This window comes from Ranitomeya variabilis, chromosome 5 (genome assembly GCF_051348905.1).
Source record: "Ranitomeya variabilis isolate aRanVar5 chromosome 5, aRanVar5.hap1, whole genome shotgun sequence".
NCBI classification, from domain to species: Eukaryota; Metazoa; Chordata; class Amphibia; order Anura; family Dendrobatidae; genus Ranitomeya; species Ranitomeya variabilis.
In genome coordinates this window covers 460,248,465-460,392,643 of record NC_135236.1, presented here as the reverse complement: position 1 = coordinate 460,392,643, position 144,179 = coordinate 460,248,465, and the positions used below count along the sequence as shown (strand labels likewise).

At 43.7% G+C, this 144,179-nt stretch overlaps 1 long non-coding RNA gene across 1 annotated transcript; it reads right to left on the bottom strand.

Annotated features, from left to right (window-relative positions):
* Positions 1-57,759: 57,759 nt before the first annotated feature.
* Positions 57,760-125,692, bottom strand: LOC143776257 (uncharacterized). Its single transcript, XR_013215797.1, has 3 exons — positions 125,557-125,692; positions 74,493-74,655; positions 57,760-57,911 (listed from the first exon to the last, which is right to left on the bottom strand). It is a non-coding gene; the product is annotated as an uncharacterized LOC143776257 (long non-coding RNA).
* Positions 125,693-144,179: the final 18,487 nt, after the last annotated feature.

The following is a 144,179-nucleotide window of genomic DNA, read 5'->3' as shown; positions in this document are numbered from 1 at the left end:
GAAGCCCTGCATCAAAGCAGGGGACCTGACGTCGGACGTACTATCCCGTCCAACGTCAGGAAGGGGTTAATACCTAGTAATACCCTCTTTTGAAAGTATCACAGTTTGTAAATGCTTTCTATAGCTACACAAGAGTCTTTCAATTCTTTTTTAAGGGATTTTCATCCATTCATCCTGGAAAAATTCTTCCAGTTCTGTAAGATTCTTGGATCTTGCATGCACTGCTCCTTTTAGGTCTAGCCATAGCTTTTCAATGATGTTTAGATCAGGGGACTGTGAGGGTCATTGCAAAGCCTTCAGCTTGCGCCTTTTCAGGTAGTCTATTGTGGATTTTGAAGTATGTTTAGGATCATTATTCATCTGTAGAAGTCATCCTCTTTTCAACTTCAGCCATTTTTACAGATGGTGTTATGTTTGCAGCAAGAATTTGTTGAAATGTAATTGAATCCATTTTTCCCTCTATCCATCAAATGTGCCCTGTGCCTTAGGCTGCAGCACAACCCCAAAGCATAATTGATCCATCCCCATGCTTAACGGTTGGCAAGATGTTACTTTCCTGAAATTCTGTGCCCTTTTTTTCTCCACACATACCTTTGGTCACTGTAGCTAAAAGTCACAGTCCACCGGACATGTTTCCAAAATACATCAGCTTATTTAGATGTTCTTTTGCACACTTCTGTCACTTAATTTCATGGTGAGGATGCAAGAGAGGTTTTCCTCTGATGACTCTTCCATGAAGGACTTATATGTGCAGATGTATCTGACCAGTAGAACAATGAAGAACAGGAATCCAAAACCTGTAGCTCGGGAGCCACATGTGGCTCACGGTCCCATGAATTGTGGCTCACGGCTGTCTGCCAGCTTGGTGCATTAGCTCCAGTTCTAGCAAACAGGTATGAAGAGCACCTCTGAAAATGGTGAATTTTGTGATCAGCCGTGCACAGAAGAGCAAATCTGGATGCACATATACTGGTCTTAGGGATTTTGAGATGATTTAAGTATGGTACGCTGGAGACACCACTTGTCAGAGGAGGTTATTGAAGCTGGATGTGACAGTGTCTTGGGAGTGCTTTATAGGAGAAAACTGAATGGGGGTATTGTAGGAACCCCTGGATCGTTGTATACTGCTTTGGGGTGATTGATTTTTGTGGAAAAGCTTTGGTTACCATTATGCCTGTAATAGGGGCTTTGTTTGCCACTATTGAGAGGGGGGCTGGAGCTGAATGTGGCTCATGACCCTCTCTCAAGGCTGGATGTGGCTCTTGACTGTCTCTCAGAGCTGAATCTGTTATGATCCTTAGTGGTTGAGGATCACAAATACTCCAGCTAAGTAACAAACATAGGACAAGCTCTAGGGAGGTGGCAAACTGGACTGACCGCAAATCTAAACCTATCCAAACACATTAGAAGTAGCCGGTGAACGTGCCTAAAAATCCTAGACGTCTCGAGCCAGCCTGAGGAACTAACTACCCCTAGAGAGAAAGAAAGACTTCTCTTGCCTCCAGAGAAATAATCCCCAAAGATATAGAAGCCCCCAACAAATAATAACGGTGAGGTAAGAGGAAGGCACATACACAGGGGTGAAAGCAGATTCAGCAAATGAGGCCCACTAATACTAGATAGCAGAAAATAGAAAAGGGAATCTATGCGGTCAGTAAAAAACCCTTACAAAATATCCACTCTGAGATTTCAAGAACCCCCACACCAACTAACGGTGTGGGGGGAGAAACTCAGTCCCCTAGAGCAACCAGCAAGCGAGGAAATCACATTTTAGCGAGCTGGACTAAAAACATAATGAACGCTGATAATCAAAAAATGATCAAACAAAAACTTAGCTTGTCTTGGAGAGACTGGGAGCAAGGTAGACACAAGGAATCTGAAGAGCACTGAATACATTGATAGCAGGCAAGGAACTGAGTATCCAGGTGTTGTGAATTAGACTTTTTGGCTCCCTCTTGTGGTTACTAGTGATATGACTCTGGGATTGTCTTTCCCCAGTTTGGCACCCACCTGGGTCGTTAGTCCAGGGGTGTTGCTATATAAACTTCCTGGATCCTTAGTCCAGTGCCTGGCATCGTTGTAATCAGATCCTTTCTGTTTGCTTTGCTCTTATTTTTGTCCAGCTTGTACTAAATGTGATTCCTGACTTTGCTGGAAGCTCTAGGGGGCTGGTGTTCTCCCCCTGGGCCGTTAGACGGTTCGGGGGTTCTTGAATATCCAGCGTGGATATTTTGATAGGGTTTTTGCTGACCATATAAGTCATCTTACTATATTCTGCTATTAGCTAGAGGGCCTCTCTTTGCTAAATACCTAGCTCATTCTTACGTTTGTCTTTTCCTCTTACCTCACCGTTATTATTTGTTGGGGGCTTGTATCCAACTTTTGGGGTCTTTCCTCTGGAGGCAAGAAAGGTCTTTCTTTTCCCTTCTAGGGTTAGTTAGTTCTCCGGCTGGCGCGAGACATCTAGAACCAACGTAGGCACGTTCCCCGGCTGCTGCTATTTGTGGTGCTAGGATTAGATATATGGTCAGCTCAGTTACCACTGCCCTATGAGCTGTTTTTTGTGTTTGCAGACTTAGTAATTATTTCTGAGACCCTCTGCCATTGGGGTCATAACAGTATGCCAGGCCAACATTGAATGTTTAATGCATTGCAGAAGTGGGATAATAAGAAAGGAAATTCTGAGTTTTTTTTTTTTTTTCCTCTCTTCCTCCCCTTTACCTCTGAGTGGCTTGTGCTTGCTGCAGACATGAATGTCCAGACCTTGATTACAAGTGTAGTCCAGCTTGCTGCTCGTGTGCAGGGCATACAAGATTTTGTTACCAGTAGTCCAATGTCTGAACCTAAAATACCTATTCCTGAACTGTTTTCTGGAGACCGATTTAAGTTTAGGAATTTCAGGAATAATTGTAAATTGTTTCTATCTCTGAGACCCCGTTCATCTGGAGATTCAGCTCAGCAAGTTAAAATTGTTATCTCTTTTTTACGGGGCGACCCTCAGGATTGGGCTTTCTCGCTAGCGCCAGGAGATCCGGCATTGGCAAATATTGATGCGTTTTTTCTGGCGCTTGGATTGCTTTACGAGGAACCCAATCTTGAAGTTCAGGCAGAAAAAGCCTTGCTGGCTATTTCTCAGGGCCAGGATGAAGCTGAAGTGTATTGCCAAAAATTTCGGAAATGGTCCGTGCTTACTCAGTGGAATGAGTGTGCTCTGGCCGCAAATTTCAGAAATGGCCTTTCTGAAGCCATTAAGAATGTGATGGTGGGTTTCCCCATTCCTACAAGTCTGAATGATTCCATGGCGCTGGCTATTCAAATTGACCGGCGTTTGCGGGAGTGCAAAACCGCTAATCCTCTGGTGGTGTTGTCTGAACAAACACCTGATTTAATGCAATGTGATAGAATTCAGACTAGAAATGAGCGGAAAAATCATAGACGTCAGAATGGGTTGTGTTTTTACTGTGGTGATTCTACACATGTTATATCAGCATGCTCTAAACGCCTAACAAGGGTTGTTAGTCCTGTCGCCATTGGTAATTTGCAACCTAAATTTATTTTGTCTGTGACTTTAATTTGCTCATTGTCTTCTTACCCTGTTATGGCGTTTGTGGATTCAGGTGCTGCCCTGAGTCTTATGGATCTGTCATTTGCCAAGCGCTGTGGTTTTGTTCTTGAACCGTTGGTAAATCCTATTCCTCTTAGAGGTATTGATGCTACGCCATTGGCGGAAAATAAACCGCAGTTTTGGACGCAGGTAACCATGTGCATGACTCCTGAACATCGGGAGGTGATTCGTTTTCTTGTTCTGCATAAAATGCATGATTTGGTCGTTTTGGGTCTGCCATGGTTACAGACCCACAATCCAGTCTTGGATTGGAAGGCAATGTCTGTGTCAAGTTGGGGCTGTCAGGGAATTCATGCTGATTCCCCGCCGGTGTCTATTGCTTCCTCTACTCCTTCGGAAGTTCCTGAGTATTTGTCTGATTATCAGGATGTATTCAGCGAGTCCAGGTCCAGTGCTCTGCCTCCTCATAGGGACTGTGACTGCACCATAGATTTGATTCCAGGTAGTAAATTTCCTAAGGGAAGACTATTTAATCTGTCTGTACCTGAGAATGCCGCAATTCGTTCGTATATCAAGGAGTCTCTGGAGAAGGGGCATATCCGTCCATCCTCTTCCCCTCTTGGTGCGGGATTCTTTTTTGTGGCCAAGAAGGACGGATCTTTGAGACCTTGTATTGACTATCGGTTCTGAATAAAATCACTGTTAAATTTCAGTATCCTTTGCCTCTGTTGTCGGACTTGTTTGCCCGGATTAAAGGTGCCAAGTGGTTCACCAAGATAGATATTCGTGGTGCGTACAACCTTCTGCGCATTAAGCAAGGAGATGAATGGAAGACAGCATTTAATACGCCCGAAGGTCATTTTGAGTACTTGGTGATGCCTTTTGGGCTCTCTAATGCTCCCTCAGTGTTTCAGTCCTTTATGCATGATATTTTCCGGAAGTATCTGGATAAATTTATGATTGTTTATCTGGATGATATTCTGGTTTTCTCTGAAGATTGGGACTCACATGTGGAGCAGGTCAGGATGGTGTTTCAGGTTTTGCGTGAGAATGCTTTGTTTGTTAAGGGCTCAAAGTGTCTCTTTGGAGTACAGAAGGTTCCCTTTTTGGGGTTTATTTTTTCCCCTTCTGCTGTGGAGATGGACCCAGTCAAGGTCCGAGCTATTCATGATTGGACTCAACCCACGTCAGTTAAGAGTCTTCAGAAGTTCTTGGGTTTTGCTAACTTCTACCGTCGTTTTATCGCTAATTTTTCTAGCGTTGTTAAACCTTTGACGGATATGACCAAGAAAGGTTCTGATGTTGCTAACTGGGCTCCTGCAGCCGTGGAGGCGTTCCAAGAGTTGAAGCGCTGGTTTACTTCGGCGCCTGTTTTGTGCCAGCCTGATGTCTCACTTCCCTTTCAGGTCGAAGTGGATGCTTCTGAGATTGGGGCAGGGGCCGTTTTGTCGCAGAGAGGCCCTGGTTGCTCGGTAATGAGACCATGTGCTTTCTTCTCTAGGAAGTTTTTGCCTGCTGAGCGAAATTATGATGTTGGCAATCGGGAGCTGCTGGCCATGAAGTGGGCATTTGAGGAGTGGCGTCATTGGCTCGAGGGTGCTAAGCATCGTGTGGTGGTCTTGACTGATCACAAAAATTTGATGTATCTCGAGTCTGCTAAACGCCTGAATCCTAGACAGGCCCGCTGGTCATTGTTTTTCTCCCGTTTTGACTTTGTGGTCTCGTATTTACCAGGTTCAAAGAATGTGAAGGCTGATGCTCTTTCAAGGAGCTTTGTGCCTGACTCTCCTGGAGTCGCAGAACCAGTTGGTATTCTTAAAGAGGGAGTTATCTTGTCGGCCATTTCTCCTGATTTGCGACGTGTGTTGCAGAGATTTCAGGCTGGTAGACCTGACTCTTGACCACCTGACAGACTGTTTGTTCCTGATAAGTGGACCAGCAGAGTCATTTCCGAGGTTCATTCCTCGGTGTTGGCAGGGCATCCGGGAATTTTTGGCACCAGAGATCTGGTGGCTAGGTCCTTTTGGTGGCCTTCCTTGTCACGGGATGTGCGGTCATTTGTGCAGTCCTGTGGGACTTGTGCTCGAGCTAAGCCTTGCTGTTCTCGTGCCAGCGGGTTGCTCTTGCCCTTGCCTGTCCCGAAGAGGCCTTGGACACACATTTCCATGGATTTCATTTCGGATCTCCCGGTGTCTCAGGGCATGTCTGTCATCTGGGTGGTATGTGATCGCTTTTCTAAAATGGTCCATTTGGTGCCTTTGCCTAAGCTGCCTTCCTCTTCCGATCTGGTTCCTGTGTTCTTTCAGAATGTGGTTCGTTTACACGGCATTCCTGAGAATATTGTGTCTGACAGAGGATCCCAGTTTGTTTCCAGGTTCTGGCGATCCTTTTGTGCTAGGATGGGCATTGATTTGTCGTTTTCGTCTGCCTTTCATCCTCAGACTAATGGACGAACGGAGCGAACTAATCAGACTCTGGAGGCTTATTTGAGGTGTTTTGTTTCGGCAGATCAGGATGATTGGGTGACCTTCTTGCCGTTGGCTGAGTTTGCCCTTAATAATCGGGCTAGTTCCGCTACTTTGGTTTCGCCATTTTTCCATCCTCGTTTTTCCTCGGGACATGTGGAGCCTTCTGACTGTCCTGGGGTAGATTCTGTGGTGGATAGGTTGCAGCAGATCTGGAATCATGTGGTGGACAACTTAAATTTGTCACAGGAGAAGGCTCAGCGTTTTGCCAACCGCCGCCGCGGTGTGGGTCCCCGACTTCGTGTTGGGGATTTGGTATGGCTGTCTTCTCGATTTGTTCCTATGAAGGTCTCCTCTCCTAAATTTAAGCCTCGCTTCATCGGTCATTACAAGATATTGGAAATCCTTAATCCTGTGTCCTTTCGCTTGGATCTTCCGGTGTCGTTTGCCATTCACAACGTGTTCCATAGGTCTTTGTTGCGGCGGTACGTTGTACCTGTGGTTCCTTCTGTTGAGCCTCCTGCTCCGGTGTTGGTTGAGGGCGAGTTGGAGTACGTGGTGGAGAAGATCTTGGATTCTCGTCTCTCCAGACGGAGGCTTCAGTATCTGGTCAAGTGGAAGGGCTATGGTCAGGAGGATAATTCCTGGGTGGTTGCTTCTGATGTGCATGCGGCCGATTTAGTTCGTGCCTTTCACGCTGCTCATCCTGATCGCCCTGGTGGTCTTGGTGAGGGTTCGGTGACCCCTCCTTAAGGGGGGGTACTGTTGTGAATTAGACTTTTTGGCTCCCTCTTGTGGTTACTAGTGATATGACTCTGGGATTGTCTTTCCTCAGTTTGGCACCCACCTGGGTCGTTAGTCCAGGGGTGTTGCTATATAAACTTCCTGGATCCTTAGTCCAGTGCCTGGCATCGTTGTAATCAGATCCTTTCTGTTTGCTCCTGTCTGCTGCTCCTTGTTCGTGCAAAATTAAGCTAAGTCCTGCTTCTTTGTTTTTTGGTTATTTGCTTTGCTCTTATTTTTGTCCAGCTTGTACTAAATGTGATTCCTGACTTTGCTGGAAGCTCTTTGCTGGAAGCTCTAGGGGGCTGGTGTTCTTCCCCCGGGCCGTTAGATGGTTCGGGGGTTCTTGAATATCCAGCGTGGATATTTTGATAGGGTTTTTTCTGACCATATAAGTCATCTTACTATATTCTGCTATTAGCTAGTGGGCCTCTCTTTGCTAAATACCTAGCTCATTCTTACGTTTGTCTTTTCCTCTTACCTCACCGTTATTATTTGTTGGGGGCTTGTATCCAACTTTTGGGGTCTTTCCTCTGGAGGCAAGAAAGGTCTTTCTTTTCCCTTCTAGGGTTAGTTAGTTCTCCGGCTGGCGCGAGACGTCTAGAACCAACGTAGGCACGTTCCCCGGCTGCTGCTATTTGTGGTGCTAGGATTAGATATATGGTCAGCTCAGTTACCACTGCCCTATGAGCTGTTTTTTTATGTTTGCAGACTTAGTAATTATTTCTGAGACCCTCTGCCATTGGGGTCATAACACCAAGTGGGCTAAATAGGAAACCAACCAGGATAACGAACCAGCTGATGCTGCAACCTGCAGAAAGACAACACTACACAGTACCGCTTGTGACCACTAGAGGGAGCCCAAAAATAGAGTTCACAACAGTACCCCCCCTTGAGGAGGGGTCACTGAACCCTCATCAAGAGCCCCAGGGCGATCAGGATGAGCCATGTGGAAGGCAAGAACCAAATCGGCCGCATGAACATCAGAGGCGACAACCCAGGAATTATCCTCCTGACCATAGCCCTTCCACTTAACCAAATACTGAAGCCTCCATCTAGAGATACGAGAATCCAAAATCTTCTCCACCACGTACTCCAATTCACCTTCGACCAGCACCGGAGCAGGAGGCTCAACAGAAGGAACCACAGGTACCCCATACCTCCGCAACAAAGACCTATGGAACACATTATGAATGGCAAACGATGCTGGGAGATCCAAACGAAAAGACACCGGGTTAAGGATTTCTGTTGTGAATTTGGATTCTGGGCTCCCCCGGTGGCCGCTTGTGGAATTGGACTTGTCATCCTCTTTCCTGTTTCACCTGGTTCCATCAGTAGTGGGTGTCGCTATTTAAGCTCATTTCTCTGGTGGTTTCTTGCCGGTCAACAATGTTATCTGATGCCTCTCAGTGCTTGTTCCTGCTTCTAGACAACTACTAGATAAGTTGGACTTTTGTCCATGTTTTGTTTTGCCTATTTGTTCCAGTTCACAGCTGAAGTTTTGTTACTGTGTCTGGAAAGCTCTCGTTGATCAGGGATTGCTACTCTGGCGTTATGAGTTAATGCCAGAGTTTAAGGTAATCTCTGGATGGTGTTTTGTTAGTGTTTTTCTGCTGACCATGAAAGTATACTATCTGTCTTCTGCTATCTAGTAAGCGGACCTCAAATTTGCTAAGACTATTTTCCTGCTGCGTTTGTTGTTTCATCTGAACTCACCGTCATTATATGTGGGGGGCTACTGTCTTCTTTGGAATATTTCTCTAGAGGTGAGCCAGGTCTTATATTTCCCTCTGCTAGCTATTTAGGTCTTAGGCCAGAGCTGGGCATTTAGCGATAAATAGGAAATGCTACCTGGCTATTTCTAGTTGCGCGGCAGGCTTAGTTCATGGTCAGTATAGTTCCATCTTCCGAGAGCTTGTCCCTCTATAGGCTTGCTATGATCTCTGCTTGCAGAGATCATGACTGTTTGACCGGCCAATAAAGTGTTAAAGACCCAGGTTGAGAAAGGAGAGTTATAAGAAGTCTGCTGGAATATTTTTTTTTTTTTTTTTTCTCCTCCAGTCTGCCTTGCTGCAGTCTTTTTTCTCTCTCTCCTCCTAATCTCTGTATGCTCTGTGTGCACCTGACAATAATGGATCTCCAGAGTGTAACTGCGGGTTTGAATAATCTCATCACGAAAGTACAAAATTTACAAGATTTTGTGGTACATGCTCCGGTATCTGAACCGAGAATTCCTTTGCCGGAGTTCTTCACAGGGAATAGAGCTAGCTTCCAGAATTTCCGAAATAATTGTAAGCTTTATTTGTCCCTGAAGTCTCGTTCAGCTGGAGACCCTGCTCAGCAGGTTAGGATTGTGATTTCCTTGCTCAGGGGTGACCCTCAAGATTGGGCCTTCTCATTGCCAGCAGGGGATCCTGCGTTACGCGATGTGGATGCGTTTTTTCTGGCCTTGGGCTTGCTTTATGAGGAACCTCATTTGGAACTTCAGGCAGAAAAAACTTTGATGGCACTATCTCAGGGGCAAGACGAAGCTGAAGTTTTCTGCCAAAAATTCCGTAAATGGTCTGTGCTTACTCAGTGGAATGAGTGCGCCTTGGCGGCAACTTTCAGAGAAGGTCTCTCTGATGCCGTTAAGGATGTTATGGTGGGGTTCCCTTTGCCTGCAGGTCTGAATGAGTCCATGACAATGGCTATTCAGATTGATAGGCGTCTGCGGGAGCGCAAACCGGTGCACCATCTGGCGGTGTCTATGGAAAAGACGCCAGAAAGTATGCAGTGTGATAGAATTCTGTCCAGGAGCGAGCGACAGAATTTTAGACGGAAGAATGGATTGTGTTTCTATTGTGGGGATTCTACTCATGTTATATCAGCATGCTCTAGGCGTACAAAGAAGCTTGATAAGTCTGTTTCCATTGGCACCATTCAGTCTAAGTTTATTTTGTCTGTAACCCTGATTTGCTCTTTGTCATCCATTGCCACGGACGCCTATGTTGACTCTGGCGCCGCTCTGAGTCTTATGGATTGGTCCTTTGCCAATCGTTGTGGTTTTGATTTAGAGCCTTTGGAGACTCTTATTCCTCTGAAGGGGATTGACTCCACCCCATTGGCTAATAATAAACCACAATACTGGACACAAGTAACCATGCGTATCAATCCGGATCACCAGGAGATTATTCGTTTCCTGGTGCTGTATAATTTACATGACGATTTGGTACTGGGATTGCCATGGTTGCAGTCTCACAACCCAGTCTTGGACTGGAGAGCAATGTCTGTGTTGAGCTGGGGATGTAAGGGTATTCATGGGGACGTACCTTTGGTTTCTATTTCGTCGTCCATTCCCTCTGAAGTCCCTGAGTTCCTCTCTGATTATCAAGACGTCTTTGACGAACCCAAGCTTGGGTCGTTACCTCCGCACCGTGAGTGCGATTGTGCCATAGATTTGATACCGGGTTGTAAATATCCAAAGGGTCGTTTGTTTAATTTGTCTGTGCCGGAACATGCTGCTATGCGGGAATATATAAAGGAGTCTTTGGAAAAGGGACATATTCGTCCATCTTCTTCTCCCTTGGGAGCTGGGTTTTTCTTTGTCTCAAAAAAAGACGGCTCTTTGAGACCATGTATTGATTATCGGCTTCTGAATAAGATCACTGTTAAGTATCAATACCCATTGCCATTGCTTACTGATTTGTTTGCTCGTATAGAGGGTGCTAAGTGGTTCTCTAAAATTGATCTTCGTGGGGCGTATAATTTGGTGCGGATCAGGCAGGGGGATGAGTGGAAGACCGCATTTAATACGCCCGAGGGCCACTTTGAGTATTTGGTCATGCCTTTTGGTCTTTCTAATGCCCCTTCAGTTTTCCAGTCTTTTATGCATGATATTTTCCGCGATTTTCTGGATAAATTTATGATAATATATCTGGATGATATTCTGATTTTTTCTGATGACTGGGACTCTCATGTCCAGCAGGTCAGGAGAGTTTTTCAGGTTCTGCGGTCTAATTCTTTATGTGTGAAGGGGTCTAAGTGCGTTTTTGGGGTCCAGAAAATTTCCTTTTTGGGGTATATTTTTTCTCCCTCTTCCATTGAGATGGATCCCGTCAAGGTGCAAGCTATTTGTGACTGGACTCAGCCCTCCTCTCTTAAGGGTCTTCAGAGATTTTTGGGCTTTGCCAACTTTTACCGCCGATTTATTGCTGGTTTTTCGGATGTCGTTAAACCACTGACTGATTTGACCAGACAAGGCGCTGATGTTGCTAATTGGTCCCCTCATGCTGTAGAGGCCTTTCAGGAGCTTAAGCGCCGTTTTGCCTCTGCCCCTGTGTTGCGTCAGCCTGATGTGAATCTGCCTTTTCAGGTTGAGGTTGACGCTTCGGAGATCGGAGCTGGGGCAGTGTTGTCGCAGAAAGGTTCCGACTGCTCCGTCATTAGGCCTTGTGCCTTCTTTTCTCGCAAATTTTCGCCCGCAGAGCGGAATTATGATGTTGGGAATCGGGAGCTTTTGGCCATGAAGTGGGCGTTTGAGGAGTGGCGCCATTGGCTCGAGGGGGCTAGGCATCAGGTGGTGGTATTGACTGACCACAAAAATTTGATTTATCTTGAGACTGCCAGACGCCTGAATCCTAGACAGGCGCGCTGGTCTTTATTTTTTTCTCGCTTTAATTTTGTGGTGTCATACCTACCGGGTTCCAAGAATGTTAAGGCAGATGCCCTTTCTAGGAGTTTTGACCCGGACTCTCCTGGTAATTCTGAACCTACAGGTATCCTTAGGGAGGGAGTAATTTTGTCGGCCGTTTCTCCTGATCTGCGGCGGTCCTTGCAAGAGTTTCAGGCGGATAGACCGGATCGTTGTCCGCCTGATAGACTGTTTGTTCCGGATGATTGGACCAGCAGAGTCATCTCTGAGGTACATTCTTCTGCATTGGCAGGTCATCCCGGAATTTTTGGTACCAGGGATTTGGTGGCAAGATCCTTCTGGTGGCCTTCCCTGTCACGAGATGTGCTAGTCTTTGTGCAGTCATGTGACGTTTGTGCTCGGGCCAAGTCTTGTAGTTCTCGGGCTAGCGGACTGCTGTTGCCCTTGCCTATTCCTAAGAGGCCTTGGACACACATCTCGATGGATTTTATTTCAGATCTGCCTGTTTCCCAGAAGATGTCTGTCATCTGGGTGGTCTGTGACCGTTTCTCTAAAATGGTCCATTTGGTTCCTCTGCCCAAGTTGCCTTCTTCTTCTGAGTTGGTTCCTCTGTTTTTTCAGAATGTTGTCCGATTGCACGGTATTCCTGAGAATATTGTTTCTGACAGAGGTACCCAATTTGTGTCTAGATTTTGGCGGGCATTCTGTGCTAGGATGGGCATAGATTTGTCTTTTTCATCTGCTTTTCACCCTCAGACTAATGGCCAGACCGAGCGGACTAATCAGACCCTTGAGACATATCTGAGGTGTTTTGTCTCTGCTGACCAGGATGATTGGGTTGCTTTTTTGCCATTGGCAGAGTTCGCCCTCAATAATCGGGCCAGTTCTTCCACCTTGGTGTCCCCGTTTTTCTGTAATTCGGGGTTTCACCCTCGATTTTCCTCCGGTCAGGTGGAATCCTCGGATTGTCCTGGAGTGGATGCGGTGGTGGAGAGATTGCATCACATCTGGGGGCAGGTTATGGACAATTTGAAGTTGTCCCAGGAGAAGACTCAGCGTTTTGCCAACCGTCGTCGTCGTGTTGGTTCTCGGCTTTGTGTTGGAGATTTGGTGTGGTTGTCTTCTCGTTTTGTCCCTATGAGGGTCTCTTCTCCTAAGTTTAAGCCTCGGTTTATCGGCCCTTATAGAATATTGGAGATTCTTAATCCTGTTTCTTTCCGTTTGGACCTCCCTGCGTCCTTTTCCATTCATAACGTTTTTCATCGGTCGTTATTGCGCAGGTATGAGGTGCCTGTTGTACCTTCAGTTGAGCCTCCTGCTCCGGTGTTGGTTGAGGGTGAGTTGGAGTACGTTGTGGAGAAAATTTTGGACTCTCGTGTTTCCAGACGGAAACTCCAGTATCTGGTCAACTGGAAGGGTTACGGCCAGGAGGATAATTCTTGGGTCAATGCATCTGATGTTCATGCTTCTGATCTTGTTCGTGCCTTCCATAGGGCTCATCCTGGTCGCCCTGGTGGATCTGGTGAGGGTTCGGTGCCCCCTCCTTGAGGGGGGGGTACTGTTGTGAATTTGGATTCTGGGCTCCCCCGGTGGCCGCTTGTGGAATTGGACTTGTCATCCTCTTTCCTGTTTCACCTGGTTCCATCAGTAGTGGGTGTCGCTATTTAAGCTCATTTCTCTGGTGGTTTCTTGCCGGTCAACAATGTTATCTGATGCCTCTCAGTGCTTGTTCCTGCTTCTAGACAACTACTAGATAAGTTGGACTTTTGTCCATGTTTTGTTTTGCCTATTTGTTCCAGTTCACAGCTGAAGTTTTGTTACTGTGTCTGGAAAGCTCTCGTTGATCAGGGATTGCTACTCTGGCGTTATGAGTTAATGCCAGAGTTTAAGGTAATCTCTGGATGGTGTTTTGTTAGTGTTTTTCTGCTGACCATGAAAGTATACTATCTGTCTTCTGCTATCTAGTAAGCGGACCTCAAATTTGCTAAGACTATTTTCCTGCTGCGTTTGTTGTTTCATCTGAACTCACCGTCATTATATGTGGGGGGCTACTGTCTTCTTTGGAATATTTCTCTAGAGGTGAGCCAGGTCTTATATTTCCCTCTGCTAGCTATTTAGGTCTTAGGCCAGAGCTGGGCATTTAGCGATAAATAGGAAATGCTACCTGGCTATTTCTAGTTGCGCGGCAGGCTTAGTTCATGGTCAGTATAGTTCCATCTTCCGAGAGCTTGTCCCTCTATAGGCTTGCTATGATCTCTGCTTGCAGAGATCATGACAGATTTCCAAGATCTTATAAGGACCGATGAAGCGAGGCTTGAATTTAGGAGAGGAGACCTACATAGGAACATACCGAGAAGACAGCCACACCAAATCCCCAACACGAAGTCGGGGACCCACACCGCAGCGGCGGTTGGCAAAGCGCTGAGCCTTCTCCTGTGACAACCTCAAATTGTCCACCACATGGTTCCAAATCTGCTGCAACCTATCCACCACAGAATCCACCCCAGGACAGTCAGACGGCTCAACCTGACCCGAGGAAAAACGAGAGTGGAAACCAGAATTGCAGAAAAAAGGTGAAACCAAAGTAGCAGAACTAGCCCGATTATTAAGGGCAAACTCGGCCAAAGGCAAAAAAGTCACCCAATCATCCTGATCAGCAGAAACAAAACATCTCAAATAAGTTTCCAACGTCTGATTAGTTCGCTCGGTTTGGCCATTAGTCTGAGGATGGAAGGCCGACGAAAAAGACAAATCAATGCCCATCTTAGCACAAAAAGTCCGCCAAAACCTGGACACAAACTGGGATCCTCTATCAGACACAATATTTTCAGGAATGCCGTGCAAGCAAACCACATTCTGAAAAAATAGAGGAACCAAATCGGAGGAAGAAGGCAACTTAGGCAAGGGCACCAAATGGACCATCTTGGAAAAACGATCACACACCACCCAGATGACAGACATTTTCTGAGATACTGGAAGATCCGAAATAAAATCCATGGAAATGTGCGTCCAAGGCCTTTTCGGAACAGGCAAAGGCAAAAGCAAACCGCTGGCACGAGAACAGCAAGGCTTAGCCCGAGCACAAATCCCACAAGACTGCACAAAGGAACGCACATCCCGCGACAAGGAAGGCCACCAGAAGGACCTAGCCACCAAATCTCTGGTACCAAAAATCCCAGGATGACCCGCCAACACCGAAGAATGAACCTTGGAAATAACCCTGCTGGTCCATCTATCCGGGACAAACAGTCTCTCTGGTGGACAACGGTCAGGTCTATCCGCCTGAAATTTCTGCAGCACCCGTCGCAAATCTGGGGAAATGGCAGACAAAATCACTCCCTCTCTGAGAATACCAGCCGGCTCAGAAACTCCCGGAGAGTCAGGCACAAAACTCCTAGAAAGTGCATCAGCTTTCACGTTCTTCGAACCAGGCAGGTATGAGACCACGAAGTTGAAACGGGAGAAAAACAACGACCAACGAGCCTGTCTAGGATTCAGGCGCTTGGCAGATTCAAGGTAAATCAGATTTTTGTGATCAGTCAAGACCACCACACGATGTTTAGCTCCTTTGAGCCAATGTCGCCACTCCTCAAATGCCCACTTCATAGCCAACAACTCCCGATTACCAACATCATAATTCCGCCCGGCAGGTGAAAACTTTCTTGAAAAGAAAGCACATGGCTTCATCACAGAGCCCTCAGAGCTTCTCTGCGACAAAACAGCCCCTGCTCCAATCTCAGAAGCATCAACCTCGACCTGGAAGGGGAGAGAGACATCTGGCTGATATAAGACTGGAGCTGAAGAAAACCGGTGCTTCAGCTCCCGAAAGGCCTCCACGGCCGCAGGAGACCAATTAGTCACATCAGAACCCTTCTTGGTCAAATCCGTCAAAGGTTTAACCACGCTAGAAAAATTAGCGATGAAACGACGGTAAAAATTAGCAAAACCCAAGTACTTCTGAAGACTCTTAACAGACGTGGGCTGAGTCCAGTCATGAATAGCCTGGACCTTGACTGGGTCCATCTCCACAGTAGAAGGAGAAAAAATAAAACCCAAAAAGGAGACCTTCTATACTCCGAAGAGGCATTTTGAGCCCTTCACAAATAAAGCATTAGCACGCAGGACCTGAAACACCATCCTGACCTGCTTCACATGGGACTCCCAATCATCAGAAAAGACCAAAATGTCATCCAGATAAACAATCATAAATTTATCCAGATATTCTCGGAAGATGTCATGCATGAAGGACTGAAACACAGAAGGAGCATTAGAGAGTCCAAAAGGCATCACTAAGTACTCAAAATGGCCTTCGGGCGTATTAAATGCTGTTTTCCATTCATCTCCCTGCTTAATGCGCACAAGGTTATACGCACCACGGAGATCTATCTTGGTGAACCAACTGGCACCCTTAATCCGAGCAAACAAATCAGACAATAGTGGCAAAGGATACTGAAATTTGACTGTAATTTTATTCAGAAGACGATAATCTATACAAGGTCTCAAAGAACCGTCCTTCTTGCCCACAAAAAAAAAAAATCCTGCACCAAGAGGGGAAGAGGATGGGCGAATATGTCCCTTCTCCAAAGACTCCTTTATATAACTCCGCATCGTGGCATGCTCTGGTATAGACAAATTAAAAAGTCGTCCCTTAGGAAATTTACTACCAGGAATTAAATTTATAGCACAGTCACAATCCCTATGAGGGGGCAGGGCACTGGACCTGGGCTCATCAAATACATCCTGGTAGTCAGACAAAAACTCAGGGACCTCAGAAGGAGTGGAAGAAGCAATAGACACCAACGGAGTATCGCCATGAATTCCCTGACAACCCCAACTTGACACAGACATAGCTTTCCAATCTAAAACTGGATTATGAGCCTGCAGCCATGGCAGACCCAAAACGACAACATCATGCAAATTATGCAGAACAAGAAAGCGAATCACCTCCTGATGTACGGGAGTCATGCACATGGTCATTTGCGTCCAATACTGAGGCTTATTCTCAGCCAATGGCGTAGCATCAATTCCCCTCAGAGGAATAGGAAATTCCAAAGGCTCCAGGACAAAACCACAGCGCCTGGCAAACGACAAATCCATCAGATTCAGGGCAGCACCCGAATCCACAAAAGCCATAACCGGGTAGGACGACAAAGAACAAATCAAAGTAACAGACAAAATAAATTTAGGCTGTATAGTACCAATGGTGACAGGTTTAGCGATTTTTTTAAGCGTTTAGAGCATGCTGAGATAACATGAGTAGAATCACCACAGTAAAAGCACAACCCATTTTGACGTCTATGACTTTGTCGCTCAATTCTGGTCAGAGTTCGGTCACATTGCATAGACTCAGGTCTCCGTTCCAAAAATACTGCCAAAGGATGAGCAGATTTGCGCTCCCGCAAACGCCGATCAACCTGAATGGCTAAAGCCATAGAATCACTCAGATTTGTAGGGGTGGGAAACCCCACCATAACATTCTTAACGGCCTCAGAAAGACCTTCTCTGAAATTTGCAGCCAGGGCACACTCATTCCATTGAGTAAGCACCGACCATTTCCGAAATTTTTGACAATACACCTCTGCTTCATCCTGACCTTGAGAGATAGCCAGCAACGCTTTTTCTGCCTGATTCTCAAGATTAGGCTCCTCATAAAGCAGTCCAAAAGCCAGAAAAAATGCATCTACATTAAGCAATGCAGGATCTCCTGGCGCCAGAGAGAAGGCCCAATCTTGAGGGTCACCACGCAACAAGGAGATAACAATTTTAACTTGCTGAGCGGAATCACCAGAGGAACGAGGTCTCAGAGATAGAAATAACTTACAATTATTCTTAAAATTTAGGAACCTAGATCTATCTCCAGAAAACAACTCAGGAATGGGTATCTTTGTTTCTGACATAGGGCTATGAATAACAAAATCCTGAATCCTTTGCACCCGTGCAGTAAGATGATCCACACTAGAAGTCAGAGTCTGAACATTCATGTCTGCAGCTGAGCTCACAACCACCCAGAGTTCAAGGGGATGAAAAGAAGCTAAACAGACTGCAGCAAAGGAAAAGCGGGAGGAAAAAAAAAAAATGTACTCAGGTCTTCTTTTTATCCCACTTCTGCGATGCACTAAACACTTTTTGGCCTGCTATACTGTTATGATCCTTAGTGGTTGAGGATCACAAATACTCCAGCTAAGTAACAAACATAGGACAAGCTCTAGGGAGGTGGCAAACTGGACTGACCGCAAATCTAAACCTATCCAAACACATTAGAAGTAGCCGGTGAACGTGCCTAAAAATCCTAGACGTCTCGAGCCAGCCTGAGGAACTAACTACCCCTAGAGAGAAAGAAAGACCTCTCTTGCCTACAGAGAAATAATCCCCAAAGATGTAGAAGCCCCCAACAAATAATAACGGTGAGGTAAGAGGAAGGCACATACACAGGGGTGAAAGCAGATTCAGCAAATGAGGCCCACTAATACTAGATAGCAGAAAATAGAAAAGGGAATCTATGCGGTCAGTAAAAAACCCTTACAAAATATCCACTCTGAGATTTCAAGAACCCCCACACCAACTAACGGTGTGGGGGGAGAAACTCAGTCCCCTAGAGCAACCAGCAAGCGAGGAAATCACATTTTAGCGAGCTGGACTAAAAACATAATGAACGCTGATAATCAAAAAATGATCAAACAAAAACTTAGCTTGTCTTGGAGAGACTGGGAGCAAGGTAGACACAAGGAATCTGAAGAGCACTGAATACATTGATAGCAGGCAAGGAACTGAGTATCCAGGTGGGCTAAATAGGAAACCAACCAGGATAACGAACCAGCTGATGCTGCAACCTGCAGAAAGACAACACTACACAGTACCGCTTGTGACCACTAGAGGGGGCCCAAAAATAGAGTTCACAACATGAATCTGGCTCTCAAGTTCAGAAACGTTGGGGACCTCTGATGTAGAACAACCCCATAGAATGATAAATCTTTCTGAAGGTCTTTTGCATTCACGCGGAGGTTCTGATTTGCCTCTCTAGCAATCCTACGAGCAGTTCTCACTAAAATTTAGCTTTGTCTTCCAGACCTTATCTTGGTCTCCACTGTTCATGTTTACTTCCATTTCGGGCTGCACGGTGGCTCAGTGGTTAGCACTGCAGCCTTGCAGTGCTGGAGTCCTGGGTTCAAATCACACCAAGAACAACATCTTCAAAGAGTTTGTATGTTCTCCCCGTGTTTGTGTGGGTTTCCTCCAGGCACTCTGGTTTCCTCCCACATTCCAAAGAAATACTGATAGGGAATCTAGATTGTGAGACCCTATGGGGACAGCAATGATAATGTGTGCAGACTGTAAAGCACTGCGGGATATGTTAGCGTTATATAAAAATAAAGGTTATAGATTATTATTTCTGAACTACATTTCGAATCAAGGAAAGATCAACTTGAAGAAGCTTTGCTATCGCTTTGTGTGCCTCCACCATTTTCATTTTCAAGGCAGGTGCTTAGAAGCACCCATTGCAGCTGTTTTTGGCACAAGGTTACAGATGGTTGGGTTTTTAATATGCTTGGAAATTTGCATCACCTAGCCTTTCCTAATGATGATAGTGAACCAGCCATAACCCTAACAGGCTAATTATGTTCTAAAACCTTGGTCAAAGTTATCTGAGCACCCAAATCTCCAAGGGTGCCCTTTTTGTAACTTTTAATATGTAAAAAATGCCAATATACTGTATATTTTTTTTCCTAAAATACAAAGGAAATGTGTCATCCTTAACTTTAGCCCATTTAAATATAATTTAATCCTCAACTTGCTTAACTGTTCACAGTAACAGTAATTTTGAGCAGGGGTATCCAAACTTGGTTGGTGTTGTCCAATAAACTTGATTTTCAACAGATTAAGAAACTGACAGACTCAATGGATGGAAGGATTATGGATGTTATTGAAAAAAGGGGCTATATTGGTCACTGATATTTGTTTTTGAAAAGTCATTATAATTATGCACACAAATTCTCCCAAGAAGTACAAAACCTCACTTTTCCTTTCTTAAATATTCAAATTTCAGATGTATTGATCTTTTAGATTGACCAACAGCTCTGTTGTTGACAATAACAAAATAATCTTTAAAAACACAAAATGCCTAATAATTGTACACGCAGTGTAAAATGAGAATGTGTTCATGTATAACTTACTGGAAATAACTTGAAAACAGGATACTTGCTGATTTTCCATTTTCCTTTGCTATATGATATGAATGGCACCTCTATCTGTCTCAAATATTGTGAAAATATTATAATTAAGACAACAGTTCTGCAAAAAAAGAATAAAAAATAAAAAATAGAAAAATAACTATAATGCGTTTTTATTTTCAACATAATCTTGTCTAGATTTTCAACTAACGAAAAAAACATTTTCTTTAAAAATGTAAAAGCTTCTTTAAAACCTTTTCAAAGATTTCTGCCTTAAAACGCTGTGAAAACAGGAATCAATTGTGAAATGTGAAGAGTAGTGTTGAGCATTCCGATACTGCAAGTATCGGGTATCGGCCGATACTTGCTGTATCGGAATTTCCGATACCGAGATCCGATACTTTTGTGGTATCGGGTATCGGGTATCGCAACAACATTAATGTAATAATGTGTAAAAAAGAGAATTAAAATAAAAAATATCGCTATACTCACCTGTCCGACGCAGCCGGGACCTCAGCGAGGGAACCGGCAGCGTTGTTTGTTTAAATTTCGCGCTTTTACTTGGTTACGTGAAGTCCCGGCTTGTGATTGGTCAGGGCGGCCATGTTGCCGGGACGCGGACCAATCACAGCAAGCCGTGACGAAATTACGTCACGGCTTGCTGTGATTGGTCCGCGTCCCGGCAACATGGCCGCCATTAACCAATCACAAGCCGTGACGTCACGGGAGGCTGGACATGCGCGTATTTTGAAAAGCGCGCGTGTCCAGCCTCCAGTGACGTCCCGGCAACATGGCCGCCATTAACCAATCACAAGCCGGGACGTCACGGGAGGCTGGACATGCGCGTATTTTGAAAAGCGCGCGTGTCCAGCCTCCAGTGACGTCCCGGCAACATGGCCGCCATTAACCAATCACAAGCCGGGACGTCACGGGAGGCTGGACATGCGCGTATTTTGAAAAGCGCGCGTGTCCAGCCTCCAGTGACGTCCCGGCAACATGGCCGCCATTAACCAATCACAAGCCGGGACGTCACGGGAGGCTGGACATGCGCGTATTTTGAAAAGCGCGCGTGTCCAGCCTCCAGTGACGTCCCGGCAACATGGCCGCCATTAACCAATCACAAGCCGGGACGTCACTGGAGGCTGGACACGCGCGCTTTTCAAAATACGCGCATGTCCAGCCTCCCGTGACATCACGGCTTGTGATTGGTTAATGGCGGCCATGTTGCCGGGACGCGGACCAATCACAGCAAGCCGTGACGTAATTTCGTCACGGCTTGCTGTGATTGGTCCGCGTCCCGGCAACATGGCCGCCCTGACCAATCACAAGCCGGGACTTCACGTAACCAAGTAAAAGCGCGAATTTTAAACAAACAACGCTGCCGGTTCCCTCGCTGAGGTCCCGGCTGCGTCGGACAGGTGAGTATAGCGATATTTTTTATTTTAATTCTTTATTTTACACATTAATATGGTTCCCAGGGCCTGAAGGAGAGTTTCCTCTCCTTCAGACCCTGGGAACCATCAGGAATACCGTCCGATACTTGAGTCCCATTGACTTGTATTGGTATCGGGTATCGGTATCGGATTGGATCCGATACTTTGCCGGTATCGGCCGATACTTTCCGATACCGATACTTTCAAGTATCGGACGGTATCGCTCAACACTAGTGAAGAGTGGAGAGTGATGAGGTCGGAAACCAGGAAGTACTTGTGTAGTTGCAATTTGCTGAGTGTACAAATTTAGCTAATAAAATGGTAGCAAGTTAGTGTTTTTTCATACTGAACAGGGAACTTATGCCAAACGTATCAATAGGGCCCTATTCATCCAATAGATGCCTAAATAAGTGGACTGCATGTTATTTTCAACCATTGTGCCAGTTTATGATGCTCATGAACGACATATGCCATTTTATGCCTGTAAGAACTTTTACAAAAAGTATGTAGGCTACCAAGGGAATGACAACCATTGCCAAAGAGTACGACAAACGAGCTAGTGTGGACAGGCACGTAGAACCCCCACATCAGAAGTACTATTGCTGTGTGTGGTGAAAATAATACCACAGTAGTCTGATATAAAAAATGAACCATAAATCACTTATATGTGTAATTTAAGAAACTCAGACCACAACCGGGAATCCTTATGCTGATGATGCAAAAATGTATCAACATTGGCAGCAGCCTTCCTTCCTGAGGAAGGAGAGTATCCGAAACGATCGTCGGGGTGTGTGGACGGCCCCGTTGCACCCACACATCGTATTCCTGTGGTATGTAATATCTGTGCAAATGTTTGTGCTTACTGGGATTGCTAGTGAATTTTATTTTAGCTTTTCCTGTGTGTAATATGCTGCTGCCAATGTTGATATATTTTTGTATCGTCAGCATAAGGATTCCCGGTTGTGGTCTGAGTTTCTTAAATTACACATATAAGTGAATTATGGTTCATTTTTTATATCAGACTACTGTGGTATTAGTTTCACCACACACAGCAATAGTACTTCTGATGTGGGGGTTCTACGTGCCCGTCCACACTAGCTCGTTTGTCGTACTCTTTGGCAATGGTTGTCATTCCCTTGCGCTATTTTTATATCCTGTGTCTGTATTGTTCTTTGCATTGTTTTCTAATAACGTAATTTTGGTACATATTTATACACTGACTTTTTGGTCGTTTGTCCAGGCCTTTGGCCATTTTCTTTTGTTTACTTAGAATACTGTGCACAGTTCTGGTCTCCGGTGTATAAGAAAGACATAGCTGAACTAGAGCAGGAGCAGAGAAGAGCGACCAAGGTTATTAGAGGGCTGGGGGGTCTGCAATACCAAGATAGGTTATTACACTTGGGGCTATTTAGTTTGGAAAAACAAAGACTAAGGGGTGATCTTATTTTAATGTATAAATATATGAGGGGACAGTACAAAGACCTTTCTGATGATCTTTTTAATCATAGACCTGAGACAGGGACAAGGGGGCATCCTCTACGTCTGGAGGAAAGAAGGTTTAAGCATAATAACAGACGCGGATTCTTTACTGTAAGAGCAGTGAGACTATGGAACTCTCTGCCGTATGATGTTGTAATGAGTGATTCGTTACTTAAATTTAAGAGGGGACTGGATGCCTTTCTTGAAAAGTATAATGTTACAGGTTATATACACTAGATTCCTTGATAGGGCGTTGATCCAGGGAACTAGTCTGATTGCCGTATGTGGAGTCGGGAAGGAATTTTTTTCCCCAATGTGGAGCTTACTCTTTGCCACATGGGTTTTTTTTGCCTTCCTCTGGATCAACATGTTAGGGCATGTTAGGTTAGGCTATGGGTTGAACTAGATGGACTTACATTCTTCCTTCAACCTTAATAACTATGTAACTATGTATTTTGCTTTAAATACACTGCTCACTCCCCCATCACATTATCTTTTTCCCCACCATTACAAATGAAAGTTTTCCACCTAGTTGTCCAAATCTCTCCTCAACAGGTGTGCACTTCATTCCAGCCCATCGAACCTCATCCTTCTTCCTAACCTCTTAGAGAGCCTGCCTTCTTCTTTATTGCGTCATTCGTTTTTCGCTCCCCTTCTTTCCAGAGCCATAACTTTTTTATTTTTGCATTAATATGGCCATCTGAGAGCTTGTTTTTTGCGTGACAAGATGTACTTTTGAATGACACCATTGGTTTTACCATGTCGTGTACTACAAAATAGGAAAAAAATCCAAGTGCGGTCAAATTGCAAAAAAAGTGCAATCCCACAGCGGTTTTTTGTTTGGCTTTTTTGCTAGGTTCACTAAATGCTAAAAATGACCTGTGATTATGATTCTCCAGGTTATTACGAGTTAGTAAACACCAAACATGTCTAGGTTCTTTTTTATCTAAGTGGTGAAAAAAAATTCCAAACTTTGCTAAAAAAAAATAATAGCGCAATATGATCTTTTGATCGCCCATTATTGCATTTTAATGCAATGTTGCAGCGCCCAAAAAAAGTAATTCTGGAGTTTTTAATTTTTTTATTGCTACGCTGCTTAGTGATCAGGTTAATTCTTTTTATTGATAGATCTGCGATTCTTAACGCGGCATTAGCAAATATGTGTAGGTTTTTTTTTTTTTTTTTTTCATTTTCAATGGGGTGAAAGGGGGTGATTTAAAGTTTTATATTTTTTTATTTTTTTCATATTTTTTAAAACATTTTTTTCTTACTTTTGCCATGCTTCAATAGCCTCCCTGGGAGACTAGAAGCTGGCACAACTTGATCGGCTCAGCTACATAGGAGCGATGCTTAGATCGCTCCTATGTAGATGAATTACAGCATTGCTATGAGCGCCGACCACAGGGTGGCCCTCACAGCAATCCGGCATCAACAACCGTAGAGGTCTTCAGGTGACCTCTGGTTGTTATGCCAAAGCACTGATGACCCCCGATCACGTGACGGGGTCACCGGTGCGCACATTTCTGCCTCGATAGCCAGAAGTGCTTGTTAAAATGCCACTGTTGGCGTTTGACAGCAGCATTTAACTAGTTAATAGCGGCGGGTGGATCGCGATTCCACCTGCCGATAATTTTGGGCACATGTCAGCTGTACAAAACAACTGACATGTCCCGGCTTTGATGTGGGCTCACCGCCGCAGACCTGCATAAAGGGAAGAGATGCGACCTCCGCCGTACAAGTATGGCGGAGGTCGGGAAGGAGTTAACATTGATTTTGTTTCAACCATAACATGTCTTCAACCTATGTCTAATATCACAGTCACCTCCCCATCACAGGTCCACATCTTTTAGGTAATCTTTGATTCTGTCATTCAAAATGCACATTCAAGCCTTACCAACTTCTACCACCTTCAATTCAAAAACATTTCTCAAATCCACTCTTTCCTCCACTTTGAGTCAACAGAAATGCTAGTACATGCCTTCATCATCTCTCACTTAGACTACTGCAAATCACAGATAATCTACCTGTCCCTTAATGCCTATAACCACTGCCAGTCCCTTCATCGGCTACCTATTGATTAGACAATTCAGTTGAAGAGTGCCTTACAGAGTTGTCCATAACCTTACCTGAGATTCGTCTCTGATCTTAATTCACACATCATCTCCTGTCCTGACAAGACCTCTTTATCTGTTCTTCTGTTGTCCTATTATCACACAAACATTTCCAAGAATTCTCCCACATATCCTCTCTGGAACTTTCTACCCCAACTGATCAGACTCTCCCGGAAAAGCCTACAACCACATCAGTAATGCTAGCCACAGCTATTGTGTCTTGAAACTACAAGTGATTCTCACAAAATTAGAATATCATCAAATATTTAATTTATTTCAGTTCTTCAATACAAAAAGTGAAACCCATATATTATATAGAGTCATTAGAAACAGAGTGATCTATTTCAAGTGTTTATTTCTGTTAATGTTGATGATTATGGCTTACAGCCAATGAAAACCCAAAAGTCAATATCTCAGTAAATTAGAATACTTTATAACACCAATTGCATCAATTACTGCATCAATGTGGAGCAGTATGGAGGCGATCAGCCTGTGGCACTGCTGAGGTGTTAGAGAAGCCCAAGTGGCTTTGATCGCAGCCTTCAGCTCATCTGCATTGTTGGGCCTGATGTCTCTCATCTTCCTCTTGACAATACCCCCTAGATTCTCTATGGTGTTAATGTCAGGCAAGTTTGCTGGCCAATCAAGCACAGTGATACTGTGGTTTTTAAATCAGGTATTGGTATTTTTGGAGGTGTGGACAGGTGCCAAGTCCTGCTGGAGAATGAAATTTCCATCTCCAAAAAGCTTGATGGTAGAGGGAAGCATGAAGTGCTCTAAAATTTCCTGGTAGATGGCTGAGCTGACTTTGGTCTTCATAAAACACAGTGGACCTACACCAGCAGATGACATGGATCCCCAAGCCATCACTGATTGTGGAAACTTCACACTAGACCTCAAGCAGCTTTGATTGTGTGCCTCTTCCACTCTTCCTCCAGAATCTGGGTCCTTGATTTCAAAATGAAATTTAGTTTCATTTGAAAATAACACCTTGGACCACTGAGCAACAGTCTAGTTCTTTTTCTCCTTGATTAGCATAGTTCAATAATACCTGATTAGTGGACATCCCTTATAAGGGAGATTCAAAATAAATAGTGCTAATTAAAATCAGCACTTATATGCCTGCTTTTACATAGACAGCAGGTAGTACCTTATGTTACATCTGTAACATAGCACTTATACCTTATATATAAATATCACCCTTTAAACTAGATAGCTCTGATTATATTTTCCAAATTATTGGTGTAAAAATATTATAATCATCTTGCATATAGGCAGGGCCGTATTTGCCACTAGGCACTCGAGGGCACGTGCCTAGGGCGGCGACATTACGGGGGGCGGCACCTGAGCAATGTTTTTTTTTTTTTTTTTTTTATAGTCCCGGGTCACAAACGTGACCGACTGCCCCGCCCCCCCACCAAACCGCCGCCTCCGAGTCCCACTCATCCTCCTTGAAGACGATACTCACCCTGCTCCAGCGATGCCTGGTTTCAGCGTCTGTAGCGCGTCCTGAGTGAGCGGTCATGTGGTACCGCTGATTAAGGTCATGAATATGCGCATATTCATGACCTTAATCAGCAGTACCACATGACCGCTCACTCAGGAAGAAGGCGCTGCGGCGGGACAGAGCCAGAGGGAGGATGTCGGCGCAGCCGCGCGGTGTGTGGGACAGCTGACAGGTGAGTATGAGGGACGGGGCGGGGGGGGGTGAAGAAGGAAGGTAAGCCGCCCGAGCCATGCAAGATGGGAGAAGGAGCGGGGGTGGGGGGGAATTATGAGCCATAAGCCATGCATACAGGGGGGGGGAATTATGAGCCATGCATACAGGGGAATATGAGCCATCAGCCATGCATACAGGGGGGGGGAATTATGAGCCATCAGCCATGCATACGGGGGGGGGGGAATTATGAGCCATGCATACAGGGAAATATGAGCCATCAGCCATGCATACAGGGGGGAAATTATGAGCCATCAGCCATGCATACGGGGGGGGGGGGATTATGAGCCATGCATACAGGGGAATATGAGCCATCAGCCATGCATACGGGGGGGATTATGAGCCATCAGCCATGCATACAGGGGGGGGGAATTGTGAGCCATGCATACAAGGGAATATGAGCCATCAGCCATACATACAGGGGGGGGGGATTATGAGCCATGCATACGGGTGGGGTGGGGGTGGAGAGATGAGCCATGCATACAGGGGGGGGAGGTGGAATATGAGCCATGCATACAGGGGGGGGTGAATATGAGCCATGCATACAGGGGGGAATATGAGCCATGCATACAGGAGGGGGGGTCATTATACAGTATGGAGAACTGTGTGTGGCCATTATACAGTATCGAGCATCATGTGTGGCCGTTATACAGTATTGAGCATCATGTGTGGCCATTATACAGTATTGAGCATCATGTGTGGCCATTATACAGTATGGAGAACTGTGTGTGGCCATTATACAGTATGGAGCACTGTGTGGCCGTTATACAGTATGGAGCATCATGTGTGGCCATTATACAGTATTGAGCATCATGTGTGGCCGTTATACAGTATGGAGCATCATGTGTGGTCATTATGCAGTATGGAGCATCATGTGTGGCCGTTATACAGTATGGAGCATCATGTGTGGCCAATGGCCATTATACAGTATGGAGCATCACGTGTGGCCATTATACAGTATTGAGCATCATGTGTGGCCATTATACAGTATGGAGCATCATGTGTGGTCATTATACAGTATGGAGCATCATGTGTGGCCATTATACAGTATGGAGCACTGTGGCCATATTGTTTCATTTATAATTATTGTATATAAAACAGTGTGATCAGCAGTGCTAAATGGCTGTGGTTGGGACGTGGATATGGGTGTGACTAGTTGTGAAATGGGTGTGGTCAGAGGCATGGCCTAAAATTTGCCGCGGCGCGCGTAGCGCGCCACACACTTTATGCCTCCTTCCCTTCAAAAGTTGGGAGGTATGGTACCGCATTTGCCAGATCATGGCAAGTGCTGCAAATCCCATAGGGAATGAATGAGGCCGAATACAGTGTTGCTGTAAGTGATCCGTTACACGGCACATGCAGAAAAACTGACGGATCTGCTGCAAAAGGCGACTTTCACATCAGCGATTCTTGCTAAAGTCACTGCCGATAGTGTCATACTCACCAAAGGGGGAGACAGCACTAAAAGTGCCTAGGGCAGCAGAAACCCTAAATATGGCCCTGCATATAGGTTAATTTTAGTAACTGAATGGATTACTATGCTTAAGCTAAAAAATTAAGTTAAGAAGTATTGATGAGAGAATTTGCTCAGAAAACGATTGCCAAATATAAATTTGACACGAATTTGGCACATTCGGATTCGTGATCAGAAACACAATCAAAATGTTATAAAATCGGGAAAAATCGGTTACATTCAGTAAAAAGTGTGGAAAAATGTTTGCAATGCCACAAAAGTATTTTCAGCAGTTTAGCAACAATAATGGGGTATTATGAGTGTTTGGCATGTGTTTGATGAGGGGAGGGGGTTTGCAGAGCTCAGAGGCGCTGTGTTCTTGTAAACAGTAATTTTTTTTCCTAACTTTATATGTACACATTGCGGCTAGCCAATCAGGGAGCAGGAAACATCCACAATGTCCTGACTCAACGGCTTGTGTCATTGGCTGCTGAAATCACATGTCCCTCTCCATATAATTAGCAAACATCTTGTTTATAATAATAATCTTTATTTTTATATAGCGCTAACATATTACGCAGCGCTTTACAGTTTGTACACATTATCATCACTGTCCCCATTGGGGCTCACAATCTAAATTCCCTATCAGTATGTCTTTGGAATGTGGGAGGAAACCGGAGTGCCCGGAGGAAACCCACGCAAACACGGAGAGAACATACAAACTCTTTGCAGATGTTGTCCAAGGTGGGATTAGAACCCAGGACTCCAGCGCTGCAAGGCTGCTGTGCTAACCACTGCACCACCATGCTGCCCTTGTTTAGACACCATTTTGACACTGTAACAACACAGAGAGGCTGCTACTGATGCTGGCACTATTAACAGCAAGATTTTATCTAGTTAGCTAGGCAGTTGAATATCAGTCAGATACTGTGGCTAGCTAGTGCTCGGTGTGGCTGTTAAATTTACGCACATTAAAAAAAATTATAATTTTTCAGTGGCAAAAAAGTTATAAAGCCCGTCGTGTTATACTTTGTCATTTTGTTGGGTTGAAATTAAGCTGTCTGCAGATCTCAGGCACATAACCAAAAAATTATTTCTGTAGCTAAACATCATACAGTAGGGGACATCATGCTCAAATAGTTTGTAGCATCTAGTGTGTTATAGAGTCCTAATCCAGAGGCCACCAAAAATTCTTCTGTTCTTAGTGTCATACAGTAGTGGACCTGACTTTCAAATATTTTGTAGCATCTAGTGTGTTATAGAGGCCTGATCCAGAGGCTACCAAAAAATGTTTCTGTTCCTAGTGTCATACAGTAGGGGACATCTCACATTCAAATAGTTTGTAGCATCTAGTGTGTTATTGAGCCCTGATCCAGAGGCCACCAAAAATTCTTCTGATCCTAGTGTCATACAGTAGGGACCTAACTTTCAAATATTTTGTAGCATCTAGTGTGTTATAGAGGCCTGATATAGAGACCACAAAAAAATTCTTCTGCTCCTAGTGTCATACAATAGGGGACCTGACTTTCAAATAGTTTATAGCATCTACTGTGCTATAGAGACCTAATCCAGAGGCCACCAAAAATCATTCTGTTCATTTAGTCATACAGTAGGGGACATCTCACAATCACATACTTTGTAGCATCTAGTGTGTTATAGATGCCTGAACAAAAGGCCACCAAAAAATTCTTCTGTTCCTAGTGTCAAGCAGTAGGGGACATTTCACATTCAAATAGTTTGTCACGTACCTTCTTTCATATAGTCAGCCACACTCAAACAATTCTTTCTTCTGTGACTAACATGATAAAGCATGCCATATTTCACGTTGGAATTCACTGCCGCTGAAATTCAGTTGTTTGCAGAGGTGTTGCAAAGTTTAAAATCTAATTTTTTGTTGCTAATACTGTGCTCCTACTACACTATCTGAGCAACATGTCTTTGAGAAAGCGAAGCCATGGTAGAAGGGCAAATAGGCTTGGTGTTCAAGGTGTACGTGGGGTAGGTGGTAAGTTTAGTGAAAGCACTAGTGAACCAGCAATGTCACGTCCTATGCAAAGATATCTGACAACTTCTGTTACTGGAGTGGCTACTCCACTACCTTTCTTTGGCAGACACACATCGGTACAACTTATTGATGAGGCCCAGAAACAGCATGTGTTCAAGTGGATGGCAAGTGCAGCTTCAAGTGGCCTCTCCTCCTCTTCCTCCACCTCAACATCACATCCAGTACAGTCCACAAAGGTGGCATCCAAATTCCCATTGCTTCCCCCCACGTCCCAACTCTCGAACCGTACAACTGACTGTATGTAATCACAGATGGGTGAGTCTGAAGAGCTGTTTACACATTCTCTGCCATGGTCATCAGAAGTGCTCTCAAATGCTTCACAGAATCAAGAGGAAGAAATTTGCACCAATGCCCAAAAGCAGGATGAAGTAGGGTCCGAGCAGCATCCTGACCCTCATCATCAGATGTTAATCCCTGGGGGGAGGTGATCCTGATGAGACTCAGATATCTGAGGCTAACACGGACTGTACTGTGCTGTCAGGGCAGGTAGAGGAGGAGGGTGACTCCAAGGGCATTGAATGTGATAACACAGAGGATGATGATGATGTGTTAATTCCCAGTTGGCTTGAACAAAGAGCTGAATAGAGGTAAAAAGTGCAATAATTTGACTACTAAATGTATGAACCTTCACGTGCGTAATCAACATGCGGCATTCTGGGAATCTCACTGTGCTAAAATGTGGACTAGTGGGACCCTAACAACCATCAGCAGCTCCATCAATCGCATCTACTGCTTCTTCTCCTCCCCTGTAACTGTGCCAACTATTGAGATGCAGGTCTTCAAATGCAGAACCTCGAGTTCTTTACCCATCACGCTGACTGAGAGCCTGCCATCAGGTGTAACAGACTCATCTCAGAGAATGAGCACACCGCAACTTTCTCATATAAATGATTTTTCCTCCTATGCTTGACGAAGCTAAGAGGTTGAACTCCACTATCTCCAATCTGTTGGCCATGGAAATGCTGCCTTTCTGCCTGGTAGATAAAGACTTTTTCCAAAAGCTGATGGCCGTCATAGTCCCCCAGTACCAATTGCCCAGTTGCCATTACTTTACTGAGAAAGCTGTGCCTGCGATACACCAGCATGTCACAGACAGCAACATCATCCATTCCTTGACTAAATCTGTATCTCCCTGGTGCATTTTACCACAGACACATGGAGGAGTAAGCATGGCCAAAGGCGTTACATCTTGCTAACTGGACACTGGGTGATTCTGGTGGCTGTAGGGCAGGCACTGCTCCACAAGTCTTGGAATCACCAAGGCTTGCAGAGCAAGCCTCTACATTTAACACTTCATAAACTGCTTCTGCCTCCACCTGCATCTCCTCTAGGGCCATCACCTGCACCCTCAACCTCTGCCTTAATGAGACATGCGTTCCAACAGTGCAGAGGGAATCCCCACCACCTCTGTACTGTGTAGCCAGGGCTCACTGCAATCAGGCAGTGGTAAAATTGATATGTCTTGGAGATTGCAGTCATACATCTGAAGATTTGTCGTCAACTCTCCAGGCTTACTATGATCAATGGCTGACACTGCTGAACCTGCATCCAAGGAAGGTCGTGTCCGATAGTGGTGTGAACCTGGGGCTAGCCCTACGGCGAAGCAAGCTCTCACATGTGTCTTGCATGGCTCACGTCCTCAACCTGGTGGTACAGCATTTTCTCATCCATTATCTTGGCATGAGTGAGCTGCTCCAGAAAGCATGGAAGCTGTGTTATCATTTCCGCCGTTCGCACCCCTCAGGTCATCGACTTGCATTGATTCAGAGGTTTTTGTCCATGCCAGTTAACAGGTTGATATGTGATGTGGAGACACAGTGGAATTACACTCTGCACATGTTGCAGTGACTGTGGCAGCAGCAACAAGTCCTGACACAGTATGTCATATCATATAGCCTGGGCAAATGCAGTATAGATGTGGCACATATCACGTTTACTGAAAGGGCACAGATTAAGGACCTCTGCACCCTTCTGCACAGTTTCAAAATGGCTACTAAGTTGGTTAGCGCTGACAATGCCATCATCAGCATCACTATTCTGGTCATCTATATGCTGGAGCGGGCTTTCAATAGCCTGTGGTAGTGGTCCCAGAAGAAGAGGAGGAGGCAGAGGAGGATGCGGAAGGGATAATATTGTCTCTAAGTTCCAGACTGTCGTCACACAGGCAGGTGCCAAAGGAGGGTGGATTACTGTGACCGAGGGGAGCTGGTGATAACAAACAAACTGTTATCGAAGGTGCAAGATCTGAGGAACAAATGGAGGAGGAAGAGGTGATGGGCGAGCAACTATCAGATGAAAAGGATAATCCTCCTCTCTCTGTTGTTCATGGTTAGTGGGAGGGGATGGAGGAAACAAGCATCATTGTTACCCAGCCAGCAGCAACACAGCATGGGCTTGGACCTCATGGTAGAGCCCGACATATGAGTGCCTTCTTTCTGCACTATTTGCAACCTGATCCTCGTACAGTTATGATTAGGAATACTGCTGACTACTGGGTTGACACTCTGTTAGATCGATGTTAAAAAAACAAATTTTGCCAGATGCTTCCTGCCCTGGAAAGGTACCCACAAATGCTGGAGTATCAAAACATGCTTTTACACAACCTTAAGAGAGCTTTTCCCCAAAACAGCAGTGAAGCACACAGTTCTCAGTCTTCGCAGCTCTAGACTTCCAACCTCCAGCACGTCAATTCATCAACACCAAAACTTTAGCAGCAGCATTGGAGTAAAGGAAATAAACACTTTCTGTGAGTCCTTTGACACTTTTTTTTAGACTAGCTCATGCACCTGATCAACAGAGTTCAAGTCTTACACGTGGTGAATGAATGGAGAGGATGATGCAGGAGTATCTACAACAGAATATAAATACTGTCAGGGAGGATTTGAACCCTTTTACGTTTTGGTGTTCCAAAATGCATGAGTAGCCTGAGCTCGCCTCACATGCCTTGAAGGTTTTATCATGCCCATCAGCCAGCATTGTCTCAGAATGAGTCTTCAGCACTGAAGGTGGTGTCCTAATGCATAAGTGCAGCCGACTGTCCCCTGAAAAGTGTAGACCGCCTAACTTTAATTAAGATGAACAAGTCATGGATCTCCAAGGGCTTTTGCACCCCAATTGCAGACTGTACAGACTAGGTGATATTGAATTTTTTAGTGTGATTAATTAATGTCACGTAACTGCACTCTGTAATATCTTTAGTGTGGCTTCCGTGACTGCTGTGGCTGCTGATGATGTTAACACAAATTTGTTGAAATGTGAACAGTCTACATCTGCTGGATTAGATATAGTGGAAGACGTGTCGGTTCCAATTATAATATTTCTATTCTCATGACATTTATTCCACTTTGGTGGTGTCAAGCCCTCATTTTTAAAAATTTTAAAACTCCCAGCTGGGTGTCCATCTGTTGGATTGGGTGTAGTGGAAGACCTGTGGATCTCTATACTATTTCTACTCCCGGGAAATTTATGTCACTTTTGTGATGTAAGGCCCTCATTTGTTTAAATGTGAACACTACTGCTTGGGTGTACATCTGCTGGATTGGGTGCAGTAGAAGACCTGTTGGTCTCTATTATACTATTTATACTCTCGTGAAATTTATGCCACTTCTGTGGTGTAAGGTCCTCATTTGTTTAATGTGAACACTCTTGGTTGGGTGTCCATCTGCTGGATTTAGTGTAGTGGAAGACCTATCGGTCTACTATTTCTACTGTGGTGAAATTGATGCCACTTTGATATTGTCTGCCAACAATTTTTGGAAATGTGAAGACTCCTGGTTGGGTGTCCATCTGCTGGATTGGGAGTAGTGAAAGACCTGTTGTTCCCTATTATACTATCTATACTGTGGAGAAATTGATGGCACTTTAGTGGTGTCTGTCAATAATTTTTGGAAATGTGACCACTACTGATTGGGTCTCCTTCATGCGTATTGCCTGTAGCAGTAGGCCTCCGAGACCGTCAGACCTCCATTTCCTTGGACTAAACTACCAGTGTTACTCTCCTTAAATTTTTCTGACAATGGTAGTCTACAAAGCTGATATTTGTGCCATCTGAGTGTGGCTCTGCATGAAAGCAGGTAGAGGTGTTGCATGTAGTATCAGGGCTCCCAGCAAAGGAGGCCTACACCGATCCCTCACCCACCTCGTCTTACTGTGATGTTCAACTGAAAGCTGTAAATGCTGTCCCAGACCTGATACCTCATGCCTTACTGATTGCTGCAGTGCCATGCAACAATTTGTACTGTGGGTGAATTGAGGCCACTTTCCTGGTGTCTGTCCCTCATTTGATGTGTTTTGGCATAATTTAGGGCCGTTATAAGGTGTTGCACATGTGAGTTTTTGCCTCCCATTGACATGAATGGAGTTCGGTTACGTTCGGTGAATATTCGACGAATTAATTGGTGAATATTGCAAAATCGGTGATCGTAATCCAAACCGAACATTGAAATATTCGCACATCTCTATTAATAAGTAGTGTTGAGCATTCCGATACCGCAAGTATCGGGTATCGGCCGATACTTGCGGGTATCGGAATTCCGATACCGAGATCCGATACTTTTGTGGTATCGGGTATCGGTATCGAAACAACATTAATGTGTAAAATAAAGAATTAAAATAAAAAATATTGCTATACTCACCTCTCCGACGCAGCCTGGACCTCACCGAGGGAACCGGCAGCGTTCTTTGCTTAAAATGCACGCGTTTACTTCCTTCCGTGACGTCACGGCTTGTGATTGGTCGCGTGCCGCCCATGTGGCCGCGACGCGACCAATCACAGCAAGCCGTGACGTAATTTTCAGGTCCTCAATGCCTAATTCTAGGCATTGAGGATTTTAAAATTACGTTCCGGCTTGTGATTGGTTGCGTCACGGTCACATGGGCGACGTGACCAATCACAAGCCGTGACGTCACGGGAGGCAGGAAACGCGCGCATTTTAAAATTACGTCATGGCTTGTGATTGGTTGCGTGCCGCCCATGTGACCGCGACGCGACCAATCACAGCAAGCTGTGACGTAATTTCAGGTCCTGAAAGCCTAATTCTGCATTCAGGACCTGAAAATTACGTCACGGCTTGCTGTGATTGGTCGCGTCGCGGTCACATGGGCGGCACGCAACCAATCACAAGCCGTGACGTCACGGAAGGAAGTAAACGCGCGCATTTTAAGCAAAGAACGCTGCCGGTTCCCTCGGTGAGGTCCAGGCTGCGTCGGAGAGGTGAGTATAGCAATATTTTTTATTTTAATTCTTTATTTTACACATTATTATGGATCCCAGGGCCTGAAGGAGAGTTTCCTCTCCTTCAGACCCTGGGAACCATCAGGGATACCGTCCGATACTTGAGTCCCATTGACTTGTATTGGTATCGGTATCGGATTAGATCCGATACTTTGCCGGTATCGGCCGATACTTTCCGATACCGATACTTTCAAGTATCGGACAGTATCGCTCAACACTATTAATAAGTCTACATTAAAAAATTCCAGCGAATTGCACAGTCCAGAATAATATGTATTTCACAAGGCAATGACTATCAGAGTATCTATACCATGCAAAAACCTATAGTAGCTATAGCCTTTTAATCTAAACATTTCAGGTCTGCTTTTTATCAAAGGTTTTTTTGCTCTCCTTTCTTCGTCTTTTAGCTTGCAGAGAAATAGCAATGTATTAGGACTGAGCTTCCTCAGTTTAGGTATTTTTGTGCTTTTAGCTTTTGATTGCATTTTCATCTATTTCATGGTGAATTTTTCATATAATAAACGTGGGGACAAATAATATACCAATATTTTTCTTCATTATGTAGTATAGGGTTGATTTATGTTACTTTTTCACATTTACAATAATTACAGGAATATTTCTTGTTATTTCACACAGCAGTGCAGAAGATTTATTACTTTGAACTGAAGTTAACTAATTATTTGCTGCTAGAATGTAAAAAGTACTAATGTTGTATGTATCTCAATCTACTTTGAGTTCTTGCTGTTTATTCACCATTCATGATTACCCCCAGGTGGTAGGTCAGTAGCTTTTATAGTAATGCCAAGTAGGCTAGGGTTAAATCCTAGCTCTGCAGGATTTGAGTACACCTGGCTATCTTTGCATATGGCCAGGCTAGGTGTTCATCCAAGGCTGCTTTCACACTAGCGTCGGCACGGGGCCGTCGCTATGAGTCGGCCCGACGGGCCGACGCACATTGTGAAAGAAATGCCCAACGTGGACAGCGGAAACAGTCTTACGATGCTTCCGCTGCCCCATTGTAAGGTGCGGGGAGGAGAGGGCGGAGTTTCGGCAGCGCATGCGTGGTCGAAAATGGTGGACTCGACGCACAAAAAAAGTTACGTGTAACTTTTTTTGTGCCGACGGTACGCCAAAACACGACGCAACCGTCTCACGATGGTTGCGACGTGTGGCCATATGTCGCAATTCGTCGCTAATGTTAGTCTATGGGGAAAAAACGCATCCTGCAGACAACTTTGCAGGATGCATTTTTTCTCCTAAACGACGCATTGCGATGTACAGCCAACAATGCTAGTGTGAAAGTAGCCTAAGTCAGTCTTCTGGCAGGCTTAGCAGAGTATCAAGTGGTTGCTATAGACAGCAGCTGTTTTGTTTGACGGAGCTGTGGTTAGTTCAGCCATGTATGAGTATAACATTTTCCAGATTCATAGTGTGACTACGATTAGTCACCTACCGTATCAATATATTTCCACATATAGACAGTCAGAAAACCGGAGAAAATGGCAGAAGCTTTTTTGTATAAAAACTATCAAACAATTTTATTAACAAGTACAAAACACTTAAAAACACACAAACATAGTCATGAAAGTGCTCATAAACAAAGACACCAGATATAAATGTCCCTCCTAGTACATATATTACTGCATCCATGCATTGTATAAATAAGTATAGTGAGAGACAAGTACTCCTACAGATATCCAGGCACACACAACCCCCAATTATAAACCGTAGAGGTCATTGTTAACCAAGCCATATCTTAAATAACTATGGGAGTGTGAATGCTGCACATCACCTATCACAAAAAGGCGTCTAACTGTACAAATGCCCAACTTGGTGGGTATAAGCATGGATACCAAAAGGAGGCATATCTCACCTGAACATGAGGGACCCACTACACGTACCCCAGACAGACACATTAGACAGTCTAGTATTTGTTAGGTGTCGAGTTCCCGCCACTGCACAGGGGAATCTCGAACCATCTCCGCTGCGGTCTCCCATTCTTCTCCAGCTGCAGTGGAGCCTACTCAGGGGAGAAGTCAGTCCCAGCATCTGGCTCAGGAAGATACTTTACGCTTGGTTGCTGCTGCTCCTCCAGGCTCAGCTATTGTAGCCAGTACTGGTCAGCGGCGAGCAGATGCCTCTGGGACTTAGTCCTGCTTTTCCACTTCTGAGCATGCCCAAAGGAAGACTTCTTATTGGAGGTCGGGGGTCACACGCTCAGGTCCTGTAGCAACTCCCATTGGTCCTCTAGGAAGGTCCTGAAGTTGCTGCAATTATAAAAGGTTCGCATGGCTGCACGGCCATGTGCTAGTATTATTTCTTTATGTGCTTGTCGCCAGTTGATACACTAACAATCTCTCTACATTGAACCATAAATATCTTTATTAAATAACGAAGGCACGCTGCCAAAACACGTGTAGGGGCAGTGACACCATCATTGGTAAGTTTGTACTCCTGTGCTATTATCTCCACTCCTTTCCCAGTGTTTAACATGTCGCTATTTATCTGTACCTCGAGATTTGTGCGGTACGGGCACGCTACTATGGTCTGATAGACCTTCAATTCACTGTATAAACCAATAGCCCTTTTTTGCCTTATATTTAGAATTAGTATAGCGACAGGGGAACACTGTGCAGTATGTGTATTATCATAGTCGTATATTTCTAATACTACCTGCTCAGTGGTGGTGCCACCGTATATCTGTTAGGCTCAACCGTTAGCATTTCTGGCTAACTTTTAATGTTGCATGTATGCTTTTAATATTAATTAAGATATTTATGGTTCAATATATGCCGTTTTCTATATGATTTGTATGTATTTAGCGTAGAACAGGTGTTCACATTTATCCAATTTGGACGCTACAGTCTCCTGAATTTTTCAGTTTATATAGTGTGTTGATTATGCGTCCTTTTGGCTAGGGGTAACCATCTGATGTTCAATCTCTCTACATGTGGTGTGTGTTCGTGTAGCTTTGGGAATACTCTCAGGCAGGCAGTTAGCATCAGTGAGGGCAATTAGCTGCTTGTCTTAGCATCAGGTTCCTTCTTGTGTGCGGTTAGCACGGAAGAGTTCCTGAGCAAGCACAACCCTAGTGAGGGTATTATTCCCAAGTGGAATCTTACAACTCTGTGTAGCAACAGGGTTTGGTCATATTCAGACCGAGTGACAGAACTCATGTCTATACCACCAAATAGTGCCGCCATCTATTAGCAGCAGGCCTCACTCCTGCGCGGTGGACCCCCGGGCTGCGAACGCACCTATGCTACTCTACTAATTACTCGGTGCATTCTGCCAGCCCTAACATTATACTAGTGCCAGGGTCTGGCTAATAAAAGGGGGATGATCAGCGTCTACAGCGGTACATTCAGCAGCTGGAGGGTAGGTTGGCGGCTTTAGAATGCGCAACCTCGGTCGTGGATGTCACCGCAGTCGCTAGCATTGCTGCAGTCAGTCTGTCTTCTGCCACCCCTGTCCCAACATTATCCCGTCTCCCATTGCCAGATAAGTTTGCTGGTGACAGTAAGCTATGTCGGGGATTTGTGAGCCAGTGTGCCATACATCTAGAGCTCCTGGCTACACGTTTTCCTACGGAACGGGCTAACGTGGGATTTATCATATTCCTTCTTTCGGGCAGGGCGTTGGAGTGGGCAACCCCGCTGTGGGAGCGTGATGTTCATGCGGTGCAGAGTGCTCCTCGCTTCTTAGACTCTCTGAAACAGGTCTTTTTGGGACCTCGTGTCACCCATGATAAGGCACTCCAACTGCTGGCATTAATATAGGGCACGTCCATGGTCGGCCAATTTGCCGTTCATTTCCGGACTTTGGCTTCAGAGCTGGAGTGGCCGGATAAAGTCCTTATTCCGGTGTTCTGGAGGGGACTGGCTGACCATGTGAAGGACGCCTTGGCTACCAGGGAGAGTCCCGCCACACTGGAGGAGCTTATAACTATATCCACCCACATCGACCTTTGTTTTAACGATCGGTGGTCGGAGCGGACCGAGTGTAGGCAGAGGTTTCGGTTGGCTCCTACCTTCGCCAGTCTTCTGGAATCTCCTGTTCAGGTGTCCGACTCCCATGAGGCCATGGAGGTTTTTCGAGCTGGACCTAAGTCCCGGGTCGCTTGAGTACCCATGGTCTGTAATGTCTGCCAGCACTTAGGACATTATTCCAACAAATGTCCCCAGTGGTCAGGAAAACAATTGTGTCTAGTAAACGTAGGAGGTGGTTCACTAGACACAGCGATGCTTTCCTCTAAACTGTCCTTTAAGGGGACAATTACCATTGGCCCATCCACTCCTATGGTAGAGCTTTGGGTGGACTCTGGGGCGGAGGGCAATTTTATGTCTTCTGCCTTCGCCCAACGTCACGCAATACCCCTGTTTTATACTTGCCAAATCAGTAACCGTACGAGTGGTGAATGGGTCGACACTGCCCTCACAGATTACTCACCAGACAATCCCATTTACTCTATCTATGTCCCCATCTCATCAGGAGATTATATCCTTACTTGTCATTCCTGAGGGAATTGATGATGTCCTGTTAGGGAAACCTTGGCTACGGTATCGCTCCCCTCATATAGAGTGGTCCACAGGTAGAACTTTGGGTAGGAGTAAATCTTGTGAGGGTAGATGTCAGAGGGAATGCATTCAGGTTGCTACTACTGAGATACCCGCAGATCTTTCCTCTCTCCCCAAGCATTATTGGTCCTTTGTGGACGTGTTCTCCAAGAGGGCTGCAGAGACCCTTCCGTCTCACTGCTCCTATGACTGTCCTATTGACATCTTGCCTGGTGCTGAGCCTCCCTGGGGTCGAGTCTATCCGTTATCTCTCCCGGAGATGGAGGCAATGTCTCAGTACATCTAGGAGAATCTGGCAAGAGGATTCTTTAAGAAGTCAGTGTCACCTGAAGGGGCTGGTTTCTTCTTTGTGCAGAAGAAGAACGGGGAACTACGTCCATGCATAGACAGGGGTCTTAACGCCATCACCGTTAAGAATAAGTACCCACTGACCCTGATATCTGAGCTCTTTGATAGGCTTCGGGGAGCAAGGGTATTTACTAAATTAGATCTGCAGGGTGATTACAACCTAATTTGCATCTGTGAGGGGGACGAATGGAAGACGACTTTTAACACCAGGGATGGGCACTATGAATACCTATTTGGGCACTGTAATGCCCCAGCCGTTTTCCAATACTTTGTAAATGATATCTTCCGGGATATGCTCTCCACCTCAGTCGTAGTCTATCTGGATGATATTCTTATCTTCTCTCCAGATATTGACTCCCACCGGAGAGATGTTTGCAAAGACTTCGACCTCTTACGGGCAAATTCCCTCTATGTCAAGTTGGAGAAATGTGTGTTTGAGCAGGAGTCCTTACCTTTCGTTGGCTATATCATCTCCGCCCAGGGTTTGGCTATGAATCCTGCCAAACTACAGGCTGTGATGGACTGGCAAGAACCCCATTCTCTTAAAGCGGTGCAGCACATTATGGGGTTCATTAACTATTATTTCCAGTTCATCCTGCATTTCTCAACTTTGGTAGCTCCCTTGGTAACCCTCACCAAGAAGGGAGCAAATCCCAAATTGTGGTCGGAGGAGGTCTACAAGGCCTTCACTTCTATTAAGTCTCATTTTGCTTGCGCTCCCATCCTACATTGCCCCGATGTAGATAAGCCGTTTATAATGGAGGTGGATGCCTCATCCGTTGGTGCTGGAGCAGTCCTCTTCCAAAAGAATGCTCAAGGTCGGAAACATCCTTGCTTCTTCTTCTCCAAGACCTTCACACCAGCGAGAGGAATTATTCCATCATGGACAGGGAGTTGCTAGCCATGAAGTTGGCTTTCTCAGAGTGGAGACACCTGCTGGAAGGGGCTCGCTTTCCCTTTCAAGTCTTCACGATCGCTGGATGATTGTAAGCAAGGAGGTGGTCTATTCTTTGCGAGGAAAACCCCTTCAGTCCCCAAATTGGCAATATATCTTTTAATCTATTCCTCCCCTGATGATTTGGAACAATGAAACGCGTCGGGAAGCCATGGGGTTAATCTTGGAAGCTTGGGTATCCTAATGGTGGGTTTTCAATATTACGGGGATTGTGATACACCCGTTTCCCCACATTCTGGGATCAACTTGGAGCATCCTTTTTGGAGCCGTCTGAGAGACCAGGAGGAACATATGCACGATCTACCTGGGTGAGACTGTTCCATTATTTAAGCAGATGTCTTTTCTAATATTATGGCAGCTATACAATATATGATAGTGATATGGTACAGTTAGACTCGTTGTTTTTAAGGTTACTGATACCAATCGTATGACGCCCAAGGACACTGCTGTTATTGTTACTGCTCGGATTATAAGTATTTACAGGCTGAGAGATTGAGACTTGTTAAATTATCCGAGTGTACTGTTGTTGATACACCCAAAAGGTGATTTGGTTCTGTGGGTGTTTTTTACTACCTTTGGTGGTGTGCAGTATATTTTGTGTTGCTGTTCTTGTCTATACTGATTATAAATACTAATATTAAAAGTTAAATTTTATTTAATTTAGTACCATTTCTACCCTGCTGTAATTTAAAAATAATTTTTGGGGATTGGTAGAATTTTTTGATTGGATGGCTCGCTTTCCCTTTCAAGTTTTTACAGACCACAAAAATTTGGTGTACATTCAGACTGCCCAGCAGCTAAATTCTAGGCTAGATGGTCCCTGTTCTTTTCCCAGTTCCATTTCACCCTCCATTTTCTCTCCGGGGAGAAGAACATTTGTGAGAATGCTCTCTCTCGCTCCGTGGTGTCATCTGAGGAGGAGAAGGAGGAGCCTCGGCTTATTGTCCCTTCTGAGAGTCTGAGAACCGTGGCTCTGGTTTCGCTAAAGTCTGTGCCCCTGGGCAAGACTTTTGTACCATCAAATTTGCGTCCGGAGGTTCTCTCTTGAGCTCACTCGTCCAGGGTGTTTGGACATTTTGGGACCAACAGGACATCTCAGCTGCTGGCGAGAACATAATGGTGGCCGCATATGGGAGACTTCGGAGACTATGTTCGGGCATGTGTCTCCTGCGCCAAGAATAAGTCTCCTCGACAACGGCCAGCTGGGTTACTTTATCCCCTGCCGGTGGCAGACAGGCCCTATGAGATGGGTAGGATGGATTTTGTGGTGGGCTTACCCAAGTCTCGTAGCTGCACCATTATTTGTGTGATCACCGACCATTTTTCCAAAATGGTGCACTTGGTGCCTCTTCCACGGCTACCTTCTGCATGGGCTCTGGCAGCGTTGTTTATTAAGCATATCTTTCGCCTAAACGGTATGCCGGACAAAATTGTCAGTGACCGGGGTCCCAGGTTTGCATCTCGGTTCTGGAGAGAGCTTTGTCATCTACTCAGCATTGAGTTGAATCTCTCTTCAGCATATCATCCCGAGATGAATGGGTTGTTAGAGAGGGCCAACCTGACCCTGGTCACATATCTGCGACATTTTGTTCCAGCCAGGCAAGATGACTGGCCATCTTTGCTACCGTGGGTGGAGTTTGCAATGAACAATGCCGTATCCGATTCCACTGGTCAAACCCCATTTATCCTTAATTTTGACCAGCATCCGCGGGTTTCGGTGCCCATGCCCGTGTCTTCCGCCGACTCCAGGGTGGCAGACTGGGCTTTGGAGGCACGTAACATTTGGGACCGCACACAGGATGCTATCCGGGCATCCAAGGAGAGAATGATGTCCTCCGCTGATGCACATCGGCGCCCCTTTCCGACCTTTTCTCCTGGCGACTTAGTGTGGCTCCACCCGTAACATCAGGCTGCAAGTTGAGTCCACTAAGTTTGCACCTCGCTACTTGGTCCTGGAACAGGTGAAACCTATGGTCTACCATATGGCCCTTCCTCCATGCCTAGGCATCACTGAAACCTTCCATGTGTCCCTCTTAAAGCCCGTACACATGTCCTGGTTTTCCGAGTCATCTGCTGGGACATCGGACGATTACGAGGTGAACGCTATTTTGGGGTGAAAGGTAGTACATGGCAAAAAATTTTATTTGGTGGATTGGAAGGGTTATAGTCCTGAGAGCCAGCTGAGCACATTCAAGCTCCACAGCTCATTGCTGCCTTCAAGCATAGTGAGGCCCAAGGAGGGAGGGCCCTAGGAGGGGGGGTAATGTTAGGTGTCGAGTTTCCGCCACTGCACAGGGGGAATCTCGAACCACCTCTGCTGCGGTCTACCATTCTCCTCCAGCTGCAGTGGAGTCTGCTCAGCAGAGACTTCAGTCCTAGTGTCTGGCTCGGGCAGATACTCTGCACTTGGTTGCTGCTGCTCTTCCAGACTCAGCTATTGTAGCCAGTACTGGTCAGCGGCGAGCAGACGCCTCTGGGACTAAGTCCTGCTTTTCTCCTTCTGAGCATGCCCAAAGGAAGACTTCTCATTGGAGGTTGGAGGTCACATGCTCAGGTCCTGTAGCAACTCCCATTGGTCCTCTAGGAAGGTCCTGAAGTTGCTGCAACTATGAAAGGTTTGCATGGCCGCACGGCCATGTGCTAGTATCATTTATTTGTGTGCTTGCCGCCAGGTGATACACTACCAATCTCTCTACATGTGGTGTGTGTTCGTCTAGCTTTGGGAATATTCTCAGGCAGGCAATTAGCATCAGTGGGGGCAATTAGCTGCTTGGCTTAGCATCAGGTTCCTTATTGTGTGTGGTTAGCACAGAAGAGTTTCTGAGCCAGCACAACCCTAGTTAGGGTATTATTTCCATGTGGAATCTTACAACTCTGTGTAGCAACAGGGTTCGTTCATATTCAGACCGAGTGACAGAACTCGTGTCTATACCGCCAAATAGTGCTGCCATCTATTAGTAGCAGGTCTCACTCCTGCCCGGTGGACCCCCGGGCTGCGAACGCACCTATGCTACTCTACTAATTACTCGGTGTGTTCCGCGAGCCCTAACAAGTATTGCCTTTGCTTATTGTCCCCAACTGGATATTCAAACTATGCTTGAATTCATGATGCACTTAAGCAATATGAATTTGCTGAAAGTTTTCCATTAAAAATATCAGGATTCTGTTTCCTTCTGCAGTTTGACCACTAGTGGCTGAAATTATTCACTTAGGATAATTGTTCAACATTTCTACTCCTTTCCACTGGAGGCTGCTGTTGTGTTCTGCAATTGCCCTTTAATAATAATTAATGCAGTTTCTGAACCTGTGGAAGCCATCTTGTTTTCTGTTTGGGTCTACTTAAAGTTATTGTTACCACCAAGGACTTCTACTGCTTTTCCTTGCTCGTGTGCCTCCTGCCACTGAATTCCAGCAGCTACACCAGTATCATAATAAAATGTGTATATTAAAAGCAATTTTCTCACAAAAGATATTCATGAACTATCCACCAAATATGTGATATATGTCTGACCACTGTGAATCCAACTACTGGGACCTCAACTAATCACAACAATGGGGGTTCTTCCTCAATGTGTTTGGGTTTAAGAGGGGCAGTATGGTCATGTATGACTACTGTGACTTCTTTTATGTCTATCTGACTGTCAGAGAAAGGCAAGTACCTACCTGTTTTAGTTTCATAAACCCTGACTGGAAAAGCAGCAACCATGCTGTTCTAGTCATTCAAATCTGCAGTGATGAGACATGGAGCATCACAATCCAAATAATTGAAATTGGTAGGAATGCTAGCATTGTGGTTTCTAATAATAGTGGATGAGCAGTGTAATCGTAGTGGTATTCAATCGCACTACTTCTGGTAAATGGAACGCAGGCACGTCAATTCCTGTGGCTTGGAACACATATGATTCTTTAGCGCATGCGCATTGGTTTCCTTCAGACCTCAAAGGACCGGAAGCACTCAGTAAGCACTGCTTACATGTGTTGACGCTTTCTGTGTAATTTGTAAGTGCACTTGAACGCTATTTATAGGGACCTGACTTGAACCATGATGACTTCCCCTAATGAAAGTGCTTTGAGCAGCGACACGCGTTGGGCAGAGCGGGCTGTGTGAAACTCCACTGGGTAACTATCATTATTGGTACCGTCTTTTAATGATAGGACCTCCATGAGGAATGGGACTGCTTTAGGAAATTTTTTTCCTTGTTTGCCATCTTTATTATTTATATAGATATTGGTGCATATTTTATTGTGGCTTTACAAATTATTTAATATACTATATTGTCATTAGGCGTTATATATATCATTCCTCCTGTGAGTCCATTCATTGCATAACGTATAATCACTACTCCTTGGGGTGTCATATGACTGAAAAGAGATATGGCTTAAACAATTATCAATATGAGGAGATTTTCTTCACTCGCTTGCTCACCATTTCTTTTGCATGTCACTCCAGATATGATTTTAATTGTGATTCTTGTCTGTTTGGCATTTCTGTCTTAATAAAGCCTTTTTACTTATGATATATATGCTGTGTGTGCACTACTTTTTGAGCTCTTTTTTCTTGGTTCTAGTTTACATTTCAGTTAGCGCTTTGGTTGCACCCATCTGCATGATTAATTATCTTTAATTTTATGTGGTTCCCACCTTTCCATAAACATCATTGTCTCTAACAATAAGACATACTGTATATCCCTTATTCTGAGAACAGGTAATGTCTTTAGTGGGCAAAAGCTATTTTTTTGCTAGGAAATTAGCCATCTTAATTTTCAATTTTGTGGTTACTGTAATTAAAATTACAGAATTTTCTAATAAGTTCTATTTAGTTTCTATAATTTATGAGGGAATAGCCCATGCAGTAGTTACTTAATATTTATTAAGAGTTTCTCCAAACCAAGTGTGCTTTAGTTCTTTTCCCATATATTTATAACACAATACATTCTTTTCATGTAGGACAGCATCTTGATATAGATAGTAATGTTTATCATTCATGTGTTAATAAATCGTAAATGTCTACATTACAATAACAAATGGTGGAGGAAAGAGAGAACAACTCTCCACTATTGCCTTAGAATTTAACTATACAATGTGCTTTACATCATGTATTCTTGTATGAGTTATGCGTCTTAACTTGACCTCTTTAACTCCCTCTTATTATTATGTCTGTTCATGATTTTATCACAACTATATTTCTTCCCTGAGATTCCAGCATTTGTAGTATGCGGTGACGGCTCATCTATCTTGGAGCATCTTCTTGTTTTATAGTGTCTGCTACTGAAATGCGTCACTGCAATGTTTGAGAATCTTTAGCTTCATGTGATCAAGTTTCTTAGGCCTTTGATCACTTATGCATCTCTTTCCTGTAGTACACAGTATTAACTTTTTCTTCAGCAGTGCAATCATGCTGTAGCACCCACCTCCAGTCTAACATAACTGTAAAAAATGTACTGTATTTTGCGGATTACAAGACACACCGGTTTATAAGACACATCCCAAATTTTAGGGAGGAAAATAGGAAAAAAATGTTTTTTTTTTGTAAAATGATGTGTAATAATCCGCTTTGGTGGTAGCTAACTTGGGAGCAGTGGTGGGGGAGCAGGGTCCCAGGTGGCAGGGTCGCTCCTGCAGAGGCAGAAGATGCTGCAGGCTCCAGGCTGGTAGGGCAGGGTGTTCGGCAGCAGTAGGAGTCAGGCCATGGCTGCTGGCCCCAGTCTGGTACAACGAGGTGTTCAATGGTGCATGGGCTTTGTGACAATCCCTAACCTTCCATACTTTCTAATGTGGTGGACTCTGGGAAAATGGCAGCCGGAGGCGGCTCATGCGCAATTGAGTTCTCAGGAGATGAGATATCAGTGTTGAGATCTCAATTTGTGCATGCACTGCCTCTGGCGGCCATTTTCCCGACATCCACCGCATAGAAGAGTATGGAAAGAGTGAGGCTCTGGGCTGTCACGAAATGTTAGCGGATTCCCCGCACCGACGAATACCTCGTTCTACCAGCCAGGGGCCCACAACTATTGCACAACCCCTTCCTCCGCAGCCAACAGAAGATTCTGGCAGCAGCGACCTGGAGATCCCGCTCCACCGCAGCCGGTAAGCTCTGCTGCAGATATAATTCAGATTATAAGACGCACCCCCATTTTCCCCAAAAATTTAAGGGAAAAAAGAGTGTCTTATAATCAGAAAAATACAGTATATACAATACTCAATTAACAATCCACTCCTGGCACTGGCATATATGGTACATATAGTATTTGTTTAGTCGCCATGACAGCACCACATATAAGGGTGCTGTCATGGGCTCCTGAAAAACACTGCTATCGGTAAGTAGCTTACGTATTTATTAAGTCGCCATGACAGTACCACGAGAGAGGGGATCCGCCCTTCAGGGACAGGAAACCTACAGACATAAAAGGGCGGCACCTCTCTCCCACATCAGTTGGTTTCCTGTCCCTGACAAGGGAACCTCTTCAGACAGGCCTTATGAAGAAGTTCGAAGAAACGAAGATAACCCAGTCCTGGCAGGCCGATTCAGGTAGCGGAGGTCCCCTGGTGGTGATGTGCGAGTCGGCCAGGCAGCGCTGGCTTCCTCAACCGTGCGTCGGCTTGCTCACCGCGGTCATGAACCAGAAAGGGCATGTCCGGATGATGCAGCTGGCAGCACGGCCTGATGACGCGGTGGGGCATGCGCAGTGGGACCGCGCCGGCTGATGGTGTCGCTATCGCATCCTCGCCTGATCCTGGTACCGGAGATTATGCGGTGCAGGGGGCAGGTTTGCGGATGGGCCTTCGGGGGGGGTGGAGGTCTGTCTACGATTGGTCCGGGGCGCGGTCCTGGGGGAGGCACTCCAACGTTTAAACATGGTACTGGGCAGATCACCTGGAGTCTGCTGACCCCCATCAGGGGGCGGTACCTCGGGGGTATTTAATGAGGAGTCTGACGACTGCTGAGTGCTTCTGACTCATTGTAATGATGGAGTCGCTGGAGCAGGGAGCACCACTGTCTGATAAGCAGCAGCAGATTCAGCCCAGTGAGGAGCCTCGAATTATATCCCAGCGGTAATCTAGTGGCAGTAGTCGCGCTGGTGGAGGCAAGGATACCCAAAATTCGAGGCAGAGCAAGTCATCAAGCCGTAAAACATCACTGGCCAGGAAGGACCCCCACTGATTATGGTACCAATCACTGCACATTTGGGTAAGTGATCTACGTGAAAGTTCACTTAGTGATTTCCTGTTCCTCTTTATATTCCCTCTCTCCTTGTTAGGGGGAAAAATGTTCCGCCAAAGCCAAACATAGGGAGTGCATCGAATGTGGGGAAACACTCCCAGATGGCCATGACAGAAATCTATGTAAACCCTGCATACAACGCTTAATTGAGGAAGAAGCCCCTGACCTTACTTCCACTCTAAGGGATATGGTTAGACAGGAAGTTAAAGGTTCTATTAAATCCATGTCCCAGAAAACGGATGTCAGGAGAAGCAAACATATTAGGTCCCCATTTTCGGATTTGGGGTCGGACTCGGTGAACTGAGCTCTGATTCCTTTCCGTCATCCTCTTCATCTATAGAGACCGAGCCCGGTCACTCCTGCTTACCGCTAGACAGAGTAAACCGTCTTGTTAAAGCGGTAAACAACACAATGGGGATTGAGGAGACCCAGACAGAATGCTCCATGCAGGACATTATGCTTAAAGGCCTAGACTGATAATCCCGAAGGTATTTTCAGGTGGTGGATAAGATAAATACATTGATTACAAAGGAGTGGAAAAAAACTAAAGGAAAGGTTCACTTCCACCGGCATTTAAGAGGAGATATCCATTTGAGGAGGAAGCTTCATCCTCATGGGACAAGGCTCCGAAACTAGACGCAGCAGTGGCCAAGGCGTGTTAAAGGACCTCTCTTCCGTTTGAAGATCTAGGAAATCTAAAAGATCCACTAGAAAGGAAAGCTGACGTTTTCCTGAAAGGGGCTTGGGAAACATCAGCAGGATCCCTAAGACCAGTGATTGCAGCCACTTGCACAGCATGGTCATTGATGGTGTAGCTTGACCGCTTAGAGGTTCAACTCAAGAATAAGGCTCACAGGAATGAGTTCCTAGCCTCCCTACCTATAATTCAGGAGGCAGCAGCTTTTCTGTCAGACGTGTCAGCAGATTCTGTTAAATTACCAGCCAGATCTTCAGCCCTTTCTAACGCAGCCCGTAGAGCTCTATGGATTAAATGTTGGCCAGGAGATTTGCAAGCCAGATCAAAACTGTGTAGCATTCCATGTGAAGGGGCAGATTTATTTGGACCAGTTCTTGATGAACTATTAGAAAAGGTGGGCGATAATAAGAAACGGTTCCCTTTCCTAGGAAGACCCTCTTATAGACGGGATTACAATAAAGGATGGTTTAGCCGCAGAAGGTCGAATAGAGAGAGACCGAGATATGATAATAATAGAAGGAAAGGTAGAGGATATATGTTTAATACCTCTCGGGAGTATAAAAAACCTCAATGACTGCTGGACCAGGTAGGGGGTAGGCTTTCAGCCTTCTATCCTGCCTGGTTACAAATTTCCAACAGTCCATGGATTCTCAGTGTTATTGAAACCGGCCTAAAGTTTGAGTTCCAAAGGATTCCTCATGATAAATTTACTTTAACACCCATCCGTACTTCTTCTGCAGAACAAATGGCACTAGAGTCGGAAGTTCAGGAACTTCAGAAAAAAGGGGTTCTAATCAAAGTGCCCACGGTACAAAGAGGTAAAGGATTCTACTCCCCTCTCTTTCTTGTTAAAAAACCTGACAGATCTTTTCACACCATCATTAATTTGAAAGGCCTGAATACATTTTTGCTGGTCCGTCTTTTAAAATCTGTAAAGACGGCAATAAAACTTCTCTTTAACAATTGCTTTATGATTGTCTTAGATCTGAAAGATGCCTATTATCATGTCCCGATACACGTAGATTACCAACAGTTCCTTAGGGTTGCGGTTTCACTCAATGGCTCAGTACAGCACTTACAATATCGTGCACTACCCTTCGGAGTTGAAGTTGCACCCTGGGTTTTTACTAAAGTCATGGTAGAGGTTATGGCACACCTTCACGAACAGGACCACCTTCACGAACAGGACATATTAATAGTTCCCTACCTAGATGACTTATTGATGGTGGGACATTCAGAGTCACATTGCAAAAACCAATTGGAGAAGGTGACATCCATGTTACACAAATTGGGATGGATTATTAATTTCAAAAAGTCTCGTCTACAACCTTTAATAAATCAGGAGTTTCTGGGTCTTGCCATAGACTCCAGTTGGCAGGAGTGTCATCTGCCAGATTCAAAAAGTGGATGGTATCCAGTGACTAGCGACCAGAATGATTAATAATCCATCAGTCTCTGTAAGAGGGGCGATGTCACTATTGGGTTCACTCACATCGTGTATTCCGGCGGTTCTCTGGGCTCACTATCATACCAGAACATTACAGTGGGACCTTTTACAAAATTCCCATCACCTGAAAGGTCATCTTGACAGTAATTTTAATTGTCCATTAAATCTATTCAATCACTACATTGGTGGACACAAGTACCAAATTTACATAGGGGGTTCCCTGGACAAATCATATAACTCGGATAATAACTACAGATGCTAGCCCCAGGGGATGGGGGGCACACTTGGAAAGTAGTTGGGTCCAGGGGCTGTAGTCTCAGTCCAAACAGAGTTTGTCATCCAATCTAAAGGAGATATTAGCAGTAGAACGCACTTTAAGTAGTTTTCTTATACCCCAACAGGGTCGGCACGTCAGACTTTTTTCCGACAACCAGATAAACGTAGCCTACATTAACCATAAAGTAGGTACTCGGTCAGGTTCATTAATGGAGGTCGCGGGTTGTATTTTTCAGATGGCCGAAAATCATCTACTATCGCTCACGGCTCTTCACATAAAAGGGAAGTACAATATCATGGCCGACTATCTCAGCCGCAATCAACTCGAACAGGGAGATTGGACACTAAACTCATCCATCTTCAATCAGATCATACAATTGTGGGGTTGTCCAGACATAGATCACTTTGCCAACCGAGGAAACAGAAAGCTACATCGATTCTGCTCCTTAAACCCCAGAGACAATCCGTATGCAGTAGACACTCTTCTAATCCCATGGCACTTCAATCTCGCCTATGCGTTTCCCCCTCTGAACTTAATCCCAATAGTTCTGAGGAAAATACGGGAAAACGGAGCCTGAATAATTCTGATAGCCCCATTCTGGCCCAGAAGGTCATGGTTTCCTTGGCTGAGGAAGATGTCCATTTCTCAGCCATGGATTCTTCCAGAAATATCAAATCTCCTCTCCCAGGGCCCAATCCTCCATCCACGAGTGGTCAATTTACATCTAGCGGTGTGGAATTTGAAAGGTCGTTACTAAGGGGGAGGGGTTTTTCGTGGGACCTGGTAAATACATTACTCAAAAGTAGGAAAATCTCTACAACAAAAATTTACATTAGGATTTTGAGAAAATTCTTATCAGTTTCAGAAACACGGATTGATCAGGAACCCTGTATTAACCAAATTTTAGAATTCCTGCAAAAAGGGTTAGATATGGGCCTAGCCACAAGTACGCTTAGGGTTCAAGTATCAGCTCTAGGTGCACTATACAATAGAAATTTGGCCAGCAATCATTGGATAGTCAGATTCTTCAAGGCAGTTACAAGATCTAGACCAATCATTAAACAAAAAGTAGTTCCATGGGACCTAAATCTTGTTCTCTCAGCTTTAACGCAAGCTCCATTTGAGCCTATTGATGATTCCCCGATTAAAATTCTATCCCTGAAAACAGCTCTCTTAGTTGCGCTTACATCCGTGAGAAGGATTAGTGATATACAAGCTTTGTCCAGACAGCCTCCGTACATGCAGTTTAGGGAAGATAGTTATTATGAGACCTGATCCTCTTTATCTTCCAAAGGTAGCCTCAAAATTTCATAGGTTACAAGAGGTTTGTCAGGACTCTGAACATTTTTTTATTACCTTTTGTGCATTACTGCCCTTTTCCAAGATGGCGTCTTTGGTCTCATGTGCACTGTGTTTTCCTGCTATAAAACTCCACCCCTGCCTTCAGTCTGTGCTAGAGTATTCTGCCTTGCATCCAGCTCCTGACTCTGGTGACTCCCTGGCTATATTCCTGCTCCTGTGAACCTGTGTCGTGATCCTGCTACTCTGCTCTGAGTTCCTGCTGCATACACCAGTTTCCAGTAATCCTTCTTCATCTGCTGCTTGTGTTTACTTCCATCTGCATTTGCTGGACATGTAAGCTGCTGCTGCTCTGCAAAAATCTGAGACTTTTACCCAGGCCTCCCTGGTTGAGCTAAGATATTATTTGAACTGCCTTATAAGCATATCTATCTGTGTTTGGACTAAAACAAGGACTTATTCATGTCAAGAATCCTCAAGTATAATTGTGCTTCATAGACTTTCTACGTGATTGCATTTTCCTCTGAAGTTTCCTATAGACTGCTAAGCTGTGTTTAATATTTACACCAAGTGTTGTGGACTTGAGTTTCTCTCTGCACCTGTTTGAATCACCGTGTGATAATATAGACTTTACCACTTACAAAACTTGTTCCATGCAAAGAGTCTCCTAAGTTATCCCCTATAATTATTACAAGGTTGTCCTTCCCTCATTTTGTCCTAATCTGTCATGGTTCCCAATGGCAAGGGAACGTAAGAAACATAAATAACGAACGAGCTCTCGGGTGATGGAAACTCGAGTTGACCGTGAGCTAAATCTACCACACAACTAATAGTAGCCAGGGAGCATACCTACGGCTTCCTAAATGCCACGCGCCAGCCGGAGGACTAACTAAGCCTGGTAGAGGAAGAAACAGACCTGGCTTACCTCTAGGGAAATACCCCAAAAGATGATAGCAGCCCCCCACATGTAATAACGGTGAAATAAGAGGAAAAGACATACACAGTATGAAAGTAGATTTAGCAAAGAGAGGTCCACTTACTAGATAGCAGAAGGATACAAAAGAGGACTTCACGGTCAACTGAAAACCCTTTCAAAAAACCATCCTGAAATTACTTTAAGACTCCTGTGTCAACTCATGACACAGGAGTGGCAATTTCAGCCCGCAAGAGCTTCCAGCTACAGAGAATTACAAAAACTGCAAACTGGACTAAAGATAAAAAACAAAGGACAAAGTCCACTTAGCTGATCAGCAGACTAGTAGCAGGAACATGCAACCGAAGGCTCTGGTTACAATGATGACCGGCAAGGAAATGACTGGAGAGCAAGGCTAAATAGGAAACTCCCAAACGCTGATGGAAGCAGGTGAACAGAAGCAGCAAAGTGCAAACAAGTCACCAGTATCACCAGCAACCACCAGGGGAGCCCAAAAAGCGGATACACAACACTAATCCCACTAATGATAAGGAACATAAATTTCATACTTTGGTCTTCTTAAATATATTTCAGCTACAAACGCTTGGAAAAAAGATTATTCCCTATTTATATCCTTCCAGGGAGTTAGAAAGGGACTTAAGGTATCTAAAAACACACTAGCTAGATGGATCAGGGAGGCAATATCTCTGGCTTATACAGAAGGTGGTATGGAGATCCCAGAAAGTGTTAAAGCTCATTCCACTCGAGCCGTGGCAACATTCTGGGCGTGAGAGATCTGAAGTGTCGATTGAAGACATTTGTAAGGCGGCCACATGGTCTTCTCCATCTACTTTCTTTAAACACTATAGACTAGATCTTGGTAGCTCCTCTGATCTCACATTTGGGAGAAGGGTGCTTGAAGCAGTTGTCCCTCCCTGGTCCTTTTTACTTCTCTGAAAGTCTCTCGTGGTGCTGTCATGGCGACTGAATAAATACGTAAGCTACTTACAGGTAGCGGTGTTTTTCAGGAGCCCATGACAGCACTCTTATATTCCCTACCCTATTTTCTCGTATGGGCCAACACCTTCTTTTTCTTTAAGTGCTAAGCTCACTCACATGGTGAATTGTACCACCATATATTAAGTTGATTTTGTGCTACTAACCTAGGAGGCCCTCTCATGCTCTGTAAACGAACTGATGCGGGAGAGAGGTGCCGCCCTTTTATGTCTGTAGGTTTCCTGTCCCTGAAGGGCGGATCCCCTCTCTCGTAGTGCTGTCATGGTGACTGAATAAATACGTAAGCTACTTACCAGTAGCGGTGTTTTTCAGGAGCCCGTGAGAGCACCCTTATATCGTGGTGCTGTCATGGGCTCCTGAAAAACACCGGTAAGTATCTTACATATATTCAGCGGAGAAGATAAGTTTTTGATATACTGACGATTTTCCCACCTACAAATATTTCAGAAGTCTTTAATTTTTATCGTAGGTACACTTAAACTGTGAGAATCAGAATTTAACAAAACAACAACAGAAAGTCACATTGTATGATTTTTAAATAATTAAATAGCATTTTATTCCATGAAATAAGTATTTAATCACCTACCAATATGCAAGAATTCTGTCTGTCACAGACCTGTTAATTTTTCTTTAAGAAGCCCTACTACTCTGCGCTCATTACTTGTATTAATTGCACCTGTTTGAACTTCTTAACTGTTTAAAAGACAACTGTCCAGACACTCAATTAATCACATTCCAACTAGTGTTGAGCGATACCTTCCGATATTCGAAAGTATCGGTATCAGATTGGATCGTCCGATACCGGCAAAATATCGGATCTCGCCGATACTGATACCCGATACCAATACAAGTCAATGAGACACAAATATCGGAAGGTATCCTGGATGGTTCCCAGGGTCTGAAGGAGAGGAAACTCTCCTTTAGGCCCTGGGATCCATATTCATGTAAAAAATTAAGAATAAAAATAAAAAATATGGATATACTCACCCCTCCGGCGGACCCTGGACATTAGCGGTGTAACCGGCAGCCTCCGTTCCTAAGAATGCAGAGTGAAAGACCTTCGATGACATCGCGGCTTGTGATTGGTCGCGTGACCGCTCATGTGACCATTCACGCGACCAATCACAAGCCGCGACGTCATCGCAGGTCCTACACTCACTGCATTCTTAGGAACGGAGGCTGCCGGTTACACCGCTAAGGTCCAGGGTCCGCTGGAGGGGTGAGTATATCCATATTTTTTATTTTTATTCTTTATTTTTTACATGAATATGGATCCCAGGGCCTGAAAGAGTCTCCTCTCCTCCAGACCCTGGGAACCATACACTGGGAACTTCCGATTCCGATTTCCGATATCACAAAAATATCGGAACTCGGTATCGGAATTCCGATACAGCGAATATCGGCCGATACCCGATATTTGCAGTATCGGAATGCTCAACACTAATTCCAACCTCTCCACCATGGCCAAGACCAAAGAGCTGTCTAAGGACACCAAGGACAAAATGGTAGACAAGCACAAGGCTGGAATGGGCTACAGGACAATAGGCAAGCAGCTGGGTTAGAAGGCAACAACTCTTGGCACAATTATTAGAAAATGGAAGAAACACATGATGACTGTCAGTCTTCCTTGGTCTGGGGCTCCATGCAAATCTTGCCTCGTGGGGTACGGATGATTCAGAGAAAGGCCAGGAATCAACCCAGAACTACAAAGGATGACCTCGCCAATGACCATTGGCAACACACTACATCGTCAAGGATTAAAATCCTGCAGAGCATGCAAGGTCCCCTTGCTCATGCCATCACATGTCCAGGCCTATTTTAAGTTCATCAATGACCATCTGGATGATCCATAGGAGGCATGGGAGAAGATCATGTGGTCAGATGAGACAAGAATAGAACTTTTTGGTATCAACTTCACTTACTGTGTTTGGAGGAAGAAGAAGGATGAGTACAACCCCAAGAACACTGTCTCAACCATGAAACATGATGCGGGAAACATCACACTTTGGGGCGTGCATTTCTGCAAAGGGGACTAGATGACTGCACCATGCTGAAGTAAGGATGGATGGGGTCATGTATCATGAGGTTTTGGCCAATAACCTCCTTCTCAAAGTAAGAGCATTGAAGATGGATCGTGACTGGATCCTCCACCATGACAATGACCCATAAAAACACAGCCAGGGCAACTAGCCAGTGGCTTTGCAAGAAGCATTTCAAGGTTCTGGAGTGGCCTAGTCAAGCTTCAGACATGAACCCAATAGAAAATCTTTAGAAGGAGCTGAAACTCAATGTTGCCCAGCGAGAGCCCCGAAACCTAAAAGATCTGGAGAAGATCTGTATAGAGGAGTGAGCCAAAATCCCCACTGCAGTGTGTGCAAACCTGGTCTAGAACTACAGGAAAAGATAAAAATTACAAACCACTCTATTGTTTTTAGGCGGTACAACTTGAAAAATTGGAAGTGTTTCAGATACTCATTTTTTCTATTGTAAATATATAGATAGATATGTATAAATATATATGTATAAATAAGACATAACAAATGGAAGCAGCACACCAAGCAATATGGCAAATCGCATATGAACCTTTTTCGAGCCTAAAGGTTCACAACTCAGAACAGTTAGCCATTAAAAGGTATCAACCACTGAGGACTCTCAATTCTAAATATTTTTCTAACTTGGAACAGAAACATTGCCACTGCCACTATGGGCTAATAAATCACCATTTTTTGCTATATTGCTTTGTGTGCTGCCTCCATTTGTTACTCCTTATATGGATGGTTTGACCTTTGACAGCGAGGCTCTGCATCCACTTTACCCTGGTGCTACTTCCATTCTGCTATGACTCCAAGTCCACGTCAATTATTACTATTATTATTATTTATTATTACAGCGCCATTTATTCCATGGCACTTTACTTGTGAGGAGTGGTATACATAATAAAAACAACTACAGTAGTCTTAAGCAACACAAGTCACGACTGGTACAGGAGGAGATAGGACCCTGTCCGCGAGGGCCCACAATCTACAAGAATGATTTCTTTCAGGTAGAAAAAAGCCTAGTCCAGTGATTTCAAGCTAATCCTCTCTTTCAATATGACAAGCCACTGCTAAAGTGCATTGATTATCGTGCTAATGCAGTTTAGATTACTTAAACAATGAGTGCAACAATATAAAAATCTAACCTAAGGAGTTAAAAATATATTATAAACGGGTGTATGAGATGGAAATATGCAATTACATGCAGTGGCCAAAAGTGTGTCTTGCAACCTAAGGCATTTTATAACTCCCTAACCCCGTACCAACATATGACATAGTTTTGTCATTTTCTGGCTCCCTGACTTTGATGCAGGTTTGCAAGCAGAGCAGATGATGGTTGTGTTATTCAGCTATCATCTGCCTCTAACCACTGCGGGTCGAGCAGAGCTCCACCCATGGCTGATAATCTGTTAAATAACACTGTCAAGGTCTGACAGCAACATTTATTTGTGAAATAATATTTGCACAGTTTGTCCTCAGAGACAATGCTACTGGTACGCCCTTGGGCCCCCCAGTCTGACACCGTACGTGACTACTCCTATAAACACTATTATAAGATACATTTACCATCTAAATCTGCATTAGGCCGGGGTCACACTTACGTGTGCAATGCGAGAAACTCGAGTAAGTCTCTCGCATCAATACCCGGCACTTCTATGTACTAAACACTTCTATGTGTTTTTATGCAGCTGAACGCTCCGGTCTGAACCGCCGGCGACAGTGCCAGGAATTGATGCGAGAGACTCACTCGAGTTTCTCGCATTGCACACGCCAGTGTGACACTGGCCTTAGATTGATCTGTTTACATCAAAAAAATATTATTACTGCTGAACTTACATTACAGCTATCCCCCAGTGACTGCCACATTTCTTTCCTGCCTCACCAAATAACGACAGACCAATGAGAGTAATGGTTGGTGTGATAGACAGAGGCCCAATAAATCTCAGTATAAGACCAATTAGTCCAGAAAAGCCCAAGAAAACTTGAAAAAAGGAGGCAACAATAATTGCACCTTGAATCTGTGAAAAGAAAAAAACCAAGATAGATTAAATATATTTCTTATCAGTTATATTTCGTGCATAATCATATCAAACAATAAAAACAGGTACTTAATAATTTAGTACATAATTCCCTATAGCTTCACGTACATGGTTGTCTTATGGATCCATTTCTTACAAAGTCACAGTACATTGCTTACTCAATTATTAGACAATTGATTATTTTTATCTTATCAGCATTTTATGCAGATTTTCCAACTCCAAGTTTAAGAACTTGAATGCTTATTGGATGAAGCATATCAGGTGATGTGTATTTGTCTAAGTGCAGGAGAACCGCTTCTGGGTGCCATGTAGCATAGTTGAGGACAACCAATATATATTGATACCCGCGAGCAGATTTAAGAAGGAGGCTGACCAGGTCCATGGCAATTTACTCAAATGGCAACTCTATGATGGGTAGCAGTGCAAGAGGATTTCAGAAGTGAACGGTTAACTGGCAGGTGGGACAGGACTTGCAATACTTTAGGATTTCCCGATAACATCTGGGCCAATAAATCCTCCACATGACCCATTCTTGGGTTTTGTCAACATCCAAATGGCCATTCAAGACATGTTAATGGGCCATGTCCAACACCCTTCATCTATAGGGTCGTAGTACGAACAATCGCTCCACTATTTCCTCTCTGACCTTAGTAACCTTGTTCAATAAGTCCCCATTCATTACAAAATAAGGAAATATGGTGTCAGTCCCTGGCTCATGCTCTATGCCATTTATAATAGTTACATTATTGAACTCTTCTTTTAGAGTTAGATCCCTATGTTGGGCGGACCCAAAATGTTCTCTGATCATTTCTATTTCAAGATTGTCGCCCTCAGGGGATACTATTCTTCATGAATCACCATTACACAGAGGGAAAACCTGTCAGATTATGGGCATAGTAAAACTTCTTTAGGGGGCCTATGATAATTGGGAGCAATAAATCCTTGACTATACTGACCTCATGGGACTCAGTACCTCAGGCCATTTCAATGACCACTTTGGCCACCCGATAGTCTTTCGCATCCCTGTGAATGCAGCACCTGCCCATCTTCTTCCAAGGGATCAGTTGGAGAGGAAGTGTGGCCCTCAGGAGTCTAGTAGTCGAGTCAATTGCAGACTATTCACTTTTACAGGACTTGGGGCTCTTCACTAGGTGGACAGTCCACATTGCAGGCCAGATATGCCCATTATGAACACTGGTGTCCCATGTTGGCATTCATTTGTTCGGTGATCAGAGGCCAATGGGTGGATATATGACCCGGGCCACAACATTTCCAGCAAATAACATCCCATGATGAGCACTTCGGCCTGTACTAAGACGACCCCTTGAACTTTGGATGCCCCACCCCCTTTTGAGCATCTGCCCCCGGATGGGACCCACAGCATGGAGTAGTTTGCCTCCCCAAGGAACCCTCAACCCCCTGATACATTTCGACCAGTGTGACCAAGTCATCGGCATTCTGGTGGTCTCCTTCGGTAACCCATGTCTGGAAAACTCAAATACAGCCATTGTCCGGCACAAAGGGAAAAAAGTAAAAAGTCCATACAATAGTGCAGGTTCTCCCTCTTGAGTTGGAGTTCAGCTTCCTAGTCCGTTGGCAATGCTGAAGGTCTGCAAACCTCCAAACACTGACATCTGTGGGACAAAAAGTCCTCATTTTACAATATGAACCACACCCAGGGGTGGAGATATGAGGAGAAACCATCTCTCCCAAGTCTTGAGCTGCTCCCAATTAACCCATCATGGCTGATTAACCACTCTTAGTACTATCTGTACTAGAGCATTACTCCAGGTTTATACCACACAGGACATGCAACTCTTTGACACATATCTCCCATCCACTATGTGTCCAGCAGCCATCTTTCACCACACAACAAAGTCTGAATGTATTCTATGTTGCTGATTCCCTTGAAAGTCATCAATTAAAAAGAATCTGTTAAGAAACATTGCTACCCCCCAACTGAAATCATCATGATGTATGGGCAGAGACCTTGATTCCAGCGATGCATCACTTGCTGGTCTGCATGCTGTTTTTTTTAGAAAATTCATGTTTTGCCTACTAAAGGACTACCAGTTCACTGAATGCTGAGCTCTGTATAACCCAGCCCACTCTAATGCTTTTTGTGTACACTGTGCATAGGCAAAAAGCTGCCAATCAGTGCTGGGTCCATTTTTATACAGAGCTACAAATACGGAGGACTATAAAGCATACATTAAGCATTTTAGCAAGTGACACATCACTGGAATCAGTGTCTCTACCTCTACATTATGCTGCTCTCATATCAGGCAGCAAAAACCTGGTGACAGATTCCCTTTAACACATTTAGCTAATCTCCATGAAATGTATCAGAAAAAAAAGATACCATTGATTTATGGTAACATCATGATTACCATCTAATGTCAGGGAATAACATTTAGCAGTAAATAAAATGTGCAAATAATTAATTTTCATGGTAATTTATAGCTTAAAAATGATGTTCACTGTTAAGAAGGATTTGAGAAAGCCTTGTGAAGAATTAACCTGATCCCTCTGTGACACTGGCAGCGAACTACCACAATAAACCCTACAGTGAAAGCATTCATTGTTCCATTTAAATGTAGCATGGATGAATGCCAGGGAACTTTTTAATGCAAATTGCTCTTAGACAGGTCAGGCAAAACAGTCATATATTTTCTGATTGGAGTTTCTATATAATGGAAATAAAAACATTTAAATTATGGCAATCAGTCTACATTCTTCAAAGCAGTTATGTTTCATGCTATATGTGGCTCGATATTCAATAAGATGTTGAACTCTTAGAATAAAACATTTTTCAAACAAAATAATCAATATCAAATGTAGAATAACAGTAATATATAATAGATTTACTAATCAAACAGGCAAATTTGGAACTTGTAAAGTGAGACAGACTGTGTCTCCGTATGTCTTCCAGAAGGTCAAAGGGGAGAAAAACATGTCTGTCATGACTTGCCTTAACTCCTTTTTTGCTGATTTGTTACTTTTTCTAATCTGAAGAGAGTTTGTGTCTAATATTTTGCATATTTACAAAAGTAAAGTTGTTTTTTAACTTTCAATCCACCCAAATAAAACTGTGGAATAATAGCATGAAAAAAATGGCATCTAAAATCGTTATGTGACCTGATTTACGCAGAATATTCTGAAAATATGACTGAAATGCACATAGAGGAAGCATTTGTGATACATTTCAGGCGAATGTAGGAAAAGGGTGGAGTGCATTAAATTGCTGGACAAAACAGGCTGACTCACTTTCCTGATCACACAGTTTTCATTACCATGTCACACCAACAATGAAAACATATTACAACCTTCCTAAACAGGCTAGCCTCTAATTTACTTATCTACTGTACTATAGACAATCTAAAACAATAACAAATTACTGAAACTAAAAATAATCTAGTGAAGAGAGTTCAAGTTCAGAGCCTTTGTTATAACAGGAAAAGCATGTTCCTTTCATTCTTTGACGGGACCTTGTTAGCAGTAGGAAGTTCTACCGTCTGCTGCGTTTGCCCATGTATGTTTGCTTTTGTCTGAAAATACCCAAGTCCTTTATGTTTCAATCAGTTCTGCATGGTCTATTAAAATAAAGATAACCATAATAATATTAACCTTATTACTTTTATAAAATATTAATCTGCATTCTAAATTTCCACAAAACTTTAATATTTGTAGATTGTGAGCCTTCGCGTGCAGGGTCCTCTCTCCTACTGTGCCAGTTATGACTTGTATTGTTCAAGATTATTGTACTTGTTTTTATTATGTATACCCCTCCGCACTTGTAAAGCGCCATGGAATAAATGGCGCTATAACAATAAATAATAATAATAATATTAATCCTTCCATTCCAATGTTGAATTTTAAAAGTTCTATTTTTCATGATAAATAAGGCAGATAATAGTAAAAAATGATAATTGAAAAAAATCAAGAACAAAAGAAAACAATAGTTATTAAGAGGAAAACTTACAAATGTTTCATTAAAGGAATTTGTCAGCAGCATTTTGCTTCTTCATCTGAGAGCAGCATATTGTAGGGAAAGAAACCCTGAATCCAACGATGTGTCACTTAGATTACTGGGTGCAGTCATTCTGACACAGAGTTCTTAGATGTAGGATAAATCAGAGCTGAGAAAGCTAACCTAGCCCACACCAGGCTCTCTATGTACTTAGTCTATTGACAGTGAGCTGCTTATCACGGGAGGGGGTGAAGTTGGACTAGGTTTCACACTCAGCTGTAGCTGCTGTAGTCCTAACTATCACCAGGTGATTAAATCTTCATTGTAAGTAAACAGCAGCAAACAACCTGATAAGTGACACATCATTGAAAGCCGTGTTTTAACTTCTATATTATGCTGTCCTCAGATTGCATAGCAAAAACTTGCTGACAGATTCCCTTTAAAAGAAGTTCTTTTGAGATGAATAAGTGTAAGTGAGGATGTCCTATCGGTTTTGAGGAAAAACAGTCACAGTAGATAAAATTATATGAATTTTCTTAAATAAATCTGAAATAAAGTAGATTACCAAATCAGATGATTGTCCCCACTATTACTGGGACAAAGGTTTTACTTCTACTTTACTAGAGTGAGCTCAAAATCTGGTGAGTGTCTTCTCTGAGAGATACAAGTCTGTTTTTCAATGACTCTCAACATTGTCATATCTAATAAACTTTCCTCATTTTTTTTTCATCCATGAAATACTGATAAAACTTAGAACAGACTCTGATGATAAATACGGCCACACTGACCAATCTCTGATGGAAATACTGCCACACTGACCAAACTCTTGTAAGGGGGTTACAGGGACGTTATTATTCCTCATCCCGGTTTTGAATGTGTTACTCTGTCTTTATATAAACCATTTTTCTCATGTGCTGTTGAATGTATAGTGTTTACTTAGGGAAAGTGCAGTACCTCAATTAGGACAGTAGATGGGGTACCTTAGGATACATAGTTAAGATAGAAAGGGCTACTGTGGGTAAGCTAGGAGCATTTCCTGATTCTAAGGAGTGGGACCAGGGAGCCCAAACAGTCCGGACGGGCTTAGAGCCCTGGAGCAGCATAGTGACCCCACAGCATTATGAACCTAGGAGCTCAGCCATCTAGGATCTATTTTTACCAGAAGCTACAGGAGAAGGCTACAGCAGAAGTCATAGTAGAATAGAAACGCAGGTCACTCCAAGATGTGGCAGCTTTCTACGTAGGCAGATGCCTTTTTGTCTGGTTGTGAAATGGACATGGGAACTCCTGAAAGTAGTTAAGCCATACAGGGAGGATGCTGTGGTACCGAGTGAGACGGTACAACCCGGGAGCATACCTAGAGACGTGAGGAGCAGCACAGGGAGAGTGAAGGATGTGTACTGTGTGGAATCCCATTTCAATGTTGTAACTTATCTGGTTGTGCTGTGTAAGGAATCAAGTAAAGTTGTACATTTAAAGTTGGAACTGGACTCTGTCTCATTATGCACTAAAGTGAAGGAAGAAATTTCTCTGCGACTCAGAGAGGACCATGAGAATCAGGCAAGTGAGACAGTGGGACTGTGTGTATGTGGTGCTGGTGGCCAGGGTGCACTAAATCAGACATCTGTGTGGGCCATCACTACAGCCCTGGCTGCCGCTCACACTCTGATGGAAATAATGCCACACTGACAAAACTCTGATGAAAATACTGCCACACTGACCAAACTCTGATGAAAATACTGCCACACTGACCAAACTCTGGTGGAAATGCTGCCACACTGAACAAACTCTTATGGCAAAAAGAGATGAGCAAAGTTGTTCAGAAAAAGGTTTGCCAATCTCAAATTCGGCATGAATGTTGCACATTCGGATTAGTGTTCAGATTCCAGAGCTTTTTCCTCAAAATCAGCAAAATCCTTTCTGCTAATATTATGGTCCAGCCAGGAGTCCACATTTCAGAAACTAAATATTTTGTGCTAATGGTGTGGTCGTTAGTAGTCCACATTATAGAATCTAAATATTTTCTGCTAACAGTGTGGTCCAGACACCAGGCATACATTGCTATGCAGTCCCAGTGCCTCAGTAAATCTTTGCGCATGCGCATATCGTCATACTGCGTTGTTTCTCCCTTCTCAATATATCCACACTTGCAGCCGCCGCATCTGCGCAAATTAGTGTCACAGCCCAGGTGCGAGCCTGTGAACTCGTTGAACGGGAAGTAGTCCACTGTGTCAGATACACAGCTGGGTGCCGCTGCATGCCTGCAGGTGATGATTGCTTGATTTGATTGTATATGTGTATATAAAGCAGGGCGGGATGGTGCTGTTTGTATTTCCCCTGATGAAGACGCTCTGAGAGCGTCGATACGCATGGGGCTTTGTTTCCTTTCTTCCCCCATGGTCAGCACTTTATTTTCGGTCGTTGTATCTTCATCTGACTGTCTAGGTGTATTAGGTGTCCGGACTATCAGTTTTGAAAAGTGACCTCAGGTTTTCTTGGGATATCTTTTTCTATTTTATGGACCTGACTCCTGTGCAGCATGTCTGATAAATATGTCTATATTAATGCCTCTATATTTAGGATATGAGTATTTCATCAGAGGGTTATTTTGTATAACTGGCAGCAGACAGGCGGGGGTTTGAGCGTTCCTCCTTATATACCTAAAGGCCCCGTCTCACATAGCGAGATCGCTAGCGAGATCGCTGCTGAGTCACTAGTTTTGTGACGCAACAGCGACCTCAGTAGCGATCTCGCTATGTGTGACACGTACCAGCGATCAGGCCCCTGCTGTGAGATCGCTGGTCGTGTCGGAATGGCCTGGACCTTTTTTTGGTCGTTGAGGTCCCGCTGACATCGCTGAATCGGTGTGTGTGACACTGATCCAGCGATGTCTTCACTGGTAACCAGGGTAAACATCGGGTTACTAAGCGCAGGGCCGCGCTTAGTAACCCGATGTTTACACCCTGGTTACCAGCGTAAATGTAAAAAAAAAAAAACAGTACATACTCACCATCTGATGTCCGTCAGGTCCCTTGCCGTCTGCTTCCTGCTCTGACTGACTGCCGGCCGGAAAGTGAGAGCAGATCACAGCAGTGACGTCACCGCTGCGCTCTGCTCTCACTGTACGGCGGCTCAGTCAGAGCAGGAAGCAGACGGCAAGGGACACCGAAAGGCGAGTATGTACTGTTTGTTTTTTTTGGTAACCAGGGTAAACATCGGGTTACTAAGCGCGGCCCTGCGCTTAGTAACCTGATGTTTACCCTGGTTACCCGGGTGCTGCAGGGGGACTTCGGCATCGTTGAAGACAGTTTCAACGATGCCGAAGTCGTTCCCCTGATCGTTGGTCGCTGGAGAGAGCTGTCTGTGTGACAGCTCCCCAGCGACCACACAGCGACTTACCAACGATCACGGCCAGGTCGTATCGCTGGTTGTGATCGTTGGTAAATCGCTATGTGAGACGGGGCCTTTAGTCTGGGCGATTGTCTATTGTAAAGTGCTTTGTCAGTGCATTCTTTACTCACCTGGGGGGATGTGTGGCTTATCAGCCACCCTTTTGTGATTTTAAAAGTTTTTAACAAGTATGTCTTGCCTTGCTGTGTTTTTGTATTGAAAATAAAAAAACTTTGTATATTTTTTGCTGCAATGCTGTAATTGCAGCAAAGGGAGAATTATTTGACGAAAGCAAAGTTTGAAGGAGAAAATAATTATTTCAAATAAAAATCTTTTTTTCGAACCTTATCAATGTCTGGACTAGATTTTCAATTTATTTGGCAACTCATTTGATTAATAAAAGTATGAGTTTTCAAGGAAAACACAAATTTTTCTGGGTGACCCTAAACTTTTGAACGGTAGTGTATATAACATAGATAGAAGAAAATCCTGCAATTCAGCATGCCGTGTGTTAGGGGTTATGTTCCCACCTCTGCACAGGGGGAATCTCAGGCCATCTCCACTGCGGTCTCCCATTCTTATCCTGTCGTAGTGGAGTCTGCTCAGCGAGGACATCGGTCCCAGCGTCTTGCTCAGTCTGACTCTGTGCAAAGGGTTACTGCTGCCTTTCCAGCTTCTGCCATTGTAACCAGTACTGGGCAGCGGTGAGCAGATGTTTTTGGGACTAATGCTACGTTCACATTTGCATTGTGCGCCGCAGCGTCGCCGCATGCGTCATGCGCCCCTATATTTAACATGGGGGCGCATGGACATGCGTTGCATTTTGGGACGCATGCGTCCTTTTTGGCGCAAGCGGCATGGCGCAGAGGACGCAGCATGATGCATTTTTTTTGCGTTCAAAAATAGAACGCATGCGTCGCAAAACGCAGCGTTGTGCATGCGTTGTGCATGCGTTGTTCCTGCGTTGTGCGTTGCGTCGCCGATGCTGCGGCACACAATGCAAATGTGAACGTAGCGTAAGTGCTGCTTTTCCCCTTCTGAGCATGCCCAGGGTAAGATCTCTCGTTGGAGATCGAGGGTCACATGCTTGTGTTCAGGGACCCGGCTGATATAAGCCCCTAGAATACCGGCACCTCCGGTGAGTAGATTGTGTGCTTGCATGACCACTGACTATCAGTTCGGCAGTTAGCTTGTGCTCCTGTGAGGCTAACAGGGCGCAGTGCTTTCCTTTCACGGCTACTCTGTGAAGTAACAGAGCTAGCCTATACCACCAAATTGTGCCACCATTCACTGGCCGCAGGTTCCTCCTGCACGGTGGACCCCGGGCTGCGAACACACCAATAATAATAAACATCTATATTTACTCGGTGCATTCCGCTAGCCCTAACACCGTGTACTGTAAAATCACAGCAGGAGCGACAAGATAGAAGAGATGGATTACATGCAGTAAACACACATAGAATAGCTATATAGATGTCAGTGACAAATACAATTAGTACAGTTTTTGTGCAGCTTACTGTACATGTATTAAATGATTAAAAGATCATTTTTGTCAAAAAAATGGTGGAGGCTCCTGCATAATTTTCTTAACCAGCAGAGGGAAAGTGGATGGCTTGGGGCAGATGTTTATAGCCCGAGAAAGGGTTAATAACAATGGAGCTTCCAAGGCTAATATTATCAAATCATAGCTGTATACTTAGCCTTTACTGGCTATTAAAATGGGGGACCCTAAAAAATGACCTAGGTTCCCCCCTGTAATTAATAACCAGCAAAGCCTATGCAGACAGCTGCGGGCTGATATTAATAGCTTAGGACGGGGCCATGGATACTGCCACCCCCAGGCTAACAACAGCAGCTATTAGCCACCCCAGAAAAGGTGCATCTCTAAGATGTGCTAATTTTGGCATTTAGCCTTGCTCTTCCTACTTGCCTTGTAGCGGTGGCAAGTTAGGTGATAGTTGCAGGGATTGATGTCACCTTTGAATTGTCTGGTGACATCAAGCCCTGAGGTTAGTAATGGAGAGGTGTCAATAAGATGCCCCCATTACTAACCTCATAGTCATATTGTATAAAAACACATACACCATGAATAAAGTTATTTAATTGAAAGAAAGACATAGACTCCTTTAATAAATCTTAATTATACTATACTTACAACCTCACCTATTCCACCATCGCCATTATTGCCTTCAAGAGAATTAAAATAGAAAACAACCATATCCCTCACTTATCCATCATTCTGTCCCACGCCGTAATCCATGTTTAAGGGACAAACAGTTTTCAACCTGAATGGTGCCAAGATGTGACCTTCCACGCTGAGAACCACTAGCGGTGACGTCACTGAGGCTGCTTTCCCAGCAGAGCTGAACTGCATTGACCTCGGTGAGATCCATGCTAGCACCATGAGAAAATCGCATGTGCAGAGGCGACTTTACCACAGTTGAAATTCACCGCAGTGAAATTCTCTCGGTGAACTGAGGTGAATTCGCATCTCCACTATGCCACTCTCATGGTGCTAGCGAGGATCTCACTGAGGTCACCGAAGTTCAGCTGGGCTGGAAATGCAGCCTCATTGACCCGCAGTAACCTCTATGATGTCACCGCTAGTCATTGATGCTGCGCTCGCAGCAGGTCAATTCACCAGTGGTTCTTAGCCTAGACAGTCGCATCTTGGCACCATCCAGATTGAAAACAAATTTTCCCCAGACATTGATTACGGCGTGGAACAGAACGACAGACAGGTGAGGGATATTGTTGTTTTTTATTTTTGTTTTATTACAGAAGACTAGGGATTTGCTGGAATTAGTTGTTAGGTGAGTATAACTGTGTTTGTTATTTGCTGAGTATAACTGTGTTTGTTATTTTTAAGTAAAAAAGTAAAACTGTGTTTTGTTTTATTTGAAATAAAATACTTTATTCTGGCTGTGTTTTTATTTACAATACAGCTATAGAATTAGTAATGGATAAGTGTTTTATAGATGCCTCTCCATTATTAATCCATGGACTTCATGTCACCAGACAATACAAAGGTGACATCAACCGCACAAATATGAACCTCAGTTGCCAACACTACAGGGAAATTGGGAAGAGCCAGGCAAAGTGCTAGAATTGGTGGATCTAATAGATGTACATTTTCTGGGTGGCTGCGGACTGCCACAAAATCCATGGCCCCTTACCAGCCTGAGAATACCAGCCCCCAGCTGTCTGCTTTATCAAGGCTGGTTGTAAAAAAAAAAGATTAATTAATTAACCATAGAACGCATGACGTTAAAAATATACATATTAACGTAGTGGAGCCTTTTAGGCCCCCATGCATATAATGTAGAAAAACACACTTAAATAACTTTCACAAGTTTATTTCAAAATTGCTCAATAAAATATGAATGGTGGACAAAATTTTAATTATAATTTTTCACAGAAAACACCAAAAAATCTTTTTTATCCAAAATTTCACACAAAGACATGAAAACACACAAAAACGCATAGAAATCTATAGCAAACTAGCTGCAGCTACATTTTTATTCTAACTTTCTTTTCTATTATATTAGTCTTCCAAACAATTCTGGCATGTTGTTTTTTCAGAAGAGTGTTCTTTGCAAACAGTTTCCTTACAAGTGGAACAATATCGCTCAGTTTTCCTCTCTGTTTCTTGGACACATGAAACAACGCTTTCGTTTTCTTTCTCCTGGCTCTGGAATAATCTGAAACTGTACGCCACACCGTTTCATGGCTTTTTTAGTTTGCTTTGGCAAGCATTTCAAGTCGCTTCGCTGTATCATATGAGGCATTACAAGTTCATGACAAAGGTCCTTCAAGAATATGCGTCTCCTGTCCTTCCTCTGTGCATGAAATTCCGGATGAGTTTCTGCATAAATAATGAATGAATTTAGGGCTGCTATATCAAGCATATTTGAAAATAGTACTACAGGCCATCGTTTTGTTTGCCTCTTACACGAATATTCTCCCACCATCTCATCCATTTTATCTACATCTCCTTTTGTTGTATTGTAATGCAGGATGATTTCTGGTTTCAATTTTTTGTCATTGCTGTCAACACTGCAATTGTGATGCATGGTACGGAGTACAGATTTCTCCTTCGCCTTGTAAGATACCAAAGTCGATTTGTTATTGAATCCAAAGACACTCTCATAAAGTGCTCGCTGACGATTGTGTTTCAGTGCTTCTGGAATTTCTCGTCTGTTTTGCTTCATAGTACCAACAAGTGTAATAGCTTTTGCAAGAAGAAAATTGCCTAGTTCAACATTGGTGAAATAATTGTCCATGGTAATGTTTCTACCTGAATTGAATATTGGAGCAGCAAGAGTTTTGACTATTTCGGACCCCAGATCCTTCTGTACTGGTGCACCAACCTCTTTGCCACAGTAGATTACGCCATTTATGCCATAATAATTTGCAGAATCACACATCCAGAAGATTTTTATTCCGCACTTGGCTGGCTTGCTGGGCATGTATTGTATGAACTTGCAGCGTCCTCTGAATGGTACAAGTTGCTCATCTACAGTAACATTAGTACTAGGATTGTAAAGTTTTGTGCAATTTTTGATAAATATGTTCCAGATATAACTGATAGGGGCTAATTTGTCTGTTTCAAACCTCGCTGCACGAGTTCGCTTATCATCAAAGCGAATGATTCTTCTAATTTCCTCATATCTGCCCACTGACATTGTCGCCTTATAGTGTGGATCAGAAAGTGGGTCCAGAAATAATTCTCGTATTGGGACATCATACGATTTTTGACTCCCTGCCAGCAGTAAAAGTCCAATATATGCATAAAGTTCCTCTTCTGAGATATTTTCCCAGGACTTATTTTTTGCAGAAGCGATACATCTTCCTTCTAGGTTTGAACATAATAGGACCTCTTCTGCAATATTGTCTGAAAAATAAGTACAGAATACATCTTTAGGGGTAAAGTAACTGGGACTTCCCACAGCTCCTTGAGCCTGTCTCACAATATTGTGTGTTGGAGTACGTCCAACTAATGTAGGATTACTGTCCCAAAAAACATTTGTTTTGGATGTTCTGCTTATCCCTTCTTGAGGATCCACTAGATTCACTTCTTCATCATCAGAAGAATCACTGGATGAGGATGTTTGATTAGCTGGTGGCAGATATTCTTCATCAGACAAAGATAGTTCACTTTTATCATCGCTTTGAAACATAATCGCTTCAATCTCTTGGTCAGTCAGACACTTGGAGGAAGAGTGTGCCATTGCTGACTAGATGTTAGCAAACTAAAAGAAAAAACAATGAACAGAATCAGGGTTGTCCACTCTTTGCTTGTGTGTGACACACTGTAAGTGTAATGTCCCCCCTTCTTCCTCTCACCCTCAGCAGCTCTTACCTTTTATACTTTTAGGTGGTGTACAATTCTCTGGATTTTTCTGGCTCACAAGCTCTAGCCTTTGCAAGCTTCTTAAGGTACCGTCACACTAAACGATATCGCTAGCGATCCGTGACGTTGCAGCATCCTGGCTAGCGATATCGTTTAGTTTGACACGCAGCAGCGATCAGGATCCTGCTGTGATGTCGCTGGTCGCTGAATAAAGTTCAGAACTTTATTTGGTTGTCCGATCGCCGTGTATCGTTGTGTTTGACAGCAAAAGCAACGATACCAGCGATATTTTACACTGGTAACCAGGGTAAACATCGGGTTACTAAGCGCAGGGCCGCGCTTAGTAACCCGATGTTTACCCTGGTTACCAGCGTAAAATGTAAAAAAAACACAGTACATACTCACATGCGTCCCCCGGCGTCCGCTTCCCACACTGACTGAGCGCCGCAAAGTGAAAGTGAAACCACTCACAGCGGTGACGTCACCGCTCTGCTGTTAGGGCCGGCGCTCAGTCATTGCAGGAAGCGGACGCCGGGGGACGCATGTAAGTATGTAGTGTTTGTTTTTTTTACATTTTACTCTGGTAACCAGGGTAAACATCGGGTTACTAAGCGCGGCCCTGCGCTTAGTAACCCGATGTTTACCCTGGTTACCCAGGGACCTCGGCATAGTTGGTCGCTGGAGAGCGGTCTGTGTGACAGCTCTCCAGCGACCAAACAGCGACGCTGCAGCGATCGGCATCGTTGTCGCTATCGCTGCAGCGTCGCTTAGTGTGACGGTACCTTTAGAAACAGAAACTGAATCAGATTTCCTCTCAACAGCTTATCTTATCACAGGTCCTTCAGCAATTAGCTCACAGTGTATACTGTCCTCAGTACTCTATACACAGCTCATTACTGTGTTCCGAAGGACCTGAGGTGATATCATGGCCTTATCACTCCCTCCAAAAATCACATGACATACTCACATGTTATTATCCACACCCTGGCCCCTCCACCAGCATTACTGAGTACAAATAAAGTAACTTGAGACACAAACACTACTGAGAACATGATAAAAATTGCGGGGGCCTAAAAGGCCCCCAATTCGTACAGATGTAGTTTTCACCAAACAAGCATTGTTACACCATAATGCCTATGAAAAAAATTACATGAACAACTGGATATTATCAACAACGACAACATACTTGAGGAATACCTGGAGTTTCAAAATTCTAACTAAAGTAATTTTGCAGATAATAGCAAAAATGTAAGCATGGGTGCCTAAAAGGCCCCAAATATGCGTTCTAGGGTTAAAAAACAGCATGGAGAAACCTCTATTCTTGATAACCAGTTGTTAGGGCTAGCAGAACGCACCGAGTAAATATAGATGTTTATTATTTATTTTAATAGCCAGTAAAGGCTAAGTATACAGCTATGATTTGATAATAATAGCCTTGGAAGCTCCATTGGTATTAACCCTTTCTCGGGCTATAAACATCTGCCCCAAGCCATCCACTTTCCCTCTGCTGGTTAAGAAAATTATGCAGGAGCCTCCGCCATTTTTTTTGACAAAAATGATCTTTTAATAATTTAATACATGTACAGTAAGCTGCACAAAAACTGTACTAATTGTATTTGTCACTGACATCTATATAGCTATTTTATGTGTCTTTACTGTATGTAATCCATCTCTTCTATCCTGTCGCTCCTGCTGTGATTTTACAGTACACGGTGTTAGGGCTAGCGGAATGCACCGAGTAAATATAGATGTCTATTATTATTGGTGTGTTCGCAGCCTGGGGTCCACCGTGCAGGAGGAACCTGCTGCTAGTGAATGGTGGCACAATTTGGCAGTATAGGCTAGCTCTGTTACTTCACAGAGTAGCCGTGAAAGGAAAGCACTGCGCCCTGATACTCACAGGAGCACAAGCTAACTGCCGAACTGATAGCAGTCAGTGGTCATGCAAGCACACAATCTCCTCACCGGAGGTGCCGCTATTCTAGGGGCTTATTTCAGCCGGGTCCCTGAATACAATCACACATAACCACAGTGGCGCAAAGCACATAACTTGGATTGATACTAGCGCATGGTCGTGCAGTCATGCGAACCTTTTATAGCTGCAGCAAGTACAGGACCTTCCCAGAAGGACCAATGGGAGGCTGCCACAGAAGTTGAGCTCCTTCAGGACCTTCCTAGAGGACCAATGGGATTAGCTGCAGTACCTGAGCATGTGACCCTTGATTTCCAACGAGAGATCTTACCCTGGGCATGCTCAGAAGGGGAAAAGCAGGACTTAGTCCCAAAAACTTAGTCCCTGCTCACCGCTGCCCAGTACTGGCTACAATGGCAGAAGCTGGAAAGGCAGCAGTAACCCTTTGCACAGAGTCAGGCTGAGCAAGACGCTGGGACCGACATCTTCGCCGAGCAGAATCCACAGCGGCAGGATAAGAATGGGAGACCGCAGCGGAGATGGCCTGAGATTCCCCCTGTGCAGAGGCAGGAACTCGACCCCTAACACCAGTCTTGCTAACTCTGCCAGCTGAGGGTTGCAGCCCCCAGTTGTGAATTTGCCTGGCTGGTTATCGAAAATACAGCGGAACATATGCAGGCTTTTTTCTTAAATTATTTATTTACAGTGCAGGTGCAGCTGATGAATACTCCCATCAGCCGCTCCTGCTCTCACTGTTATTAGCGGCAGCAGATTTCAGATGATGGGAGAGGTTGTGCCATCTGCTGACACCAGTGACTGGAGGGAAACTTTATACCTCCGATCATAGCTGAGCACGGACACTGTCTTTTGACAGCGTGGGAACTGCGTCTCTCTGACCAGCAGGGACGATTTCGCCGCCGGTCAGAAGCAGTGCTTGCCACGCTGTCATGCATATGACAGTGTTTCAAACACTGTATTGTCGGGCCGCCCATTCAAGTGAATGGGGTTCAGGTCTGCTGCTCAGTGTCTCTGCTGGACGACAGGCTGTACGGACACACCACATGCCACTGTCCTTGACTTTTCTGCAGCAAATACGCTGCAAAAAAAGTAAACCTGCATATTTGCAGCAGTGTTTCACCATCCTTTCAAGTCAATGGGTGAAAAATGCTCCGAAAATGCTGCAAAAACGCTGATAGAATTGACATGCTCTATGTAAAAAATTCGCTGTAAAGCAGAAAATTCCTGATGACAAAAACCCAATTTGTGTGCATGAGATTTCTGAAATTTCATAGGCTTTGCTGGTACTGTAAAAATCAGCTGAAAATTAACTTAAAAAGTGGCAAATATGCCAGTGTGATCATACCCTTACGGTAAATTCTGACACACTGACAAAACTGTGATGTTGAATATTGTCACACTGACCAAACTCTGATGACATTCTGATTAAAAACACAGATGAAACTCAGACCATTTTTTTGCATACATGAAAAATCATCTATGTCTGAATAAGCCCTTGCTTTGTGCTACTTAAACTTCAAAATAGCCTTAGACACGTTGGAAATGCATCACCAAGATTAAGGCTATTACCAGCTCAAAATGTTCAAAACTAAGATAACTATGCTAGTAATGTGGACAGACGAATTGTTAGTGCACTTATTATAGCATTTAGGCAATTTAAAAAAATAAAAAACTTTTATATGCTACAAAATACATTACTATGTTGCATCTTTGTATATGTTTTCCAGAAAATAATACACACAGTTCACATTTAGTGGCAATATGGACATTGACCAGATAGATCATACATTACATAAAATAAATAGTGCACATAGTACACATATGTTTCACATTCAAATATGACCTACGGTATTCAGGTATCGTCATGCAATGCCCAAGTAAATAGTGTAATGCAGTGTCATACACTATTTAGATTACCTCTCTCATTCGTGACTGCCAGGATTCTGTGTTATTTATAGACAAATTCTTCGTCCCATTGAAAAAGAACATGTCAGAATTTGGACATTTCCACTGTGGCAGAGAAAGTATTGCCAGTGTTGGTGTAATTAAACTGAACGTCCCTCCTTGTAGAATAGGTAATCTATGGATGAAAGAAAGCATTCAGTTATTTGTCATGCATTTGTCACCTAATTGCACAAAATGTAATTTACAATTTCACATTTGTCACATAATTGCACAAAAGTGTAATGTACAATACCAAAAACTGGAGTAAACCGGATACTGTACACAGGGATCCCACCAGGAATTTAAGGTACCCATGCTGGCAACATTTTCAGGGCCCCCTTGAGACTATCCCAAGCTCCACTCAGCTTCGTCTCCACCCCTTGAGCCTTTCACAGTCCCATCGCCCACTCTTGGAAAGCTTCACATCCTCACCAATCACACATTCACAGTTCCCATCCAACACCACATCACATACATGGACCGCAGCTTTGGTTTTAGCCAAAATATTTTTTATAGTAAGAAACAATATACACCTAAGGTATATAGGTGCGCGCTGGACAGTGGCAAATATAAAGGAAATAGGGTGCTGTTGTATACAGAAATGCCTCAAATGAAGGTGGTCCGCTTTGAAAACTCAATCAGTGATGCTTGTTGGTAAGCTATACGATTCAAAAAGAGTCTCTAAGGGAAACAAGCGCAGGATATCTCCGGCTAAAAATCAATACTTAAAATGTCAAGGGTGCATCCACATATGCTTACCCGAATCCTTGAGGGGCTGGAGAACCTTATGGATGCTGTCGTTGCTTTGGAGATCCAAGATAGGAATGGTCTAAACAGGTGGCTGCTCCGGCCGGTAACAGCCACCTAGAAACTGTGCTCAGGGAGAGGGCGAGGACCTGTGACTCCGGACGCCGCGTGAGGTGGAAGCGGTGAGTCCGGATGAGCTGCAGGACCTTTCTGGCGTCACAGGGCACGTGATCGCTTCCCTGAACCCGTGAGTGCAAGTGAACGTGAACGCAAGTACGGGGTGCAGTGAGGATCAGTCTCTACGCGTTTCGGAGACAACTGTCTCCTTCCTCAGGAAATAAAAAAATATTTTTTAAGCTGCCATAACAACAGGATAGACTCTTTCATCAAGGACCCACTCACTTCTAACATATCAAAAATTTCTTAAAATATCCAATACTCTTTTTAGGTGTATTTTATTTAATTTTGTTTAACCCCTTTGTAGGTTAATGACCAAGCCTTAATTTTGAAATCTGACCACTGTCAATTTATGTGGTGATAACTCAGGAATGATTCAACGGATCTCTTTCATTCTGAAATAGTTTTTACGTGACACATTGTACTTTATGATAGCAGTAAATGATAGCAGTATGATAGCTGTAAAATTTCTTCAAAACTTTTAAATTGTATGTCCCTAAATCAGAGAATTGCGTCACACAAAATAGTTAATAAATAACATTTTCCACATGTCTACTTTTCATAATTTTTTAAACATTTTTTTTAGGCGGTTATGAGGGTTAAAAGTTTCTAATTTTTCCAACAAAATTTACAAAACCATTTTTTTTAGGGACCACCTCATATTTGAAGTGACTTTGGGGGCCTATGTGAAAGAAAATACCCAAAAGTGACACTATTCTAAAAACTGCACCCCTCAACGTGTTCATAACCACATTCTAGATGTTTGTTTACCATTCAGGTGCTTCATAAGAAGTGAAGTAATGTAGAAGGAAAAAATGAACATTTAACTTTTTTTTTTACAAAAATTTTATTTTGGACACAATTTTTTTACTTTCTCAACGCTGTCAGGTGAAAATCAACAACAATATTAATTTTGCAATTTCTCCTGAGTACGCCGATACCCAATGTATGGAGGGAAACCACTGTATGAGCGCAAGGCAGGACCCAGAACGGAAAGAGCATGGTTTGACATTTTGAACATAAAATTGGCTGGAATCGAGAGGAGAGCCATTTCACTTTTCGAGAGCCCCTGATGTTCCTAAATAGTGGAAACCCCCACAATTGATACCATTTTGGAAACTAGACCCCTCAAGGATCTCGCCTAAATGTGTGTTGAGCATCTTGAACCACCAGGTGCTTTACAGAAGTTTATAACAGAGCTACTAAAAATTTTAAAAATCAAATGTTTCCCACAAAATTTTTCTTTTAGGCCCAAATGTTTTATTTTCTCAAAGGTAATAGGAGGAAATCGACCCCGAAATTGGTTGTGCAATTTCTCCTGAGTGAGCCAATATCCAATGTGTGGGTGAAAACTACTATTGAGGCACAGTGCAAAGCTCAAAAGGGAAGGAGCGCCATAGTGCAGATTTTACTATTATGATTTGAGGGTGTCATGACCCACTGGGAGAGCCCCTGAGGTGCCAGAACAGCAGAACTCCTCATAAGTGACCCCATTTTACAAAATACACCTCTTGATGAATTAACCTATCTGTGATCATTTTGACACCATCGGTGAGTCACAGAATTTTATGCCATCGGACAGTACAGAAAAAATTACATTTTTACCACAAAAAAAAAATGTTTTAGCCCCAGATTTAACATTTTCACACAATAAGCGGGTAAACTTGGCACCAGAATTTGTACCACAATTTTTGGTGAATATAGAAATACCCCATATATGGCCATACAGTACTGCATAGCCATTAGGAAAGTCTCGGTAGGGATGGAGAGCTATTTGCCTTCTGGAGCTCAGATTTTCAAAGAATAGTTTGCAGACTCCATATACAGAGCCCTTAAGGGCTACAAGAGCAGGCCCCCCCTTTTCCCCAAGTGACCCCATTTTGGAAATTATACCCTTGCCAAATGAGAACACTAAAGGTGGTTTATGCACATTGGGGATCAAAAGGGAGGGGGCATTTAGATTTGGGAGTGCAGAATTTGCTGAATTTCTTTTGGGGGGCAAGGAGCCATTTTGCTCTACCAGTAATGTGGAAGCCCCCTATATTTCTGTTAACAGATGACTGACCTGAGTGGGGACTTGCTTTCTTTTGTAGATTGAGTTGAAGCTTTTATTGGGAACAATTTTCATAACATTTGGGATCACATGTATCTGGCGCTCTACGCTGAGCACTTACTTTGGGATTTCCATCTAAATCTCTGCGTGACCTGATTCAGATAAAACCCCTGAGGGAACCAATCACTATAATGAGGCAGCAGAGTTACTCTGCACTCCATCTGGCCTCTGTCCAGCGTTGTTCTTTCTTTCAGAGGTGCACAAAACTATGGTGGACCGCGTTTTCATGCATGCCTTAAAATATGGACACCGCAGTATCACAGGTCAGCCGGCATCCACAGTGCCTCCATCTGCCTTTTTATAGGGAATCTTCCACTGTTGGTTTTGTCTGAATCATGTATATCAGAGATTTACATGGAAATCCTGGTGAAAGCACTCATTGTAGAGCACAGGATAAAAGTGTGCTGAGCCTTACTGCGATCTTTGGATGCAGAATGAACAAATCCACAGCAGGTGAAGAATTGGTTTTACTTATTTTTTTACGCCGTTCCTCGTGCGGTATAAGTGATTAGGTGACTTTATTATTCTGGTTGATGCGATTTCAGCGATACCAGATTTATATAGGATTTTTATGTTTCGCTGCTGTCACACACTGCTTTTTTTTGCAAGAAGAAGTGTTTGCATCGCCATATTTTGAGAGCTATAATTTTTCCATATTTCAGTCCACAGAGTCAGGTCATGGCTTGTTTTTTGCAGGACAAGCTGACTTTTTTATTGGTACCATTTTCAGGCGCATGACATTTTTTGATCGCTTTCTATTCCGATTTTTGTGGAGGCAGAATGAATAAAAACCTGCTGGAATAGTTTTTTTGTTTTTGTTTTTTCCCTCGTTCTGCGTTTGTTAAAATTAATAAAGCTGCTTTATTCTTCGTATCAGTACGATTACAGCAACACCATATTTATATTTTTTTGTATGTTTTTTCGCTTTTACACAATAAAAACTTTTATAGAAAAAATAATTATTTTTGCTTCGCTTTATTCTGGGAGCTATATCTTTTTTATTTTTCCGGTGTTGGACCTGTATGATGGCTTCATTTTTGCGGGACAAGATGTAATTTTCAGTGATACTATTTTTATTTGCATTTGTCTTTTTGGTCACATTTTATTCCACTTTTTCCAAGCAGATAAATCATAGTTTGCTACTTTTTTTGTGTATTTTTCAGGCGTTCACTGAAGGGGTTAAATAGCATGACACTTTTATAGATCGGATTGCTCCAGACGTGGCAATACCAAACTTGTGTACTTTTTTTTTACATAAGAATATTTTTTAATGATTAATATTATTTTGTAAAAAATTTTTTTTACATTTTTTTTTTAACTTCCTTTATACCTAGTCCCTTTATGGTACTTTCACTTTTTTACACCTTGAAGGTATGATGGATTGCAATACAAGAGCATTGCACTGCATTACACCTATATTGAAAGCTTCTGACCCCATGCTGTGAGCATGATCTCAGAAGCTTTCTGCAGCTTGATGACCCAGGGGTCATCATGACAACCTCGGGTTACCATGACAATAATAGGGCCCCCACAATGATGTCGTAAGGATGCCGATCTGAAGGCAGGGGAAGCTCCTTCCCTCTGCCTCCCTCCTGAATGCTGCGATCACACTCGCTCGCAGCATTTAGGGGGTTAACAGCCAGTGGCAGCACTGATACCACTCCACTGGCAGAGCTGAGATGCTGCACTGATCGGGCAGAAAGTGCTGATATTTCAGCATCTCCTGTGCCATCATGCTGTAATCGGTCAGTCAGATTGACTGACAGATCACAGCGATCTGAGTGCGGTGACCAACGGAATGGGTCCCTGCACTGCTTCTTGTGCCTCTCAGCTGTCACTGAGAGCTGTCAGCACTGAACTGTGACTGCGTGTCACACACAGTGATAGTTTAAATGCATGACGGGCATAGCCTGTCCTGGTGCGGGAACTGACATTCTGCCATGATGCGCTACGCCCATCATTGGATGTTAAGGGGTTAATGGAATGTGTCACATCATTTTTTTTAAATGAAAAATGAATAACACATACAAGGGATAAATACTATCATACCAATGCCGGACAATATATTACCATCACAAAGTGACAGAATAATATCACATACAAGGATTAAATACTACCACAACATAACCAGATGACATATTACCACCACATAGTGACTGAATAATACCACATACAAGAGACAAATACCTTCACACCTTGACCAGACCACATATTACCACCACATAGTTACCAAATACTACAATACTGTTCATTAATAAAAAAAAACCACAATGGTTATTGTCATGAACCAGACTGGGATTTAAGTCCCGTCTTCCCCTTTGTCCGGTCTGGCCATAATAGGGGTTAACTTTCTCAGCCTCAGTCTGGTCTTAGGTTTGCTATTTAACACCGTTGTGTCCTGCAGACAATGTCAGTTATTACTTCTGCCTACGGCGTGAGTAGCTGACCCTGTTTGCCTTGATTTGTCCTGCTGGTTGCTTACTGAACCCGTGTCTGTTTAACCTCTCTTCCCATTCCGACTCTGTGATCCCCTTTTGTGTATTGACTCTTTGTTTTTTTGACTCGGCTTGGACCCTGACCTGTTGTTTCGTCTCTTGTCTTTGGCATATCCGCTCCTGACTGGTACTGACCCATTTGGCTTCTTATCGACTCTGTGTTTGCTTATTCCCTTTGTACTCTGCTACAGTCTAATATTTGACCCAGCTTGTTTTGACTATTCTGCTGCCACCTGGTGGCGGCCTCGTCGCTGCATTGCAGGTCTGGTCCTGCTGTGTGCAGTCCTCCCTCCACTCTATTGCCATTATCCACAGGAGCTAAAAGCCACAATACTAGACCAGACCACATATGGCCGGACCACATATCACCACCACATAGTGTGATAGAAATATATATATCATGTAGATCTCACTTGCATGTATACTCCTCTATAATCAAATATATACTTATATGCTCACAGCTAATATATACATTATAATAAATGGTTTAAAATGGTTGACACAAATTAATATAACCCAGACAGATCATATGGGGTTTTCCATCCCTAAAAGCAGAACAGAGTCAGATGTTTGGTGACTGCTGATCAAATGTCTCAACTCTGTCCCACATACAGAACTCAAGTTTAGTTGCTTAATCCGCTGTCACATGAGCATTAATCACAATATTCCATATATGTTGAGATAACCAATGACAGAGGAGCTAGACAATATGGTAATTAACTAACCACCCCTGACAACCCCTAACCACTCCTTTCTATGTGAAAATATAAAACTATGTATGTACAATAAAGTACCAGTATTGATGGAATGTTGTTCTGTCACAGTTGTGTACAGTCCATTCTTGATGAGCGCTCTAAATACTCAGTCTTATTGGGAGCGGCCACAGCACACACAGGGATATATTTATCCAACCCAAATATTTCCATAACATTAATAGCGCCCAACGTGGGGCATGGATGAAACGCACACGGTGACCCACTACTGACCGGAAAGACGGAGGTTTTAGCCATGGCCTTGGCACAGGGGCAGGAGACTGCGCAGCTCCATAAGTAAGGTAAGAAAATGTTATCATCTTACCTGAAAGTCCCCTGTGCCCAGTCCTTGTCTATGCCTCTTGCCGGTCAGGTGTGGTCTGGTCACAAATTCCCAGGTAGTGTAAAAAATCCGTAGCCACGAATCCTAACCCTGGGAGGTGTCTGCTGTGTGCCATGTATGTGTTATGTGTGTGTGTAAAATCCGAGAGAAGAAGGAAAAAGTGACTGGGTGCAGAGGGGGGAGGAATGATATCAGAACGAGCTCACTGACAGATCCTCCGTTACCTCATTTCACAGTCAATAATATTGTAACCCTTAAGGTTTTACATGAACTTTGATATCACCATGTGTAGCGCCCCCACTGCCGCAGGGCCGAGGGGTACCCGGTGCCGGGCCTCTGCGTCTCTGCTCCGGGGTTGTCACGGTGGCTAGGCCCGGTCCATGACCCTGCCGAGGGGCGCACAGTGTAATAGATATAATGGATGATGGTGATGAGGCTGTAGTGGTGCAGTGCAGTAAATAACGAGGACACCAGGTTGCAGTCTCTTTACCTCTTTACTGAAGATCTCTGGGTCCTCAGTCCAGAATACGGTTCACCAGGCTGCGCAAGTCCGGCCGGTCCAATGGCACCTCCAGAGTTCTCTTCACAGGTGGAAATCTGTGCCTTCCTTCTAGCACTATGTGTTGTGGTCCTTCCCTGCTGTGCTTACGGAAAGTCCCCACAACTGTTGTGTCTGTTTCTTAAGTTCCCTCACAACTCAATTAGATGATGTTCTGCTAATCCTCCGTCCCTCCCTGGTGTTCTGGTTGGGATGGCACCCGTTTGACGGGTAGGCTCGGAGCTCTTCCGGGACCCTAGAGTCGCCCATCTCCACAAGTTGCCCCCCAAGACTGCATGGGTGATTTAAGTTAGACAGCCCGCCTTAGACTGACTGTCCTGCCGCTGTTTGGAGTATTGCTTGAAGCTGAATGTTATTATACTCCCTCGGCGTTCCGGCCACCGGTAGTGCGCCTCAGTAGGATGTTGCCTCGGTCTTACAGCACGACCCCTACTGGTATTTCTCCTTTTGCGTGATCTTGTTTCTCACTCAGCACAATCTATCTCTCTTCTAGTCCTTCCTTGGGCACCGCCGCTACCCGGAGCAGGCACGGTCCCGTTACGTTCGTTCAAGTTGCCAAGCCTCTGTCAGGATCCCACCCCTGACAGAGACCCTACTGTATCTTCCCCCACAACACCCTCTGCCACAAGGTGTTGCCTGGTTCCAACCCAGTCAGCTTTCTGATCTAACTTCCTGCCTGACCCCCAGTTTACCCACTATGGTGGGGAGTGGCCTAATGAATAGAACCCTTAGCTCCCCCCGGAGGCCCGACTGTGAAATGTATTGGTGTCTGTGATACCTGATCAGATGAACTCCTTCAGTGCCATCAGACGCACTATAGCTCCCCTTAGTGGCGGAGCCATAGTACTGCAACAACCAGGACTCTGGGGCGCTGCACTTGTATTGATAATGTACAACTTCAGCACCGGTCAGAGCTGCCTACATTCACACCAACATAGAACTATAAGCCTAATCCATCACAGCTTCAGCAAGGGGGGAGACATCCTCACATAAAAAAGCAACTTCTAAGTCCAATATCAGTCAGTGTACGACCCCAGTACAAGCTATCACAACTATTCCTCTGATGAAGATGAAGAGGGAACATCATACATGCTGTCCAGTACTAGAAAAGAAACCCACAGGCACCAAGAATGCAGGGGCAGATAGAGGCACCACCATTACACTATGTGCATTCCACCCCAAGTCAGGTGACAATCTTCCAGACCCAGGGATGCATCCCATGCCATTTTACCGAAGAAAGTAGCAGAAGCAGCAAACATATGCAGCCAGCTGGAATGATCTCTGGGCCATGAATGAAAATAGAAGCAGGTGATGCACTCTGGCCAATCATAAAGGAACAATTCAAACTTCCAGCAGAATTAGACGTACACGCTTGGGAGTCAGGGCCACAGCTAATTGAACAGCTCAGAGAGTGGGCCAAAGGCAGATTGGCAGGACAAGCCATGACATGAGCCAAGACAAGACAGAGTCTGTAAAGAAGTTTCACGGCAGAGTAATGCAAGTATTCCAAGACTTGGGCTTCACCATTCAAGACCAGATACACAGGCAAATGTTGGCACAGGTCTTTGTGCATGGACTGAGACAGCCAATCAGGAAACCACTGATAGTGGCTAGGCCTAGGAACAGGTCAATAGCAGTGGACTGACCCAGAAAAAATGTTTTATGTGCGCCTAGGAGACTGTTTATTGCCGATTGTCACCAAAACTGCCGCCATTATAGCACCACAAAGAGCGCAAAGAAGGAAAAGGGTGCCGTGCTGCTGAGAACACCAGAAGGGAAGCCAGAGGTGAAGATGCTGCGAAGTGCCGATCAACACACCGGAAGAACCGCTGCAGACTCCAGAGAGGAGACACCGACCTCAATAAGGTTAGCAAAGGGGAGAAGCTATGTTGGAGCAGGGGGAAGAAGTGATGGCAGATGCAGCCACAGCCCCTGTAATGCCCCAAGACCTTGGGTTGGATGCAGCCGCCGGTCTCATGGCACCCCCGGGCCTCGCCACGAATGCACCTGCAGGCCCCGTCTTACCACCGCAGCTTCAATCAGCAGGCCGGACCCCGCTGCCGCTGCAGTACCCATCATGCTGTTGTCCACAGTAGCCAAAGGGATTGAGTCCCAACCAGGGGTGCAGAAGACAGCCCCTCTCATGGAGACCACTGACCTGGAAGCGCAACCACCCTACAAAGACAGAAAAAGTGTCAAGTGTTACATCTGTGGCAAATTTGGCCATTACCAGAACCAGTACAAAGCACCCACGCCCCCGAAGAGACTGGACCCATGCAATCCAAGAGTTGGTCCAGAGAAACAGGTCAAGGAGGAAGTGCAGAAAGCAGTGAAGTACCCCGTCCATAGGACAGAGGCAAGCAAGCCAGGCCCGCAAGACACTATGCTCCTGACATGTAAAACTTCATCTGCAAAACCACTACCTCAAATTACCCTTAAAATGGATGGCGTTGTCAGATCCAAAGTGGTGCAGCCAGACGTGTGATGACACCTGTGGAACTCGCTGATCCCACCTGCCTATCAGAATCCTCTGTGTCTCGCATGAGCATTGATGGTCAAGTCAGACATTCTCAGCTTACAAAGCCACTGAGCGTGTGCACTCAGCCAGGACACTCTATCCTGTCCCAGTTTGTGGTGTAAAGGACCTGCCACTCAACCTGCTGGGAGCGAACCTACTGCAGAAGCTGAAGGCAACCACAGAGTTCCACGAAGATGGGACAGTGACACTTTCTTCATCCCTGACCCAAGAAGAGTCATGCTGGCGGCCCTACAAGAACATTAAGCAACCGATGAGGCCTACTCAAGGAGGTACTGGACGTAGTACCAGAAAGTCTATGGTCTAAGGGACCCCAGCACGTGAGAAAACCTCAAGTTGCCCCAGTACGGGTGTCACTCAAGCCATGTACCCCGTACCCTCGTAAGGCCCAGGCCAGGCCTAGAGTCAAGCTGCCTCTGACCAACTGAAGGTCTACCTGGAAATAGGAATCATTGTTCCTCGCACATCGCCTTGCAATACCCCGCTTTTCCCCATCAAGAAAAAGACTGTAAAAGGAGAGCCAGCCAAGTTCAGAATGGTATATGACCTGAGAGCTGTGAATGACGCCACGGTCTTTGAAACTGAAATTATGCCGAATCCGCACACTCTGCTCTCAAATGTGCCTGCCACAGCAAAAGTGTTCACAGTGAACAACCTGGCTAATGTTTTCTCCAGTGTTCCCCTTCATCTGGAAGACCAGTTCCTGTTTGCCTTAATGCACCAGGGGGGACACCACACATGAACAGTGATGCCACAGTGGGCCCAGAACAGCCCTTCACAGTTCACCAAAGCAATGTAAACAGTTCTCACCAACTGAGTCACAGAACAAGCAGAAGTAACCCTGCTACAATACATGGACAATCTACTCCTTTGTGCAGTTGACTTTGACACGTGTAAAGCCCTTTCCTTGTATCTCCTACTCTACCTGGCGGAGCAGCACTGCAAGATCTCAAAGAACAAAGTCCAGTGGTGTCTGAAGCAAGTTACGTTCCAGAGACACTGTATTGCTCACCAGGCGAAACACCTGACAGATGACCGGAAGACCACAGTGGAGAAGATGGTCCCTCCGACAACTCCAAAGGTGCTACAGGCCTTCCTTGGTCTAGTTTCGTATTGCAGAGCCTGGATCCCTGATGCTTCCGTCCTAATGCAGCCTCGGTGTGAATACGTCAGCGTGACCCCGTTCCTCCAGACAGATGTGGCCTTCAGTTCGTTCAAGAAGTTAAAAGGCTCTGTAGTCTCAGCGCCAGCACTAGGCCTATCTGACTACAAGAAGCCATTCCGTCTCTACTTGATGAGAAGAGAAGGCCTTGCTACTGGAGTCCTGACACAGCTTCAGGGGGGAAAGCAGAGACTTTCGGACTACTTTTCAGCTTGCCTGGATCCCGTTGCAAGGGGAGCTGTTGTGAATTTGGATTCTGGGCTCCCCCGGTGGCTACTGGTGGAATTGAACTGGTGTCTTCATCTTCTCTGTTCACCTGTTCCCATCAAGATGTGGGAGTCGCTATATAACCTTGCTTCTCTGTTAGTTGCTTGCCGGTCAACAATGTTATCAGAAGCCTCTCTGTGCTTGTTCCTGCTCCTAGACAACTACTAGATAAGTTGGACTCTTGTCCATGTTTGTTTTTGCATTTTTGTTCCAGTTCACAGCTGTAGTTTCGTTACTGTGTCTGGAAAGCTCTTGTGAACAGGAATTGCCACTCTGGTGTTATGAGTTAAGGCCAGAGTTTTAAAGTAATTTCTGGATGGTGTTTTGATAGGGTTTTCAGCTGACCATGAAAGTGTCCTTTCTGTCTTCTGCTATGTAGTAAGTGGACCTCAAATTTGCTAAACCTATTTTCATACTACGTTTGTTATTTCATCTTAACTCACCGCCAATACATGTGGGGGGCCTCTGTCTCCTTTCGGGGTATTTCTCTAGAGGTGAGCTAGGACTAATATTTTCCTCTGCTAGCATTATTTAGTCCTCCGGCTGGTGCTGGGCATCTAGAATGAACGTAGGCATGCTACCTGGCCACTGCTAGTTGTGCGTTAGGTTTAGTTCATGGTCAGCTCAGTTCCCATCTTCCAAGAGCTAGTTCCTATATATGCTGATGCTATGTTCTCTTGCCATTGAGATCATGACAGTTTGACCGGCCCTCTAAAGGGTTAAAATCCTTGGCTGAGAAAGGAGAGAAATAAGAAGTCTGCTGAAATTTTTTTTTTTTTTTTTTTTCTCTCTCCTAATCTTTGAATGGCTCTGTGTCCACCTGTTTGTAATGGATCTTCAGAGTGTAACTGCAGGTTTGAATAATCTCGCCACGAAGGTACAAAATTTGCAAGACTTTGTTTGTCATGCACCTGTATCTGAGCCGAGAATTCCTTTGCCGGAATTTTTCTCGGGGAATAGATCTGGGTTTCAGAATTTTCGAAATAATTGCAAATTATTTTTGTCCTTGAAATTTCGCTCTGCCGGAGACCCTGCACAGCAGGTCAGGATTGTGATTTCCTTGCTCCGGGGCGACCCTCAAGACTGGGCTTTTTCATTGACACCAGGGGATCCTGCGTTGCTCAATGTGGATGCGTTTTTTCTGGCCTTGGGGTTGCTTTATGACGAACCTCATTTAGAGCTTCAGGCAGAAAAAACTTTGATGTCCCTATCTCAGGGGCAAGATGAAGCGGAAATTTACTGCCAAAGATTCCGTAAATGGTCTGTGCTTACTCAGTGGAATGAGTGCGCCCTGGCGGCGACTTTCAGAGAGGGTCTCTCTGATGCCATTAAGGATGTTATGGTGGGGTTCCCTGTGCCTGCGGGTCTGAATGAGTCCATGACAATGGCTATTCAGATCGATAGGCGTTTGCGGGAGCGCAAACCAGTGCACAATCTGGCGGTGTCCACTGAGAAGTCGCCAGAGAGTATGCAGTGTGATAGAATTCTGTCCCGAAGCGAGCGGCAGAATTTTAGACGGAAAAATGGGTTGTGTTTCTATTGTGGTGATTCTACTCATGTTATATCAGCATGCTCTAAGCGCACTAAAAAGCTTGATAAATCTGTTTCCATTTGCACCTTACCGTCTAAGTTTATTCTATCTGTAACCCTGATTTGCTCTTTGTCATCTATTACCACGGACGCCTATGTCGACTCTGGCGCCGCTTTGAGTCTTATGGATTGGTCCTTTGCCAAACGCTGTGGGTATGATTTAGAGCCTTTGGAGACTTCTATTCCTCTGAAGGGGATTGACTCCACCCCATTGGCTAATAATAAACCACAATACTGGACACAAGTAACTATGCGTATTAATCCGGATCACCAGGAGATTATTCGCTTTCTGGTGCTGTATAATCTACATGATGATTTGGTGCTAGGATTGCCTTGGCTGCAATCTCACAACCCAGTCCTCGACTGGAGAGCTATGTCTGTGTTGAGCTGGGGATGTAAGGGGGCTCATGGGGATGTACCTGTGGTTTCCATTTCATCATCTATTCCCTCTGAAATTCCTGAGTTCCTGTCTGACTATCATGACGTCTTTGAAGAATCCAAGCTTGGTTCGTTACCTCCGCACCGAGAGTGCGATTGTGCCATAGATTTAATCCCGGGTAGTAAATACCCAAAGGGTCGTTTATTTAATCTGTCTGTGCCTGAACATGCTGCTATGCGAGAATATATAAAGGAGTCCTTGGAAAAGGGACATATTCGTCCATCGTCATCTCCCTTAGGAGCCGGTTTTTTCTTTGTGTCAAAAAAAAGACGGCTCTTTGAGACCATGTATTGATTATCGGCTTTTGAATAAGATCACTGTTAAATACCAATACCCATTGCCGTTGCTGACTGATTTGTTTGCTCGCATAAAGGGGGCCAAGTGGTTCTCTAAGATTGACCTTCGTGGGGCGTATAACTTGGTGCGAATCAGGCAGGGGGATGAGTGGAAAACCGCATTTAATACGCCCGAGGGCCACTTTGAGTATTTAGTGATGCCTTTTGGTCTTTCAAATGCTCCGTCAGTTTTCCAGTCCTTTATGCATGATATTTTTCGCGATTATTTGGATAAATTTATGATTGTGTATCTGGATGATATTCTGATTTTTTCGAATGACTGGGACTCTCATGTCCAACAAGTCAGGAGGGTTTTTCAGGTTTTGCGGTCTAATTCTTTGTGTGTGAAGGGTTCTAAGTGTGTTTTTGGGGTACAGAGGATTTCCTTTTTGGGATATATTTTTTCTCCCTCTTCCATTGAAATGGATCCTGTCAAGGTTCAAGCTATTTGTGATTGGACGCAGCCCTCTTCTCTTAAGAGTCTTCAGAAATTTTTGGGCTTTGCTAACTTTTATCGTCGATTTATTGCTGGTTTTTCGGATATTGCTAAGCCATTGACCGATTTGACTAAGAAGGGTGCTGATGTTGCTGATTGGTCCCCTGATGCTGTGGAGGCCTTTCGGGAGCTTAAGCGCCGTTTTTCCTCTGCCCCTGTGTTGCGTCAGCCTGATGTTGCTCTACCTTTTCAGGTTGAGGTCGACGCTTCTGAGATCGGAGCTGGGGCAGTGTTGTCGCAGAAAAGTTCTGACTGCTCCGTGATGAGGCCTTGTGCCTTCTTTTCCCGTAAATTTTCGCCCGCTGAGCGGAATTATGATGTTGGGAATCGGGAGCTTTTGGCCATGAAGTGGGCTTTTGAGGAGTGGCGCCATTGGCTGGAGGGGGCCAGACATCAGGTGGTGGTATTGACTGACCACAAAAATTTGATTTATCTTGAGACCGCCAGGCGCCTGAATCCTAGACAGGCGCGCTGGTCATTATTTTTCTCTCGGTTTAATTTTGTGGTGTCATACCTACCGGGTTCTAAGAATGTTAAGGCGGATGCCCTTTCTAGGAGTTTTGAGCCTGACTCGCCTGGTAACTCTGAGCCCACAGGTATCCTTAAGGATGGAGTGGTATTGTCAGCCGTTTCTCCAGACCTGCGGCGGGCCTTGCAGGAGTTTCAGGCGGATAGACCGGATCGTTGCCCACCTGATAAACTGTTTGTTCCTGATGATTGGACCAGTAGAGTCATCTCTGAGGTTCATTCTTCTGCGTTGGCAGGTCATCCTGGCATTTTTGGTACCAGGGATTTGGTGGCAAGGTCCTTCTGGTGGCCTTCCCTGTCACGAGATGTACGAGGCTTTGTGCAGTCTTGTGACGTTTGTGCTCGGGCCAAGCCTTGTTGTTCTCGGGCTAGTGGATTATTGTTGCCCTTGCCTATTCCTAAGAGGCCTTGGACGCACATCTCGATGGATTTTATTTCAGATCTGCCTGTTTCTCAGAAGATGTCTGTCATCTGGGTGGTGTGTGACCGTTTCTCTAAGATGGTCCATTTGGTTCCTCTGCCCAAGTTGCCTTCTTCTTCCGAGTTGGTTCCTCTGTTTTTTCAAAATGTTGTTCGTTTGCATGGTATTCCTGAGAATATCATTTCTGACAGAGGGACCCAATTCGTGTCTAGATTTTGGCGGGCATTCTTTGCTAGGATGGGCATAGATTTATCTTTTTCGTCCGCTTTCCATCCTCAGACGAATGGCCAGACCGAGCGGACTAATCAGACCCTGGAGACATATCTGAGGTGTTTTGTGTCTGCTGACCAGGATGATTGGGTTGCTTTTTTGCCATTGGCGGAGTTCGCTCTCAATAATCGGGCCAGCTCTGCCACTTTGGTGTCCCCGTTTTTCTGTAATTCGGGGTTTCATCCTCGATTTTCCTCTGGTCAGGTGGAATCTTCGGATTGTCCTGGAGTGGATGCTGTGGTGGAGAGATTGCATCAGATCTGGGGGCAGCTGGTGGACAATTTGAGGTTGTCCCAGGAGAAGACTCAGCTTTTTGCCAACCGCCACCGTCGTGTTGGTCCTCGGCTTTGTGTTGGGGATTTGGTGTGGTTGTCTTCTCGTTTTGTCCCTATGAGGGTCTCTTCTCCTAAGTTTAAGCCTCGGTTCATCGGCCCGTATAAGATATTGGAGATCCTTAACCCTGTTTCCTTCCGTTTGGACCTCCCTGCATCCTTTTCTATTCATAACGTTTTTCATCGGTCATTATTGCGCAGGTATGAGGTACCGGTTGTGCCTTCCGTTGAGCCTCCTGCTCCGGTGTTGGTTGAGGGTGAGTTGGAGTACGTTGTGGAGAAAATCTTAGACTCCCGTGTTTCCAGACGGAGACTCCAGTATCTGGTCAAGTGGAAGGGATACGGCCAGGAGGATAATTCTTGGGTGAATGCATCTGATGTTCATGCCTCTGATCTGGTTCGTGCCTTTCATAGGGCCCATCCTGATCGCCCTGGTGGTTCTGGTGAGGGTTCGGTGCCCCCTCCTTGAGGGGGGGGTACTGTTGTGAATTTGGATTCTGGGCTCCCCCGGTGGCTACTGGTAGAATTGAACTGGTGTCTTCATCTTCTCTGTTCACCTGTTCCCATCAAGATGTGGGAGTCGCTATATAACCTTGCTTCTCTGTTAGTTGCTTGCCGGTCAACAATGTTATCAGAAGCCTCTCTGTGCTTGTTCCTGCTCCTAGACAACTACTAGATAAGTTGGACTCTTGTCCATGTTTGTTTTTGCATTTTTGTTCCAGTTCACAGCTGTAGTTTCGTTACTGTGTCTGGAAAGCTCTTGTGAACAGGAATTGCCACTCTGGTGTTATGAGTTAAGGCCAGAGTTTTAAAGTAATTTCTGGATGGTGTTTTGATAGGGTTTTCAGCTGACCATGAAAGTGTCCTTTCTGTCTTCTGCTATGTAGTAAGTGGACCTCAAATTTGCTAAACCTATTTTCATACTACGTTTGTTATTTCATCTTAACTCACCGCCAATACATGTGGGGGGCCTCTGTCTCCTTTCGGGGTATTTCTCTAGAGGTGAGCTAGGACTAATATTTTCCTCTGCTAGCATTATTTAGTCCTCCGGCTGGTGCTGGGCATCTAGAATGAACGTAGGCATGCTACCCGGCCACTGCTAGTTGTGCGTTAGGTTTAGTTCATGGTCAGCTCAGTTCCCATCTTCCAAGAGCTAGTTCCTATATATGCTGATGCTATGTTCTCTTGCCATTGAGATCATGACAGGGAGCCTCTTCCTCCTGCATGAGAGCAGCAGTTGCAGCACACGCCCTCCTGGACAGGACTACTGACATCAGTGGAAAAACCATTGGAAATCCTGGCTCTGCATGACATCTCAGCAATCCTCAACCAAACCCAGCCAAAACATCTCTCCACCGCCAGGCATCTTCGCCTCCAGTGCTCTCTACTCCTGCCCGACAATGTCACCATCTCCAGATGCACAGTCCTCAACCCGTCCACTCTACTCCCACTCCCAAGGGGGGATACAGATATGGACCTTCAGATAAAAAGTCTGATCAGAATCTGCATGATACCTTCTGCAGGGATCTGAATTTGCTCCGGACGGATGACCATGATTGCTTCAGCATCATGCAACAGGAAACAGCAGGACTACCCAAGGTGGCAGAAGAGCCACTGACCAACCCAGAGTTGATCCTCTATGTGGATGGCTCCAGATTTGCAGATGATGAAGGAAGATTCCACACGGGATGTGCAGTGACCAGCAATCAAGAGATCCTGTGGTCCAGAAGTCTGCCGCCCAGTCTGTCAGCCCAGGAAGCAGAACTGATAGCGCTGATGAAGGCCTACCAGATGGCAGAAGACAAGACTGAGAAAATGTATACCGATTCAAGGTACTCGCATGGCATAGCACACGACTTCGGACCCATCTGGGCTGCAAGGGACTTCATCACAGCAAGCGGAACAACCGTGAAGCATCATGGAGCCATTAAGGACCTGCTGAACACACTTCAACTTCCAAAAGTGGTGACAATACTAAAAGTCAATGCGCATGGAAAACTGAACACAGTAGGGGCACGAGGCAACAACATGGCGGATATGGCAGCCAAAGAAACAGTCAAGGGAAGACAATATGGACAAGTGGAAGAGGTCGTAGAGCCGGACGGCTGCTACAGGACGGCTGAAGACAGGAAACCTGACAAGATGACATCCTGGGATCTGCTCAAAAAAGCTGCAAGAGCAAGCCCCAAAGGACAAGAAGGAATGCTGGATGCAGAAGTGAGCAACACATGAAGAAGGAAGGGTATACTAAATGGACTACAAACCCGGTTTACCCCGAAGCATGTACCCTATGGTGGTCCAGTGGGCACATGGGCCCACACACAGATTAAAGACACAGATGAATGTTCCGATTGGTGCTTACTGGTTCACTCCAGAAATCTCCACCCTAACAGCCAAGTTCATAAACAGCTGTCTGACCTGTGGCAAATGCAACCCTGGAAGAATGAAGAAAGTTCCCACACATCGTCTTGCCAGACCACTGTACCCCTTCCAGAGGATCCAGATAGACCACATCCAGATGCCGCCAAGTGGAGGTTTCAAATATGCCCTTGTGGCCGTGGACATGTTCTCAGGATGACAGCCAGAAGCTTTCCCAGTGAAGAACCAGTCAGCAAAGACTACTGCAAATAAGCTACTCTCAGAGACGAGATATGCAGCCATGAGGATCCCAGAAGTGACAGAGAGTGACCAGGGACCCGCATTCACAGCAAACCTCACATGAGAGATCTAGTCAGCAGTAGGGTCAGACTTAGGCCTACACACTCCCAATCACACTACTCAGTGTTAGGCATACTCCCAGAGGCCCAGCAAAGCTGTCACCGTATGAAATTTTGTTTGTGTCTAGTCCCAGGTTAGGGGTATCCCTTCCCTCAGCATCTGACTATGTAATATGATACTTTGTCTGCTTATGTAATTGAAATCACCAAGAAACTTGCTAACATCCATTCTCGAGTTTTTTTTTTTCTTCATTGCCAGATCCAGATTCAGTGTCCGGTATGCACTCCTAGAAGCCAGGAGACTGGGTGTTGGTGAAAAAGTTTGTAAGGAGAACACCACTCGATCCCAGATTTGATGGTCCTGCTCAAGTGCTGCTGATGACACCAAACTCTGTGAAACTGGAGGGAAGACCCACTTGGATCCACTCATCGCATGGCAGGAAAGCTCCCCTACCAGAAGATGACACCCAAGCCAGAATGATGTTGCGGCCTGACCGAAAAGATGACCTACCTGATAAAGACTACACATCGCTCACTACACATGCTATTGACTAAGAGACTGATTGCAACGAACCCCCTTTAGGGACAGATCTCCTGATCGCCCATTTGCGAAAAGTCTGTACGGAGTGGGGCACAGGCGTTAGGCTTGTGTCAGTTCGCCGACAGCACAAAAGAGTTGCAGCGCTTTGGGACAGGAGGCTAGGATTAGGGCAAGTGATATCTAAGGGGGGCTTGTGATAGAAATATATATATCATGTAGATCTCACTTGCATGTATACTCCTCTATAATCAAATATATACTTATATGCTCACAGCTAATATATACATTATAATAAATGGTTTAAAATGGTTGACACGAACTAATATAACCCAGACAGATCATATGGGGTTTTCCATCCCTAAAAGCAGAACAGAGTCAGATGTTTGGTGACTGCTGATCAAATGTCTCAACTCTGTCCCACATACAGAACTCAAGTTTAGTTGCTTAATCCGCTGTCATATGAGCATTAATCACAATATTCCATATATGTTTAGATAACCAATGACAGAGGAGCTAGACAATATGGTAATTAACTAACCACCCCTGACAACCCCTAACCACTCCTTTCTATGTGAAAATATAAAACTATGTATGTACAATAAAGTACCAGTATTGATGGAATGTTGTTCTGTCACAGTTGTGTACAGTCCATTCTTGATGAGCGCTCTAAATACTCAGTCTTATTGGGAGCGGCCACAGCACACACAGGGATATATTTATCCAACCCAAATATTTCCATAACAATAGTGCCTGAATAATACCATGTACAAGGGAGAAATGCCACTACACCGTGATCAGGCCATATGTTACCACCACACAGTGACTGAATAATGCCACATACAAGGAACAAATTCCGCCACACCTTGGCAGTGCCACATATTACCATCACATAGTGACCAAATTATACCACATACAAGGAAGAAATACCACAACACCATGACCAGACCACATACTACCACCACAGAGTAACTGAACGATACCACAAACAATGAACAAATACCATCATACAATGTCCAGACCACATATTACCACCACATAGTTACAAAATACTACAATATTGATCTTTAATAAAATAAAACACAATGGTAATATCACCATAAGTGCCATTATCCACAGAAGCTGTGTGCATAGTATGCAGTGTATAGTGTAACTGTACAGGTAATACGGTGATCACCAGTGATCTGTATATAGTGTATAGTGTATAGAGTACCAGTAATGCAGGAATCACCAGTGACATTATACACAAGAGCTCTGCATATAGTATATAGTATACAGTGTATACTGCCAGTGTACAGGTAACACACTGACTTACCGGTAATGTCTCTAGTGGAAGTCCTTCACTTTTCTTCCTACTAGGACTTGTATCTGCATAAAATAATGCTGTTATCTAGAGCATCGCTTCCAGAGCACATTCCCCAACTTCTTCATAGAGCAGCTGAATACAGACATGCACCAACCATTAATATGTAATTAATTATTAGGCAACCCACCATTGCAAATATAAATTGTAACCCACCACTTTCTCAACCTAGTAAACATATAAATTAATTAGAACTTGTTCTCTTTCCCCCAAATCATTATCAGTCATACTTCTGCATCCTCAATGCTCCTCAGTCTGTACCTCCCGCTCCATCGATTCATTATATTTACATTCCTCCCTCCACCCCAATTCATTACATAATTTCATCTCTCTCTCCCATCCCCACCATTAATTCATTATCATTTGCTCTACCCCACAACCAATTCATCATTATTTGACCTCCCCCACCTAAATGTATCATCATTCACTGTCCCCATCTCACAACCTCAATTCGTCATCACGTGCCCCACCCCCTTGCCCATTTAGTTTTATTAAAAAGAAAGTTTTTCATACTTACCTCTCATATGCAGGTACAGCTTAACTTTTGGACTGGTTTCTTGGCAAGTGGCATGAATACATGTTGATGCATATGTGATGATGTCATCATCATGTACTTTCTGCTACTATAGCATCACAGAAGGGGCAAAGAGACTCCCTTGGAACTGCACGGCTGTTCAGTTTGGACAGCCGTGGAGCTCCAAGTAGTCTCTCTGTGCCAAGATGGCTGTACAATACTTTTATTATACCCTGGGGTCCTATGAGTAGAAGCACAACAGGGGGGAGCGGACTGGTTCCGCCACCACCTCTTTCTTTCTGCTCACCAGGCTACATACAGCAGTAAGGGTACTGCCCTGATGACACAACTGATTGTAAATGATAGAGTACTTTATCAGAGTACGTAATGTCCTTGTTACCCCTTATAGTCTTAGCAAATAACTCATTTAAGTAAAGCCAGAGGGTATAGCCATAAACTCTATTTACTTCCCTCTGGGCTCCAAGACCAACTTTTCTGATTGTTTTTTTTCAAGAATATTTACATAAATGGAAATGTCTGCAGTGGCATGTAAGAGTTTGGTCATACCTGGCCAAAATTACAGTTATTGTGAAGAGTTAAGCAAGTTGAAGTTGAAATAATCTCTAAAAGGCCTAAAGTGAAAGATGACACATGTCCATTTATTTTAGACACAATATATAGATTTTCATATTTTACATTTTAAAAATTACAAAAAGGAAAATGGGCATATGGAAAAGTTTGGGTAACCTTGGAGATGTGTGTGCTCAGGTAAGTTTGACCAAGGTTTCAGACCTTAATTATCCTTTTAGGGTTAATCCTTGTTCAAAATCATCATTAGGAAAGGCCAGGTGAAGCCAATTTCCCAGCTTTATAAAACCCAACATCCTCTAACCTTGTGCCAAAAACAAAAGTCATTTGTTATTTTCAGAAGCTGTCTAATACTCTGAAAATGTAAATGGTGGGGGCCCACAAAGCAGGAGAAGGCTATAAGAAGAAAGCAAAGCGTTTTCAAGTTCCCTGTTCCTCAGTTTGACATGTAATTAAGAAATGGCAGTTGACAGAAACAATGGAGGTCAAGATAAGTTCTGGAAGACCAAGCAAAATGTCAGTGAAGGCTAGTTGTAGAATTACTGAAGAGGCAAATCAGAACCCCTGCTTGATTGCAAATGAACTTTAAAAATATTTAGCAGACTCTTGAGTTGTGGTACATTGTTCTACTTTTCAGAGACCTGCACAAATATGGCCTTCATGGAAGAGTTATCAAAAGGAAACCTCTCATGTGCCATCACCATAATATTTGCCATCAGAAGTATGCAAAAGAACATCTAAACAAGCAGATGTATTTTGCTAACAAGTCCTGTGGACTGATGAGGCTAAAATAAAACTCTTTGGATCAAAAGTATGTGTGGAGAAAAAAGGGCACAGAATTTTAGGGAAAAAACAGCTGACCAACCATTAAGCATGGGGGTGGATCAAACATGCTTTGGGGTTGTGTTGCAGCCAATGGCACTGGGAACATTTTACTGGAAGAATAGTTTCAATGAAATTTCAAACAAATTCTTAATGCAAACATAACACTATCTGTGAAAAAACTGAAGTAGAAAAGATGATGGCTTCTACAATTGGATAAAGATCCTAAATATACATTAAAATCCACAATAGACTACCTCAAAAGGCACAAGCTGAAGGTTTTACAATGGCCTTCACAGTCCCCTGATCTGAACATCATTGAAAATTGTGGTTAGCCCTCAAAATGTCAGTGCAAGCAAGGCAACCCAGGAATCTCACAGAACTGGAAGACTTTTTCAAGAAAAATGGATGAAAATCCCTCAAACAAGAATTGAAAGACTCTTTTCTGGCTACACAAATCATTTAAAATGTGTGCTACTTTCAAAAGGGGGTGGTACTAGGTACTAATCATGCAAGATGGCAAAATGTTTGCATCCACCCATTTTACATTTTATAAATTTTAAAATGTAAAAGATGATTTTTTTTTGGCCAAAAATACAAAATAAATGTGTCATTTTTAACTTTAGGCCTTTTAGAGATGATTTCATCTTCAACTTGCTTAACTGTGCACAATGACAGTAATTTTGAACAGGGGTGTCCAAAATTATACATGCCACTGTATTTATTTAGGAGTAGTAAATTCAGTTTTAATAAAGAAAACCTGTATTATCAATAGAATCTGTTGAGGGTTCACATTAATGTCAGCACTATGATACTCAACTGATGCATGAGTGGCTGTATTTTACCAACATCCATGTCACACTCAGAAAGAAAAAGTGATTATTCAGATGGCTGACATTTTACACAAAATGTAGCTGAGAGTATAGCCACAATAAAATCATCCAGCAAAATGGAAGTCTTCCTGTGCTAAGGGTGAGTGCATTTGTTTTATTGAGATCTCTCCAAATAGTTTACAGTTTGCACATCTCAGTCTATGGATGTGTTCTTTTCTTTCAGATTTTACAAGTATTCATAAAGTTCTGAACATCCTTCAGTCACTGGAATGAAAGCATCCACCATGACATTGGCCTCCTGCTGGGCTCTCACAGAGATATCCCTTTGTGCTTGCTATAAGAGAGGTCTTCTAGAAACCCCAGCTTATATTTACTAAGTTACTAAGTACCAACCTAATAAGTTTTCAATCACTTTACCATATCTACAGTTTGTAATTATTTTACCATATATACAGCTGGATTATTTCCTGTTCCTGGTATCACAAAAGTGATTGACATTGAAGTTCTAGTAAAATTATTGCTTTCATGACCTTTCTTAACATTTGTCTGCTATTTCCTCAAGGTCTAAATCTTTAAATTTATTTACATAAAAAATGACTTTAACTGGGAAACGCATATTAAATGTACTTGTCGGCCTTTTTTTACTTCTTTTACCACGGATCCATAATTCCTGAGCGTCTCTTCTTTCACTAAAGAAGGCCACTTACTTTTCATTGTAGTCTGAAGCTTTCCTACCATCATCAGTGTTGGTGAATTTGACAGACTGTAAGGGTGCGTATCCACTGTCCGGATTCACGGCGCTTTGGACGGAGCGGAAAACCCGCTCCGCCCAAAACGCCGCCCCCTTCTGTACGCATGGTGATTATGGATGTGTTCATTGCACTCACAATCTCCGCACCCTATACATAGGACCCTGTTATTTACCTTGCGGTAAACAGACATGCTGCGTTCTAAAAAGAGGCGCCGCATGTCCGTAAATGCAGGGCCGCCGAATGCGTGTTCGCACACATAGTGGAGATGGGATTTCATAAAATCCCCTCCACTATGCTGTAACATCTGGACGCTGTGGGTTGAATGCTGCGGTTGTACGCAGTATTTAATCCGGAGCTAATCCGGATGTAATCCGGACAGTGGACACACATCCTAAGAATATCTCAAACTATGCTGCACACTGTGCATAGGGTGGTGTGAAACATTCCCAATTATCAGTGCTAGTACACCAATGTGTCTCAGATCAAAATGTGCATAGGGTATCCTGAGAAGCTATGAGAGATGAGAGGCTCAAAATTCTGTGGCACAATAAGTCAAAAAGAATTCCCTTCAACTTATTCCTGAGATAAAGTTAAATTTATATATAAACTAGCAGGGTTACTGTAAGGAACAGGACAATTTGTGCCATCAGATCTATCATTTTTTTTATATTGCCATATCTTTTGCATTTACATAGTAACATAGTAACATAGTTAGTAAGGCCGAAAAAAGACATTTGTCCATCCAGTTCAGCCTATATTCCTATATTCCATCATAATAAATCCCCAGATCTACATCCTTCTACAGAACCTAATAATTGTATGATACAATATTGTTCTGCTCCAGGAAGACATCCAGGCCTCTCTTGAACCCCTCGACTGAGTTCGCCATCACCACCTCCTCAGGCAAGCAATTCCAGATTCTCACTGCCCTAACAGTAAAGAATAGGGTTGAGCGAAACGGGTCGATCATTTTCAAAAGTCGCCGACTTTTGGCTAAGTCGGCGTCTCATGAAACCCGATCCGACCCCTGTGCTTGTCGGCCATGCGGTACGCGACTTTCGCGCCAAAGTCGCGTTTCAATGACGCGAAAAGCGCCATTTCTCAGCCAATGAAGGTGAACGCAGAGTGTGGGCAGCGTGATGACATAGATCCTGGTCCCCACCAGTGATTGGCTTGCTGTCTGCGGCGTCACAGGGGCTATAAAGGGGCGTTCCCGCCGACCGCCATCTTACTGCTGCTGATCTGAGCTTAGGGACAGGTTGCTGCCGCTTCGTCAGAAGCAGGGAGAGCGTTAGGCAGGGTCCACTAACCACCAAACCGCTTGTGCTGCAGCGATTTCCACTGTCCAACACCACCTTCGGTGTGCAGGGACTGTGGAAGCTATTTTTTTTTTTTTTTCCCCTCAGCCCTGTAGCTCATTGGGCTGCCCTAGAAGGCTCCGTGATAGCTGTATTGCTGTGTGTACGCCACTGTGGAAACCAACTGCTTTTTTCAAAGCACATATCCTCTTGTTCCTTCCTTTCTGCACAGCTATCTTTTTTGTTTGTCCACACTTTTTATTTAATTTGTGCATCAGTCCACTCCTATTGCTGCCTGCCATACCTGGCTTACATTACTGCAGGGAGATAGTAATTGTAGGACAGTCCCTGTTTTTTTTTTGTTTTTTTTGTGGGAGATTAAGATTGGCATTTCTGCTACAGTGCCATCCCTGTGTGTGCCATCTCTCACTGAGTGGGCCATAGAAAGCCTATTTATTTTTTCCGTGATTTGTGTTCTAAATTCTACCTCAACACAAAAACACTACATCAATCAGTGGGAGAAAAATATTGGCCTCAGTCAGGGCTTGTGTGCCACTGCTGTGTGTGCTATCTCTCATTCAGTGGGCTATAGCAAGCCTATTTTTTTTTTTTTTTTTAAATATTATTGGGTTTCTAAAGTCTCCCTTAAAAAACAAAAAATACATAAAAAAACAGTGGGAGAGTAATATTGCCCTTTCAGCTTGTGTGCCAGGCTTGACCCCTGGGTGTGCCACCTCTCTCCCTCTCATTCAGTGGGCCATAGAAAGCCTATTTATTTATTTTTTTTAATATTATTGGGTTTCTAAAGTCTCCCTTAAAAAACAAAAAATACATAAAAAAAACAGTGGGAGAGTAATATTGCCCTTTCAGCTTGTGTGCCAGGCTTGACCCCTGGGTGTGCCACCTCTCTCCCTCTCATTCAGTGGGCCATAGAAAGCCTATTTATTTTTTTTTTTAAATATTATTGGGTTTCTAAAGTCTCCCTTAAAAAACAAAAAATACATAAAAAAACAGTGGGAGAGTAATATTGCCCTTTCAGCTTGTGTGCCAGTCTTGACTCCTGGGTGTGCCACCTCTCTCTCATTCAGTGGGCCATAGAAAGCATTTTTTTTTTTTCCTTGATTTGTGTTCTAAAATCTACCTCAACACAAAAACACTACATCAGTCAGTGGGAGAAAAATATTGGCCTCAGTCAGGGCTTGTGTGCCACTGCTGTGTGTGCTATCTCTCATTCAGTGGGCTATAGAAAGCCTATTTATTTATTTATTTTTTTTCTTATTATTTGGTTTCTAAAGTCTCCCTGAAAAAAAAAAAAAACATAAAAAAACAGTGGGAGAGTAATATTGCCCTTTCAGCTTGTGTGCCAGTCTTGACTCCTGGGTGTGCCACCTCTCTCCCTCTCATTCAGTGGGCCATAGAAAGCCTATTTATTTTTTTTTTTAAATATTATTGGGTTTCTAAAGTCTCCCTTAAAAAACAAAAAATACATAAAAAAACAGTGGGAGAGTAATATTGCCCTTTCAGCTTGTGTGCCAGGCTTGACTCCTGGGTGTGCCACCTCTCTCCCTCTCATTCAGTGGGCCATAGAAAGCCTATTTATTTATTTTTTTAAATATTATTGGGTTTCTAAAGTCTCCCTGAAAAAACAAAAAATACATAAAAAAACAGTGGGAGAGTAATATTGCCCTTTCAGCTTGTGTGCCAGGCTTGACTCCTGGGTGTGCCACCTCTCTCTCATTCAGTGGGCCATAGAAAGCATTTTTTTTTTTTTCCTTGATTTGTGTTCTAAAATCTACCTCAACACAAAAACACTACATCAATCAGTGGGAGAAAAATATTGGCCTCAGTCAGGGCTTGTGTGCCACTGCTGTGTGTGCTATCTCTCATTCAGTGGGCTATAGAAAGCCTATTTATTTATTTATTTTTTTTCTTATTATTTGGTTTCTAAAGTCTCCCTGAAAAAAAAAAAAAAAACCATAAAAAAACAGTGGGAGAGTAATATTGCCCTTTCAGCTTGTGTGCCAGTCTTGACTCCTGGGTGTGCCACCTCTCTCCCTCTCATTCAGTGGGCCATAGAAAGCCTATTTATTTTTTTTTTTAAATATTATTGGGTTTCTAAAGTCTCCCTGAAAAAACAAAAAATACATTAAAAAACAGTGGGAGAGTAATATTGCCCTTTCAGCTTGTGTGCCAGTCTTGACTCCTGGGTGTGCCACCTCTCTCTCATTCAGTGGGCCATAGAAAGCATTTTTTTTTTTTTCCTTGATTTGTGTTCTAAAATCTACCTCAACACAAAAACACTACATCAATCAGTGGGAGAAAAATATTGGCCTCAGTCAGGGCTTGTGTGCCACTGCTGTGTGTGCTATCTCTCATTCAGTGGGCTATAGAAAGCCTATTTATTTATTTTTTTTTTTTCTTATTATTTGGTTTCTAAAGTCTCCCTGAAAAAAAAAAAAAAACATAAAAAAACAGTGGGAGAGTAATATTGCCCTTTCAGCTTGTGTGCCAGTCTTGACTCCTGGGTGTGCCACCTCTCTCCCTCTCATTCAGTGGGCCATAGAAAGCCTATTTATTTTTTTTTTTTAAATATTATTGGGTTTCTAAAGTCTCCCTGAAAAAACAAAAAATACATAAAAAAACAGTGGGAGAGTAATATTGCCCTTTCAGCTTGTGTGCCAGTCTTGACTCCTGGGTGTGCCACCTCTCTCTCATTCAGTGGGCCATAGAAAGCCTATTTATTTTTTTTTTAAAATATTATTGGGTTTCTAAAGTCTCCCTGAAAAAACAAAAAATACATAAAAAAACAGTGGGAGAGTAATATTGCCCTTTCAGCTTGTGCGCCAGTCTTGACTCCTGGGTGTGCCACCTCTCTCTCTCTAATTGTGGGCCATAGAAAGCCTTTTTTTTTTTTTTTTTTTTTAATATTATTTGGTTTCTAAAGTCTCCCTGAGAAAAAAAAATAAATAAATTAGGTGGGAGATTAATATTGACATTAGTGCTTGAGTGACAGTCCTGCGTGTGTGTCATCTCTGTGATTTTGTGCCACAGAAAACAGAGTGTGTAACATTGTGCCTGATTTTCCTTGTGGTCTCACCAACCTGTTAAGGGATATTGAAATCATACTGAAGTTATAGCTCACCGTGTAAGTTGTTTGACAGCAACAAATAAAGTTACTTTGGTTAAGATTTTAAAACAATGAGGAAGTCTGGTGCAAGAGGTCGTCGTGGGCGTTCATTGTCAGCTGGTAATGATGGTAGTGGTAGTGGAGCATCAGGTGGTCGTGGGGATAAAAATATTCCACCTAAGTCTGGAGCTGTGGAGCCAGTTTCGTCGTCAGGCTACACAAGGCCTCGAACGCTCTCTTTTCTGGGAGTAGGAAAACCGCTTTTAAAGGCGGAGCAGCAACAGCAAGTTTTGGCTTACATTGCAGACTCAGCCTCTAGCTCTTTTGCCTCCTCTTCCGAAACTGGTAAATGTAAAAGCAGCGCGTCGCTTGTGGATGTTCACGGTCAGGGACAAGTCGCTTCCTTGTCCTCCTCAGCAAAAACTACAACAAGAGAGAAGGATGCAGCAGGCGACACAACGGGTCACTCCATGGAGCTCTTTACACATACCGTCCCTGGCTTAGAAAGTGAAACATTTAACAGGCCATGCCCATTACAAGTATATTCTGACATGGAGTGCACTGATGCACAGCCACAGCCAGAGTACTATGCTGCTCCTTTGACTCAGACCACCACATTGCCCTCTCAGGGTACAGATCCACAATCAGACCCTGATGAGACTATGTTGCCCCGCCACGAACGCTATACCACCGACCGACACAGTGACACAGACGAAGTTGCACACGAGCTCGAAGAGGAGGTAATAGATGACCCAGTTATTGACCCCGATTGGCAGCCATTGGGGGAACAGGGTGCAGGCGGCAGTAGTTCAGAAGCGGAGGTGGAGGAGGGGCCGCAGCAGGCATCAACATCGCAACAGGTTCCATCTGCCGGGCCCGTATCTGGCCCAAAACGCGTGTCAAAGCCAAAACCTGTTGGAGCACAGCGTTGCCATCCGGTTAAAGCTCAGTCTGCAATCCCTGAAAAGGGATCCGAGTCTAGGAAGAGTGCAGTCTGGCATTTTTTTAAACAACATCCAACTGATCAGCGCAAAGTCATCTGTCAAAAATGTTCAACTAGCTTAAGCAGAGGTCAGAATCTGAAAAGTCTAAATACTAGTTGCATGCATAGACACTTAACCACCATGCATTTTCAAGCCTGGACTAACTACCAAACGTCCCTCAAGGTTGTAGCACCCTCGGCCAATGAAGCTAGTCAGCAACGCAACATCCCTTCCGTCACTGTAAGGCCACCATTTTCCGCACCACCGGCAGTATCTGTGCAGGTTTCTTTGCCAGCCAAAAGCAGTCAGGGTCAGGGAATCACCAGTTTTGTAGGAGGAAATATTGCATCTAGGGCACCGGCGGAAACAATACCGTCTCCAACCGTCTCTCAGTCTGCCATGTACACCGGCACACCCGAAAGTTCCACGATCTCCAGCTCTCCAGTCCAGCTCACCCTACATGAGACTCTGGTTAGAAAAAGGAAGTACTTATCCTCGCATCCGCGTACACAGTGTTTTAACGCCCACATAGCTAGACTAATCTCGTTAGAGATGATGCCCTACCGGTTAGTTGAAAGCGAAGCTTTCAAAGCCCTGATGGAGTACGCTGAACCACGATACGAGCTACCCAGTCGACACTTTTTTTCCAGAAAAGCCATCCCAGCCCTGCACCAGCATGTTAAACAGCGCATCGTCCATGCACTCAGGCAATCTGTGAGTACAAAGGTGCACCTGACTACAGATGCATGGACCAGTAGGCATGGCCAGGGACGTTATGTGTCCATCACGGCACACTGGGTGAATGTGGTGGATGCAGGGTCCACAGGCGACATCAATTTAGGGACAGTTGTGCCTAGCCCACGGTCTAGGAAACAGTTGGCTGTAGGCGTTCGCACCCCCTCCTCCTCCTCCTCCTCGTCCTCCTGCAGAAGCTACAGCTCTTCCACAGAACGCAGTCTGCCAACCACTCCATCGGCAGATGACACTGTTGCACACCAGTTGTCCCATTATGGGCCAGCTACTGCCAAGCGTCAGCAGGCTGTATTGGCTATGAAGTGCTTGGGCGACAACAGACACACCGCGGAAGTTCTGTCCGAGTTCTTGCAACAAGAAACGCAGTCGTGGCTGGGCACAGTAGATCTTGAGGCAGGCAAGGTAGTGAGTGATAACGGAAGGAATTTCATGGCTGCCATCTCCCTTTCCCAACTGAAACACATTCCTTGCCTGGCTCACACCTTAAACCTGGTGGTGCAGTGCTTATTGAAAACTTATCCTGGGTTCTCCGACCTGCTCCTCAAAGTGCGTGCACTTTGCTCACATATCCGACGTTCGCCTGTACACGCCAGCCGTATGCAGACCTATCAGCGGTCTTTGAACCTTCCCCAGCATCGCCTAATCATAGACGTTGCAACAAGGTGGAACTCAACACTGCACATGCTTCAGAGACTGTGCGAACAGAGGCGTGCTGTTATTTATTTGTGGGAGGATACACGAGCAGGCAGTAGGATGGCAGACATGGAGTTGTCAGGTGTGCAGTGGTCTAAGATACAAGACATGTGTCAAGTCCTTCAGTGTTTTGAGGAATGCACACGGCTGGTTAGTGCAGACAACGCCGTAATAAGCATGAGCATCCCCCTAATGCGTCTGCTGATGCAAAGTTTGACGCACATAAAGGAGCAGGCGTCTGCACCAGAGGAAGAGGAAAGCCTTGATGACAGTCAGCCATTGTCTGGTCAGGGCAGTGTACAGGACGAGGTAGCGGGCGAAGAGGAGGTGGAGGACGAGGAGGATGATGGGGATGAGTATATTTTTAATGCCGAACCTTTCCCGGGGGCACAGGAAATTGGTTGCGTGTCACGGCCGGGTTCTGGTTTTTTGAGGGACACAAGTGACGTAGATTTGCCTGCAACTGCCCCTCAACCAATCACAACCGGAGATTTTACAACTGGAACTTTGGCCCACATGGCGGATTATGCCTTACGTATCCTAAAAAGGGACACACGCATTACGAAAATGATGAACGATGACGATTACTGGTTGGCCTGCCTCCTTGATCCACGCTATAAAGGCAAATTGCAAAATATTATGCCACATGAGAACTTGGAACTAATATTAGCAACCAAACAATCAACTCTTGTTGACCGTTTGCTTCAGGCATTCCCAGCACACAGCGCACGTGATCGTTCTCACACGAGCTCCAGGGGGCAGCAGACTAGGAGTGTTAGGGGTGCACACATCAGAAGTGGCGTTGGACAGAGGGGTTTTCTGACCAGGTTGTGGAGTGATTTTGCTATGACCGCAGACAGGACAGGTACTGCTGCATCAATTGAAAGTGACAGGAGACAACATTTGTCCAGTATGGTTACTAACTATTTTTCATCCCTTATCGATGTTCTCCCTCAACCGTCATTCCCATTTGATTACTGGGCCTCCAAATTAGACACCTGGCCAGAATTGGCAGAATATGCATTGCAGGAGCTTGCTTGCCCGGCAGCAAGTGTCCTATCAGAAAGAGTATTCAGTGCTGCAGGTTCAATATTAACCGAAAAAAGGACTCGTCTGGCTACCCAAAATGTTGACGATCTAACATTCATTAAAATGAACCACAACTGGATTTCGAAATCTTTTGCCCCACCTTGCCCGGCCGACACCTAGCTTTCCTATGAAAGGCTCTTGCCTGTGAATTACTTTTCTAATGTCTAATTTGCTGCAGCTGATTGTACAGCATACGACATGTTTACACCTCCCTAAATGGCCAAACTCCCCACACGGGGCCGTGGTATCGCGACTTGGCGCAAGCACCCGTGAGACTGCTGTTTGTCTGAAGAGGTGGGTGTGCTCGCTTTTGGTTGACGGCATTGCTACTGGGTCCCTCATAGTACAATGTAGTGTCTCTGGCGGTGGTGGTGCGCACCCAACGTCAGACACACCGTTGTAACATGAGGGGCCCTGGGGCGGTCCCGCCGGCCTCTAGAGAGTTCCCCCCTACCCCAGCTCAAAATGTGCTCTACCACATGCAAAATTATGTCGCACAGCTCCACCAATCTTTAGTCTATTCGCTGACATCATTCAATGTCTGGCACTGACAATACAAATTTGTAGACATCTACGATGCAACTTAAAGTAGTCTGTGTCTATGTCCTATATTGGCACCATTAAATAGTTACTGCCAAATTACTATGTCAGAAACTCAGCAGATGAGCCCACCCCTGTACCTAAGTATGCCACCTTTTTTTTTGTTTTGGTTGTTTTGCGAGACATTAACATCTATTTATATTTTGGGAGTACTGGGACAGACACTCCTTGCACTACTCCTCCACTCACCACCAAGCTGCCCGTGTATCCATGTAACCGCTGTAAAACTGCCATGAGCCTATTGTTTGTTATTTTAGGCCTCTGAAGCCTGTCTGCGGTCCCTCCTTCCACTAGTCCTCCACTGACCAGACCACTGCTGCCCGTGTACCCCTGGAACCAATTATAAAGTGCCTACAGCCAGCCCATTTTCTTATGTTAGGCCTTTGAAGCCTGTCTGCGGTCCCTACTTTAAATACTCCTCCACTGACCACCAAGCTGCCTGCCCGTGTATCCATGTAACCGCTGTAAAACTGCCATGAGCCTATTGTTTGTTATTTTAGGCCTTTGAAGCCTGTCTGCGGTCCCTCCTTCCACTAGTCCTCCACTGACCAGACCACTGCTGCCCGTGTACCCCTGGAACCAATTATAAAGTGCCTACAGCTAGCCCATTTTCTTATGTTAGGCCTTTGAAGCCTGTCTGCGGTCCCTACTTTAAATACTCCTCCACTGACCACCAAGCTGCCTGCCCGTGTATCCATGTAACCGCTGTAAAACTGCCATGAGCCTATTGTTTGTTATTTTAGGCCTTTGAAGCCTGTCTGCGGTCCCTCCTTCCACTAGTCCTCCACTGGCCAGACCACTGCTGCCCGTGTACCCCTGGAACCAATTATAAAGTGCCTACAGCCAGCCCATTTTTTTATGTTAGGCCTTTGAAGCCTGTCTGCGGTCCCTCCTTCCACTAGTCCTCCACTGACCAGACCACTGCTGCCCGTGTACCCCTGGAACCAATTATAAAGTGCCTACAGCCAGCCCATTTTCTTATGTTAGGCCTTTGAAGCCTGTCTGCGGTCCCTCCTTCCACTAGTCCTCCACTGACCAGACCACTGCTGCCCGTGTACCCCTGGAACCAATTATAAAGTGCCTACAGCCAGCCCATTTTCTTATGTTAGGCCTTTGAAGCCTGTCTGCGGTCCCTACTTTAAATACTCCTCCACTGACCACCAAGCTGCCTGCCCGTGTATCCATGTAACCGCTGTAAAACTGCCATGAGCCTATTGTTTGTTATTTTAGGCCTTTGAAGCCTGTCTGCGGTCCCTCCTTCCACTAGTCCTCCACTGACCAGACCACTGCTGCCCGTGTACCCCTGGAACCAATTATAAAGTGCCTACAGCCAGCCCATTTTTTTATGTTAGGCCTTTGAAGCCTGTCTGCGGTCCCTCCTTCCACTAGTCCTCCACTGGCCAGACCACTGCTGCCCGTGTACCCCTGGAACCAATTATAAAGTGCCTACAGCCAGCCCATTTTTTTATGTTAGGCCTTTGAAGCCTGTCTGCGGTCCCTCCTTCCACTAGTCCTCCACTGGCCAGACCACTGCTGCCCGTGTACCCCTGGAACCAATTATAAAGTGCCTACAGCCAGCCCATTTTTTTATGTTAGGCCTTTGAAGCCTGTCTGCGGTCCCTCCTTCCACTAGTCCTCCACTGACCAGACCACTGCTGCCCGTGTACCCCTGGAACCAATTATAAAGTGCCTACAGCCAGCCCATTTTTTTATGTTAGGCCTTTGAAGCCTGTCTGCGGTCCCTCCTTCCACTAGTCCTCCACTGACCAGACCACTGCTGCCCGTGTACCCCTGGAACCAATTATAAAGTGCCTACAGCCAGCCCATTTTCTTATGTTAGGCCTTTGAAGCCTGTCTGCGGTCCCTACTTTAAATACTCCTCCACTGACCACCAAGCTGCCTGCCCGTGTATCCATGTAACCGCTGTAAAACTGCCATGAGCCTATTGTTTGTTATTTTAGGCCTTTGAAGCCTGTCTGCGGTCCCTCCTTCCACTAGTCCTCCACTGACCAGACCACTGCTGCCCGTGTACCCCTGGAACCAATTATAAAGTGCCTACAGCCAGCCCATTTTTTTATGTTAGGCCTTTGAAGCCTGTCTGCGGTCCCTCCTTCCACTAGTCCTCCACTGGCCAGACCACTGCTGCCCGTGTACCCCTGGAACCAATTATAAAGTGCCTACAGCCAGCCCATTTTTTTATGTTAGGCCTTTGAAGCCTGTCTGCGGTCCCTCCTTCCACTAGTCCTCCACTGGCCAGACCACTGCTGCCCGTGTACCCCTGGAACCAATTATAAAGTGCCTACAGCCAGCCCATTTTTTTATGTTAGGCCTTTGAAGCCTGTCTGCGGTCCCTCCTTCCACTAGTCCTCCACTGACCAGACCACTGCTGCCCGTGTACCCCTGGAACCAATTATAAAGTGCCTACAGCCAGCCCATTTTTTTATGTTAGGCCTTTGAAGCCTGTCTGCGGTCCCTCCTTCCACTAGTCCTCCACTGACCAGACCACTGCTGCCCGTGTACCCCTGGAACCAATTATAAAGTGCCTACAGCCAGCCCATTTTCTTATGTTAGGCCTTTGAAGCCTGTCTGCGGTCCCTCCTTCCACTAGTCCTCCACTGACCAGACCACTGCTGCCCGTGTACCCCTGGAACCAATTATAAAGTGCCTACAGCCAGCCCATTTTCTTATGTTAGGCCTTTGAAGCCTGTCTGCGGTCCCTACTTTAAATACTCCTCCACTGACCACCAAGCTGCCTGCCCGTGTATCCATGTAACCGCTGTAAAACTGCCATGAGCCTATTGTTTGTTATTTTAGGCCTTTGAAGCCTGTCTGCGGTCCCTCCTTCCACTAGTCCTCCACTGACCAGACCACTGCTGCCCGTGTACCCCTGGAACCAATTATAAAGTGCCTACAGCCAGCCCATTTTCTTATGTTAGGCCTTTGAAGCCTGTCTGCGGTCCCTACTTTAAATACTCCTCCACTGACCACCAAGCTGCCTGCCCGTGTATCCATGTAACCGCTGTAAAACTGCCATGAGCCTATTGTTTGTTATGTTAGGCCTTTGATAGCCTGTCTGCGGTCCCTACTTTAAATACTCCTCCACTCACCACCAAGCTGCCTGCCCGTCTATCCATGTAACCGCTGTAAAACTGCAATGAGCCTATTGTTTGTTATTTTAGGCCTTTGATAGCCTGTCTGCGGCCCCTACTTGCAATACTCCTCCACTGACCACAATGCTGCCTGGAGTGCCTGCCTGTGTATCCATGTAACCGATGTAAAACTGCCATGACTGCCTACTGTTTGTTATTTTAGGCCTTTGATAGCCTGTCTGCAGCCCCTACTTGCAATACTCCTCCACTGACCACACCAATGCTGCCCGTGTACCCCTGGAACCTATTTAAAAGTTCATAGAGCCTAGTTATATATTTTATTTACTATTAATAAGGCCATGATGGACTACGCTGTACCACGCTACAAGCTAACCAGTCGACACTTCTTTTGCGAGAAAAGCCATCCCAACCCTCCACCAGCATGTAGAAGACCGCATTGTCCATGCACTCTGGCAATCTGTGAGTACAAAGGTGCACCTGACAACAGACGCATGGACCTGTAGGCATGGCCACGGAAGATTACGTGTCCATTACGGCGCAATGGGTTAATGTGGTGGATGCATGGTCCACAGGGGACAGCCTACTAAGTCTGTCTGCAGTCCCTAATTCAAATTGTCCTCCACTGTCTAAATCGGAGCTTCCACCTTCTGGCTTTCGGCCTATAGTATCAGAAATTAAACTGCATTTGGCCTTCAACTTTGGTTAGGGCCTACTAACGGCTTCTGCCCCTCCCTGGTGTTGCCCTCAACTAAATAAAGCTGAGCTTCAACCTTCTGCTCCAAATTACCATTTTAAAAAATGCAATAGGCTTTTCCGGCCTACTAAAGGTGTCTGTCTGTGTGCCCCTGCCTGGTGTTGTCCTCAACTAAATAAAGCTGAGCTTCAACCTTCTGCTCCAAATTACCATTTTAAAAAATGCAATAGGCTTTTCCGGCCTACTAAAGGTGTCTGTCTGTGTGCCCCTGCCTGGTGTTGTCCTCAACTAAATAAAGCTGAGCTTCAACCTTCCGGCTCTCATTAAGTGGTTTTAAAAAAAAAAAATGGTGGTTAGGGCCTACTAACGGCTTCTGCCCCTCCCTGGTGTTGCCCTCAACTAAATAAAGCTGAGCTTCAACCTTCTGCTCCAAATTACCATTTTAAAAAATGCAATAGGCTTTTCCGGCCTACTAAAGGTGTCTGTCTGTGTGCCCCTGCCTGGTGTTGTCCTCAACTAAATAAAGCTGAGCTTCAACCTTCCGGCTCTCATTAAGTGGTTTTAAAAAAAAAAAATGGTGGTTAGGGCCTACTAACGGCTTCTGCCCCTCCCTGGTGTTGCCCTCAACTAAATAAAGCTGAGCTTCAACCTTCTGCTCCAAATTACCATTTTAAAAAATGCAATAGGCTTTTCCGGCCTACTAAAGGTGTCTGTCTGTGTGCCCCTGCCTGGTGTTGTCCTCAACTAAATAAAGCTGAGCTTCAACCTTCCGGCTCTCATTAAGTGGTTTTAAAAAAAAAAATGGTGGTTAGGGCCTACTAACGGCTTCTGCCCCTCCCTGGTGTTGTCCTCAACTAAATAAAGCTGAGCTTCAACCTTCTGCTCCAAATTACCATTTTAAAAAATGCAATAGGCTTTTCCGGCCTACTAAAGGTGTCTGTCTGTGTGCCCCTGCCTGGTGTTGTCCTCAACTAAATAAAGCTGAGCTTCAACCTTCCGGCTCTCATTAAGTGGTTTAAAAAAAAAAAAATGGTGGTTAGGGCCTACTAACGGCTTCTGCCCCTCCCTGGTGTTGTCCTCAACTAAATAAAGCTGAGCTTCAACCTTCTGCTCCAAATTACCATTTTAAAAAATGCAATAGGCTTTTCCGGCCTACTAAAGGTGTCTGTCTGTGTGCCCCTGCCTGGTGTTGTCCTCAACTAAATAAAGCTGAGCTTCAACCTTCTGCTCCAAATTACCATTTTAAAAAATGCAATAGGCTTTTCCGGCCTACTAAAGGTGTCTGTCTGTGTGCCCCTGCCTGGTGTTGTCCTCAACTAAATAAAGCTGAGCTTCAACCTTCTGCTCCAAATTACCATTTTAAAAAATGTAATAGGCTTTTCCGGCCTACTAAAGGTGTCTGTCTGTGTGCCCCTGCCTGGTGTTGTCCTCAACTAAATAAAGCTGAGCTTCAACCTTCCGGCTCTCATTAAGTGGTTTTAAAAAAAAAATGGTGGTTAGGGCCTACTAACGGCTTCTGCCCCTCCCTGGTGTTGCCCTCAACTAAATAAAGCTGAGCTTCAACCTTCTGCTCCAAATTACCATTTTAAAAAATGCAATAGGCTTTTCCGGCCTACTAAAGGTGTCTGTCTGTGTGCCCCTGCCTGGTGTTGTCCTCAACTAAATAAAGCTGAGCTTCAACCTTCCGGCTCTCATTAAGTGGTTTTAAAAAAAAAAAATGGTGGTTAGGGCCTACTAACGGCTTCTGCCCCTCCCTGGTGTTGTCCTCAACTAAATAAAGCTGAGCTTCAACCTTCTGCTCCAAATTACCATTTTAAAAAATGCAATAGGCTTTTCCGGCCTACTAAAGGTGTCTGTCTGTGTGCCCCTGCCTGGTGTTGTCCTCAACTAAATAAAGCTGAGCTTCAACCTTCTGCTCCAAATTACCATTTTAAAAAATGCAATAGGCTTTTCCGGCCTACTAAAGGTGTCTGTCTGTGTGCCCCTGCCTGGTGTTGTCCTCAACTAAATAAAGCTGAGCTTCAACCTTCCGGCTCTCATTAAGTGGTTTTAAAAAAAAAAAATGGTGGTTAGGGCCTACTAACGGCTTCTGCCCCTCCCTGGTGTTGTCCTCAACTAAATAAAGCTGAGCTTCAACCTTCTGCTCCAAATTACCATTTTAAAAAATGCAATAGGCTTTTCCGGCCTACTAAAGGTGTCTGTCTGTGTGCCCCTGCCTGGTGTTGTCCTCAACTAAATAAAGCTGAGCTTCAACCTTCCGGCTCTCATTAAGTGGTTTTAAAAAAAAAAAATGGTGGTTAGGGCCTACTAACGGCTTCTGCCCCTCCCTGGTGTTGCCCTCAACTAAATAAAGCTGAGCTTCAACCTTCTGCTCCAAATTACCATTTTAAAAAATGCAATAGGCTTTTCCGGCCTACTAAAGGTGTCTGTCTGTGTGCCCCTGCCTGGTGTTGTCCTCAACTAAATAAAGCTGAGCTTCAACCTTCCGGCTCTCATTAAGTGGTTTTAAAAAAAAAAAATGGTGGTTAGGGCCTACTAACGGCTTCTGCCCCTCCCTGGTGTTGCCCTCAACTAAATAAAGCTGAGCTTCAACCTTCTGCTCCAAATTACCATTTTAAAAAATGCAATAGGCTTTTCCGGCCTACTAAAGGTGTCTGTCTGTGTGCCCCTGCCTGGTGTTGTCCTCAACTAAATAAAGCTGAGCTTCAACCTTCTGCTCCAAATTACCATTTTAAAAAATGCAATAGGCTTTTCCGGCCTACTAAAGGTGTCTGCCCCTCCCTGGTGTTGTCCTCAACTGAACAAAGCTGAGCTTCCACATTCTGGCTTTCGCCCTATACTATCAGATATTAAACTGCATTTGGCCTACTAGTGTGGTTAGGCCCTTGAAACAGTGTCTGCTGCTCTTGGGTTTGCTACTCCACTGAACAAAGCAATGCCGCCTGTTTAGTCCTGTTACCAATTTTGAACTGCATGTAGCCTACTTTATTCTTTGGCCCTATATCTGTTTCCTCCTCATCCTGCCCATTGCCCAGCCACTGCTAAATGAGTCTGCTGGTACATTGACCTAGACCACTACATTCCCCTTGTACTCTACACAGCCAGAATCTGACCCTGCTGAAAGTAAGGTTCCCCTTCCCGCATGTTATACCACCTTACACAGGGACAAAGAGGAAGGTGCAGATGAAAGTGCAGGTTCCTTCATCAGGTGGGGGGGCATACTCGTTGGCGACGTCACTGGCACAGGGCCCCTCAGAGTATGCAAAAGTGTCGCTGCTGGTGGGAGGCGCCCCCGCCATGCAAACACACCGCCGTACTTTGAGGGGCCCTGTGCCAGTGGCAATGCGAACGAGTGGGCCCCCCCTGCTTGCTCAGGATCACAGCACTTGCAACTTTTAAATACTTACCTTTCCCTGCAACACCGCCGTGACGTAGTCCGCATTTCCTGGGCCCACGAAAAACTTGAGCCAGCCCTACTCCCCCCACAACTTTCCCCCAATTCCCTATGCCCAACTATTATTATACAGTTAATTAAGATTGGCAAGCTTCAGAAACAAGAATGGATGTTTTTGGCATTAAAATGGGCACTGTAGGTGTTTTCCTGGCCTCCACTCACTGCCGACTATGCTTCCCCATTGACTTGCATTGGGTTTCGTGTTTCGGTCGATCCCCGACTTTTAGCGATAATCGGCCGACTGCACTCGACTCGACTCTGGACAAAATCGGGTTTCCCAAAACCCTACTCGATCTTAAAAAAATGAAAGTCGCTCAACCCTAGTAAAGAATCCTCTTCTATGTTGGTGGAAAAACCTTCTCTCTTCCAGACGCAAAGAATGCCCCCTTGTGCCCGTCACCTTCCTTGGTATAAACAGATCCTCAGCGAGATATTTGTATTGTCCCCTTATATACTTATACATGGTTATTAGATCGCCCCTCAGTCGTCTTTTTTCTAGACTAAATAATCCTAATTTCGCTAATCTATCTGGGTATTGTAGTTCTCCCATCCCCTTTATTAACTTTGTTGCCCTCCTTTGTACTCTCTCTAGTTCCATTATATCCTTCCTGAGCACCGGTGCCCAAAACTGGACACAGTACTCCATGTGCGGTCTAACCAGGGATTTGTACAGAGGCAGTATAATGCTCTCATCATGTGTATCCAGACCTCTTTTAATGCACCCCATGATCCTGTTTGCCTTGGCAGCTGCTGCCTGGCACTGGCTGCTCCAGGTAAGTTTATCATTAACTAGGATCCCCAAGTCCTTCTCCCTGTCAGATTTACCCAGTGGTTTCCCGTTCAGTGTGTAATTTATGTGAGATTTTATTTTGTGCTGTACAAAATTTTACTTTTTCACCTTTAGGATATGCTATGAAAGTTTCATGACTAAATGGTATAACAGGTCAAACTAACCTCTGTCCAAATTAAACCAGGTATAGTTTGGCCCAGGCCAGAGTATACACTGGGGAATAAACTGACCTAGGCCAAACTGTACCCTAGGGCATAAAATAGACTTGTAAATTCAATGTTAGATGCCATTTTTAACAACTTAAAACTGACTTAAATGTAGTGGGAAGGTATTTGTGTTGTTAATCACATGGTGAAGATTGTTCTTACAATACAATATTACTGGTAAATGACACACAGCTGCTTTTATTGTGTAACTACGGAGAAGTGCGGCAGAATTCTTTACCTTAATATATCTTTGTGAATGTCTAATATTTTTAATAACTAAAGTTTTCTGGTTCAAGTAATAAATATCTATGTGTTTAAAACTTTCAGATTTAAGTCAGGTATCTTTTTACACAACTTACCCGACTAGCCTGAACCCCAATAAAATGTTGAAAAATGAAGTTTTCCTTATGTTTATCACTCAATGCTGTTGATATCAAGGAGGTTATAACCTGGCATGAGGGGGTATGAAATGGCCTAGGCCAATTTATACCCCGTAGTATAAATTGGTCTAAACCATAATATACACAGGTATAATCAAACCTAGGCCACTTTAACCCAGGGTATAGTCTGGACTACCTACCTAGATAACTCACCTCTTCCCCTCTCTGATCACAATATCCTCTTCTTCACGCTCACAAATTCTTGCCCACCCCAGCACACTCCTACCTACCACACTTGTAGAAATTTACAAGCCATTAACATTCATTCACTTACAGACTCCCTACACTCATCACTGTCCCCAATCTCCTCTTTCCCCCGCCCTGATCTTGCTGTACACCACTAAAATGACACCCTCTGAAGCACCCTTGACCAAGTAGCGCCCCTCACCCACAGAACCTCCAAACACAGAGTAAAACAGCCCTGGCTCACGATGCAAACTAGATTTCTACACTGATGCTCTAGGGGTGTTGAATGTCTTTGGAGGAAGACTCGCACACCAGAAAACTTCATCCACTGCAATTTATACTAAGGACGTATAACTCTGCCCTTTACCTCTCCAAAGAGACCTACTTCACCACAATGATTTCCTCACTTTTTAACAACCCAAAAAACTTTTCAACATCTTTCACTCCCTCCTCAGTCCGAAAACACAGGCTCCCATCACAGACATCTGTGCTGATGACCTGGCCACCCACTTTATAGGGAAAATTGAGAATATCCATCAGGAAATCCATTCCCAGCCACCAAGGGCTAAGACTCCCATTCTCTCCTGCATTTCTCCTGGATCTCTCTCCACATTTGATCCCATCACAGGAGAAAAAGTCTCCAGGATCCTCTCTTCTTCTCGTCCGACTTCATGCACTACCGACCCCATTCCCTCACATCTCCTCCAGTCTCTCTCTCCTTTCGTCACTACTCATCTAACTACAATCTTCAATCTCTCCCTCTCCTCTGGCATGTTCCCATCCTCCTTCAAATGCTTTATCATTACCACATTATTAAAAAACCCTCTCTTGACCCATCCTGCACAAATAACTACCGACCAGTCTCCAACCTCCCCTTCATCTCTAAACTCTTAGAGCGCCTGGTCTACTCCCACCTTACCCGTTACCTTTCCACTCACTCTCTCCTAGATCTATCAAAGTCTGGCTTCCACCCCCTACATTCAACAGAAACTGCACTCATCAAAGTGACTAACTACCTTCTGATAGCAAAACGTAATGATGACCACTCTCTGCTTATTATTCTCGACCTATCTGCAGCTTTCGACACTGTTGACCAACATCTCCCACTCTCTGTGCTCCAGTCAATAGGAATTAAGAACACTGCTCTTTCCTGGCTCTCTTCCTATCTTACTGACCACTCCTTCAGTGTATCATTCGCTGGTTCCACTTTGTCTCCGCTTCCTCTCACCGTTGGTGTCCCTCAGGGCTCAATCCTTGGCTCCCTTCTCTCTCTACACTGCCCCAATTGGACAGACCATCAGCAGATTTGGATTTCAGTACCATCTTTATGCTGATGACACACAACTATACACATCATCCCTTGACCTTACCCCTGCTGTGCTACAGAACACCAATGACTGTCTGTCTGTGGTCTCCAACATCATGTACGCTCTCTATCTGAAGCTAAACATTTCCAAAACTGAACTTCTTCTGCTCCCGCCGTCTACTAACATCCCTAAATTTGACATATCCCTCTCCGTGGGTGGCACCATAATAACGCCTATGCAGCAGGCGCACTGTCTGGGTGTTATGTTTGACACCAATCTTTACTTAACCTTCCATATACAATCTCTTGCCCACTCTTGCTGCTTACACCTAAAGAACATTTCTAGAATCATCCACTTTCTCACCATGGAAACCACAGAAACCCTGATCCACAATCACCTGGACTACCTTAATGCGCTATTAATTGGCCTACCCCTCACTTGACTTTCACCTCTCCAGTCCATCCTTAATGCAGCAGCCAGGGTTATCTATCTGCCTAATCGGTACTCAGTCTTGTCCGCTCTTTGCCAGTCACTGCATTGGCTGCCCATTCATTCTAGGATCCAATTCAAACTTTTTTTCACACCCACAAAGCTCTCCAAAAGTGCGGCACCACCCTACATTTAAACCCTCATATCTGTTTATCGGCGTACCCGCTCATTACACTCTTCAAGCGACTTTCGACTAACCTCTGCACTATTCTGTACCTTCCACTCCTGGCTCCAAGACTTCACCGGCATTTCGCCAATCCTCTGGTATACACTACCCCAAGAAATTAAGACTATCCACAACTTACACAGCTTTAGGTGCTCCCTCAAAACACATCTCTTCAGAGTGGCCTATCACGTTCCCTAATCAAAGTCATTTTGTGTGTGTGGCCCATTCACTATCTATCTGAGAATAATCCTCCATGAAACTCCACCGCACCCAACAGCACCACAAATACTGACTGGTGACTAGCTCATGCAGCCTTTATCCATCTCCCACTCCCTCAAGATGGCTGGACCATAATTGTAAATACGCACCTGTATTTTGTGTCTGCCCCTACTTCATTGTAGATTGTAAAGCTCTCACGAGCAGGGTCATCTTACTTTGCTTAATTATTGCATTATTTTAACCCCTTTACCCCCAAGGGTGGTTTGCACGTTAATGACCGGGCCAATTTTTACAATTCTGACCACTGTCCTTTTATGAGGTTATAACTCTGGTACGCTTCAATGGATCCCAATGATTCTGACAATGTTTTCTCGTGACATATTGGGCTTTATGATAGTGGTACAATTTCTTCGATATTACCTGCGTTTATTTGTGAAAAAAATGGAAATTTGGCAAAAATTTTGAAAATTTCACAATTTTCCAACTTTGAATTTTTATGCCCTTAAATCACAGAGATATATCACACAAAATACTTAATAAGTAATATTATATATATATATATATATATATATATATATATATATATATATATATATATATATATATATTTCCCGCATGTCTACTTTACTTCAGCACAATTTTGGAACCAATTTTTTTTTTGTTAGGGAGTTATAAGGGTTAAAAGTTGACCAGCAATTTCTCATTTTTACAACACCATAAAAAATAACCAAGTTTGACACCATTCTAAAAACTGCACCCCTCAAGGTGCTCAAAACTGCATTCAAGAAGTCTATTAACCCTTCAGGTGTTTCACAGAAATTTTTGGAATGTTTAAAAAAATGAACATTTAACTTTTTTTCACAAAAAATTTACTTCAGCTCCAATTTGTTTTATTTTACCAAGGGTAACAGGAGAAAATAGACCCCAAAAGTTGTTGTACAATTTGTCCTGAGTACGCTGATACCCCATATGTGGGGGTAAACTACTGTTTTGGCGCAAGGGAGAGCTCAGAAGGGAAGGAGCGCCGTTTGATTTTCAATGCAAAATTGACAGGAATTGAGATGGGACGCCATGTTGCGTTTGGAGAGCCACTGATGTGCCTACACATTGAAACCCCCCACAAGTGACACCATTTTGAAAAGTAGACCCCCTAAGGAACTTATCGAGATTTGTGGTGAGCACTTTGACCCATTAAGTGATTCACAGAAGTTTATAATGCAGAGCTGTGAAAATAAAAAATAAAAATTTTCCACAAAATTATTTTTTAGCCCCCAGTTTTGTGTTTTCACAAGGATAACAGGAGAAATTTGACCCCAAAAAGTTGTAAAAATTTGTCCCGAGTACGCGGATACCCCATCTGTTGGGATAAACCCCTGTTTGGGCACACTGGAGAGCTCGGAAGCGAAGGAGCACTGTTTTACTTTTTCAACGCAGAATTGGCTGGAATTGAGATCGGACGCCTTGTCGCATTTGGAGAGCCCCTGATGTGCCTTAACAGTGGAAACCCCCCAATTATAACTGAAACCCTAATCCAAACACACCCCTAACCCTAATCTCAACGGTAACCCTAACCACACCCCTATCCCTGACACACCCCTAACCCTAATTCGAACCCTATTCCCAACCATAAATGTAATCCAAACCCTAACCCTAACTTTAGCCCCCAACCCTAACCCTAACTTTAGCCCCAACCCTAACTTTAGCCCCAACCCTAACTGTAGCCCCAATTCTAGCCCCAAACCTAACCCTAACCCTAACCCTAGCCCCAACCCTAGCCTTAACCCCAGCCCTAACCCTAACCCTAACCCTAGCCCTAACCCTAGCCCAAACCCTAGCCCTAACCCTAACCCTAGCCCTTGCCCTAACCCTAGCACTAACCCTAATGGGAAAATGGAAATAAATACATTTTTTAAAATTTTTTTATTTTTCCCTAACTAAAGGGGTGATGAAGGGGGGTTTGATTTACTTTTATAGCGGGATTTTTAGCTGATTTTTATGATTGGCAGCTGTCACACACTAAAAGACGCTTTTTATTACAAAAAATATATTTTGCGTTACCACATTTTGAGACCTATAATTTTTCCATATTTTGGTCCACAGAGTCATGTGAGGTCTTGTTTTTTGCGGGACGAGTTGACATTTTTGTTGGTACCATTTTTGGGCATGTGACATTTTTTGCTCGCTTTTTATTCTGATTTTTGTGGGGCAGAATGACAAAAAAACAGCTATTCATGAATTTCTTTTGGGGGAGGCGTTTATACCATTCCACGTTTGGCAAAATGGATAAAGCAGTTTTATTCTTTGGGTCAGTACGATTACAGCAATACCTCATGTACATCCTATTTTTATGTTTTGGTGCTTTTATATGATAAAAACTATGTTATAGAAAAAATTATTATTTTTGCATCGCTTTATTCTGAGGACTATAACTTTATTTTTTTGCTGATGATTTTGTATGGCAGATTGTTTTTTTAATTTTTCCCTAACTAAGGGGGTGATGAAGGGGGGTTTGAGTTACTTTTATACCGGGTTTTTTAGTGGATTTTTATGATTGGCAGCCGTCACACACTAAAAGACGCTTTTTATTGCAAAAAATATTTTTTGCGTTACCACATTTTGAGAGCTATAATTTTTCCATAGTTTGGTCCACAGAGTCAAATTAGAAAAGAAAGGCAGCACTCACCGGGCATCCGAGTCAAAAGAGCTTTATTCCACACACGTTAAAACATCTTCACGGCCGGGGGTGTGCTGTGACAGAGAGTGCAGCGGGCCTGACGACGGCTGTTTCGCGCCTGCTGGGCGCTTCCACGGGTCAGTAAGTGGATGTCAGGAACGCCGAAGGATGTAGACGGTCGGAGCGTAACTCCTCCCCTCACTACCACCCTTTATCGACCAACACACACCCACTGCGTGACGAAAATACTAAAAACACTTAAAAACATATAAGCTACATTAATCACATTAATATAAGCACTATAAATCCACATGACATAATATTTTCAATGCTCAGAAAAATGCCACCATTTCTTTGAAGACCGCAATCGCTCACTACCCGATATTTCAATGTTATTCTCTCACCGATTTAGAAGGTAAGATTACGATGATATACATGGCAATTTATTTATTTATTTATTGCTTTGTCTTATTTTCTATTTATTTGTTGTTTATTATTATTTGTTTTTAGCTCTTTAGAGACTAATGTCTTGTTAATGGGGATTTACACTGGATATATTGTACTGGAAAAATAAATTTATTACAACTAACTATTTACATTTTATAGGAAAATGGACATATCGACCCTATCATTTAGGCCCAGAGGGCCCATTGCGTTCGTTCGCATAATCCATCGGGCTTCTCTCCTTAATAGTATATTATGTAGATCTCCTCCCCTCCTGGGCAAAACTACCTTTTCTATTCCTGCAAAAGTCAAAATATTAGGATCTCCTCCATGTGTTTCTTGAATATGTTCGATCAACCTTGGCACGCCTTTCCCTGTAATGATCGATCTACAGTGTTCACAAAAGCGTATATTTAAACTTCGAATGGTTTTGCCAATATAAAAACGTCCACATGGACAGTATACAACGTATACGACATACTTTGTTCTGCAGGATATAAAGGTGTTCACAGTGTGTTTGACTGGGCCTAAAGAGAGGGTTTGACCAATAAGATGACTCTTACATTGCGCACAATGCCCACAACGAAAATTACCCTTCGGTACGCTAGAGTCTAACCAATTAGTCTTATCAGTGGATATACGGTTACGTACTAAAACGTCTCTCAGACTAGTGCTGCTTTTGTTAGAAATTAATGGACCCCTCTTTGTTGTTTCTGTGAGGTCCCTGTCTTTTTCAAGAATGTACCAGTTTTTTCTGATAGCTGACCGAATATGCGTGTCTATTGGACTACATTGAAAGCTGAATGTAAAACGCTTCTCCGCTGCTGTCTTCTTATCAGGAATACCTCTGTTTTTCCGAATTCTCTCATTTGCTTCATGTAATAACCTTTTCGGATAACCTCTCTTTTCATAGCTCAATAGATTGTTGCTCAGCTCCCTCTGTTGTGTTATTAGCTCTGTGTACCCTAAATAACTGGCTATACGGTAGTGCCCGTTTTGTGTGCGACGGATGGTAACTCTTGTAGTGGAGCACCGAGTTCGTGGCCACAGGTTTTCGGTACAATGATGTTTCCAATGTTCCATTTTTTACTTTTACAGTTACGTCTAGGAAATTAAGTTGTGCGCCCCCAAATTCTGATGTGAACGACATGTTCATTGTATTGCAGTTGAGATAGGCTGCAAATTGGGCAAAGGTGGTTTCTGGTCCGTCCCATACAAAGAACATGTCGTCCACATATCTACAGTAGAATTTTATATGCTGCAAGAACATATTCCTGCTCGCATAAATATATCTCTCCTCAAAAAGACCCAAAAATAGGTTTGCAAAAGTGCATGCTGCCGGAGTCCCCATGGCAGTCCCAGTCACTTGTTTGTACCACGTATCCAAGAACGTGAACGCATTGTGGGTTAAAATAAACTGAAGGGCCTCGCATACAAAATCAATAAATAACTGACTACGGTCAGTAGTTTCAAGTATGCATCTAATAGCACCCACCCCTTCTTTTTGTGGTATCCTGGTGTATAAATTCACCACATCGATGGAAGCCAAGAGTTGATGTTTTTATTGGTAACATTTTCAGGCACGTCACATTTTTTGATCGTTTTTTATTCTGATTTTTGTGAGGCAGAATGACCAAAAGCCAGCTATTTATGAATTTCTTTGGGGGGGTTTTATTCTCTGGGTCAGTACGATTACAGCGATACCTCATTTATATCATATTTTTATGTTTTGGCGCCTTTATACGATAAAAACTATCTTATAGAAAAAAGAATTATTTTTGCATTGCTTTATTCTGAGGACTATAACTTTTTTATTTTTTCGCTAATGATGCTCTATGGCAGCTCTTTTTTTGCGGGACAAGATGATGTTTTTTGCGGTACCATGGTTATTTATATCCGTCTTTTTGATCGCGTGTTATTCCACTTTTTGTTCGGCGGTATGATAATAAAGCGTTGTTTTTTGGCTCGTTTTTTTTTTTTTTTCAACGATGTTCACTGAAGGGGTTAACTAGTGGGACCGTTTTATAGGTCGGGTCGTTACGGACGTGGCGATACTAAATATATGTACTTTTATTGTTTGTTTTTTATTTAGACAAAGGAATGTATTTATTGGAACAATATATTTTTTTAATTATTATTTATTTAGGAATTTTATATTTTTTTCCACACATGTAATTTTTTTTTTTTTTACTTTTTTACTTTGCCCGAGGGGGGGACATCACAGTAAAGTGACAGATCGCTGATCTGACACTTTGCTGTGCACGGTGTCAGATCAGCGATCTGACATGCACAGCAGTGAGGCTTCCCAGCGCCTGCTCTGAGCAGGTGAGCAGGACCCGGATGCAGCCCCGCAGCCATTTTGGGGACTGCAGGGAGGAGACGCTCGGTACAAGGTGAGCACATCGCCTTGTACTGATTCTCAGGGAAGCACGCAGGGAGCCCCCTCCCTGCGCGATGCTTCCCTATACCGCCGGCACACTGCGATCATGTTTGATCGCAGTGTGCCGGGGGTTAATGTGCCGGGGGCAGTCCGTGACCGCTCCTGGCACATAGTGCCAGATGTCAGCTGCAATATTCAGCTGACACCCGGCCACACTCCCCCCGTGAGCATGGCTGATCACGCTGGACGTACTATTCCGTCCTTGGGAAGTAGGGCCCACCCCACATGGACAGAATAGTACGTCCAATGGCAGAAAGGGTTAAACGTTGTTACTTGTGACTTGTATATGAGCTATTAAACTGTACAGCGCTGCAAAATATGTTGGTGCTATATAAATAAAGATTATTATTATTATTATTATTGGACTTGGGGTATGCTATGGCCTATTACACCGACAAGTTAGGTAGCCTTGTAAAAACTTTTTTACACCTATAAAAATGTTTGCTTGATCAAGATCTGGCTACTATTTAATTTCAATTATTCATTACACATCTCACAGTCTCTAACAGATTTTTCTGTTTTACAGAAATTTGGTCACTCAAAGGGTTATTCCCATCTCCGACTTTGGCCTCATTCACTCACCTGTGTTTAAACACATACATGAAAAATATTTTCTTGTCATCAGTGTTTTAGATCAGTGTGCCAACAGTGTTTGTTCCATGTGCCATTTTTTACTATTAGTGTGTCATCCATGTGTCCATTTTTACCATCAGTGTGTCCCTTTTTGTCATCAGTGTGTAATCAGTGTTTCCCTTTTTACCATCAGTGTGTCATCAGTATATAGTCCATGAGTCTGTTTTACCTTCATCGCTGTCTTGATGAAGAAGTTTTATACGTTTAAATGCATTGACAAATAAATCACATAAGACTGGATTGGCATGTTCCATTCTTTTATGGCAGCGCAGAAAAACCCATTTGCTCTTTCTTTTTTTGTATTAAAAAAACAAGTAGAACAAGTACGTGCAACACGGATGTCTGAAAGAGGCCTTAAATGGCTGAGATAGGAATAACTTCTTCTAGTTGTCAGCCATCAGTAGCGGCCCTACAGAAGTGAGTGGAAGTTACATTAACAGTGTAACACGTAAACATCAGGAGTGATACCAGCATACCTCACTTTTCTACGCTGTTTCAATAGCTTCGATTAACTTCTATAGCAGAAACATTAACCATGTAGCACAGTTGAGCTTGGATGCTTTCAGAATCCCACCAATGAGGACAGACACCTAAAAGCAATTGTTTCCATTGTGATCATGAAAGTTAAGCTAGGAATAACCTTTTAAGTCTACGTTCAAGCCTTTTCTCCCATCAGGTAATCAGCAATAATTTTCTGCATATTGGAGGGCATGAATATCACAGCACGCAGTACTATTCTTGTCATCAAAATAATGTAAACATCAACGAAAGAGATTTATACCTGACATATGGTGGATTAGCCCAACTGATGTAAGAAACCAAAGAAACCTATTGCCTCACTCCCTACCCCCTTCAACCCCAAGCTCCAGACTCCAGATGAAACTGCAATCCCTCCACCAACTATGCAGTCCCCATTATAAACGTATGTGGTTCCTATTATAAACTTTAGTTTAATAGCTTTAAGGAATTTATTTGTTATCATGTTTTGTTTATTCCTAGTAGCAGTCCTTAATAGCATTTCCCCCTCTAAAGATGTTTTCCCAAAAGTAACATTCATCTCCTACCATCAGGATAGGCAATACATGTTCCATCTGTGGATATCTGTGAGATACCCTCACTGATCACTAGAAGTTGCAACCTCTATCCACATTTCTTACCAGATTCTTTTGCTCAAAATTACCATCAGATATGAAAACAGCTATATCTTCTACAGTGTTACAAGGAAACATGCTTGTTCACCACCCTATTCCCCGCTCTGGCAACTGTTGGAGGGTCCAGCATCTAATAGAAGTTTTAATTTGGATGATGAAATAAGCTTTTTTTTTTTTTTTTTTTTTGACGAGTCTCTATTGTGCACGCCACAAAAAAAGCACAAACAAATTATTTAGAAGACATGTAAGTGATCAAGAAGGCAGACAGTTTTTTGAATTTCTTATTAATAATTTAATAGAAAAATAAGACAGCAAATGCACATAATCTTTAGATTAGGTGAAATTAGTGATTGTTTTTTTTATATATATATTTTCTGGCTAATGTTACAACTTTGCAATTACCTTGTTCCAATTGTTGTTTGAAGAAGTGTACATATTCCGGACACAAAGAATATGGTGCACATCAGCTGACTTTTTACTGTATTGTCATGCTTTACACAAAGAGGTTCTGCTAGTATCAATGGAATGGCAATAATTCCTCCAAAAGCCAAAATATAATGCTGCAAAATATTTAAAAAATGCATATATATGAAATCTATTCTATAATGAAGTCTCTGAAAACTATATGAGTAAATTTTCCATAAAATTTTACATTTTTAGACAAAATAAGTGTGGTACAAACTAAGGACAAGCATTTAAATCGGCTGTCACCAAATTTGAAGCTGCAAACAGCATTTATTAGTAGATAGATATCTTAGAACTGATGAGGTTGGTGAATTTCTTTCAAAAATCCATGTCAAAATGGCTGAACAATTCTGACATCTAAGGGGTTGTCCTTGTTTGGCACAAAACTCTACCGATTCACAAGAATGCTTACAGTTACATAGCTACATAGGTGGAAAAAAGACCTAGGTCAATTAGGTCCACCATTTCTCCACCAATTGTACATTTTGTCACTAAATTAGCTATAATCCACAATATTATTTGTACAGAGGAAAACATGAAGCCCTTTTTTAAAAGCTGCTACAGTGTTTTACATTACTACGTCTTGTGGTAAAGCATTGCACCTCCTGACTGCTCTAACTGTGAAGAACCATTGCCTATTTAGCTGCCTGGATAGCCTTTCTTTCATCCCTAATGAGTGCTTCCTGGCATTTAGTATGGACTTTGGAAGGATTAAGTCATGTGCCAGTCCTTTTTGTTGACCACACATATTTATACATGTAAACGATATCTTCAATGAGGCTTCTTTTTCTAAGCTAAACAAACCAAACTTTTCCAACCTTTCATCATATGAGAGGCCTTCCATCCGTTGTAATATTCTAGTTGCCCTCCTTTGAACTGACTCTAACTTTTGAATATCCTTTTTCCAATTTGGAGCCCAAAATTGGTACTAGATATGGTCTCACCAGTGATTTATAAAGAGGTAACAAACTAACAATACGTTGGGAACATGGGATTTTATCTCTCTTTTTATACACCCTAAAATTATGTTTGTTTTTGCGGCTGCTCCTTGACATTGAGTACTACTGCTCTGCTTACTTGTAATCAGAATACCCTAGTCCTTCTCCTGGTCTCTAGTTCCGAGTATACTCCCATTTTATGCATGTGCAGCAATAGGATTACTCTACATTTATCAACATTAACAAACATTTTTTAATAAAGATGTTCATTTTTCTTCCTCTGCATCCTCTGGCGCTTTTCACACCACAAGTTTTGATATCAGTTCCACCTGGTTGTGTGACCATATTGTGTATCGTGATCTGCAGTATATGCATTGGAGATGTTGTCTCGGTTAATGACACTCGGATCACTTTGTAACTAGAAATCCATGTTTTTACTTTGTAAATTTTAGAATAGAGTGATTTAATTGAGTTGCATAAACGGATGGACCACACCATTGCTGGTAATTTGTCAATCCGGGAAAAATAAGCTCTTTTTTCCTCGAAACATCATCAAGATTTGACGATTTGGAAGACAAATGTTTTGTTGTTTTAAAGAATACCACATTCTACATTCAATTAAATGGTGCTATCTTGAGTGATTCTATTACATATAAAAAACTTTCAGCAAACCCGACCCTTGCCTTTCAATGAGAACTTAACCACTTAAATCCCCGGAGCTTTTTTCATTTTTGCTTTTCGCTCGCCTTCTTTCAAGAGCCATAACTTTTTTATTTTTCTGTCAATATGGCCATGTGAGGGCTTATTTTTTGCAGGATGAGTTGTACTTTTGAACAATATCATTGGTTTTACCATGTCATGCAACATACAATGGGAAAAACTTCCAAGTGCGATGAAATTGCAAAAAAAGTGCATTCCCACACTAGTTTTTTGTTTGGCATTTTTGCTGGATTCACTAAATGCTAAAACTAACCTGCCATCATGATTCTCCAGGTCATTACAAGTTCATAGACACAAAACATGTCTAGGTTCTTTATTATCTAAGTGGTGAAAAAAAATCCAAACTTTGCTAAAAAAAAATGGTGCCATTTTCCGATACCCGTAGCGTCTCCATTTTTCGTGATCTGGGGTTGGGCGAGAGCTTATTTTTTGGGTGCGAGCTGACGTTTTTAATGATACCACTTTTGTGCATATACGTTTTTTAGATCGCCCGTTATTGCATTTTAATGCTATGTCGCGGCGACCAAAAAAAACGTAATTCTGGCGCTTTGATTTTTTTCTCGCTACACCGTTTAACGTTCAGGTTAAAGTTAAGTTAATTTGAACTTTTATTTATTTATTTTTTTTTTATTTTTTTAAACACTTTTTTTGTTTTTTTGGCATGCTTCAAGCTGCCATTACACGATCTCCTCTGCTACATAGAGGTGAAGCACAGATCACCTCTATGTAGCAGAAATGCAGCACTGATTTGAGCGCCGACCACAGGGTCTGCTATCAACAACCATAGAGGTCTCAAGGAGACCTCAGGTTGTTATGGCAATACACTGCTGACCCACGATCATGTGACGGGGTCAGCGGTGCAAGCGCTTTCGGCCTGTGCTTGTTAAATGCCGCTGTCAGAGTTTGACAGCGGTATTTAACTAGTTAATGGATGTGGGCGGATCGCGATTCTGCTCGCGCCCATTGCAGCCACATGTCAGCTGCTGATAACAGCTGACATGTCACGTTTTTGAGGTGGGCTCACCGCCGGAGCCCACCTCAAAGCGGGGGAGTCTGCCAGCTGACGTACTATCCCGTCAGCTGGCAGAAAGGGGTTAAATCATTACTAGACTAGGGTCTTTCTCTATCAACCATAGATAAAAAACAATATGAATATATTTTGTGCAGGATCTGATAGTTCCTATTTTTCATTCTTGTTAATGCTTCATAAGAACCAATCTATGCCATCTATAAGACCCACTGTGGAGGGAATTTGGCTCTTTAAATGATAAGTTATGTCAGTGGGTTGATGCTCTCTTTCAACCATTTATATAATTTTGCCAAGCTTATCAAGCATGTTCTCAACATTTTATAACGTATTTCTTGGAAGTCTGAATATTCATGGCTAAGCTGTGATATGGGTGGAGCACCCGCTAGGACCGTGTCCGGCGGTACTTAAAGGAGTGGTCACAGAAGCAGTGACCCAATCCGTGGCCCTGGGCATCCAATTAAAGGAGATGAAGTGTAGTGGACAATAAAGTCTATGGGGAAATGTTCGTGAGACCACCTGTGATACTCGGCCAGGGATGGCTTAAAGGGAATCACTGGGGCTGATGGTGTTGCAGCAAAGTTGGTATAGCTCCCCACAGGTAGAGCTTAGTCCCCAGGGTTACTGGAATGTTTAAAGCAATTAAAGGAAAACGTAATAGAAATGAAGGAGCTCAAAAAGGGATATATTACCAAGTTCATTAAGTGACCTGAAAAAATAAGACGAGAGAAATTATTAGAATAATAATTAAATATATATTAAATAATGTAACCATGTAATTAATAAGTAATCTCGTACTCCCTATTAAGACCCCACAGTTCCAGCATCTGTAATGTGAAAATCCAATAGGACTCCCTTAGTTTCAGCCTCTTGATTCTGTCCCCACCCCTTCTAGGTAATGTTACACTTTCTATGATCTGGTACTTCAATTGAGATACATTATGTCCTGCAGCGGCAAAGTGTGCTGGAATGGGTAACATAAGCCTTTTACATCTAATTGTAGATTTATGCTGGGATATGCGTTCCTGGATATGCTGCGTGGTTTCTCCAACATATCCGAGACCGCAGGGGCACTTGATCAGATGCACTACATAAGATTAACCCCTTCATGACCCAGCCTATTTTGGCCTTAATGACCTTGCCGTTTTTTGCAATTCTGACCAGTGTCCCTTTATGAGGTAATAACTCGGGAACGCTTCAACGGATCGTAGCGATTCTGAGATTGTTTTTTCGTGACATATTGGGCTTCATGTTAGTTGTAAATTTAGGTCGATAATTTCTGCGTTTATTTGTGAAAAAAATGGAAATTTGGCGAAAATTTTGAAAATTTTGCAATTTTCACATTTTGAATTTTTATTCTGTTAAACCAGAGAGTTATGTGACACAAAATAGTTAATAAATAACATTTCCCAGATGTCTACTTTACATCAGCACAATTTTGGAAACAACATTTTTTTTTGCTAGGAAGTTATAAGGGTTAAAATTTGACCAGTGATTTCTCATTTTTACAACAAAATTTACAAAACCATTTTTTTTAGGGACCACCTCACATTTGAAGTCAATTTGAGGGTTCTATATGGCTGAAAATACCCAAAAGTGACACCATTCTAAAAACTGCACCCCTCAAGGTGCTCAAAACCACATTCAAGAAGTTTATTAACCCTTCAGGTGTTTCACAGCAGCAGAAGCAACATGGAAGGAAAAAATGAACATTTAACTTTTTTGTCACAAAAATGATCTTTTAGCAACAATTTTTTTTATTTTCCCAAGGGTAAAAGGAGAAACTGGACCACGAAAGTTGTTGTCCAATTTGTTCTGAGTACGCTGATACCTCATATGTGGGGGTAAACCACTGTTTGGGCGCACGGCAGAATTCGGAAGGGAAGGAGCGCCATTTGACTTTTTGAATGATAAATTGGCTCCAATCTTTAGCGGACACCATGTCGCGTTTGGAGAGCCCCCGTGTGCCTAAACATTGGAGCTCCCCCACAAGTGACCCCATTTTGGAAACTAGACGCCCCAAGGAACTTATCTAGATGCATAGTGAGCACTTTAAACCCCCAGGTGCTTCACAAATTGATCCGTAAAAATGAAAAAGTACTTTTTTTTCACAAAAAAATTATTTTAGCCTCAATTTTTTAATTTTCACATGGGCAACAGGATAAAATGGATCCTAAAATTTGTTGGGCAATTTCTCCTGAGTACACCGATACCTCACATGTGGGGGTAAACCACTGTTTGGGCACATGGTAAGTCTCGGAAGGGAAGGAGCGCCATTTGACTTTTTGATTGAAAAATTATCTCCATCGTTAGCGGACACCATGTCGCGTTTGGAGAGCCCCTGTGTGCCTAAACATTGGAGCTTCCCCACAAGTGACCCCATTTTGGAAAAGAGACCCCCCAAGGAACTTATCTAGATGCATAGTGAGCACTTTAAACCCTCAGGTGCTTCACAAATTGATCCGTAAAAATGAAAAAGTACTTTTTTTTCACAAAAAAATTCTTTTAGCCTCAATTTTTTAATTTTCAAATGAGCGACAGGATAAAATGGATCCTAAAATTTGTTGGGCAATTTCTCCTGAGTACGCCGATACCTCATATGTGGGGGTAAACCACTGTTTGGGCGCATGGCAAGGCTCGGAAGGGAAGGCGCGCCATTTGACTTTTTGAATGGAAAAGTAGCTCCAATCGTTAGCGGACACCATGTCGCGTTTGGAGAGCCCCTGTGTGCCTAAACATTGGAGCTCCCCCACAAGTGACCCCATTTTGGAAACTAGACCCCCCAAGGAACTTATCTAGATGCATAGTGAGCACTTTAAACCAACAAGTGCTTCACAGAAGTTTATAACGCAGAGCCGTGAAAATAAAAAATAATTTTTCTTTCCTCAAAAATGATTTTTAGCCCAGAATTTTTTATTTTCCCAAGGGTAACAGGAGAAATTGTACCCCAAATTTTGTTGACCAGTTTGTCCTAAGTACGATGATACCCCATATGTGGGGGTAAACCACTATTTGGGTGCACGGCAGGGCTTGGAAGGGAAGGCACGCCATTTGGCTTTTTGAATGGAAAATTAGCTCCAATCATTAGCGGACACCATGTCGCGTTTGGAGAGCCCCTGTGTGCCTAAACATTGGAGCTTCCCCATAAGTGACCCCATTTTGGAAACTAGACCTCCTAAGGAACTAATCTAGATGTGTGGTGAGCACTTTGAACCCCCAAGTGCTTCACAGAAGTTTATAACGCAGAGCCATGAAAATAAAAAATAATTTTTCTTTTATCAAAAATTTTTTTTAGCCCTGAATTTTTTATTTTCCCAAAAGTAACAGGGGAAATTTGACCCCAAGAGTTGTTGTCCAGTTTGTCCTGAGTATGCTGATACCCCATATGTGGGGGTAAACCACTGTTTGGGCACATGCCGGGGCTTGGAAGTGAAGTAGTGATGTTTTGAAATGCAGACTTTGATGGAATGCTCTGCGGGCATCACGTTGCGTTTGCAGAGCCCCTGATGTGCCTAAACAGTAGAAACCCCCTACAAGTGACCCCATTTTGGAAACTAAACCCCCAAGGGAACTTATCTAGATGTGTGGTGAGCACTTTGAACCCCTAAGTGCTTCACAGAAGTTTATAACGCAGAGCCGTGAAAATAATAAATACGTTTTCTTTCCTCCAAAAAATTTTTTTAGCCCTGATTTTTTTTATTTTCCCAAGGGCAACAGGTGAAATTTGACCCCAAGAGTTGTTGTCCAGTTTCTCCTGAGTACGGTGATACCCCATATGTGGGGGTAAACCACTGTTTGGGCACATGCCGGAGCTCGGAAGTGAAGTAGTGACGTTTTGAAATGCAGACTTTGATGGAATGCTCTGCGGGCGTCACGTTGCGTTTGCAGAGCCCCTGATGTGCCTAAACAGTAGAAACTCCCCACAAGTGACCCCATTTTGGAAACTAAACCCCCAAGGGAACTTATCTAGATGTGTGGTGAGCACTTTGAACCCCCAAGTGCTTCACAGAAGTTTATAACGCAGAGCCGTGAAAATAAAAAATCATTTTTCTTTCCTCAAAAATAATTTTTTAGCCCGCAATTTTTTATTTTCCCAAGGGTTACAGGAGAAATTGGACCCCAAAAGTTGTTGATCAGTTTCTCCTGAGTACGTTGGTACCCCATATGTGGGGGTAAACCACTGTTTGGGCACACGTCGGGGCTCGGAAGGGAGAGAGCACCATTTTACTTTTTCAACGCAAGATTGGCTGGAATCAATGGTGGCGCCGTGTCGCGTTTGGAGACCCCCTGATGTGCCTAAAAAGTGGAAACCCCTCAATTCTAACTCCAACACTAACCCCAACACACCCCTAACTCTAATCCCAACCCTAACCACAACCCTAACCCCAACACAACCCTAACCCTAGTCTTACCCCTAATTCCAACCCTAAGGCTATGTGCTCACGTTGCGGATTTGTGTGGATGTTTCCGCAGTTTTTGAAAAATCTGCAGGTAAAACGCACTGCGCTTTACCTGCGGATTTACCGCGGATTTCCAGTGTTTTTTGTGTGGATTTCACTTGCGGATTCCTATTATGGAGCAGGTGTAAAACGCTGCGGAATTGCACAAAGAATTGACATGCTGCGGAAAATACAACGCAGCGTTTCCGCGCTGTATTTTCCGCACCATGGGCACAGCGGATTTGGTTTTCCATAGGTTTACGTGGTACTGTAAACGTGATGGAAAACTGATACGAATCCGCAGCGACCAATCCGCTGCGGATCCGCAGCCAAATCCGCACCGTGTGCACATAGCCTAATTCTAACCCTAATTCCAACCCTAACCCTAATTCTAACCCTAATTCTAACCCTAGCCCTAAGTGCAACCCTAGCCCTAAGTGCAACCCTAGCCCTAAGTGCAACCTTAGCCCTAAGTGCAACCCTAGCCCTAAGTGCAGCCCTAGCCCTAAGTGCAACCGCAACCCTAAGTGCAACCCTAAGTGCAACCCTAAGTGCAACCCTAGCCCTAAGTGCAACCCTAAGTGCAACCCTAAGTGCAACCCTAGCCCTAAGTGCAACCCTAAGTGCAACCCTAAGTGCAACCCTAAGTGCAACCCTAGCCCTAAGTGCAACCCTAAGTGCAACCCTAAGTGCAACCCTAGCCCTAAGTGCAACACTAAGTGCAACCCTAGCCCTAAGTGCAACCCTAAGTGCAACCCTAAGTGCAACCCTAGCCCTAAGTGCAACCCTAAGTGCAACCCTAAGTGCAACCCTAGCCCTAAGTGCAACCCTAAGTGCAACCCTAAGTGCAGCCCTAAGTGCAACCCTAAGTGCAACCCTAGCCCTAAGTGCAACCCTAAGTGCAACCCTAAGTGCAACCCTAGCCCTAAGTGCAACCCTAAGTGCAACCCTAAGTGCAACCCTAGCCCTAAGTGCAACCCTAAGTGCAACCCTAAGTGCAACCCTAAGTGCAACCCTAAGTACAACCCTAGCCCTTAGTGCAACCCTAAGTGCAACCCTAAGTGCAACCCTAGCCCTAAGTGCAACCCTAAGTGCAACCCTAAGTGCAACCCTACCCCTAACCCTACCCCTAACCCTACCCCTAACCCTAATGGAAAAACAAAAATAATTATATTTTCTGTATTTTATTATTGTCCCTACCTATGGGGGTGATAAAGGGGGTGATTTATTTACTATTTTTTTTATTTTGATCGCTGTCATTTTCCAAGATGGCGGCGCCCATGAAGCAGACGGCCGGACACCGGGAGGGACATCGGAGCTAGGTAAGTATGGGGGGGTGGGACCGGAACACGGGGGGGGGATCGGAGGACCTGGGCAGCGGACAGGAGGACCGGGGGAGCCGACAGGAGGGAGGAGGGGAGCGGAACGGAGATCGGGGCAAAAAGGACGACTGGGGAGGCGATCGGTGGGGTGGGGTGGGGGCAGATCGGGGTCTCCAGCCATGGCAGATGCTATTGCAGCATCGGCCATGGCTGGATTGTAATATTTCACCATTTTCATAGGTGAAATATTACAAATCGCTCTGATTGGCAGTTTCACTTTCAACAGCCAATCAGAGCGATCGTAGCCACGGGGAGGTGAAGCCACCCCCCCTGGGCTGAAGTACCACTCTCCCTGTCTCTGCAGATTGGGTAAAATGGGAGTTAACCCCTTCACCCAATCTGCAGGGACGCGATCATTCTGTGACACAGCATATGCGTCACAGGTCGGATTGGCACCGACTTTCATGACGCATACGCTGTGTCACAGGTCGGGAAGGGGTTAATTGCATGTGAAAAAACCGTCTACTTTAAATATTTTGCCAGATCTGGGGTGTGAGAAGGTTTCTCCTCTTTGTAATCTTGGAACATTGTAAACAATGTAGGCAAGGGAATTGCCCCGTTTCTGTGTAAGAAGTGTTCTTTGTGTACATTGGGACTTATTTGATCCAATATCAGCCCTAACCAGGAGATTTCTAAGATTAGGGGGTTTCTTATAACACATAATAGGAGTGTCATTAAACTCAGGTACCTCCGGATAGGCCTTTCCCAATAAATTCCAATGGCGTAAAATACAGTTTTTTATCATATGAAGATATGGATGGTATGTACTCACAAAGGGTATTCTTTGTCTATTTGTGCTACTCCTTCCATTCCTAATACTAGTAGTTGCCCTTTGAAGTGTTCTCATAGGATACCCCCGTTGTAAGAACTTATTTGGCATTTCCTGATTTCGGGCTGTTTTTTTCTCATTGTTAGATACGATACGGGATACACGATGGAACTGAGATGTTGGTAAAGACTGTTTGACTTGTCGGGGATGACAACTGGTATAATGCAATAAGCTATTTTTATCTGTTGATTTGCAATAAAGATCCACATCAAAATTTCCATCCGCTTCCAATGTTATCAATGTATCCAAAAAATTGATAGACGTTGTGCTCATATGCATAGAAAATGATAGATTGATAGATGATAGATCAAAAGTATTGATATCTTGTACAAACTGGAGAAGAAGTCCCTCTTCACCTTTCCAAATCATAAACACATCATCTATATACCGTTTCCAATATACAGAGTATGTTTGAAATAATGGATGTGTATAGACATAGGTTTCCTCAAATGCCGCCATAAAAATGTTAGCGTATGGTGGTGCCAGGTTTGAGCCCATAGCTGTCCCAGTTTTTTTGTATGTAATATTGATCCCCAAACAGAAAAAAATTCTTATGTAAAATGAAAGATAGTAAATCTAAACAAAATTGAAGCTGATCTGGGGAAAAAGTAGTGTACTCTGTCAAGAACCATTGGACCGCTTCAATCCCTCTCTGATTATCGATACACGTATATAAACTATTCACGTCTAAAGTAACAAGTGTACACCCAGGGGCCAAGGGAGTGATGACATGCAATTTAGACAGAAAATCTGTTGTATCTTTAACATATGAAGAAATGTTATGTAGCAAAGGAGTAAGAATACGATCCAGAGTAATGGCGAGGGGTGATAAGATGGAATTTGTTGATGCCACAATTGGCCGCCCTGGTGGGTTCATTAAATCCTTATGTACTTTAGGGAGTATATAAAATACTGGTGTCATTGGTTGAGAATTAATGAGATATTCACTTAATTTCACATCAATCATGCCCCTATCCTTATATGTTTTAAGAATTTGGCGTATCTCCTTGGCTATATCAAGAGTAGGGTCTCGATCAATTGGCTGATATGTAGTTATATCATTTAATTGTGACTGAATAATAGATACATAATGTGATTTATCCATAATGACTATGGAGCCCCCTTTGTCAGCGGGTTTAATCACAATTCGCTTATTTTCTTGTAAAGATCCCAATGCATCTTTTTCTGTGATGGATAAATTCCTATGAATACACATTGATCCTTTATAAATAGACTTGAGACTTGAATCAATATCCCTCCTTACCAACAAAATGTATGTTTCAATTGGGTGGTAGGTGCGTGGTGGATAGAAATTACTTGGAATTCAAAGGCCCAATTGTTTCAGTCTAAATGGTATTTCTGATTGACTAGCATTGTCTATATCAGTAACCTGGTCGTGAGTAGGACTACCACTAAAATGTACTTTTAGTCTTAAAGACCTCAAAAAACGATGTAATTCTTGGTCTAATGTAAACCTGTTGAAGGGGTGTGTGGGACAAAACGATAGACCTTTGTGTAGGACGTTGTATTCGGTGGGTGAAAGATTGTAGGATGATATGTTGTAGATGATCTGGTTGTCTCTACCTGTGAACGTGTGCGTATCCGTGTACCCTCGAGTGCAGTATTGTCCACGACCCCTCCTCGTCGGCCTCTTGTATTTTTCCCCCGCCTCTGCTCTAAAAAAGGAACGGGAGTGCGGGACATGAAATCGCTCTCTGAGCCGGATGACGTTGAAGAATGGCCACGACGGTAATTTCTTCTTTCCTTGTAATAGTTTGTATCCCGCCATTTATACACCTGGTCCCGGTGATAGTCCTCGGCGTCACGTAAAAACTTGGACCTTTTGCTTTCTTGAAGTTGAGACCTGAAATCTTCAATTGTCTTGTTAGTCTTCTGTAAAATAAGATCAAACTTATCAGTGGTTAATGTACTACTTAATTGTTGTTGAATGGAGGTAATCTGTTCCTCAACTGTAGAAAGTTCTTTATGAAGAAATTCAATGGTAAGGATAATTATGTCCATTGAACATTTATTTAAGATGCTTTTGAACTTCTGGCAAAAATCCGGTTTGTCCTGGAAAAGAGTGGGTCTAAGGGAGACTCGAAGTCCTCTGGGTATCCTCTTAATTTTATGATATTCAGCTAATGTCACATAATGTAGTTTAAGAGCCGTTTTCCTTCTCAGCTCTCTTTCTAGATCCCAAGACCTGATCTCTTCTGAAGGTGTATGAAGAAATTCTCCAGGAATAGTAACACGCGAAATAATCTCTTCTGCCTCTGCTGGGCCATAAGATAAAGTATGGAATCTTCAAAGGGCAACTACTAGTATTAGGAATGGAAGGAGTAGCACAAATAGACAAAGAATACCCTTTGTGAGTACATACCATCCATATATTCATATGATAAAAAACTGTATTTTACGCTATTGGAATTTATTGGGAAAGGCCTATCCGGAGGTACCTGACACTCTTATTATGTGTTATAAGAAACCCCCTAATCTTAGAAATCTCCTGGTTAGGGCTGATATTGGATCAAATAAGTCCCAATGTACACAAAGAACACTTCTTACACAGAAACGGGGCACATTCCCTTGCCTACATTGTTTACAATGTTCCAATATTACAAGAGGAGAAACCTTCTTATACCCCAGATCTGGTAAAATATTTTAAGTAGACGGTTTTTTCACATGCGATTCATCTTATGTAGTGTATCTGATCAAGTGCCCCTGCGGTCTCGAATATGTTGGAGAAACCACCCAGCATATCCGGGAACGCATATCCCAGCATAAATCTACAATTAGATGTAAAAGGCTTATGTTACACATTCCAGCACACTTTGCCGCTGCAGGACATAATGTATCTCAATTGAAGTACCAGATCATAGAAAGTGTAACATTACCTAGAAGGGGTGGGGACAGAATCAAGAGGCTGAAACTAAGGGAGTCCTATTGGATTTTCACATTACAGACGCTGGAACCGTGGGGTCTTAATAGGGAGTACGAGATTACTTATTAATTACATGGTTACATTATTTAATATATATTTAACTATTATTCTAATAATTTCTCTCTTCTTATTTTTTCAGGTCACTTAATGAACTTGGTAATATATCCCTTTTTGAGCTCCTTCATTTCTATTACTTTTTCCTTTAATTGTTTTAAACATTCTTGTAGCACATATTTTCTTTTTCCTAGCGCTCATTCTGTTGCTATTAGTGCGCTTGCGCTCTACCATCCTTTCCTTCTTGGTTTCCCTGGGCTCTGGTCAGTACGGCACTCAGTACAATAGCGCATGCGTGCTACATCCCATCTCCTGCATTTCTTCTTCAACATCGCCTTTTTTTTCAACTATGTTTGGTCTGCTTGACACTGCGCATGCGCACGTCTTACCTGCTCTTTCGGCTTTTTCCGGGATCACTCGGCCTCACTATACACACGTGGTTTACAGGATGTGACATCACCGCCCTATGAAAGGTCCTTCTGCACCGGGATGTATCACCTTTCTGGGACTTGCCGTTCAAGACGCTGTTCATGGTTACAGGTAATCTTTATCTTTATACTGCATGTGGTTTTATTGTTTTCACGGTTTCTTTACCCTTACCTTCTTATTTTCTTGATTGAGCTCCGTTCAGTTTATGGGCTATATTTCCGAGATGTGTATATTTTCTTTTGACCGATCCTAGGTGCCACATATGATATGGTAGGCACTATCTGATGTTGTATGCTGCATAAGATACTGCAGGCTTGCTTAATACATATATTTAGGATCCTTTGTTTTTCACGACACTAATCTCCTATGGGGTGGATATGTATTCACCATATGATGAAATAGATGTGAGTTATGCTCTTTTTTTTGTTTTGTTTATTATTTAATGGAGGCCAATGGTATACAAGAGATTGTTTAGTATATGACTGGCATAGGAATTAAATATGATGTGTGTTCCTTTTTCTAATTTTCTGTTTATGAATTCACAACAGAAACAGAACCAGATTGTGTTTATTTTACTTTTATATGTATTATGCAGAGAACTATTAATTGATAAATCTTTTATATTTTATGTACTTACAGTGCATTATATTTTGTTTATATAGAATGAACCCTTGAAAAGACCGTTTACGGTCGAAACGCTGGGGATAAATTTCTTCTGTTACATCTTTTTTTCATGCCTGTGAATTCCCAGAATAAAGCTGCATTATTGATTCAAGATATAAACTATTTTTTGCTTTCTTGAGTGCTTGAGGTTGTTCTACTATATTAATTTTGTTTTTCCTCTGAAAGCACCAACATATATAGTGTGCACGTGAACCTGATCTTTCTATATAGAAGGCAGTACTCAAACGTACATTGGGGCGGGCACACACACCCTTCTGGATCCCTTCCAGGAGCTGCACACTCTGCACTTTATTTAGAGGTAACTTTCCACTGGCCATCATCGTTTTTTGCCAGGGTTGCATTATGTGATTCACTATAAACTTTATACTTACTACATGGGGCCAAAACTGATTAGTGTTATGCCTGTTGTGCAGACCACAATATGTGATTTATTATGGATTGATACATAGGTTTATCATTCTGTGCAATTGCTCTCATTGCTCTGGGTGGGTGTTTGTGGGGGTGGGTGTGCCTTTTCTGTTAACGGCATATTTGTATAATTGTTGTGTAAAGGTAGTATCATTTCCCGTTTCCATGATTTACTGGTGTCAATTTTTAAATTTTTTATATAGTAAAGTATATTATTTTCATATATTGGATTTGAACATCATAGCTCCCTTTGGTAGCTATTTTTCTTCAACAAATTTAAATGGCAGTAAATATTAAGACTGAGTCCTTATTATGGAGGATTGTAATTATCCAAACATTCAATGGGACATGAGAGAGTTACATCTCTCAGCTGGTTGATGAACCAACCAGGGGAGGTAATCTACTAGATCTGGCCCTGTCAAACAGACCAGATAAAATTTCTGATCTACAGGTCCGGGAGCATTTGAGAAGCAGTGACCAGAATATAGTAAATTTCAATGTAATTTTCAATCAAACATTTAAAAGGGGAAATGCAAAATCCTGAAGTTTGGGAAAGCTGATTTCAATAAATTAAGGGAAGGGCTTAATCGAGTAGACTGGGACCCATCATGGTACCTGGGGATACTGAACATAAATGGGGCATGCTTAAGGAAATACTACTAGAATCCTGTAGCAAACAAATACAGTGCCTTGCGAAAGTATTCGGCCCCCTTGAATTTTTCAACCTTTTCTCACATATCATGCTTCAAACATAAAGACACCAAATGTAAATTTTTGTTGAAGAATCAACAAGTGGAACACAGTTGTGAAGTTGAACGAAATGTATTGGTTATTTTAAATTTTGTGGAAATTCAAAAACTGAAAAGTGGGGCGTGCAATATTATTCGGCCCCTTTAACTTAATACTTTGTTGTGCCACCTTTTGCTGTGATTACAGCTGCAAGTCGCTTGGGGTATGTATCTATCAGTTTTGTACATCGAGAGACTGAAATTCTTGCCCATTCTTCCTTGGCAAACAGCTCGAGCTCAGTGAGGTTTGATGGAGATCGTTTGTGAACAGCAATTTTTAGCACTTTCCACAGATTCTCGATTGGATTGAGGTCTGGACTTTGACTTGGCCATTCTAACATCTGGATATGTTTATTTGTAAACCATTCCATTGTAGGTTTTGCTTTATGTTTGGGATTATTGTCTTGTTGGAAGACAAATCTCCGTCCCAGTCTCAGGTATTTTGCAGACTCCAACAGGTTTTCTTCAAGAATGGTCTTGTATGTGACTCCATCCATCTTCCCATCAATTTTAACCATCTTCCCTGTCACTGCTGACACCATCATGTTTGACAGCGGGGATGGTGTGTTCAGGGTCATGAACTGTGTTGCCTTTATGCAAAACATATCATTTGGCATTGTTGCCAAAAAGTTCGATTTTGGTTTCATCTGACCAGAGCACATTCTTCCACATGCTTGGTGTCTCCCAGGTGGCTTGTTGCAAACTTTAAATGACACTTTTTATGGATGTCTTTGAGAAATGGCTTTCTTCTTGCCACTCTTCCATAAAGGCTAGATTTGTGCAGTGTACGATTGATTGTTGTCCTATGGACAGACTGTCCCACCTCAGCTGTAGATCTCTGCAGTTCATCCAGAGTGATCATGGGCCTCCTGGCTGCATCTCTGATCAGTTTTCTTCTTGTTTGAGATGAAAGTTTAGAGGGGCTGCCGGGTCTTGGTAGATTTGCAGTGGTATGATACTCTTTCCATTTCAATATGATCGCTTGCACAGTGCTCCTTGGGATGTTTAAAGTTTTGGAAATAATTTTATATCCAAATCCGGCTTTAAAACTTCTCCACAACAGTATCACGGACCTGCCTGTTGTGCTCCTTGGTCTTCATGATGCTCTTTGTACTTCAAACAGAACCCTGAGACTATCACAGAGCAGGTGCATTTATATGGAGACTTGATTACACACAGGTGGATTATATTTATCATCATTAGGCATTTAGGACAACATTGGATCATTCAAAGATCCACAATGAACTTCTGGAGTAAGTTTGCTACACTGAAAGTAAAGGGGCTGAATAATATTGCACACCCCACTTTTCAGTTTTTGAATTTAAAATAACCAATAAATTTCGTTCAACTTCACAATTGTGTTCCACTTGGTGTTGTTTCTTCACCAATAATTTACATTTGGTATCTTTATGTTTGAAGCATGATATGTGGGAAAACGTTGAAAAGTTCAAGGGGGCCGAATACTTTCGCAAGGCACTGTACCCTATGGTAATAAAATATCAAGGAATAAAAACAAACCAAACCATTGTGGATAAATAAGACAGTGCAAAGTTTAATAAGACAAAAACAAAGGGCATTCAGAATCCTGAAGACTGAGAATGCAAAAATAGCATTTTAGGAGTATAAAGATCTAAATTAGAAATGTAAAAAATAAATCAAGGTAGCAAAGTTATCTACAGAGAAATAAATCACCAGCAACATTAAAATAAATTTTTAAAAAATGTATAAATACATTCATGCCAAAAATAAAAAAAAACAAATGCTATCAGCCCCTTGAAAGACAATTATAACAAGATAACTATATATGACAAAAAAAGGCTGAGATGTTAAACAGGTACTTTTCATCCATGTTCATCAATGAACTGTCAGTTCCAGGGATCTTTCATGGAGGCAAAAATCAAAGTTCACCACCTGATATAACTACCGTATATACTCGTGTATAAGTCAACCCGAGTATAGGCCAAAGCATCTAATTTTGCCTCGAAAAATTGGGAAAACTTATTGACTCTAGTATAAGCTGGGTATGCATTGTCAACAAATATAGCACAAAAAGAGGATTCAGGGATCCTCCAAAAATTCAAAAAACACTAGCAAAAGGCAGAGATGCTTACCTGCCCAGGCCTCCAAACAAATGCACTATCAGGATGCAGTGGACCCATATAGTTAACTATTTGTTTGGAGGCCTGGGCAGGTAAGCATCTCTGCCTTTTGCTAGTGTTGTTTTGGGTATGCATTGTCCCCTAATCCCAATTCTGGTATGCATGGTTCCTCATTCCCATCCTTGTATGCATGGCTCCTTATTCCGATCCTTGTATGCATGGCTCCTTATTCCCATCCTTGTATGCATGGCTCCTTATTCCCATCCTTGTATGCATGGCTCCTTATTCCCATCCTTGTCTGCATGGCTCCTTATTCCCATCCTTGTATGTACATCCTACTTACCTTCTTTGTGCGCCCTCGCATCATCTCGTTCCAGTGCCAGAAGCTCCTGCATCCGGGCGATCATGAGTCCCCACTCATTAAGGTAATGAATATTCACCTCTCCCCTATGGGAGTGGAGAGAGGTGAATATTCATTATCTTAATGAGCGGGAACATGTGATCACCCAGCCGCAGGAGCAGCTGGCACTCGAACGAGATGCTGCGAGGGCGCGCAGGGAAGGTAAGTAGGATTTTTTATATATATACTGGAAGCCAGCGGCTCCTGCTGTAACTGGGTGTGTGCTATAATAGAAATGAATATGCATTGCCAGTGCAGTGAATATTAATTTCTCTTTAGCAGCGGGCACAGGCTTTAGCTGCAGCCACCGGCTCCTGCCTCCTGTGACCCGCTGCTCCGCCACTCACACCCTCCCCCGTCGTAAACGGGGACAATGACCCATGTATAAGCCAAGCGGGCCATGTTCAGCACAAAAATGTGCTGTAAAACTTGGCTTATACAAGAGTATATACGGTAGTTTAACACAAAAATTACGCCTGTATCTGAGCAAATTAACATTGACAAATCCCCTGGTCCAGATGGCATTCATCCACAGACACTGGAGAAATTGAGCTCAGTAATTGACAGACTATTGTATCTCATATTCTTAGACTCTCTTTAACAGGGATGATACCACAGAATTGGAGGATGGCTGTCGTGTTAATGATATTTAAAAAAGGTAAGATGGTGGATCCAGGTAACTACAGTAAGCCTGATATCAGTAGTGTGCAAAGTTTTTTAGATCATCATAAGAGATGACCTGCAGAGATCCTGTATATTGCAGGGAATAATAAAATATATGACAACCAGCATGGATTCAATTGGCTAAATGACAGGAAACAAAGAGTCGTCATAGATGGTACATTCTCTAAATGAGATATAGTCAGCAGTGGGGTACCGCAGGGATCTGTGCTAGGATCGATTCTTTTTAACCTCTTTATTAATGACCTTGAGGATGGGATTGAGAGTAAAGTGTCTGTCTTTGCTAAGGACACCAAACTATATCCGATCACTCACTTGCTAATGTCACCTGCATCTCAGAAACATCTCCAAAATCTGACCTTTTCTCACCTTTCAAACTGCTACAACTCTTATTGTCTCTTTTATTCACTCTTGTCTGGACAACTACAACTCTCTTCTGATCAATCTACCTCGTACTAGACTCTCTCCTCTCCAATTTGTCCTGAATGCTGTCATGCTGCTTCAAAGCACGTATTTGCAGGCTTCACTAGATGGCAGTCAGAGGAAGCAGGTCTGCACCTAAACAGAGCTGACCATCAGTGCAGCAGTGAGGCTACCACAGGTGGCAGCAGAATAGTCAAACAAGCTGCGTCAAATCCTAGACTGTAGCGCAGTACCAAAGGAATAAGCAAACTCGCGGTCATAGACAAGCCAGGGGGTCAGTAATAGTCAGGAGCGGATAAGCCAGAAGACAAAGGT